The 136,329-nt window shown below is 39.8% G+C and overlaps 9 protein-coding genes across 10 annotated transcripts in view; 5 read left to right on the forward strand and 4 right to left on the reverse strand.

The window, feature by feature from the left end:
• Nucleotides 1–19,126: 19,126 nt before the first annotated feature.
• Nucleotides 19,127–64,692, reverse strand: LOC102232591 (cytohesin-3-like). The gene is made up of 13 exons (XM_023340381.1): nt 64,342–64,692; nt 49,718–49,800; nt 48,692–48,756; nt 47,082–47,148; nt 46,502–46,620; nt 43,391–43,471; nt 43,187–43,299; nt 33,058–33,206; nt 32,773–32,884; nt 26,947–27,023; nt 24,284–24,355; nt 24,011–24,165; nt 19,127–20,561 (listed from the first exon to the last, which is right to left on the reverse strand). Exons 1-13 carry the CDS (start codon nt 64,358–64,360, stop codon nt 20,489–20,491), a joined length of 1,185 nt encoding a protein of 394 aa, XP_023196149.1. The 5' UTR covers nt 64,361–64,692; the 3' UTR covers nt 19,127–20,488.
• Nucleotides 64,693–75,007: 10,315 nt separating this feature from the next.
• LOC102217008 (ras-related C3 botulinum toxin substrate 1-like) lies at nt 75,008–81,210 on the forward strand. The gene is made up of 6 exons (XM_005800021.3): nt 75,008–75,331; nt 76,459–76,530; nt 76,656–76,773; nt 77,210–77,272; nt 78,165–78,324; nt 79,038–81,210. Exons 1-6 carry the CDS (start codon nt 75,297–75,299, stop codon nt 79,169–79,171), a joined length of 582 nt encoding a protein of 193 aa, XP_005800078.1. The 5' UTR covers nt 75,008–75,296; the 3' UTR covers nt 79,172–81,210.
• Nucleotides 81,211–85,080: 3,870 nt separating this feature from the next.
• Nucleotides 85,081–90,274, forward strand: LOC102216748 (ras-related C3 botulinum toxin substrate 1-like). Its single transcript, XM_005800020.2, has 6 exons — nt 85,081–85,181; nt 86,294–86,365; nt 86,535–86,652; nt 87,122–87,184; nt 87,412–87,562; nt 88,931–90,274. Exons 1-6 carry the CDS (start codon nt 85,147–85,149, stop codon nt 89,056–89,058), a joined length of 567 nt encoding a protein of 188 aa, XP_005800077.1. The 5' UTR covers nt 85,081–85,146; the 3' UTR covers nt 89,059–90,274.
• Nucleotides 90,275–91,654: 1,380 nt separating this feature from the next.
• Nucleotides 91,655–101,031, forward strand: LOC102217124 (ras-related C3 botulinum toxin substrate 1-like). The gene is made up of 6 exons (XM_023340462.1): nt 91,655–91,834; nt 95,720–95,791; nt 95,982–96,099; nt 96,169–96,231; nt 97,348–97,507; nt 99,115–101,031. The coding sequence occupies exons 1-6, from the start codon at nt 91,797–91,799 to the stop codon at nt 99,249–99,251; spliced, it is 588 nt and encodes a 195-aa protein (XP_023196230.1). The 5' UTR covers nt 91,655–91,796; the 3' UTR covers nt 99,252–101,031.
• A 3,504-nt stretch (nt 101,032–104,535) lies between these two features.
• LOC102218748 (ras-related C3 botulinum toxin substrate 1-like) lies at nt 104,536–109,661 on the forward strand. The gene is made up of 6 exons (XM_005813542.2): nt 104,536–104,623; nt 105,771–105,839; nt 105,978–106,095; nt 106,788–106,850; nt 107,639–107,798; nt 109,201–109,661. The coding sequence occupies exons 1-6, from the start codon at nt 104,589–104,591 to the stop codon at nt 109,329–109,331; spliced, it is 576 nt and encodes a 191-aa protein (XP_005813599.1). The 5' UTR covers nt 104,536–104,588; the 3' UTR covers nt 109,332–109,661.
• Nucleotides 109,662–110,220: 559 nt separating this feature from the next.
• On the reverse strand, nt 110,221–114,056 carry crym (crystallin mu). The gene is made up of 8 exons (XM_023341559.1): nt 113,806–114,056; nt 113,586–113,736; nt 112,435–112,497; nt 112,220–112,321; nt 111,259–111,442; nt 111,051–111,172; nt 110,879–110,963; nt 110,221–110,796 (listed from the first exon to the last, which is right to left on the reverse strand). Exons 1-8 carry the CDS (start codon nt 113,970–113,972, stop codon nt 110,723–110,725), a joined length of 948 nt encoding a protein of 315 aa, XP_023197327.1. The 5' UTR covers nt 113,973–114,056; the 3' UTR covers nt 110,221–110,722.
• A 1,047-nt stretch (nt 114,057–115,103) lies between these two features.
• snu13 (small nuclear ribonucleoprotein 13) lies at nt 115,104–117,405 on the reverse strand. Its single transcript, XM_005813536.3, has 3 exons — nt 117,196–117,405; nt 116,908–117,028; nt 115,104–115,899 (listed from the first exon to the last, which is right to left on the reverse strand). The coding sequence occupies exons 1-3, from the start codon at nt 117,196–117,198 to the stop codon at nt 115,637–115,639; spliced, it is 387 nt and encodes a 128-aa protein (XP_005813593.1). The 5' UTR covers nt 117,199–117,405; the 3' UTR covers nt 115,104–115,636.
• A 962-nt stretch (nt 117,406–118,367) lies between these two features.
• On the forward strand, nt 118,368–126,578 carry LOC102217635 (cytochrome b-c1 complex subunit 2, mitochondrial-like). Of its 2 annotated transcripts, none has more exons than XM_005813538.3 (14): nt 118,368–118,453; nt 120,324–120,392; nt 120,723–120,872; nt 121,524–121,588; nt 121,677–121,733; nt 121,820–121,944; nt 122,077–122,174; nt 122,248–122,305; nt 123,391–123,486; nt 123,575–123,774; nt 124,323–124,403; nt 124,797–124,873; nt 125,596–125,749; nt 126,247–126,578. In XM_005813538.3, the coding sequence occupies exons 1-14, from the start codon at nt 118,421–118,423 to the stop codon at nt 126,328–126,330; spliced, it is 1,347 nt and encodes a 448-aa protein (XP_005813595.1). In that variant the 5' UTR covers nt 118,368–118,420; the 3' UTR covers nt 126,331–126,578. The 2 variants fall into 2 exon arrangements, with proteins under 2 accessions (XP_005813595.1, XP_005813594.1); XM_005813537.3 differs by lacking the exon at nt 120,324–120,392 and adding an exon at nt 120,428–120,529.
• Nucleotides 126,579–128,367: 1,789 nt separating this feature from the next.
• LOC102219273 (transmembrane protein 235-like) overlaps nt 128,368–136,329 on the reverse strand; it is a 9,817-nt gene continuing 1,855 nt past the window's right edge. The window contains exon 4 of the mRNA XM_023341416.1: nt 128,368–130,129. Within this exon, the coding sequence (XP_023197184.1) occupies nt 129,900–130,129 (230 nt within the window). The 3' untranslated portion in view covers nt 128,368–129,899. The remainder of the gene's footprint in view (nt 130,130–136,329) is intronic.

Here is a 136,329-nt window from a genome sequence, read left to right on the forward strand (position 1 = left end):
TTGATGCCTATTGCTGAATTTTGTGGCTTCCAATAGGCAGTTCATTAAACCCTTAATCCCCTTCCAGAGTTCCCTGAGCAAGCCAAGAGTTTTTCAGTTTTAGATCCCCTCACCCTGCCCCCATTCTGCTGTTGGGAACCTTTTATCAGGTTTGGATCTTCGCTTCACCTCTGCACTTCTTTCTACAAGGCAGCTTGTGATCTTTCATCTCGTCCGATTCACTTCGTGGGTCTTGGCTAAACTCCGGACCGCTGACCGGCCTTTAATTGATCAGATGGGCTGAAGCAATCAGGCCTTCATCTCAGGTGAACGATGCCTGGAGGGAATCGGAGTTCAGTGAACACATTCCACAGGCTTTTACTGTTTTCCACAGTTCCTTCAGTAGATTTGGAAATTTTGAATATTATTTAGGACAATGAAAACATACAATTTTGTAATAACTATTCTTTTAATATAACGCTAATGTCTAATGTCTTGACTGAGAACACAATGGAAACACTTCAAACATTGAGCAGTTTATGTCAACTCCTTTGTTTGACCGTTTAACTAAACGTCATGTTTGCGTCATTTATTTACAGAAAAGCTGCCAACTATTTACACCAGTAATGAAGTGGAATGGTGTGGAAAACGAGACGCTTTCTTGAATAACTCGGTGCGTTTATTTAATTAACGTAGCACAGCAAGTACGAGCTAACCGAACGAGCACAATGCCGTCATACTTTCAGCGTCATCATCTCTTACTCTTCCTACCGTTTCTCATTTTCTTCTTGACAGCGGCTCCACCTAAAGGCGTGGAGTGGTATAACACAACACAACAGGAAGTGTGTCACCACTGATCTTCCTCTGTGAAACGCGCCTTTAGAAGTGAACATGTAAATGTTTCTGAGTAAAAAAGAATCGATACAAAGGTCAGTATGAAAATTATTTTACAACATTTTTACATTTTGTTAAACTGACCCTTTTTTTCTTCCTTACACCAAGTAACAGCTTTGAGCAGAAGTACTTCACATGTTCTGTTGGCAGTCAGCACATGTGTCACACAGGAAGATCATTGGTGGTAACTTATTTGAACTTCCTGTTTAAATAAGTCAGGTTGATTTGTGTAGCACATTTCAACAACATGGCAATTCAAAGTCATGCAGAAAAAGACATTATGTTGCAATGGCAAAGTAAAGATGCATTGTGTTACTCTAACAGAATGAATGTGAAGTATTTTGTGGATGAATTTAAAAAAGAAGAAAGAAAGATATCCTAGCTGTTACTAAACAAAGGCAACTTTAAACAAATGGGGGTTTGGACCCTGATTTAAAGTTTTCTAGAAATCTGTGGTTTTTATGTGGAGACAAAAAACAAACTACTAATGCAAATGTGTCAATGATTAAAGGCTGGTAAGATGGTGTTAGTGTCTTTTTGATAAGGAAATTGCTTGAAGAAGGTTTGGATCCCTTTTCAAGACCAACTAATCTGGATTTATACAAAGTGAGAATGCCAAGGTTGTTATAGGAACGTTCACTCTGCTTAAAATTCATGTTGAAAACAATCCTCCATATCTTCTTACAACCAGGAGTTGAAATATCTGGGCTCCAGTTTGGGGAAATTTATTAAGTATTCCTCCTAAAGTTGGGAAGTCTGTTATTTCTTTCCTAGCCAAACCTCAAAACCCAACATGGCTGCCTCAATATATGAAAACAAAAAGTTTATTTGCTTTCCCGACAACTTCAGTGTGAGATGCAAAATCCAAATTCTGCAATGAAAAGTGCTGCCGAATGCACGAAATGACACGTGCTGATTACAGTTCCTATGGTTACGGGGGAGACAGATACAGGTTTCGGACCTGCATCTGGATCACAGTCACACTGGCTCAGATGTCACTTCCCAGATCCAATATCCAGATTCCTGGGTCACAATGTGGCATAAAATGTGCGATAAAACAAGACGGCAAAAGGTAACGTTTCTTTTTGTCCATTTTGTGTTTCCATTTGTGACCTTACCTTGCGTGAAAAACACATCTGATCCCGAATGTGGGTGGACGACATGCCAGTGTATACAGTGTCAACATCCTGTTGCAGCCTTCCATCTGACCCGGCAACTGACACTAAGCAGATCTGTGCTGCCATTCAACCAAAGGGCCTGATTCCCAGGAGGAATTTCAGATTAAACAACAAGTCTGAACACCTCACTACTCCCAACTTCACTTCATTTCACATTCTGATAAAGGTTTACATTCTGAAAGTACCAAATCCTAACCTCTCACTCACCTTTGATTTAAAAAAAGAGAGATCAATTTGTTTAGCAAAAACTGCTTTACTTTTGCATAAAAGTTTGGGGTTTTTTTCTTTTTGGAAGTGGCAGCACATGATTGGCCCCTCCCCAACCTGCTGCTGCTCTGCCAGTCAACTGACCGATGCAAGCCAGATGCAAGTGTTTTCATTTATCCAATAATGAGGGAAATAGATGCATAAATAAAAGGTACAGTAGAGGGGATAAAGGAAAAATATATATATATATATTTTTTTTTTAAATCCCGCCTTTAAGTTTTCCCCAGAGCCCACTGTAAACCAACACCCCACTCTGCAGCTCCAGAATCCCCCCTGCTCTAAAACTCTTCACCCACTCAGCACACATGGAATGTACTTTGCAATTTATCTCACAGTTTCCTGTTGTTTCCTCACCAACGTGACCACAAGCCCCTCCCCCACTGTCATAATTCTGCCCCCCCACGGCACCCCTTTTATCCCCCAAAAACTAAATACACCAGTTCCCTCACTTCTTGTAACAATTTAGCTTGTCTTTCTGTCTCATGAAGCAATTTAATTAAAACAGTTTGCTGCAGCGTATAGAAGGAATGCGTCGTTGCTGCAGCTGTGGTTTGTCGTATAAGCCGAACGGCTCCACGGAGTCCTCTGAGGGCATCCTTTGAATCAGTGGAGGGGGCTGGGGGGGGAGGGGCTGTCAGGGTGGTGACTGGAGGCTTTGTGGAGCTCTTGATCAGAATGGTGATAACAATGAAAAAAAGTTCTCCAGAATGGTGCTGAAAAACAAAAATTATAGGGGCATCATGTGAAATCGACATTTTTGTGCTTCAGATCACGTTCTAAAGTTATTCCCTCATCAAATACATACATGGAGTGTTGCCTCGATTCTTTCCTGTATGTTTGAGAAATCCTTTGATCGCCGGCGGCGACCATTTAGCTGTGCAAAACGCCAGGGTGGACTTAGCCCCGCCTCCCTCCAGGACTCCAACACTCGGCTCCTTCAGACTAGCCAGCAGTAATTAGCAAACACCTGGTGGAACTGCTGAGCTCAATAAAGGAGCTGCTTCTCAGTGAAACGCTGGTAAAAACGTAGTTAAGGGGTTAATAGAGGAGCCATGTTGTGAAGGCGGCGTTTCAGAAAGAGCAGGAGTTTTTAATAAGACAGAGGCCCAATTTCAAGGTGTTAAATTCCAAAGTCAAATTTCTTTTATGTCAAATTTGATATATATGGCATTTTTATAGCAATGGAAGTCAGCAAAGCTCTTTGATTGTGCAATAAAACGGCTCTATGTGCCTGGATAACACATAATACTGCCTCTTACGGGGATGTAAATGTGAACTAGTTGCTGGATATTTTGGAGTCAGCATGGAAACAGAATAATACGATGGGCCACAGTGTGGCCTTGTGAATGTGGAGCAGACTGGGGCAACCAAATAAAAAGGAAACAACTGCCTGAAAATAAGGGGGGCAGCCTCACATTGATGAATATTAATCCCCATAAACGACCGTGGTGGATGTGACATACAAGACGAGGACATTGGTAGGATATGAAGCACAGCACGCTCTCACAGCCAGGCCTGGCAGCCGGTTGCCATGGATCGTGGAGTTGCTATGAAGCCAGCATGTTCTGACGGCTTGTTGTGTCTGAGCGGAGAGGACGGACTGGCCTGTTTAGACTCCAGCCAGGTGTCATGCTGGGCTGAAGTAACTCCTCAGAAAGGAATAAAAGCTGATCTTCTGTGTTCTGTCAGCTAAACAGAGAGTTTTACACAGATTCCTTCTGAGGAGTTCAGTGTTTACAGAACGCCTAGCTGAGCTTTTCTGTCCACCATGGACACAAAAGGCAATAAACTGAGAACTCCCTGCTTGTAAATAAACTTTTTGTTGAAAAATGAACTCGTCCTTTTACAAGAGTGCGCCAGTATTATCGCTCCTATAAATGTCTGCAGCAGCCATCTATCAACCAGGCTCAGCAACCAAATTTAATTCAGCTAAGTTCTATTTGTTTTATTTATACAGGACATATTCACGTCAAATCTCTTCTGAGGACACTTTACCAGACAAACAGCAGCAATTAATGTCGAATGAAGCGTCTTGTTTAAATTTATGTTTATTAAATTGGGTCCAGTAGAATCCAGTCATGGAGTACAGCAGCGTTCAGATCCAGTTACAGTCAAATTCAAACCTAATTACAATACAGCCCAATCAAGAGTGAGCTGACAGTTTATTTCCAGTAGATAAAAGGTTAGCTGTCCTGAGAACCTCAGTGATTGCATCGAGGCGTCCATTTTTCAAAAGGTCTTCGTCCTCAGCCAGCTTCAACTAGAAAAGAAAAGAGACTTGGCTACACACACACACACACACACTTACACACATACACACACACACACACACACACACTGAGCCAGTGATGATTTCTAGAGTTAATGGTGGCAAGTCAGTGGACCCTGACCTACTTGCACATTCACCTACTCCCTGAATTTTTCCTGAAAAATCTAAATCACAGAAAATCTGAATAGTGGTGGATTTTTTTCGTAGAGCCTATCTAAAATATTCAAAAATGCATCTTGAGAAGTTGAAATACTGAGGCACAATGCTACTCAACATGCTATTGGCTGGCGTTTGCGAAGCAGTCAATCAAGGAGTGCCACTCTGCAAAAACAGGTGCTTTACTGTTTTTCTGAGCTTCAGCCTTACAAGGTAGCTCAGCTCCTCCAGACTAGCGGCAGCAGCATTTGGCAAACACCTGGAGGAACTGTGAGTCTGATAACTACTTCTCAGTCCAGCGCGCCTAACAGTTGTAAATGGTATGATGGAGTAGCTTTGTAATAAAGTGCTGAAGGTGGAAAGAGCAAGAGTTTCTTAAAGAGGCAAAGACCCAATTTCAAGATGTCAAACTGTGAACACAGATTTCTTTGAAGTTGTGTTTGATATGTCGTATTTTTATTACTGGAGGTAACGCACTTGATTATGCTATGAAATGGCACTATATGCCTGGAAAATACATAACACTCTGCATTTGCACAAAGTACAGCACATATTCTAAACCATGTAAGTTGAGTAATTGTTTTTAATGCTTATTCTGTCCTTTAGAAGTGGGAGTGTGAAGGCAAAGTGTGTACATCAACATCAGCATGCCTGTGTTTTCTACATGTCCAACATTCTCATGTCTTTGGTTACGTCCAGGTCTCCACTCAGTGCTCCAGCAGAGGAATGCATATCCTGGGGGAGCTAGGTGGGGCCGAGGACACACTCCCCATTGTCATGTTGCACCTGTTTTTCTTAGCTTAGCTTTCCAATAAAGTCAGGGTAGCCAACAGGAAATGTCGAGGAAACAGAAAAGCTGCTATGCAATGTCATACAGTCAAGACTACACCGAAGTATTTTCTGTTTTCTGGAATATGATGTATCATCAAAGACTCATCCTGGAATTAAAACTCGATGTCAGAGGAAAGGAGAATCTCTAAAGATGTGCAAACTCTGCATGTTTTTGATTAAAGCTGAGTAAAAAAGTACAGATAACAGTTTTAACAACGTGCACAGACAGGAGCTTGCCAACCTTACATTTACTGCTAAGGAGAACAAATGAAGAATATAAAGTTTCTCGGCTTTAGAATTGCTACAGGTTCATTTAGTTCCTTCCAGACATTTCGAGGCAGTGGTGGTTCTTATATTAATGGTACCCTGGCTCTCTGGGTTGTTCCGTGATGGACTGGCGGCCTCTCCAGGGTGTACTCCACCTCTCGCCCAATGTCTAATTGAGCCAGGTACAACCCCTCCCCCCGGCCACTCTGAGGTGTGCAGTGGCTGCCCTGATGGAGTAGAGGCCAGGTTAGGTATCCCTGTTCATCAAACTTGCTAGCATCCATTTAGATTGTTAGAAATGAGGGAATTTGTCACAGGACATGTAGGCAATTGCTCAATGATGCACTGCAGCCAACAACTCACAGAATACACCGGAGTATGTGGGAGCCTTAAGTCATATTGACACCTGTAAATGGTGCTGCTATCTTGCCAGGTCCCTCTTAAAAAGAAGTTGTAGATCTTAATTACTTTTTTGGTTGTTGTTAAATAAAGGTTATTAAAGTGCCATCTCCCTGAACTGGACTGAACCTCAGTGTAGAAGACCACACCAGGTTGCAATCCTGTCAGCAAGGACTGTTCAACCAAACATTAAATATTAGACCCTTCTTGCTTTGTACCAATTGGTCGGGCAGTATGGGGGATATTCTCTCAGCACACTTCAGGCTCTTTTTACCAACTGACCACTTAAACAATAGCTTACCTGAGATTCACTCTTGATCATGTCCAGATCAAGAGTGACACAGTGTACCCTTTGTCTGATGGCTACTTCTAGCATGTCATAAAGTTCAGATAAGCTAACTAGTTTGTTGACTTTCCTGTTTTCCATTTGCTGGTTGGAGCGGGAGTTGGAACCACCAACCCACTGGTGACCCATACCTCCTGAGCCACCATCGCCTCTATCACAGACATGTATCAAAAACTCAGAAGAATGTTTCCAATGTCTTATTGAATCAATGTCACAAAGAATTAAGGCAGTTCTTAAAGAGATATTACATTGTATTCAATTGTATTAAGTTGTATTTTTGATTTTTTAACAAATTAACAGTTTGTGTGTCTTTCAAGGTTCAGGTTTAAAAGTTGACTTGTGTCCTATCAGTCCTGAACGGGTTGAAACGCCTGCTGTACAGTTGCATCACCTCAGAAATGTTTAATCATTAAAAAGAGGGAGTCATTCCTTTTTCTGCATTCCTCCTTCTGGTGGAAAAAACAATGGTGTGTGGAGGAGTGGTGCTGGACTTGGTCTGCCAGCTGGGTTGGTGCACTGATAACTGTAGGATCTGATAGGGCTTTTCCTGGGAACTAACCAGCACAAAACTACCAAATTATTTACATGCATGAATAATGGATGGATCAGGTGAAGTTTAATTTTAGCGACCATATTAGGTTTTCCTGAGCAGGATTGCTTCCAAAAGGTCAGGAGGACATTAGACGTCGTTCCTTCCCTCCTTTGGGACACATTAACTTGATCTTTAGCAACCTTGTGAAGGCCACACCGTCACTCGCCTGCTATGTTTACTAAAGGAGCAACCATCTGTGTGTGGCCGACTCATTAAACGGTCTCCTCTTTCACCGTTTTCTGCTGCTTTCAAGGGCACACTACTGAAAAAATGACCATATTTAGTCTACATTAACGCCGTTATCACTGTAGATAAATCCCAAAATACTGTCTAGCAATTGTCCTTGAAAGTGGGATAAGTACGCTGACATTTCTATAATCTGATTGTTACCAGTCTCGCCACTCCTCACCCAGTGTAATAGGTAGATATATGGGGCAGCAAACCTGATGCATGGCGCTGGCTTTGAGCTTAATGTAATTCTGTGGACAGACGGTGGAGTGATGACCCAATCTGAAGGCTAAGCACTGTAAATCTGATCCGTAAAACCAAAGCTACCTTGTTGCCTCGTCGCTTGCTCTCTCTTTCTCTGGGAGCGAGGCGCTATGATTTACAGAGCCGCTCGTAAAGCCTCCTTCCTGTCTGCGCGGCATCAAGGCGGAATGGTTTCCTGAAGCTGGGACTTCTCTGGTTATTCCTGAGACCGAATGTAAACCCTCAAGATTTTTTTCTCCCCTTTGTCTTCTAATCGCCTGTTTGGTGTGGATGTTCTGTTTAACCACACGGTGCCGTTGGGTTTATGACTTCCATATCTTCTGTTTTGACCACAGCACAACTGACAGATGTTTCTCATGTGTGCTCAGGTGGCTGCATTTAGCAGATCATAAGTACTTGAACTGAAATTACACAGGAAGATCATTTTCACATCAGCATAAATGTCATATTCATTTTTGGGCTTTTAGTGATACAACTGATCTGTTCTTTTTATAAGGTGGAATAATAATACTTCCTCTTTTCCCAGGGTAACAATTGTACATACACCCTCAAACAGAATCATTAAGCTTTACTAATATTTAGATAAACCCAAATACTTCTTACAGGCATCATTGGCATAATTCCTGCGTTTAATATACTTGGTAAGTCTAATTTGTTGTTTTTTGGAGGGATGGATTGAACCTTTAAGCATTGTCAGTAGATTTTTAATATGGTTGAGTAATGCTAGCCTGCTTTATTCATCCTCAAACCAGCTTTAGTGTTTGTCCAATGTCATTTTCCAGTTCAAACACTCAGTACTATCAAAATTTCAAGTGTGGGTATTAACTGTTTATCTGGGCAGCCTGACAGAGCTGGTGATGAAATTGTGTAACGCCACCGTTCCAAATGTATGTCCAGGTGTTTTCACACCATTTTCAGAGGAGATAAAGCTACTTGGCCAAAGTGACAAGGAGAATGCTATAGTGGAGAATTATCCTTTCTCCAGCTAGGTCCTTAATGTACGAGGTTGAAGAAGAGTCAGTGAGTTGAATTTATGAATTCCCTTTATTAATACCAAAGTCCAGCTGGTCCATAATTCATTCCATCATTATGGGCTAGCAAAGCAAAATGCCACCTAACAGTTTGCAGTTTTTTTTTTTTGCTGGCCTCGATCTAAGCTACGTCCTATAGACGGCGTGCCCTAGTGTGTCATCTCCATTAACCTTAATTTTGTGTGTGTGTGCCTGTATATATGAGCATGCAAATAGCTAAAAGAGGTAGAAGAAAACACAGAATTACTTACATTAAGAAGAATCAAAGTAAGGCTTTTAAAGCAAAAAACACAGCAATGATTGAGAAGTGTTAGAATGCTGTTTCTTTTATCATTCAACACACATTTGAAGTGTTTTCCAGCCAAGTAATGAAGACCTTCATTACAAGAAGCATGGTGGTTCATTCCCAACTACACAAAGTGGATGAAATATTGAAGAAAAACAACTAATGCTAAGTTCTTCAATGGGTGGTGTCATGCAAAATTTGACTTTTTTGAGATTTACATCAGATTATAATATTCCCTCATCAAAAAAATATTTGGAGTGTTGCCTTGATTCTTTCATGCATGTTTGAGAAATCATTGGATCTCAGGTGGAAGCCACTCTGGGGTGCCTGAACACTTGCTCTCACAAAGCTCCGCCTGTTTCCACACAGCTCCTCCTCGCAGCTGCAGTCTCCGGCTCGGTGTAGCGCTCCCCCGCTACTCCAACACTGTTCTGTCTAAATTGCTCTTACTGGATGAACTGTGTGAATGGTTGTTTACCCTGTGTGTCTGCACACAGGAGACGTTTTGACCTGTCCGGTTTGCACCCCGCCTTTCAGCCCCCTATAAACTATCCAGAGTTAGGCCAGACTACTTTTAAGGACTGAAAAAAGCGAGGCGATGAGGTGCAACTTGCTGAGGGACATTTAGCGAATACTAACACAGCCACTTCTCTTCTTTGTTGAGTATTCAGTTGAAAGCGTGTGAACACCTCTCTGCTGTACTCAGCCCTTTGTTTCCTACGAGTTTTGTGGAGATGTACTCTGTAGATCTGCACATTTTCCACTCAGCTGAGTGCTCCCCTCAGATTGTTAAACGTCCATTCATTAGAGGGGGACACAGCGAGGGACTTAGCGTCAAGGCAAACACAGAGAGGCCTGAGTTGGGGGGTGATAGGGGTGGCTCATTACTGACAATGGGTGCATGCTTGTGTAGTGTGTGGAAACTGCAGCAAAGTGTGGAATCGGATGTAATCACAACTGAGACACGGTTTTATATGGAAATTTTACATTCTGCGTCCAAAACTGACTGCATCGGGTGAAAGCAGTAAGCTACAGCAGAGCAACACTGTCCAGAAAACAAATTAAACATGCAATGTTTGACTTAGAGAAGAATCTGAGTCTTCTGTGTCAGCTAGTGGAAAAGAAATGACTTGGCAAACGATGGGAACTCCCAACATCTTCCGTGCTCAGACATGCCTGGAAGAGATGAAGCTGTCTCTGCTGTGTTAACAAGCCCACCAAATAAGCAGGTAGGTGTCTTACACAAGACTCTTCTGTGATTTTCCTCAACACAAAAGATTTCCAATAAGGGACAAACATAAACTTCTGCCTTTCGATGTTTGAGGAGGTGGAAAGCAGTTGAGTTAAGCCTCGTATTGTTCTGGGTTCCACGTAGACTTGTGCAATGTTTGAACAAGCTCGCACACTGGAGTTTTAAAAGAGGGCCTAACTTGACTAATGAATAGAACCACTGGGAACTCTTTAGTTTTATCCCTGTATTCTTACAAATCATATGCAGACACACTGGAATGAGTGTAGGCCACAGTATTTTGTAAATATTTTTTTTTTAATTACACAGCAATGCAAACATGCACAAAGCTGGACAGATGAACCAAGCGCTTGCAGCTGTAATTGATGCAAAAGGTAGTTCTATGAAGAATAGACTCAGGGAGTAGGGGAGCAATTTTAAGATTTTTACTAGCAAAAACATGCATTATTTTCTTTCCATTTCATAAATATGTATTACTTTCAGTTATGTGATCTTCCACATAAAATCCTAATAAAATTCACTGCCGAAGGGTTTGAGTTGTTTTGGAAGACAATGTAAAAGCATCTCTCCTGACACTCACAATGGGTCGCTGTGGCCTTGAACATGAAGCAACAAGGACGTCGTAGGAAGAACGTTTTCTTTGCAGAGATGAAATCTGGTGTCCTCCTGCCTTCAGAAGGAGATAATCAGCAGATTGGAGGGAGTTTCATCTAGTCCTCGACGTCTCCGCCTGAGCCAAAACAAACATCAGGGTGGAGCTTCCTGCCTAAAATCCTGGGAGAGCCAACCCAATGAATCGAGGAGACCACAGTCGTAGCCAAGGCCACAAATGCGCTTCTAAGTGATAAGCACCAAAGACTCGGTGACAAAAAGGGTGAAGGTTGTACAGTTAGACATGGCGGACTTTGTTTCTCTGGAGACTGGTGCAAATGCTACAAATGTAATGGATTTCAGTGGGAAGGAGAACGTTGCTGCTGGAGAAGGTTTTAGGATACCAACGTATACAAGCAGTGTCTTGTGGATTACCTTGGCCTCAGCCCGGGTTAGAGAGTGGCAGCAGTGAATAGAAAAGTTGGAGTGGAAGGTGAACAAAGAGGCAGTAATCAAAGAAGTCTCTCCTGTTTCTTTTGATCACTGCTTGAACAGCTGTTTCTGCAGGCCGCTCTTACTCATCCACTCTTGGCAGAGCAGAGCCAGATAATAGATGCATTCTTGTGAGCGAGATGAGGGTTGCCAGGATGGGGACACTTATAGGGATTCCTCTGTGCAGCCTCTGGTTTTAGTGCCAGCTGAGAGGGAGAGATCTGACAGCCCAAATACAACATGAAGCCTGCCCAACACCAAACATCCCAGGTCAAATCACTGTGTTTATAGATGTGTGACAAGTGATACACATTGTAATCCTCAATTCACAATGTTTTCGGTTGTCCTTTATGATATTCTGACCAGAATCAGATCTCAAAAGACTTGACTTTTCGAACAGAACAATATTTGTAAATCATAAAGTTGCACTAGGATTTCTGTTTTACATTACTGCTACATAATGACACTTGATTAACCAATCACTAATCACTGGTGATGTCATGTTTGACAGATTCTAGACATTTCAAAATAAATAAACCAATAACTTAGACGCTTCATGGAAACTTGTTTTTAGAAATGTATAAGTTTTTTGCTATCTTGCAAAAATGACAGTGACAATTTCAATAAAATATTATTATCAACACTTCCTAAAATCCCACCAAATGTTGTCAAAAGCAGCCCAAACTTTAGTAACCTGCCCAGAGCTTTTTTTTTTTTTTTTTTTTCCAGTCAAACATGTTCAAAAGCATCCCAGTTGGGGGGAAACCTGCCTAATCTGGCAACACTGACAAAGAGGTGGTAGTGGACTGAGAAAGAAAGACTCGATATCGGGTGATGTTGCAGGTACATTAAGTTCTTGAAAAGATAAAAAAATTGTATTGTCATAGCAGATGTTGCCATGTCTGAAAACATGTTTTATGTGGATGAAAATGTAAAGAAATACAGCACAAGTCCTGTAAAGTATATACAGTAAATTAACTTAATTTATATAAAGTTTTCTAGTCATAACTGTCACTCAAAGCGCTTTGCACTAGAGCCACATTCAACCAAAAGGCTCACTCGCCGAGATGCGGATTGGTCGGCAGCTTGAGTTAAATGCTTTTCCCAGGGGCAAAATGGCTACTCTTCCCACTCAACCACAGTAATGCGTCGTCATGGAGACACCTATGCAACTCACATGCTATGTGCATTTTGTGCGCTTACACATCAGATCAACGTTTGTTACTTCTTGATGTTACGGTTGTAAAAGCCTTGAAGAAGGGAAATATTTCAGTAAAAGAGTGACGGACACGTTCCCTCTGCTCCTGCCTGTCCGAGCTGAGTTAGCTTACATACATACACAACAACAATCCCAAACTTGAAACTAAAGCATGGTAGCTAACAAAGAAGTGTGTATAGATATAGTTGGTAACATACTCACTAGCTTCCCAATAATTAATAAATCAACTTACAACTGTACATGTGTGCTTACATATAGCGTCATACCTGAAGAAGGGGAATATTTCAATAAATGAGTCACGGACACGTTACTTCTGCTCCAGTATATTAACCGAGGAGGAAGTTCCGGTGCTCTTTACTATCGCCAGCTCTAGTGGATTGTTGACTCTAGCTTGAAATACCTAATGATGCATGTCTTGTAAATATGTTGAAATGTTGCACATTGTCCTCAGGCGTATGGTCAGTGACAGTGTACAAATGGAGCCATTCGCGAAGAAAAACAGTGAGCAACGGGAAGCTCACTGTTAGCTAAACGTGACGGCAGAGAGACAAGTGTCATTAGTGCTTCGCTGAAGGGCAGCAGACAGCCAATAGCATGGAGCCTCTCTGACTTCAGCTCACCAGGGGAGCAGTGTGGGTGGAAGACATCCTGCGGAGGAGCCTTTAGCTTTGGAAGGTGTTTTGGTTATGTTTGCATGTGTGAGTGTGGAGTGGGGAAAGGGAATGAACCCTGACATCTTGACACACATGTTCTGCATTACCTTTCTGACTCCTTTGGCAGCTGTTTACCCCTAGGAGCATGTTATTCTAGCTATACCTGGGGTTCTTCCTCTGCTCTCACACACACGACACTTCAGCTGAGCTCAGCTCAGCGTCCCTGATGTGAAGCAGTCAGGGAACAAGCGGGGCCTCCGTTCCGTAGATGGGCTAACTTACAACGCCACTGGGAACCTGGAAGGATCATTTGTTCCTGCTAGACCTCAGGTCAAGCAATAGGAATGGCAGTTTTTTCACTCTATACTGAATGTGAAGTTATTATCTGACTCATGTTTTTTTTCCAGAACATCTATCTAGACAGCCAAAACTGCTCAGAGAAAATGAGTTTCTTCCCTAAATCAGAAGCATCAGGTGATTTCCTGTGCTTTGCACACAGGTTCTCATTACGCAGATATCCTCGACTTATTCCTATTTTCTCCCATTTGATCTCAGTCCAGGGCATAACGAGGGAGAAGCAGAAATAAAGAGATACTTAACAGTTAAAAGACCTGCTTGTCTCCCACTCACGAGTGTGCTGTGACTCCCTGAGTGGGGCGTTCACGAGGATCAGCGCAAACTGACCACTGGAACTCCTTCATCTGCAGGAGCGCCGTGCGACTCCCTTGAAATTCTTCAAAGGAAGATGGAATTGCGTTGATGGCTGTGCGTGGGCGTAGGAAGCAATGAGCGGCGTTTGTTACCGTCCCCCTCGTAATTACAGTCCCCTGGCCTCCACGGTGTAGGCGTGTGCTAGTGGGCTTATGTGGATGCTACTGACGAGGGCCCATTTGTGCTCGTGACGTGTGTAGGGGTCTTAAATACACAGACCACTGTTGCTACAATACGTCTTTAGAGCGTAAGTGGAACCATTTGTATGCACATAAATATGTGGTTGTTGACTGGTGTTTTTACACAAAACACGAGCAAAACCTGAGGTTTTCTAAACCCGTGAAGCTCTTTGCATTTTGTCACAATACAACTACGAACTTGTGTTTTAATCCTGCTTTTATGTGACAGGCCAGCACAAAACAGGGCATAGTCTAATTGGGAAGTGGGTGAAACTTGTTTTACAATCAAAATTCAGAAAAGTATGTAACTAAATATTAGATACTTAGTAATATGTGATGTCATTACTGCTGGTGGCTAAGTTGACTGAACATTAATTTCCCCCTAAAAGCAGAAAAGTGCAATAAACACATTGTAAAAGTACAGTAATAATATGTTGTTAGCTTTTGTACTATAAAACAGAGGAGCACAAATAAAACCAGCACAGCTGCAACTGACTATTAGCCTTTTGACCATGTTAACCTGGTGTTATTCTAGTGTTAGCATTACCTACTAGCTAGCTGGCTGCTGCCAAGGCAACAGAAAGCAACCTTGTGGAAGTACAAATAAAATGTTTGTCTGGTGCTGAGAAGGATGAAAAGACGTATACAGAGAAAGAAAACTTCACCGCTTCACTCCTGTTTTTAGACTAGTGTTTGCAGTGTAGCGCAGCAAGCTACTACAGGAAGGCAGAACGTTAGCCTAGAAATATAATTTCAGCTTTAAAAGTTGTGGGATTACTTGTGTTCCATTTAGGAATATTCTGTGTTGCTAATCAATTGTTGCAGTAGGGATACTCAGTAAAGTGTGTCAGATGGATAGAAAAACTGAAGAGACGTATCCCTCTGGAACATCTAATGTAACATTGGCTTTAGTACCAAGAAATAAGAGAACTAGAACTAAAAGCTGAAGCAGATTCTTAACCTACTGTTACTGTTTATGTACATTCTAGTGCTAGCATTTCAGCCTAGCTAGCTACAACAGGAAGTTTGAAAAGTTGCTTTTAAAACATGTTGAAGTTTTACTAATTGTTATTTATGACAGATTTCTATATTTTTTTTTATGTGGCAAAAATGTTTAATAAAGCCATCATTTGGGGGTTTCTCTATCTGCTAGCATTGCAACCTAGCTAGCTGCTATAAAATGAAGCTATAAAAGTACATTTTAAAAACACCCCTGAGTTTTAAAAGTTATTTCTGATCCATTTGGAGATTTGTTTTATGGCAAACATTTTGATAAAACCGACTGCTAAGCAGTTTCTGTACATGTACACCCAAGTGTTAGCACTGTAGTCCTGCTAGATGCAACAAGAGGTTAGAAAAGTAATAGTTTTAAACTCCTTCAATCTTTACTGCTTGTTTTTTAATCAAACCGCAAGGTGTGTTCAGATGTTTGTGACTTTATTGTTAAAATGTTTTATTGATGTTGGTGATGTTGTCAATATTTGACTGCAAAACGATGCAGCCCTATTATTGGAAAAATAACTAGTTTCGGTTTCGTCAATTGACATTTTAGGGTTTTTTTCTTTTACTAGGGTTCTAACAGGGTGAGTCACGTATCTTTAAAATCACAAGTTAATTGCCAAACATGAATGTTTTTTCATCCAAAAAAAAGAAAACAAGATTTGTAAAGAAAGCTCTCTTCGTCTTAATGAAGCTACTCTGAGCAAGCCGTTGTTACAGAGTGCCACAGATTTTTTGTTTATGTCATTGATTAGGGTCATTGTGGGTTTTTGGCCCAAATGGGCTCCCTTAATCACACTGATGACTCTGAGGAAGGTTTGATGAGTTTAAAACCTGGGGGGAAAATTGCTCTCATGGAGAGAAAAGAGCATAATTTATTATGTACAGAAGAAAGGGGGAAAAACTTGACGGTGAAACTCGGTCGGTAATTGCGGGTTGTTTTCAGGACAAAGCTCTGAGCTTTTTTTTGTCCGGTGTTGGAACAAAGCCAACTGTTCCACTTTTACACACTGCATTAGAAAAGCACAAAACGTGTCCCTGAATGATCTCATGTTTCTGCGTAGCAGAGAGGACTGAAGGGTGGACTTAAACTTATTAGCTTTTTGCGTATGTGGACCGATACATATCTGCAAATATATGTTGAGGATTAAGTCCGTAAATTTTCCAATTGGATACAGAAGGAAACATGTACCTTGACGCTCTCACTTAGTCCTGAAGTTACGTAGCAACATTTGATCAGTTTAACTTTTACAACTGATTAAACAAGTCCGGAGGATGTGTGGTCCATTCCTGGACCAACATAAAGACTTATGGACGTCCAGTGTCCGGAGAGGCGGATCTGATCTGACCATCTTCACGGCTCTTCTGACCGATTTCTCTGTAAAACAAACTCATATAATCATGTCAAGGTTGTAACATTCAGTTTTTAAAAAGAAGCAATAACAAAATTGTAAAAATAAATAAATAAACGAGGTCTTCTTCTGCTGTGTTGTTATTTTAAACGCCAAGAGAATCGGTCTTTCTCCAACTTTTGTCACTTAAACCTGACAGAAATAAAAGTCAGTCACCAAAACACAGTTTTTCAACACGTAGTGTGTATTTATAATTGTTCATGGCTGATATAAGAGGATGGCTGAAAGCATGGCACAAAAATGAAGACTTCCTGATAAGATGAGAGTGTAGACTTTCTGGTAAATCCCGTTCTAATGTAAAATATGGCAAATTACTGGATTAAGGACATTTCTAGTACTACAGGATATCACACAACAATTTTTGAGAATTTGGAAACAGATGATCTTCATTTCCCAAAGTTATGTGGGGAGGAGGGGAGAGAATGGATATTTCAGCTGCCTGAAATAATCTGTTCCCCCTCTATAACATGGGAACAAATTATTTTACCTGCAAGTCTTTAACTGTGTTTATTCCTCTCATCATCAACAATAAATCCTGTGCGAATTTCGCACAAGACCGGGATTAAAAGAGCAGACAGAACTTTAAATAAAAGGGGTTCTTTACTCTCAAAAAGAAACATTTTCTCTGAGTTGCAAGGATGAAAAATATAAAATTCAACATATGGAGCTAAAGTTCTTTTGTTACGTGAATGGTCCGCATGATACTAGTATCTATCAGGTTCCTATAGCAACGGCTTCAGGAAAGATGGCGCGTTAGCAGCACTGTTAACATCAACAGAGACGTAGCAACGCGGCGTCATTGAAAACTGATTCATGTATTTAATGGCTTTTAAATGCACATTTTGAGGCACATGAAATAAAAGTGACTCAGTCGTTCTTTGAAGATTCTCAAATACAATTAATTTTGTTTTCAACAGCATTAATTCAAAAGAAAAGTCAAATTTCCTGTTGGGAGAAAAATATCTGTTGAAAAATTATACTCAATAATCTGCCAACTGAGTTAATAATCTATTCTTCTGATTTATGGATTTAATGGCGGTGGATCTTTTACATCCACGGCAATGTTTAGATGTGACACCACCTGCTGGCCGCACTGTGTTACTACAAACAAAAACTCAACACAAACTCACTTTTCTGAATTGTTTTCTGACATTGCAGAGTACACGGTTTGCCCAAATTTTTAAAGCTAATTTGAATAACAAACCGAACTTAATGCACATTTTAACTGGCATTATTTGGAATGTATGCGACTGAACTGCATTGACCTGTTTATAAAATCCCTTGAGGTGAGATTTACTGTGGTTTGGCGCTATATAGATAAACTGAATTGAATTTGTTGACAAATTAAATGAAATTTAGTTTTAAATTTTCTAAATTAAAACTAATTTAATGAGGCCCCAGATTTAGGCCGCTGACTGAAGGCAGACTATTTTCAACACTGTGGTGTAATGTATAAGATCTCTGCTTGTTCTGGACCTTGGACTGTATCTACAAATCAGACTCAGAATTTTTAAGATGAAGCTTCAAAACGCCAGTGATGAACTATTTCTACTCTTGTGTACAATTCTTGGCTATTCAGAACAATCTCTGCTCAGCCACAACATCTTGTTACTCCACTAAATCATAAAACACATACGTTTATCATTTTTATTGGGAAATATTCAGCATCAGGATTCTCTCACTGAATGCACATGAAGGCAGAACCTGTCACCCGTAGGAAGAATGTCACTTTTTTTTTATTCAGATTGTACATCAAAGCATCTGAGGGCGATTTCCCGCAAAGCAACACACAACCGTGACAAACGCAACTGCTCCACCAGACCCAATCAATGTAATGAACCGCTGAAACGGTGAATTTCGTTTCTTTAATCCAGCACCATTTATTTATTTCCCATCATTAAGAGTGCGGAGTCTTCGTTCCTCCACTAGGAGGCAGCAAAGACTCCCTCTTCTTCTACTGTAGCCTGGTGGACTGAAGACTTGAATGACATGACCGATACTACATAAGCACAAAAAAGAAACAGCTGTACATTGTATTCTATACACACTAACTGAAAGGGCGAGAAAATAAATACAAAAGATTTGAAACTAGTGAGAAAGACGAATCGTTAGAACACAGAGTCCTTCCAGGAACCTGAATTAGAACTTTTAAAAGCTGCAGCCACTTTAATGAACTCCACACAGCCGTGTTTCCGTTTCTGTGCCGTCACATATGAACTTACCTGGGTGTACTATAATTTACAGGTGAGTAAATTTACAGAGTGAATCATAAGGATTGCATAATACAGTCATTTGAAGGCCACCAACCAGACCAGCTGACTGATGAGCTTGAGGCGTTCAGGAGTTCAGTATAAAACATTGTCACCTGTTGGCAGTGAGACGAGGTGGATGTGAGGACTGGCAACAGGAATCCTGCAGGTACAGGATGACAGGAAGGCTGCAGGAGATGGTGACGGATTTGGAATTTTCTGTTTTATTCAGTGTCTTGCAAATATATATATACTGTATGTATATATGTATATATATATATATATATATATATATATATATATATATATATATATATATATATATAAATATATATATCTATATATATATATATCTATATATATATATATATCTATATATATTCAAGCCTCTAGAACTTCCTTACAATTTTTCTTTTGTCTTCTTTACTGAGATAGACCAACACAAAGTAGTTCATGATTTGTACAATTTAAAACATGTGCAATTCATTTGTGTTTAGTCTCATCAATTGAATCTTGTAAAAAAAACATTCAAATTGTGTAACATGGTGGTGGCAGTATCATGCCACGGTAGTGATTTTCGACAGTCAGGACAGAAAGGATGAGTGAGGTTATAACACCTGCAAGAAAGTGTAAGGAAACCCACAAGACTAGAGTGAAGTCGTCCTTCCAGTTTTCTTTTTGCAATTTCACAATAGCAGATATTCACTCAAAATCAACAGATACACACTTTTTTTTTTTTTTTGCGTTAATGCATGATTGTTGTGAGTGTATTGCAAATTTTCTCCAAAAATTGACCAAAAAATTGGGCTTAAGTGAATTAAAAATTAAGTCTTAAAAACTTAACAATTTTTCTATAAAAATCTAGAAATTTCTGAATTTCAAAAAATCTGAAATTTTCAAGTTGCAAAAGTCAAGAAATTTGTAACTTTTCAAACTCAGAAATTTTCCAGTTTTTTCTAGAAAATCTTTGATTAAAACATTGCAAGTAAGAAACTTACTCCTTTCTTTTTCTTTAATGGCCCTAATATGCTGTCATTTTTTAAGGCCGATGTTCTGAAACGCTCTCTATTCAATCTGACTACGCTTCAACTGTTTTATAAAAAAGAATGGGCAACAATGTCAGACCAATGCAAAGCTGGTAGAGCACTGCGGGGCTAAATTCAATTGCATGCTTCGTTTTTCAGGTCATCAGTAAAAATAATGAAAACCTTGTATTATGACCATTTTGCACTACCTTGTGTTGGTCTGTCACATAAAATCCAGATAAAATCCAGTAACAAAAATGTGAAAAAGTTCTAGGGAAACTTTTGCAAGGCACCGCATAAGGTGAAGTATGTTCAATTCCATAGGAACCCCAGCAGAGGGCAGTCTCTCCCAAGCATTGCAGAGTAAAAGCTCCCTTATTACAGTCAAAGCCGTCTCTTCTTCTGCTGTTCTTCACTGTAACTCAGCTTGGTGAAGAGTTCATTCGCACTTCCTGTCCTCTTCCTCGCTTCAGCAGAAGACTTGAGATGCAAACTGTCCAGGGCCAGAAATGACCCAGAATCCTTTGCGTCTGGGCTTGTCCCTCAGCCCTGAAAACACTGAATGGGAGACCTTCACAACTTCAGTAGAAACACACACACACACACACACACACACACACACACACACACACACACACACACACACACACACGCACTCCCCCCCCCGACACACACACATGCCTACAGACACACAATGACTCTCAGTCCCAGATATACAGTCATCATTTCTTATTGGCTATCCTCCTCTTCCTGGTGGCCAGCATGTCGTAGAAAGGATCCCTGCTGATGCTCGCCCTGCGAAGGAGGACAGGAAGGCAGGGATTAATGGCAGAGTCCAAACGTTCGCTATGAGGGGTCAGTCTGTCAGCGCTGTGAATGTGTTGTTTGTGACTGTCAGCAAAAGTGCTTCCTGCATTGTGGTTGAGAGGGCAGCGAGGGGGAGGGGGGTCCCCCAGCTGCAGCTCTGACACGAACATGAACAAAATTATTTCTGATTTAAATGTTTTCTGTTTCGTTAGTCTAGAAAACGTCTCAGAATCTTTTCTCAGCAGCAAGAGCAATAGAAATTTGTTAATGTTGTCGTAAAACATTGGCAAAAAAAAATCTTAATCAACTCCATTTGCTGGAGGGCCTCATTTGAAGTACAGTCGGGGGCCACGCACTTATTCCAAGGTCCCTGCATCACACTTTGGACCCCCTTTCGGTTGCCCTTTATGGTGCCTCTTAAGGCACACAACAGTGTCTGCAGCCAAACAGAAGAAGAAGAAGAATCTGCCTCTATTTGATCGTTGGTAGCAGCAGAAGAAAGTAGAGGAAACACGTGATCCAGAAACATCTGCGTCTACTGTTAGGCCTTTGTAGGTGTTACTTTTAGGAAGCTTATGTATCACTTTCAAAAAGCATTACTTCTGTTATATTCAATGATGGATATGCCTGTGAAAACAAATTGGTACCAGAAAGTTGAGCAGGACAGAGAAAACACACACCTTACTGACAAGGTCAGCAAAATTCAACAGTTCTTGCTTTTGCAGAGGTGAACCAGACTGATCCCAACCAACTAATCCAGTCCAGTTAAGTTTTATTTTTGAAGGTGGTGAAGACTAATGTATGTCCGCTTACTGCTCTGCTGGCAGAACTAACTTTTTGTTCAGCAATTTATCACTATTGCTAACTTTGAAAACGTTTGGAAGAGAATGTATAACGATAGATAAAATATCCAAAGACATTATGTAAGATGTAAATTATTATGTCAAAATTAAACTGTTGGGCAAAGGTTGTAGTTTTTTACTAGCAGATATAATATGAATGGTTTTAGCAGAAAAACTTGATGTTAAAGACTCTAGAAAGAATACAATATATAACTGAAGAAAAAAATCTGGAAATTAGGCTTTTCTTGCTGATGTCTGGAGGTGTGAATATGATATTCATCGTAAATAATAACTGACACCTGATAGATATCAACATAATGAATGTTCAGCATTTTAGTATTAGCTTCTGCTAAATGCCATCTAGGTGTAGCGCCTAAAGGTCACTATCAAAACCTTGAAGTAGGAGAGGGTGTACTTTCTTTTTCAGCATGATGGTTCAGTGTAAGTCTGGTTTTTATTTGGTGGAAACAGTTTCTTGCTTCGCAGGAAAACACCAACACGAGGATGTGTAGAAACCAGAAACGGTGAGCAAAAACAGGCCAAGCCTCTTTATTTACAGGCGTCGTTTCAGGGATCATCTCTTCTCACCTTTCAAAATAAATCCGTCCGATTCCAGCAGCTTTGTGCGGCGTGTAAATCCATCTCCACATCAGCCTCTCTTTAGGAAAATGACAGCCTCGTGTCGCACTCAACAAAACGCTGAATAATTAGCAGCTGACGTGCCGCTCCCCGGTTTGTGTGTGTGAACAGACGAATCAGGTTGGAACGGTGTGTGTGTGTGTGTGTGTGTAAGAATGTGCTGACTGCTGGGGAGCCGTCTGCCGCCTCAGTCACCCATCCAGTCCACGCCAGACTGGGACAGGACAGCTCAGCCCTGCTGAGTCCAGTTTGTGACGGCCATTATTCCTACAGTGAAAAGGACGGCCTCGGGATCCGACTCTAAATGTTCTAAACACAGACAAACCAGCAACTCTCTCTGCTCTGAACATGAAGCGGCCTCACCCCCAGCAGGACTCCAGGAACTAAACGGCACCACTCTCATTTAACAGACATACATCTGTCAGAGCTAAGAGGCTCCATAACATCATTACTGAATGGAAGAATGGAGTAATAGAATTTTCTGCTCTGATATCGATTGTGTGTGAAAGTGAAGCTGACTGGAGGAAAAGCCAACGCAGCTAATCAATAACACACTGAGTCCAGTTTACAGAAGCATTTCCACTGACCCACCCCCACTGGATAACAAGGCAGCTGTTGGACCTTTGGTACCTTGAAAAGCATCCAAAACACTTGCATATTTCTTATTTAGTCAATAATGTGATAAAACATGTGCACATCTGTTGAAGCTTCTCAGACGCAGCGTGAATTGTGTCCACTTACATTAACTGACTTCTTTATTTGCACCGTCATGCGTCACCAAGGCGACGCTTGAAGCAACATGCGAAGGTCAGAGGACCGAGATCAAGATCAAGATCAAGACTGCTCTAATGCATCAACGTTTCATGTGATGGACCAACACAAGGTAGTGCAGAGTTATGAAGTGGAAGAAAAATGATACATCTTCCATCTGAAAAAACAACTTTAGTATCAGATTATCAGTAATCTGATACTCCTAAATGAAATCCATGGCAACCAGTTGTCTTTAGAAGTCATCTAATAAGTCAAAGAAAGAGTGTGAGCCAACTATTGTTCTTATTGGTCAGAACTAAATAAATGTACTCAACAATTTGCAAATTAGATGCAGGTATTTAAAACAACTTTTACATTTTAGATCAACTATGGATTACACATCTCTTTTCTGTAAAAACTACATTGTTATTAACTGTTTGATTCAAACATTTCATACTTATATTATTGTTTACCAGAAAACAATAACCATGGATGGATGGATGGATAGATATATTTACATTTTTATTTTTATTCAGGTCTACAAGCACATTTTATATCATGACAAAAAGTCTGAACACAATTTGTTTAGATTAAACTGAGAAGGCCCAGTCAAAGTCCAGACTTAAATCCTAATGGGAATCTGCGACAAGACTTGATGTTACCAGAAGCTCCTCATCCAATCTGACTGAGTTTGAGCTAATTTGTAAAAAAGACGGGCAAAAGTTTCAACCTATGGATCCTGTAGCTGTACTTGGATCCACCCACTGCTTTGTGTTGGTCTATCAAGGAAAATCATAATAACACAAACTGTAAGTTTGTGTTAGTAATATAACACAAAGAGGCTCCGGACACGTTGCGAGGTGCTGTGAAGTTTAAACAACTCCAAGGATGCATTCAGGCGCTTTATTTCTGAGGCTCTGTTTGGGTTTTTCTCTTTGCTTTTGAACTCAAAGAGAAGTGACCTTCTCTGGAAGAGCAAGATTACCTCTAAGTGTTATCTGCATGGACATGTGAGAGGTGGATTTACATTTAGCCACCAGCCTGTGTGTGTGTGTGTGTGTGTATGTGCATTTCTGATTACAGTCCCCATCAGTGCGAGTGTTTGTTTCTCCCAGTGTGAAGGTCAGACATGTGAACGTCTCATGTGGGCGCTGGCTAAGTGCCCTCTGAGTGGAAACGGATCCACGCCAACGTGCCGGGTCTTACTTGATGGACTTGATCCACTCCTCCTTCTCCTCTGGGGTCGGGGCCGATATCCTGTACACCACGTGGTTGCCCTCCACCACCCGCCCGTCGGCCTCCGTCTTGCAGGCCTTGATGACCTGACCTTTGTGGCTGGGGTTGTAGAGCTCAAAGCAGTTCTAGGAAGACATCATAAAGGCACGATCAGCATTTCACGGAAACAAACTGAGAAGAGATGTCTCAGTAACTCTTGTTTAGGCAACAGGAGGTGCTTGGACTGCTAGAGTTACTCCGTACTGGTTTCCTGGGCTCGTCCACCTCTCTAATGCTGAGGTTTTCAAGGGGGATAATCCCGCGAGGCTCTTTATCCTGAGGACACAAACAAAACACCGGCTCAGCGTCAACATATTGCTTGGTTTGTGAATGCACTTGCCTCCATTTAAAATCAAAACCAGGACAACATCTGATTACAAAGAAGCTAAAGATTCCACATGAAAGCATTTTTCAAACGTTGCAGCGCTGCTTCTGCTTTGGTTGTGAATGTAGCTTCTTTTTAATGTAGATTTTCAAGTAAAGGACACAAACTTTAAATACCTGAACATTAATAGAAAAAAGAAAATAGCTGGCCACAAAAAGGAGGTGGGTGGCAGCCACATTATTACCCAGGCACATAAAATACAAATCCATCCTTTATTTGAGTAGCATAACCTCACACTAAAATGTTTAGACAAGTCGGATCTTTAACATGGCAGTATTATGTGTTTTCCAAACACATAGCTCCATTTTATAGCACAGTGTTATGCTCAGTTGTTATAAAAATGTTGTTAATATCAGATATGACTTAAAAGGAAATTTGACTTTGTAATGCAACGCCTTGAAATTGGGCCTCTGTCTCTTTAAAAACTCCTGCTCTTTCTTCAGGGTATCTTCACAACATGGCTCCTCTATTAACCCTTTAACAAAGTTTTTAGCAGCATTTCACTGAGATGTAGCTCTAATAATGAGATGAGTAGTTCCACCAGGTGTGTGCTAATTGCTAGTCTGAAGGAGCCGAGTGGAGGAGGGCCGCTCTGTGAGTCGGAAGCTTGGAAACTGCAGCTCAGAGGAGGAGCTTTGTCCCCGAAGGCGGGGCTACATCCACCCAGGCGTTTTTCACAGCTGAATGGTTGCCATTGGAGATGAAAGGATTTCTCAAACGTGAATGGAAGAATCAAAGCAACACTCCAGGTCTGATTTTGACGAGAGAATACGTTATAACATGATGTAAAGCTCAAAAAGTGGGTTTAACATAATACTTACTGCCCCTTTAATTTCTTAGTTGAGTCTTTGTTCTGTCTAAATGTTCTCAAACTAAAAATATTGGGGGTTTCTTGAGAATGAGAAGGTTCTACTGCAAGAAAATATTGGTTAAAATAATCATAAAAAAATTCATACCCCATTCACTTTCATGGAGTATTATTGCTCCTTTACTTTGAGGAGAGTCTGACTGAACCGAAAACCTGCCGAAGGTTAGCCGTCATTCTGGTCACATAGGGGACAGCACCTGGGGGAGATGTAACGCTGATCTCCACATTCATTCTGGTTGCTGTAGTGACGACAGCCGCCTGTCTTTACTGTTGTAGAGTGATTGTGTTTCTCTGTTTTTCACCTGGCTGTGAGGCAGATTCCCCCTCAGGGACAGAGGCTGGCAGCTGGCTCGGTGTGAACCGTGGACCCCCACCACCTCCACAGGTGCTGGTGTACGCTGGGGGATTCCAGGCTGTGGGGATGGGGGCATTAGAGGAGGGGGCGTGGGCTATGTCTTTGCAGTGCCAGATGTGTTGCTGTGGATTTTGCAGATGTTTCCAATGAAGTCTCATGTTAATTGCAGGAGTGTGGCTCATTTAGGTCCAAAGGGACACATCTGCTAAATAGTAAACCTGGAGGGCAAAGACTTGTGCCACTCTCTTTTATGATTCTGACATGAAAAAGATTACTTTATTTTTTGTTGCACCAAATTCTTTCATTTTGAGGTTTGAGATTCAAACAGAATTCAATAAAACAATTTATGCACATATGATGAGCAAAAAAGTGGTAAATCATCTTATTATTACTGCTGTAAAGGCCGAGTATACATGTAGCCAGATAGCTGGGAAAACAAGTATATTTTTATGCGCTTCGGCCTTTCATCCTGTTCAGCTGTTTAATTCACTAAAAACAAAAACACTCGGGCCAAAGTGGAGATTTGAAAAAACTGTGTTTGTGTTGCCGTGTGAACGAGGGGAAAGTGGAGATTCCAGGCCGCATGCTTTACAGTCTGCGACAAATAATGAACCAATACTTATTTGGCATGATTCCCACCTGACATCATCTTGTATTTTATTCCTTTTAGATCAAATATAATGTTGAAGTATTGCTAGTATAAATATCCAATATAATATAACATCCAAAATAAAGTTAAAAGTAGTTCAACCTGTTGAGGCAAATTCACATCCAGGTACCATGTTTAATTCCAAGCAGAAAGTCGTGGTGGATTTGAAGCAATCTGATTGGCTTTAGCTTAGCGCCACACTGCCCCCTATGGGCTTGGAATGTTTAAAACAACACTCAGTGGTGTATTTTCTGAAACCAAAAAATATGTAGTTTATTTTTTTAAACGACATAGAGAAAATATTTGTTTTATAAAGGCTCCAACAAACTTCAATTGCATTACACTTGGCTTTTTTTTTTACTTTAATGCTTTTTTACATATTTTGTAATTTCAGACATAAATGAATGTTAGGTACAAGCCATTCAGGTTTATGGTTCTCATGTAGCCTTAACGTTGTGCTCACCACAGATTGTGTTTTTAATGGTTTATCGCTTAAAACTGTTTGGTTTTCCATATACTTCTCTTCCTGTTGTGCTATTAGCAAGAAAGAGAAAGAGAAGAGTTCTAAGGATGATTATTTCAGCCCTTTAATGTACTTGCTGGTACTTACTGTTGTGTATTCAAAGTAGTAGAGGCAGTTGTCGGTTAGGATGAACCATCTTCTCTTCCACGTTTTGACTCTGCCGCCTATCGGGAAGAAACAGACGGTGTTTGAGTTTACACCGAGTTGCCAGTGGAGTTTTTTGGTTCACTTTAGAAGGTAACCTACAACACACCCCCAGCTTCATGTACCACATCTGGTTCTGATCCTCAGACTGCATCAGGGCATCTAGAACACCGCCTTCCCCCTCAGCTCCCAGCAGGAAGCAGGGGAGGTTTGTGAAGTCATTTGAACTCCATGTTACCATCGAGAAAAAAAAAAGCTCCAACATGACGGCTGCAGAATAATGCCACACACAGTCTCTGACGAGGCAGTGCCAAAACATTTGTGAGTTTGACTGGAGCAGAAAACCGATGCTTCTGGGTTGTTTTAATGAAAGTCCAATTGGTCGTTATCTGACCAGAATCTTTCTGGAGTAAAATCTCTCTTAAACTAAAGTAATGGAATTATTGAATTTGATGTTAATTACCCCATCTCCATTTTATACATGCAATGATTGCACAATCTGCATTTTATGGTTCATAATGTATTTGCTGACATTGTAGAAAGTGCAAAAAAAGAAAACTGCCGTTAATGATGTAATCGGATGTAATCTGAGGTCTCGGTTTAATTCCGCTGCAGTCGACCCACAAGCCTGTACACAGCTGCTAATCTCCGTCAGCCATATGTTTGATGTCATCCTCACAAACGGACACAATGCGATGCACAGGCTCCTGGATTTACAGGCTTCGGGTGCAGATTTCACCAGACGCCTCCTGAAAATAACTGAAAATGCTTTTCAATCATTTTCAGTTATGCTAAAAAGTCTGTGTATTGAATAATAATTTGTAGTGTGTCTTTGTTTTTACTTTAGGTTGCATTTAGTGTTTACAGAGACTGGAAAGTCCCTTCTGCCTTTAATTTGACAGGGCACTGCCTTACTTTACATTACTTTTAAATTTGATCTTAATATCTGTTCTATATCCAGTCTTCCCTCATAATTAAATTGTTCATTGTTCACTGCACAACAGACAGCGAATTTAGTATTTATTAAATTACAATAACATAACAATTTATAAATCTATTTGCATAGACTTCCAGGAGGTGGCGCTATAGACAATGACATACTTTAATTCTACTTTTTGTTTTGCCCAAAATAAACTCTAATTACTAATATTTCACTCTATATGGAGTGAGATATTAGAGTCAGATCTAATATCTCACTCTGATCAAATCCTCTTCTTTGAGCTCCCTTTGCAACAAGGATGACGTTCAAAGATAATAAAGCTAACTGGGGATGAGCCACCCAATGACCTAATGTCACTGAGTGGCTAGCCTGGATTGTATATGAAGACAGGACATCTGTTTATGTATTGTATTCAAACATTTAGAGCGTTGACAGCTCTGTTGGACTGTTACTGTAATAACTAAAGAGTGAACATTGTGCAGCGAGGCTATAACTGCTCCAGTGGAAAAAGAGGTAGCCTCTGAAACAGGTTGCTAATTAGATTACAAAAAGTGAGTTATTTTTACTTTTTGTTGATGTAATTTAGAGCTTTCAACTTCTATGCACCCCGATTTGGACCTGAAGAGGTGAAAATATTTGCAATGTGGAAAACACACTTAGAATCTGGTGTTAATGGCTAATGGTGCTAATGGCTAAAAGCTGTTAAAAGCCGAGGAGGCTCATGTTACTTCTCTTAACTTTGACAGAAGTGTTTATTATATTACAACGATAGAAAGTTATTTTATTAAACTACAATGACATTTCCAAGTCTGCTTTGTGAGAGACACTAGTGACCGGTGTGAGAGACTCCGGTTGCCGTGAAAACGAACGGGTCTGTGTAGATGGAGCCTCAGATCCTCACTGTAATGTGTACACCTTCAACTGTAATGATGCTGCTGTTTTACCATATAGCTGTAGATACAAAAAAATGTACAACGTCAGCTTATTGCTGTATGTATATTGTTGATAGATTATATAGCATCAACAATGATAAAAAAATGTATGTTAGTTATTGGAGTTATTTATTTATTCATTCATTTCCTTTTAATAAAGTTAAAATATAGGACAAACTAAATATCCACAAATTTAGTGATTTCCAAGTGCTTTTTTAGAGCATTATAACTTCTTGCTGTAGTGCTAGGAAATTAAAACGCTAATGTTAGCTGGTTGGGCTAGCTGCTCAGACATGATGTAGCTTTCTAACAGTAGTTTTAGAACAGCATCCCTTAAATATTAGTGATAGTTGAGTTTCCTTTAGAGTCTAAGCCACGATTTCCCATGGTTTTTCGACTGACATTTTTTCCAAACATATTTGTTTTAATCTAAACAAGTGAAAAATATAGCAGCCACTTTTCAGTCAGCTGACAGGCGGCAAACTTTAAACTCTAGAAGAGGTACAACAGAACATTTCTGTGGTTCTGAAGTCATAAGTTTCGGTTACTGTAACTCTCATGCCTTGGTGCCAGTAAGGGGAACATGCCGAGTCCTGCAACAGGACAAGATGTGGCCAGCAAATGTTTGACGTGCTGCCCAGGTTTGATGATGACCGGATCAGGCACGGTGACGGCAGCCGTCTCAGCCTTTGGTCACAGCAGAGGGTTATGAGAGTACAGACACGAGGCTCCACAGCAGCACAGAGCTGACAGTCCAGGAGAGTGTCTTCATTAAGACATCAGCAATAATATTCCCTCATTACACTCAGTTGGAGTGGCTCTGGTGGAGAGCAGAGTTACAGAGGGGACGGCATTAATGAGGAAAAAATGGTTCTGGTGAAGAGCAGCTGGGTCGGAGGGCAGGCAAAACAGGAAGAGAGCGGATATCATGACAAAGCAGTGAGAGGCTTGCAGGGCGGCAACTCAGGAAGGAGGATGAGAAGGGGCAAGGCTGTTCTTTATGCTGAATGAGCAGCAGTACATTCCCACAGCACAAACTCAAGCAGGGCTCAGGGTTCCAGCTGCACAGGGGCAGCATGATGAGCAGGGCTGGGGTTACCTGCATGGCAAGGCTGTGGATAGGCTAACAGTACCTACAGGAAAACATGTTGTAGATACCCTGGGATGAGTGGAATCCAGAAGGTTTCAGCTTTTAATTCTTGGCTAGGCTAATTCAAAGATTAGCCCAGCTGCTAATTTTTGACTAGCCTAAATACTAGCCTAAAATGCAGTAACTCAGAAAATTTGATTATTCAAAGACCAATAAAAATGTATTTTTAATACAGAAATGTCTACTGAAAATAATGTCCATGTACTGTACTGTATATGCACTCAATTCTTGCTAGGGGCTCCTGTATGATATACTGCAGGAGATCAGCTGGTGCTTATGGGTGTTACTAGCCACTTTTATGACATTTCCCTCATAAACCCATAACGGCCCATGAAAGATAACAGTGTATAACTAATCAAACACAAAATCTATAATGAAATACATGACGTTTTTCATTATAATTTATTGAGATTCACACTTGCATTCGAACTTAGAAGCTTAATGTTAACATCTAAACAAAATATTTTCCATTTACTTAAAGACCCTGAGCGTTTAGTTTAATTAGAAGGGGGGAAAAACAGCAGGAAAGAGAAGATGTACTGAGCAGAATGCAGTTCTTGGAAAAAGGAATCAGTCCTTTGCGTGGGCACTACCTAAGATAAACCTTGTGCATCACCCAAACCCATCCACAGCCACCAGAAGAATCCAGGCAATCCCCATGCAGATCAGTTACCTCCAGCCTGCCTGTGATGGACATAACCCAGCCGTTCTGTCACCTCACAGCTCTGATAAACAGGCCAGTTTTACGAGGTGCCCCGCACATCTGGGGCCCCGGTGTGCTCGGAGAGATATAGCAGCTATTGCTAGTCTACTGCACTCTGCAATGTGCTTGGGAGGACGAAGGAAGACGGAGTGTTACCTACCTCCTAATGCAAAAGATTTAGGAGGGAACAGCCGACGCAGAACAGAATGAAAGAACACAGAGATTTGAGAGAAAGGCTCAGAGGCAAAGGAGTTCTGAAGGATTCCAGGAAGAAGAGTGGGCACATGGCGGAGGGGATGGGGAGAGGTTTAACAAAGAGGTGATTGTGATGTTGAATTACCACAGACACGTCAGGCCCAGCAAACCTATGAAGAATATCTTGGCAACCATGATGGAGGTGCAGAATTTTCAGAGAAAAAATTGGCAAAGGATCAAAAGTCTTGAATATTTCTTCTAAATTGATTAAATCAGAGATCATGAAGTAGAGAAACAGCATTATCTGTTTTCTGATGATAATAGCTATCAACAGGATGAAGCTGTGCTTCAACATAAATGTTGAGATTTGAATACAAAATGTGTCCATAGATACAACTTACCTTGTAGCAGGTAATAAATCAAAATGTGACAGATTAAGTTCCTGCTCAAAACTATTCCAATCAGTGGATGGTTTAGGTTTGGTGACTACACACAATGCCCTTTGGGGCTTTATTTTGTTAAAAAAATATATAAAATTGTGCCAAAGTTGATTCTATAAATATCCAGTTGAGACGGCTAAATCTGCACTGCTGAGTAAAGCAAAATGTTCATAACTTGTCAAGGTCCCCGACCCTCCTGTTAGCTTCCTGTTAGCAGTAACAGCTGACTGCAGATGGAAGTGGTGACCTTCCGCCTGGCGGAACGCTTCCTCCAAGCGGAAGCAGACGAATTTCTTCAGGAAACTAGTCTAAGTCCAAACAAACTGAAACATGCTGATCTTGACTGATGCTAAAGTTGTTTTACATGAGCAGAGATTGGCAGGATGTTGTAAAAATAGATTCCAAAGCCTAAAAAAAAGTAATAGTACGACTCTAGAATGCATGTTATTACAGGTTATTTATTGAAGAGTTCCACAAAGTGACTGAAATCCATAAATTGCATACGTTGAATAAGAAGCAAGGTCGTCCTAAACTGGCTTGAAGATTAGCTTAGAACAAAAATGGGCAAGGTAAATTTTTGTGCTAGGTTAATAAAAATGGCATATTGATTTGGGTAAAAGGATTACATTCAAGTGAGCCTAAAGAATAGTGGTGGTGACAAAATAAGCAAGCATATATTTTTTTGCAAACAATATAAAACATCTAAAATAAGTTGATTTGAAAACAAAGTATTTGTAAATACCATATATTCAGATTCAGACTCTTTGTGACATTTATGTCTCGGTTTTGCTGATGACCTTTTGCTTTTGCTGCCACCTGACTTTAGCTTCTGATTTTGACACAAAGGTCGCAGCCAGGATGAACCTTTAATAGCTTCATCTCATTGGCTAATACATTTCATGAGAAAATGCTGTGTATTAGCCCTGCCTCTAACCTGACCTATAACCCCAAACACGTCATAGATAGCAACGACAATAGCAGATTGAATGATCCCCGTCTTGTAGTTTATTAGTTCTATAATCCGACATGATACGTGATCCCTCCACATAAAAGACTCCATTTTGTTGTTCACCGTTTCTTTTTTCTTGTTGTGTTAACCACTTAATGCACATGTCCCAGAATCAATGTTTAGCGCCACTTACAGGTCTGGGGTAGTAAAAACACTGTTGAGTGTTTCCTTGAGTTTCCTTGTAGATGACAGATTAAACGCAAGCATATATGTATATATATTTTCCCTCAAAAACCAATCAGCCTCCAACATTGCCTTTGAAAATCAAAACACCAATTCAAGCAACACATATAAACACACTGACTAAGCAGAAAACGGAAAACCACCTTTTTCTTTTTTTGCAATTCTGATGCTCCGCTGACAGAAACCATCACACTCCAAGTTCTGTTAATCCACTTACCCAGCTTTAAGAGCCAGCCCTCTCTGTCCGGGTTGAAGAATGTGTGTGTCAGGTCGTTCCCGTCGTCCTCTGGGATTTTGAAGGGCTCATTTTTGATGCTGTCGTAAAGATTCTGCAGACGAGGCAGGAAAACTATTAATCAAACTGGGGGGGGGGTAAGGGAGAACATGGCTAGTTTGTGTTGAATACGAGTGGTGGAGGCATGATAGATTATCAATCATCACACACACACGCGCGCGCAAACACACACCCACTCATCCACACACACCAATTACAAACTCTCACCCTGAGAAGCTCCTCTGGTAGATCGCCTCCTTCATTGATTCCCCTGTTCATGGAGATAAAACGCTCGACAGGCGGCTTGTCTCTGACGTTTGGATTGTGTAGACTGGTGTTCAACATGATGATAGCGAATGACAACACATAGCAGGTATCTGCAACAGGAGAAGATTACTTTAAGTTGATCAGTATTTAGTTGATCATTTATCAGTTCCTCTTTCTCTGGGGTGTAAAACAACATTCGCTGCCTTTCCATTACAAATGTGCACAAATCCTTGTCAATAGTGTCGAAAAAACACGACTTTGCAATTACAGTCTCTCCATTACAAAAGAAACGCAATTAAAAATCACAGGTGAATAAGTCGTTCGTGCAATAAGTCATTAAAAATATTCCGCCCCGCCCCACCATCCTCCCACCACTTCCTGTCGTTTTCTTCTTCATGGTTTGCACAAGTGGCAATATCCGGTTGTGATGCGAAAAATGTGTTTGCGACTTCGCTAAACCAATTCTGATACGGCCGAAAAAAATCATATCATCCTAGTCAGGCTTGCCAAAAACAAAGACTATGTATTAATCGCACTTCTTAAATAAACAAAGGAGAATACAAAAAAAAAAAAAAATCGAAATCGAAATAATGAAAAGCGTGTTCCACTTCACAGCGTGGAAAGGCTTCATTCAGTCACAGCGTCGTTTTAGTGACATCTAGTGGCGACACAGGAGAAAGAAAAGTAACGTGTAGCTGGCCCAATGAAATCTGTTTTGAGTGGAAAAGTAAACGTCGCGAGGCCTTCCTGACAGGGGCGCTGCCAGAAATCTTGAGCTTCATGACAAAAATTTAATTGCCCCCCCCCCCGCCACGCAGCTGCTGTTACAATTTTTTGAGTCTGTCTGACCCACAAAAAGTGTCACAACTTTAAAGGCTTGCAGCTTTGCTTTCTTTGGTCCAATACTGAACACTAGCACAATATTTACTGCTCATAAATTTTACATGCAGCAGTTCACTTACGCAAGTAGGTTGCTTACTGTCACAATATAATGGCAGTTTTAACAGATATGTAAAAAAAAAATTATTTTAAAAAGTTACATACTGCAGGTTTAATTTCACTCAGGAGAGGACAGGTCAGGAGGGACGTGAGTTAGAGCTGCTGCTGACTGACTCACCTGTTGTTAAGTGGTAAAAGGTTCAGGGACAAATTCAATATATGAATATCTTGGTAATTTTTTTCCTTAATTCATTAAATGTTAGTGAAATAGAAGCAAACAGTCTGTAGCTAAGCTAACTATGCTGAATGGTTGATAATCTCACTGTCTAACCACCTCGGAGAAAAACTGGGTTACAAATAGAAACTCTTGTCTCTTTCTCTCTATCTCTCAATTTTTTTGAAAACCAAAATTCTTTTAGTAGCAAAATAACAGCCACAGTCGTTCTTGTCTTCTACTGACTGCTGTTGAACATCGTCACCGTCAAGCAGGAAGTAACCATTTCATGCAGATCCAGGGAGTTCAGTGCAAATATGGATGTGTGCTTTTTGGTCTGGGAGTGCTAACATTTAATTTTTACTGATAAAAACAATTTTAGAAAACACAATATGATTAATTTTGTAATTGACAGGGCCCCATTTTATTTACTTTCTATGAAAAAAATGAAATAAAAATTGTGGAGGGCCCCCTGTTGGTCAGGGGCCCTTGGAATTCTCCTAACTTTTCCCCCCTATATGGCGCCCCTGGGTAGCATAACTTATTTTATCACTCAGTTTTGAACAGTTATAGTAGCCAAGCTAGCTACGCTGACAACATGCTAACCAACGTCAAAACAAGTTAATGGTGGGTAACTATGGCAACCACTGACAGTTTAAACGCCCACTGAGGCTTTCTGCAGTCCACCTTCTGAATATGAAATGAAACTGTGACTTCACAATGTGACATGACAATAAAACTCCAAAAGCAGAATTCTGACATCACCAGCGATTATATAAGTTCCTCACATTGATCTACTTTCATCACAACCTTTTAGCAGCCGTTGTTGATACGTTCCTCTTGAGAGTTTATTGAGCAGTTCACAGTAAGATCTTCAACTTTGTTTGGTGAACATTTCTTTTGGAGATCGACATCAAACTTAACTTGAAATCTTTACTGAGTTTCTAAAGACGTGATTTATCTTAGAACTTGAAACAAGCAAAGTTTACAATGCAGTCCAACCAGCCTAGAGTTGAAGAGGTTGAATTCGACAACATTGTCGAAAGCGAATTACAGCCACCCAAGCCACCCAAGCACAAGAAGAAGAAGGTGTCATTTGCAGTCTGGTGGGAGCTGCACGCAGCTGAGGAGCTAAAGATGTCTGCTGAAAATATCCAACAGCAGGACCCTTCACTGGTGGTTGAAAATGGATCGATTGCCAAAGCAAAGGAGACAGTGGATCACAAAGGGGACAGACCGACACCTGAGAGTGAGACCAATGAGAAGAACCAGGTACCATTTAAAACCTGGTCGGAGGAACACGTCCCCATTGACCAAGAGATTTCTGCAGGAAATATTGAAAAGCAGAACGATTCACTGCTCAGTGAAGAAGAGTCCATCACTAGAGTGCAGGAGACAATCGATATAGCAGAGAAGGAACAGCCCTCTAAGTCTGAGGAACAGCCACCAACCACCAGGCGCCACAAGAAGAAAAAGATACCGTTTCATATCTGGCTGGAGAAACATGCCCCTGCTGATCTAAGGATTTCATCTGAAGGTACTGGAACGGAAGACGTTTCACCAGTTACTGAAAAAGCATCGATCTCCGTACTGCAGGAGACAATCGATGTAGCAGAGAAGGAAGAGTCCTTTAAGTCTTGCACTGAAAATGTTGATAAGCAAGACACTTCTCTGCCTGAACAAGAAGGTGATCAGGCTGTTTCCTTAAAAAAGGAGATTTGCGCCGAGGAAACACCACTGGTCACTGAACAAGATTTCATCTCCAAAACACAGGAGACACTGGATCAGCAGGAGGAGGAACAGCCACCAACCATCAGGCGCCACAAGAAGAAAAAGATACCGTTTCAAATCTGGCTGGAGAAACATGCCCCCACTGATCTAAAGATTTCATCTGAAAGTGCTGGAACAGAAGATGTTTCACCAGTTACTGAAAAAGCATCGATCTCCGTACTGCAGGAGACAATCAATGTAGCAGAGAAGGAAGAGTCCTTTAAGTCTTGCTCTGAAAATGTTAATAAGCAAGACACTTCTCTGACTGAAGAGGAAAGTGATCAGGCTGTTTCCTTAACAATGATTTGCGCCGAGGAAACACCACTGGTCACTGAACAAGATTTCATCTCCAAAACACAGGAGACACTGGATCAGCAAGAGGAGGAACAGCCACCAACCACCAGGCGCCACAAGAAGAAAAAGATACCGTTTCATATCTGGTTGGAGAAACATGCCCCCACTGATCTAAGGATTTCATCTGAAGGTACTGGAATGGAAGATGTTTCACCAGTTACTGAAAAAGCATCGATCTCCGTACTGCAGGAGACAATCGATGTAGCAGAGAAGGAAGAGTCCTTTAAGTCTTGCCCAGAAAATGTTAATAAGCAAGACACTTCTCTGACTGAAGGGGAAAGTGATCAGGCTGTTTCCTTGAAAAAGATTTGCGCCGAGGAAACACCACTGGACACTGAACAAGATTTCATCTCCAAAACACAAGAGACACTGGATCAGCAAGAGGAGGAACAGCCACCAACCACCAGGCGCCACAAGAAGAAAAAGATACCGTTTCATATCTGGCTGGAGAAACATGCCCCTACTGATCTAAAGATTTCATCTGAAGGTACTGGAATGGAAGATGTTTCACCAGTTACTGAAAAAGCATCGATCTCCGTACTGCAGGAGACAATCGATGTAGCAGAGAAGGAAGAGTCCTTTAAGTCTTGCCCAGAAAATGTTAATAAGCAAGACACTTCTCTGACTGAAGGGGAAAGTGATCAGGCTGTTTCCTTGAAAAAGATTTGCGCCGAGGAAACACCACTGGACACTGAACAAGATTTCATCTCCAAAACACAAGAGACACTGGATCAGCAAGAGGAGGAACAGCCACCAACCACCAGGCGCCACAAGAAGAAAAAGATACCGTTTCATATCTGGCTGGAGAAACATGCCCCCACTGATCTAAGGATTTCATCTGAAGGTACTGGAATGGAAGATGTTTCACCAGTTACTGAAAAAGCATCGATCTCCGTACTGCAGGAGACAATCGATGTAGCAGAGAAGGAAGAGTCCTTTAAGTCTTGCCCAGAAAATGTTAATAAGCAAGACACTTCTCTGACTGAAGGGGAAAGTGATCAGGCTGTTTCCTTAAAAAAGGAGATTTGCGCCGAGGAAACACCACTGGACACTGAACAAGATTTCATCTCCAAAACACAAGAGACACTGGATCAGCAAGAGGAGGAACAGCCACCAACCACCAGGCGCCACAAGAAGAAAAAGATACCGTTTCATATCTGGCTGGAGAAACATGCCCCTGCTGATCTAAGGATTTCATCTGAAGGTACTGGAATGGAAGCTGTTTCACCAGTTACTGAAAAAGCATCGATCTCCGTACTGCAGGAGACAATCAATGTAGCAGAGAAGGAAGAGTCCTTTAAGTCTTGTGCTAAAAATGTTAATAAGCAAGACACTTCTCTGCCTGAAGAAGGTGATCAGGAAGATTCCTTGAAAAAGGAGATTTGTACAGAAGAACCTGTGATTTTTACAACACAGCTGGTCACCAAAAAGAAATCCATCTTGAAATCACAGAAGAAAGTGGATCAAAATGGGGACAAACAGACATCAAAGACAAAGCGCATCAAGAAGACGCCACTATTATGGAAATCTTTCCCCGAGTCAGACGCTTGTGTAGATCTAACGTTTTTGACACAAAATAGTGACGTCAATAACGGTCCTCTGCCAGAAAAACCAAGTTATCAGTCAGCTTTGCCCAGCAGAGGAAAGAAAACATTTTGGAAAGTGTTCCCTGAATCAGAACCTCGCATTGACCTAAATTTCTTTGCTGAACATATCGAAGGGCAAGATGTTTCAGTTCCGGCAAAACATGGTGAACAGGTAGCTTCCTTGGAAAATCAGTGTTATTCCAAGGACACTGTGATTTCCACAACAAGTCAAGCAAAGTGTTTGTGTCAGGCCAAATCGAAGGAACCTGAATTGGGAAATATCGAACTACAGAAATACTTAATGAGACAGCTTGATGAAATGTTCGACATAAATCGTAAACTAAGTGCTAAACTCAAATACCAGAACGATCTGTTGAAGAAAGTATTCTCAGAGCAAAGACAAAACAGGAAGTCAACAGGGTGGGGCCACGTGTGGGTTGAGTGATTGGTGGGAATTTAAAAAGAGCTACTGATGTTGTTAATTGGACATTTTAGATAATATTAAAAAGCAAAGACATCAGTACTCATGTTCATCCATTGTAAGATTTTTATTTCTAATTGTAAACAGAAAATAAGACAACCACATTTATTAATTAAAGGGAGATTTAGAAAAAGAAAATGTAAACAACATGGAACAAAAAGAGACTTTTAGAAGTTTAAACCTATACAAATTGGGAAAAATTTAGAAAACTATTTATGTTTCTGGGAAAGATATATCTATATCTAAATTTATCTATCTATCTAGAATCTAGATAGATAGATAAATTTAGATCGATCTATCTATCTATCTATCTATCTATCTATCTATCTATCTATCTATCTATCTATCTATCTATCTATCTATGTATATAGATATATATATCTACAATCTACAATATATATCTACATATATATATACAGATATATATATATATATATATATATATATATCTGTATATATATGTCACTCTCTATAAATCTATATATATATATATATATATGTCTATACATATAAAGACATATATGTATATTTATTATACATATCTAATAAATATACGCTATTTATTATGTATATAATAAATTTTATATATATATATATATATCATTCTATAAATCTATATATATGTCTATACATATTAAGATATATATATATATATATATATATATATATATATATATATATATATATATATATATATATATATATATATATAGATATATATATATATATGTCTATACATATAAAGACATATATGTATATTTATTATACATATCTAATAAATATACACTATTTATTATGTATATAATAAATTTATATATATATATATATCATTCTATAAATCTATATATATGTCTATACATATTAATATATATATATATATATATATATGTCACTCTATAAATCTATATATATATACGTCACTCTCTATAAATCTATATATGTCTATACATATTAAGACATATATACCGTATGTATATATATATGTATATATATATATATATATATATATATCCATATTAGTATCTCTCATGGTATGAGGTAGGCAGTAGCTTGAAGGGTCTTGCCTAAGGACCCAGACTGGATTCGAACCCCGCCCTCTCGGGTGATATACTGATGCCTTATCTATTGAGCTGGCTGGATAGCTCAATAGATAATGGTAATGGCGAACCAACCAGACATTGTCGTAGTGGATAAACAACAGAGGAAAGCCGTTGTGGTAGATGTAGCAATACCAAGCGACTGCAACATCAGGAAAAAGGAGCACGAGAAACTAGAGAAATACCAGGGCCTCAGGGAGGAACTGGAGAGGGTCTGGAAGGTGAAGACCACAGTGGTGCCTGTGGTCATCGGGGCCCTCGGGGCAGTCACCCCCAAACTGGACCAATGACTACAGTATGGCCCTCTGTCGCTCAGGGGTCCTTGGAATGGTCATAACTTTCCCCCCTATACGGCCCCTGCTTCGTGATATCGTTATTATGTTGGGTTAACTATTTTGTGTTGCTTATTAAATATGTGCTGGGAAAGTCTCCTGTGTTGCGATAAAGCAGCACGTTTGTGCTGTGATTATGCAAATATGATGGGGATTAAAACATTTTACTGATAACAATTCATCCTTTGTTTGGACTGGTTCCTGTTCAAAGATCGGTGGTGACTCTGACCATAACTGTGCTCATCTACTGGATTACTTCAGGTGCCAATAAGTGATCCTACAAACCCAATAAACCTGCTGGACCCAGAGAGGCAGTTTAGTGTGTCAATTTCCAAAGTAACACTTCAAAGACTGGTGTGATTCGTACAAAGGAATGACGAATTTATTATATTAATAAATAATTATTTATATTAATTAATAATTAATAAAATTAAGAATATTTTGGCTCCTTTCTTATAGTTATTGGTTAATATGGGATTTGGTTTGTTTAATGGGGTTTTTTTCATGGGTGTTTTCATTGTTTGTTTTGTTTTGATTTTTGTCTGAGTGTCAAGGTGAAGCCAAACATAAATTTTCACAAGTGGAGCACAACCAGTATGAAAAATGTTTTCTTTTTTCATATTGGTTGTGTGGCCTGTATCAATTTTTCATATTGACATGAGATATACTGTAGCTATCTCATTATAATGGGATAAATTCAGTTAGTTCCCTCCATCATCAGTCATCACTAATTGATTAATTGATAATTAATTTCCTTTTGATATCTTAAGTTTTTCACTCCTTTATTATTTGATGTATGCATAATTCAATTCCCAAGGGTCTTTTTTTTACAGGTACAAATAATTTAAATTCATTTAAAATTCAAAAATACTTTATTGATCCCAAGAGGAAAATACATGTTATTGTAAGTAATTAATTAAAATTCTTCAAAGAGTTATTGTAGGTGGTGATGGCTGTTGGCAAGAAAGATCTCTTGTAGCAGTCTGTGTTACAGTGAATCTGAAGAAGCCTCTGACTGAAGATATTCTGTTTTCCCAAGTCAGTCTCATGAAGAGGAGGTCAGGATTGACCATAATTTCTTGATTTTATGAAGAATCCCTCTTTGCATCGAGATCTTCAGATGTTCCACCGTCTTCCCCAGAATAGAACCAGAACAGAGCCAGAACAGAACCATCCTTCTTTATCAGGTTAGTGAGTCTTTTTATGCCCCTGGTTCTGATGCTGCTGCCACAGCAGATGACGGCAGAAGAGATGACCCTCTCAACAACAGACTGATAGAAGATCTGCAGCATCTTGCTGCAAACATGGAAGGATTTTAGCTTCCAGAAGAAATCCAGTCTGCTCTGTTCCTTCTTATAGACTCTTCCCCATTGTGTCTCCAGTCCAGTCTGTTGTCCAGATGAACACTGAGATATTTATATTTCTCCACCACCTCCACTTCTTCTCCCATGATAGAAATAGGGTTTAATCTAATCATGCTCCTCCTGAAATCAACAATCATCTCCTTTGTTGTTGTTTTTTCCACATTTAAGATGAGATTATTATTCCCACAGTCCACCAGATCTCTGTACTCAGCCTCTTGTCCATCTCTGATTCAACTGCTGAGTCATCTTAGTATTTCTGTAGAGGACAGAAGTCGGACTTGTACTGGAAGTCTGAAGTGTAGACAGTGAAAAGGAATAGTGAGAGTACAGAGCCCTGTGGTGCTCCTGTGTTACTGACCACCTGGTTGGACACACAGTCCTTCAGTCTCACAAACTTTGGTCTGTTAGTGAGGTGGTCATAGATCCAGGCGTTTGTTGAGGCCTCCACTCGTGTCATCTGGAGTTTCTCACAGAGCAACTCCAGATGATGGACGGAGCCAATTCACAGGCTGAATTGTGTTAAATGCACAATTGTTGTCATGCAGAATGGAGTAAATCCCTGTTAGTCAACATAATAATGATACTCCACATGCTATTGACTAGATTTTAATTCACCTCAGTATTGTTGCTAATTTTCAGCATCAGACGGCTGGCTTCAAACCGACACGCACACTTTGGCAGACCCCTTTAAAATTTCTCCAGAAATGTTCTAGTTCATAATGCTCCGGTTGTTTGTTCCAGTCCCATTGTCTCTCTCTCTCAGCTCCCCGCCCTCCCTCCCCACACCTTTTGTAAAATAATTAAAAAAACCTCTCTCTACTGAACACAGCACAGCAGGGGGACGTTTGTGAAAGAGGAATTTTCATGTAGTCCCACAAAGCAGGAGAAGACAGGCCACTTTCATGTGCTGGTGGTAATTAAAGACCTGCGATCATGTTGTTTTTATGAGCTCAGTGCGTCGGCATTGTCAGAGTCGGGGTCCCATGGTAACGCTCTGTCCCACATCCACTCTGACTCATTAAAATGTCCCTGTCGTTTTTGGGGAGTTTTTTCCAGCTGAGGCCTGGGATTAAACATGTACATTTGGTTCAATAAACTGTTTAATCTGGAATTTACGAAAAAAAAAAAATAGGCTATCAATACTTTTCTAATATTCTTTTACCCAATGACTGTGCATCCACGTCTCAGCAGATAAAGCGTCTCCGCTGTTGTTCACCAGGTCTCTAAAAGCCCTTTAAATATTCACTGCTAGATGTAGCTGTAGGCCTTTGTTTATCACAACAGCATGTATCACTCAGCCAGGTTGACTCTTCCTGAATAATGAATGACCCTTGTTTGTTGCTGCTGTTTACTGTGCAGCTGTAGATAAAGCGGCTAGCAAAGATATTCAAAACGCTTGAAATTTCCCTGATTATTTTACACATCACAGGAAGTGAACAAGGATGTTCAGTCTGTGTTGGCCAATCTTCCAAATATTGAATTAACGTTAGCGGTCATCTTGTTTGGCTCTTCTCTCTTCGCAGTGGAGGACGGTTGTTTAGTACTTGAGTAGCGGCTGTTTTAGAAAAAGAACTGTCGAAAATGCGACAACAGCTGTAACTGCAGTGAAAGGTGATGGATACACTTCCTCTGACTTCACTGTCTGATGCTACTTTGTCTTGAATTAATAGTATCTTTTATAAAAAAAAAAATCCCATTCAAATATGTTACTAGTCGCTATTTCGTTGTACAGGTTGGACCAATATGAACACAGAAAAGGCTAAAAACACACGTCTGTTTTCATCTCCCACATTTCCTGGTGTTTTCTCAGTCCTGCCGCTCCCCTCCCCCCTCAATACTAACACTTGTCATGCTGGAGAAACACACGAAGAGCTACTGGAGCTCATCTGACAGCTTTGTGACGGAACACCTGAGAGAAGCATTCAGGAATCTGTAAGCGGCGGTTCGTCTGACCTGTGGACTGGAAGACTCCGAGGTTGCACTGGCAGTAGCGCGAGGCAAACGCCTCCATCATGCGGTCGATCTTCTGGGCTTCACCTGGCAGACGGAAACTCCACAGGAACTGCCTGAACAGTGGAGAATGTGACAGGATGTGTTTAATATTAGACCTTCTCTTCTCTCTGAATACGAGGCGAGGGGGCAGATCTGTCTTCTCACCGCAGCGCTTGGACGAGGTTCAGGTCGGCGAACTCATGCAGCTCCACGAAAGCCTGAAGCACCTTGATGTTGAAATCGTCCCTAGATTAGAAAAGAGAATTTAGAGTTTGATTTTTTGTAAAGATTCGTCGATCATTGATGAATCAAGAGCTGTGTTTCCATTATATTGTGTGTAAATCTTTGTCTATGTTCTGCGAATGTGGAAAAACACAACGCTCATCATCTATCAGCCAATCAGAGGAGAGATAGGCGTCTTATTCAGGTGTTGGAGCAACAAGCCCTGCCTTCATGGGAGCAGCTACATTTTGGGGAAATTACAGTAATTACACAACTTTTTATAATCTGTGTGATGCCGTCAGAGCTCTGGTGGAGCCAGCTGGACATTGTCCAAAAACACCCACAAAAAATAAACCATCATCCTAATAATACTTCCTATCGTCTTCTTTGTGGTTTCCACCAGTAGTAACATCCAGCTGTTGGTCACGTGACTCGTGATGCAAAAAAAAAAAGAAGTTTCCATTGCAGTTTTGTGAAATGTTGATACGGCTGAAAAAACTGTTATTGAGGTGATGGCGCAAAAACTTTTTGTCGAAAATGTGAAGCATTTCCAAATTGGCAAATTTATTTTTGTAATTTAAATTTTATGGTAAATGGAAACGCAGCTAATGTGAATGCAGGGTGAAAGTCATCCTCTGCATTCCTGCAGAGCATCTGATCCCACTGGATCAGATGCTCTGTGGGTCTGGAAGCAGTTGAAACAGCAGGCTGACTTGGAGGAGAAACGTTCAAAAAGCTCCGCTAAGCTAAAGCTAAAGCTCTCTGTCATTAGTTTGTCAAGGCGGCTCAGGGCTGGCAGAAGACAAGTTTACCTGCTTCTGTTTATCGTATAAAATCCTGGACATGTGCGTCTCCAAGCCAAACCAAAACCATTTTGACGTAGATGTTTGAATTCTTGTAGCCAACATGTGTCTCAACACAATAATAATCTCACATTTCAATAACACTCTGTGCTGTATTCGGAGGCAGAGAGTGGACTTTCTGCTTATTGCCGGTTTGGATCTGTAACTGCAGCCAGAGTGGAGCAGTTATTGCTTTCTGTCCGTCACACCTAAAGCCGCCTGTCCTCCGAGGGTTTACATGTTTCCAGACGCCATTATTACGAAGAAAGTTGAGAGAAGAAAGTTGTTTGTAAAGCTGACAGTGAAATACAATAAAAATCAGAGCTCGTTTGCACGATTCCCCATCTTCATCTTGGCCACTGCTCAGCGTGTAATGATAGGTTCCTGCTTCTTGTATTAGTTTAATTAGTGATAATTACTGAGTGCAGACTCTTTAGCTTGTGCTTCATGTGGCTTCAGTGGGTAGGTGGCCTCTTTGATGACTCTTGGCGAATAAAGCCTTCACTAAATCATCTAATGTCTGACTAGAAATGCACAAACAGATGCACAAGCAGTATGCGCTTTAGCTGTTTGGTAAACACACGAAAGAAGAAGCAGAGTCGTTCCTGCAGCTCCGTGCAGAACGATGCACACCTGAAATCATCACCGTCTTTGTTCTCTTGGTTTTGGGAGATAAAGATAAAAAAATAAATAAAACAGAAAAACAAGCCAGCTTCTATAGTCATTAGAGTCCACCTTTACACTTATCGGTTATCTGAATCCCTGGTAAATCAGCCGATACCCTGCATGTTTACGTAAAGCTTTAATCAGCCAATAACGGTTTTAGGGCGTTTCTCTTTAAAGCAGCATTATTATGTATTTTCAAGTCACAAAGTGACATTTTTATAGCGCTATCAAATAACTATGTTAACTTCGGTTGATTAAAAAAAATGCTATATATTAAATATGACTTAAAAGAAATTTGACTTTAAATAGCAGCACCTTGAAATTGGGTCTCTGTCTCTTTAAGAAACTCTGCCTCCAGGAAGTCATCACAACATGGCTCCTCTATTAACCCTTTAACAACGTTTTTACCAGCGTTGTTGCTCTGAGAAGCAGGTCCTATAATGAACTCAGCAGACCAACCAGCTGTTTGCTAATTATTGCTGGCTAGTGTTTTCAGAACAACATGTTTTTTTTTAAATGTTAGAAATCAAAAAATGTTTTTCTAAGCAACAGTACAAAAAAAGTCCCAATAGTGACACACATCTCAACCACACATCTTTTCAATATTAATGTTTCTGTTTCTTGCTGAGGTTGATTTGATTGATAGTTTGAAAATAATCCCTTCATGCGTTGAAACATCTGCGACGTGGCTCTGCATCTGGGACTCATTTAAAATGCACGACGCTTCTTTATGAATATGCAAATGAGCTCCTCCCCTTTCCAAACAGCTGGTCTGGTTGCAGCTGCTCACCGCCTCCTCTGTCAGAACACAATTTTTGTTTGCCAAACATGTTTGGATTTTGTTGGTGCTCTTTCTAAATCTATAGCAAATCAGACATTTGAGCCAAATGTTTGCGATTTTAATATTAAGACAAAAATTGGGAGCAATTTTTGTCTTAATATTTAAGACAAAATTTGATCTCTAAATTAGAGCAAATTTAGAGATTTTTCATGTGGAAACAAACTGTTGGTAAACAGACATTAAATTTAATTGCGTCCCATTTTATGGAAACACAAAAATAGCAAAATTATGTTTTATTTTGACAGTAGCTGAATATTGATAAAGTCTGTGTACGTTTATAACGGAGACACAGCTGCAGTCATACAAGTTATCTGAAAAAGGAGTAATTAATGGTTCTTGTTGTCATTTTTATTGTTATCACAGTAAAATATTGTGATTAAACTTTAAGCCCACATCGCCCACCCATACTAACACCGAATTAACTGTCTTAACTTTATCTCATAAGCCTTGTTCCTGTTAAACTTTTGACTTTTAGTATTTTTACAGTCAGGACTGCGGTGAGAGGAGCTAGATGGTTGTTTTTTCTACCAGCTTTAAGTCCATATGGGGAGCTTCACACAACAAAACACCCACACCGTCTCAGAGCTTCATTTCCACGGCAGCTTTAGTCATCTTCTCCTTAATTAGTCGACACAGGCAGTGATCTGCGTCTTTAAATCACAACGGTGGGTGTAAATCTCACGCAAAGAGGATTTTCTCCCTCACCGCTCGCCCAAGTAGTCCCCGATGACGGTCTTGTTGAGGCCCTCGCCTTTGTAGAGGAACTGGGCGATGTCTTCCGGAGTGTTCTGGAGCAGGTCGTTCTCCAGCAGGAACTGGATTCCCTGCAGGAGAGAGAGACACGACAAAAACACGAGCATGTTCATCTCAGCCCCACGTGAAAACGACAGAGTTCTTTCTTCTTCTTTATTTGATTCAAACAAATAAATACAAAAAAAAAACATAAGAATCAGTCATTTTAGCTTCCATACTTGTCTGAAAAGAAGAAGAGGTTTACACTTTTTTTTATTTCTCTCCTTTATGCTATTCGTCAACATACTCTAATATCAAAATACATGTGATAGTATGGATTATATGAATATCTTACATGAGAAACTATACTCTATTTCTCCTAATCCTCTAGGAATATCTTGTATCATTGTGCTGTTTCTGTATACCTTCCATAAAACTACAGGAGTATATATATTTTGTAGCTTTTATTGAATCTATTTATTCTTGTTTATATTTGTTCTCACGGCTGAGTCAGTCTGAGCCTGGTGGTTCTGATGGAAACAGAACACCGAACCTTTTTGGGATCCATGTTGAATTTCTTCCTGCCCATGGCGATCTGCTTGTTCCTCTGGGACGTTTTGCTGCAACACACACACACACACACACACACACACACACACACACACACACACACACACACACGAGCTTCATTTAGACCAAAGCAGACGTGAATATGACATTAAAATATGAACGATTTACTGGGATAACTCTATCTGGAGCAAAGAGGGGAAAATGTCAAAGATTGTAATTATGTTAACTGAAAAAAAACAAACAGAAATAAATGAAGGTCATTTAGAACGGTGCGGCCAACACTTCCTGTCAGCAGCAGCAGGTGTAGCTTATCTATGCAAAAGGCTGCAGGATATGAATCCCATACAAAGACATATTTTTGTGCCGACACATTTAGATTTTCATATATATTTTAAAGCTAAATGCAGCTTGATAATTGATTTTACAAAAATAAATAAATGCAAATAAGTGTATATAATTTTCAAATTGTTTTAGGATAAAAATCTGAATATTTCATCTTGTGTTGTGCTGGTTTTGCTGATGTTACATCTTTTAAATGTTTTTCGTTTCGTCTCTACCAGATTTATAGAGATGGAAAGTTTGGTTGTTTGTTTTCGGCAAAGCAGCTCAAATTCTGTCAGATCGGATGAAAAGGTTCTGGAAGCGTCCATCGTTAGGGTTCACCTCTCTTTGGGGGTTAGGCCTGGACTTTGACTGGGCCATTCTGACACATGAATATGCATTGGTCCAAAGCATTTCATCGCAGAACCTCTAGCTATGATCCATGGACTCTGACCTGGTTCTGGCTAAAGGGACAGCATGATGCTGCCACCACCATCTTTAAACATGGAGAAGGTTTATTCATTTTCTACCACACAAAAAACAAACATACTGTATATGCTTTTCATTCAACTTCACAATTATATAAAATAATTTTTTTTACATGTACATCACCTAATCTCAATACGACATATTAAAGCGTATATTTTCACATTGAATGAACTTATACATTCTGGTGAGTTTCGTTTTAAAAGTATGTTTAAAAAAAAGACTTTTAAGCAGATATTAAACTTTTCATTACGTTTTTATAAATATATTTTTATTGGTCTAATGTAATATTATGATTTTTAATCTTGTGTTTTTATTAACTTTTATAAAAATCACCATGATAAAGAGAATTAAAGGTGTCAAAACATCAGTTTCGGTCTAATTAATCTATAAAGTGTTTCACTTGGTGATGGAGTTACTGAAATAAATGGACTTTTTATATAACACTCTAATTTATTGAAGAGGTCTGCATATGTAAACAGAAGCATTTTCCAACAAAGAGTCACTTTAGAAAAACTTTACAGCCCAAAGAGAACAATTTTCAACCTTTTTCTTTGTGAACAAAATTTGTCGTAATCTCACATGATTCTTTTTTGTCCTTATGAACACCTACTGTAGAAATTGCTGCATACTTCATATATTTTACAGCTATCTGAACAATTAAAACCTATGGAAACACAGAGAGGGTCTACAAAGACGAGAAACCATACACAGAAACTACTATAAGCATAAAATACAAGTTAGCACAATATATCCAAGCAACTACAACCGTGAACTTTGACCTACCTTTCCCCCACACACGTCAGCTGTTCAATCTCTGTCATGACTTCTGCGATCTCAAATTTCAGCCTCTGGGAGAAAGAAAGCCAATCATCATCCAGAGGTTCTCTGTCTTTATGTCAAAACAGAGACCAGAGTGACGTTCAGCACCGAGACATACATCAGGTAGAATGAGGAAACTGGCTGCACAAAGATCAACAGTTGGGATATTTGCATCGTCCACAGCATGCAAATAGACCCAGAGAGGTGGAGGAGAGACCAAGAGCCGCCGGTTCCCATGAAATTTCAATCCAAATTCAATTCAAAAATACTTTATTTATCATAAAGGGAAATTAAATGTCTTTTGAATACCTGGATTATATCAACCCTGCAGTGAAGATGAGTAATAAAGATAATGATGTCAGTCTGTTGGAAAAGGTGATAAGTGATAACAAAGGACAGAGAAAAGGAAAACAGAAAGACTTTTTCCACAAACATTTTGTAACTTTTGGCACCATGAATAGAATGTGGATAGAAAAGAGAATAGAAGAACAGAAGAACTGCTTCAATGACAAACTGCTGCATCCTGAATGATCAAAGGAAAATCACAGATCCTTCCTCCCAGCAGCTTATAGAACCATCTTTCCAACAAACTCTATTAGTTTGTTGTTTTCTTATTCATAAATATATGAGCACAGTTTGTACATTCTTCTAATTTAATGCTCATTACTCAGGAACATTCAGTTATGTCATTTTTAATAACCGTGTGCAGATTTCGTTTTTATTCTATGCAGCAACCCAACTTGAAGGAGTGCACAAATATCTGTGCTCAATTAAATTTGTGATTTCTTCTTTCAAATCTAAAACAAGAACGGTGAAATAGAATCTCAATAGAGACACCAAACGAAGTGTCTCGTCGTTCACTTTGTGCCTTTTGCATTTTCAATGTTTCCTGCTGCAAACCCCAGTGAGAAATAATAAATGGAGGCCCGAGCAACTGGTGCTGCGACTGATTCCTGCAACAACAACAAAAACCAAACAAAAAAAACGCACCTCGATGTCATCGAGCAGCTCCCTCTTCCTCCGCCGGATGCTGGAGAGCTCATCCCTCTCCTCCAGGGACAGATCCTCCGGGACTGAAAGACAGACACGATGGAAAAAATACATCTAACTTTAACTTTCATTTAAGCAGCTGCCACATCTCTTTCCGTTCTGCTCTTCCTGCGTCTCACCACAGCAATAAAGTTACCAAAAACATCTGACTTTCCATGTCAAACGAAAAACAAAGAGTGATCAAGCACCAAAATGCACCAGACCAGCAGAAACTCTGAACTCAATGAAAAGCTGCAGCTGTTCTTCCTCCTTCAGTTGGAGAGGCGAATATGAAGAGCCTGGATGTTCGTCTTAATTAACTGCAGGAAGAGAGAAGGCGAAGACTCTTCATTTTTCCAGCTGAAAAGCGTTTTGACTCGTCCCTCCCCCCTTCTCCATTTGGCCCAGGGGAAATGGCGCTTAATAAAACTAATCCAGATTAGGCTTTCTTTCATTAAATGTGAATTTGGCAATTTACCACAGCCTACCACCCCGCCGACCTCCGACCCCCACGGCCTGAGTGTTTACCGCTCACAGCAAAAACAGGCGAGTGGAGAGGATGAATTTACTTTTCTTAACCCAACTTGTTTGATTCACCACAGTTTGCCCCAGTGTTCTCCAAACACAGACGGGAAAATTCATCAAGCTATCTGCAGGAGCTAAATGCTAAATATTGAAAATTCACAATATAAAAATATTTCAATTCTTATATTGTTACATTTTATAATTTTGCAATACAAAATTTTACATTTTAGTTTATGTTACAATACAGAATTGTAACATTGTATACTTTACTATAATTGAATTTGACAATTCACAAAATTATTATATGTAACAATTTTACAGTTGTATACATAAAATTGTGACATATAATCTATATTTATGTAGATTATGTCAACATTTTATTAAATGTTATGAAATCGTTACATATAATTTGCATTATATCTAAAGATATAACAATATATTAATATTAAAAATATTTAATCTATAGTTTCTCATGGATTAAATGTACCAATCTTCTAATTTAGTACATTTTTAAATTTGATTTGTAAGCATCACAAATGAATGAACAAAACAAATGTTTAGAAATGAATCAAAGACAAGAGAAATAAAAGATTTCTCCTATGTATTAGTAAGATCATTGAATATATATATATATATATATGTATATATATATATATATATATATATATAGATAGATAGATAGATAGATAGATAGATAGATAGATAGATAGATAGATAGATAGATAGATAGATAGATAGATAGATAGATAGATAGATAGATAGATAGATAGATAGATAGATAGATAGATAGATAGATAGATAGATAGATAGATAGATAGATAGATAGATAGATAGATAGATAGATAGATAGATAGACATATATATTTTTTCTTAGATCACGTCAACAGCTGTTGTGTTTGTGGCAAAAAAAAAAAAAAGAGCAACTACAACCTGCTGCAAAATACCAAATTACTAGGCTGGACTTGTTTAAGTCTGCATGTATTTAGAGCAATCTGCTCTGTGTGTGGCAATAAGCAGATTCAAAAAAATGAAGGAGATTTCACTTCTTCATGAATTTATATCTGCTGACTTTTGGAAAATCTGAATTTAGTGGGAGTTTCCACTAAACTCACACCAGGAAGCATACAGGTGAGCTAAGGGCTAGCCAAGTGTTGCTGCATATGGTTGAACAAACAACACTGAAGGGGTTTCCCCGCCCTGTTGTGTGGTGATGGTGAGCAGCAGGTACAGCGGAGAGAGCGCTGTGGGGTTTCCTCTATGGAACAGTTTTCAGTAGACAGCAAAGGGGGATATGAGTGAACAATGGTCGACAGTAGCAAAACAAAGACGTTAATTAGCGCTGCTGACCGCGGGCTGCCTCTCTGCTCTTATGCAACACTGCTGCGTGCGCTCAGAGTGGAGCTTTAAAGCCAATTAGAGCTTTCAGAAAGTTTCAAGGCTGTTTAACACAACTCTTTGATGTTGGACTTAAGGAATCGCTTCTAAACTTTTAGCCTACTGTTCTGTACTTACAGTTAAAGTAGAGAGAAACTTTCGTGGATTTGGCCTACGGGACTGAGACGCAGCTGCAGTTAATTAGGCTAACAACATCTAAGTGGACTGGATTGTATTGTACTAAAGTAAGCCAGGAGATACTCCAGCGGTGCACAGCCCTGTTCTTCTTCTACTGTATCTGAAGGCTTGCAGTATTGGATATCTACCAGAAACTTGTCGTTGTTTCCAATTTCACCCTAAAACCTATAATACGTATATGAATATAAAGCAACAGTGTTCCGAATATGCATTTTCTGACTTTCTGCTGTGAGTTATTTGTACCACTGTCTGAGGAATCACTGTGATGATCGCAGACGACTCTAGTAGCTGGACAGAGGGAATTCTGGGCCTTCCTATTTAAACTGGTACCCCTGTGACCTGACAATGAATAGATGGATGGACCAGTGCTTCTTCTGAATTAACCTCTAAACACCTTACTGATACTAAAAAATTTGATGCAGCCGAAGAAAGAAGAAGAAAAAAAACACACCTCATCCCAGCAGCATAACTTTAATGGAAAAACAAGATTTTGCTACTGACTATAAAGAAAACATAACCAATGAACCAATAAATAACCAATGAAAATCAAGTGGGATGTGAGCAACAGAAAAAAAAACTCGGATCTTTGAGGGGTTAGAAATTCACAGAGGCTCCTGAGGCTTAGAAACTTCAAACCGCGCTCCCCAAGAACTAGAGCCTCCAGTAAATTCCCCCCCAAAAAATCCCTCAAAATCTACTTTGAAGGCCTAATCCCCTGCTGCTCTTCACACCCAAAACTAACAACTGCTACTGACCACCCACTGGAGCCAGAGGCTTTACTGCACAAAATACCATCAGTCACTTTAAACAACTCAGACCTCCATCTGGTCACACAATAATCCAAATTTAGGTTGTTTGTTGGGTTCCAATTGCCAAGCGATGAAAAAGTGATTTAGGGATTTCACTAAAACCGGCACAGAGTGAAAATCCCACGCTCACTTAACCCTGGCAGTCGTCCAACGTGGACTAAGAGGAGAATCATCCAGATTCACTGGCTTTAAGCTAGCAACTTTACCCTCTGTAATAATATTACAAGTGGATGAGCTTTAAGTAGACCAACAGGTAACCCTGTTACCCAGCTTGGCATTGGAGCGCGCCGGGTCACGTGTGTGGAAGACGAGAAAACCTCCGCTGGATCCAGATTCTAATCTGAGGCCCGCTGTCCCAAATCCCTCTGAGACATGCTCTGTATTACGGCGCGGGTCGTTCGCACAGACAGTCCGACATGTGGCGGGACCACACAGGGGCTCAAAAGACACCACGGCCTGCTGGCACTAATCCCACACACACTCACCCTCCCCGACGCCGATTAAGCCCAATATGAGTGTGTTAAGGCGGAAGTTCGGCGCACAGACTCCATGCAACCAGATGTTCTCTCTGCATGGCTGCAGTTCCACTTTAACCTATTTAACTTCAGTGACGCAGAGTAAAATAGCACAAAAATATCACGATTAGCAGCACAGAGTAAAGTTAAACAAGTCACAATAAGCAATCAGTCAATGAATCACAGATCTTTAGCATATATTAACTTCAGTCTCTGTGAACTTTTACAGTTAGTGGAGGTACTTGCCTTAATTGTGAGGTTCCTAATCTAACACACAGAACTTGATGCCTACAAAGGAAACACAGGACATAGTTAGTGCTGTGCTTAGCTTCGTTTTAAAATGATAATAGCTAACTTTAAGTCTTCTTTCCACACTAACAATTTCCATATTAACCATGATTCCATCAGTGTTTTTTACTGCGCATTTTGAAGTCAAGGTTGATGGAAATGGCAAAATTTTAAATGACTCCATCAATTTCGCAAAATGTTTTTACGCTCACTTCAAGTGGTTTTTGGCTTTTCGGAAAAAGTGTCGATGTGCTAAAGGGGAAATGGAAACACATGAACCAAACAAGTTCTGAGGAAGCAAATGCCTCCATCCACTGGAGTGTCTGTGCCTTACCAGAGGAACGAAACCCAGACAATGTCCAAACTTCCAGCTCAGATGGGAGGACTCTCCATTTTTAATTTTTTATTAGGTCCATGCTAGTTAGCAACCTCTACTTCCTGCTTATCACAGCCCAGCATAGCGTCAACAATTACACTTTGTGTACCCTGATTGATTCGCTCCAAACCAGTAGATAGAAATACAATTAGCTTACATTTTCTTGTTTTGTTTTCTTTTAATCCACATTTTAAAAGTTCATTTAAAATTCGGATTACAGTTGGATGGAAACAGAGCAGGAGACGAGTCTTCTTGTTCATGCAAACCGTCAGAGTTTTGCATTGGGCAAAGTTGTTGCCTGATTAATAAACTTGGACTTATCAACGCACCCTCCCTGTTTACAGTACCAGAAAAATACTTTTAACAACTAGCAAAAAAATACGTCTTGATTTCTACATTTTAAAAGCAGCAAATACGTGACTGAATCAATGTATCACAAAACTCGGTAAGCTCTGCCGTCTTTACTTCCTGCATACATTCCAGATGAGATTCAGCTGTACCTCCACACCATAGGCAGTTTCAGCCTACATACGGTGATAACGTTCCGTCCTGCATTATCACATTATGTTTATGTTGCAGATTGTTCAGTAATACTTCAGTATAAAATCCCAAGCTTTGCGTGACTGAAGAGATTTGGGGAGCTATTATGACCTTTAGTTGTTAACCAACTCTGGGGTTACAGGCAGAATCTGGGGCTCAGATTCTACACTGATCTGCTGGTTAATCTGCAATTTCTGAAAGGACCTCCTACTGTGCCAGTGTATGCGTGGTGTGGTTGCATGGGAGGTGGTCTGTACGTTATCTGCTCTTTATATCACACATCTGCTCAGCATCTGCTCCTATGGCAACATTTGATTCAATGAATCTCGGGGCTTTGCGACCATAAGATGGCAGCCAAAGCAACCCTGAACCTAAACTAACCCAAAATCTGAAGATTTGATCGGCCTGAAAAGGAGTGAGATTGATGTTTTTCTTTTGGCCTCTCACTGGGTGTGTGTGTGATCCAAGTTAACTATGTGTTCACTCACAAACACAGGCAATTCTCTACTCTCAAGCACAAGTTGAAATTAATTTTTTTCTTACAGATCTGGAAAATCCAATAAGGATGAACCCAGAAAACAGCTGCTGATTTCTGCCAAAATCAGGCGTTTGTGTTAGGAATGCACCGATACACTGTTGTCCCTTCCGATACCAATACAGATATCTGAGGTTAAGTATCGGCCGATATATAAAGAAAGAAAGTGCTTGAATAGACTCAACACATTTTTTTTTAAAGGCAAACATAAATTTTCTGAATTGAAAATGCATTTGATAACTGTGCACCAGTACAACACACTTAAACACACCAATAGCTTCACAAATTTGGTTAAACATGCAAAACTAGGGCTGGACTATCTGGATGAAAAACGTATCAAGATAAAAGCATTTCATATCAGTCAATATCAATAAATGGTGATTAGATTTTTGTTTTAAATATCTGAAATACATCTAATCTGGTGGTGTGACTTTTCCTGTTTTATCCACAGTTTTCACTCTGCACCATATATTCTTTTTAATATACATTTGAGCAGGTTTGAGCCCCGTCGCCTCATAACTGGCCTCTTTTCTCTGCTTACATCCCCCAGAATTTCTGGACTGAAGGTCAGTGAATGTACTATATATTGAATATTGAAAATTCTATCAGACACATTATGTATTAATACTGATTATGTATCTATTTCAATATATATAGTTATTGATTTATTGTCCAGCCCTATGTAAAAACAACACAACTTTAATTTGTTTAGTCAGTGCTATTAGGAGTATAACAGTCAATGTTAAATAAATAATAAGGAAACTGAAACTGACTAAATTAATAGGTTGACTGCTTTGCATTAACAAACATTTCAAATGGTTCAGAAAGTGCAATTAGGAATTCTAACTAAAATATCAAATAAATAATAAAGCATGACGTCACTCAGAGCACAAAGCATAGAAGTAAACTTCATAGATCTGTCCTCATGGGTCGGGCACATTGTCACTGAAACCTGATCTAGAACTGTTTTCAATATCAGGACCATATTAGACCGGTGCATCTCTAGTTTATGTCTTGCGAAAATGTCATGTATCGTCTCGTCTAGTAAAGCTGGAGGCTTTGTTCCAACTATGAGTGAAAACTGACCCACTCATTAGACACTCAAGGTGCGATGAAGCTGGGTGTTTCCCCGTTGGTCTTCAGCCAGAAGGCAAGAAAAACACGTCGCCCCTGAAGTCTCCGTGCCCCTCCCCACCCAGACCTCGCCCTCTCCTAATTCTCCTTCCCGTGACGTTAGGTGCAGATTATCCAGTGCATCTCTGCTGCTGTCTCTCAGTGTTGCTCCCTGATTTCATTTGCCATGCCAATTTTTTTTTTTTATCTCTGCTCGCCATCCTGCTCTTTAAGAGCTTCTCCTCCTACTTACACCGCCGCGTAATAAGTCCAGGCAAAAGCTTTGCCTGCTCTGTTTACAACAGTAGAAACACTGCCCTACAACCAGATACAATGTCTCTCACACACGGGCACACACACACACACACTCAGAATGCCATGGAGATGGCAACACGTAGGAAAGTCTCCGCAGACTCTTTTCTAATCAGCTCCATATGTAGTCTCCTCTTTGAGCTGCGACGCAATCCGTGCACATCTCGCGTCGCCACTGTCTGCGTGTTTGTGCTTTGGCCTTGTTACATGTGGTGTGGTGTTCTGTGTTTTGACCACAAAACCTATAATCTTCGCAGTCTAAATAATTTTCACATCATCCCTTAAGCCTTTAAACAACAGCGCCCGCCCTCTGGGTCAACCGCTGGGGTTGTAAAGAGCATATTTCAGCACCTCATAGCGCCTCCGCTTCATAGCACACAGGAGTCTCATTTGTCTAAGCTAAAATAGGTTTTTTTATTTTTATTTTTGTTGTTTTATTAGGTAAAATGTTTCCATGACTGTCGACACAAGCGTGGGAAAAAGTAATTACACTGCTCTTATGGGACATCAGAGGGCGAGCTGCAAACACGTGTCGCTAATTAGCCAATCATTAGCGGGGTGGCTGCTAGCCGTGCAACAATAAATCCAGCTCAACGACAAGATAAAATTTTAAGAAAAAAACAAACTATAGTACCCCCTGTTTTAGAGTGGAGGTTTCACAGATTATAAACTTTGTTTTAAAGGATCATAATTAATGCAGATTATTCCGGTCCGTGTTTAGTGAGTCAGCGGACCTCCCGTCTGTTAGCGGCTCAGCATTCGCAGATTCACCTTTGTGCGGATTTCTCTGGGAAACTCAAGGGAACAATTTTGTTTTCACAGAGCAAAGAAAATCCAGCTTTGGAAACTGAAATACTTTGCACAATGCTACTGGTTTCCATTTGCAAAGCAGCCAGTCCAGGAGCGCCATTCATTTTCTTTGCCACTCATTGGCTGTACCACCAAGAACAAGAGATAGAAGAGATCTTGGGTAGTTCATTAACGCGTATTAAGGTATGTTTGGTGTTGAAGCAAATATACCTGCCTGTTAAAACAGGTAGCTTAGAATGTTTTAGAAGGAGTTTCAAGAAATCATGAATTGGACTGCCACAAAAGCTTCTCATGATTTATTTTACCATGTGGTCTAAGGTGGTCTGAATGCCAAGTAAGCATAAAAATGCTCCTTTGTGTGTTTTCACAACTGAAGTAAAGCTTCATAAATCTCAACTTATGTTTTAGAGAATTTCTGTTCAGTGCAAAATGATCTAGTTCAAGTAAAAACCAGAGGCAATGAGAAGCAAAAGCTGACAGGACGTTTAAAAGTCCTAAGTTAAATGTTAGTGGCTAACAGTTTTGCCAATGCTAACAAGTTGTTTATATCTTTCTCTCTTCCTCTCCAGAACGTTTCCACGTTCTACCAATGACCCAAAATGGTTTTAAAGGATTTTAATAGTGGATGCTTCTTCAGTGCTTTTAGGTCTGTTTCTGTGAATAGCTACTTCTACTTCCTTTCTTACTTCAAAATAATAGTTTCAAGATTGCAGATTTCTCAGACAAATTCCAATTTCTGGGAAATAAAAATCTTTTAAAGCTAGCTTTGTCATTCATAAAAAGACAGAACTCTTAGGATAACAAAGTCTATGTAAATTTGGACAAAAAACATAAATTGACTTAGCAAAATTGTGAAGATTTCTTCACCGTCCTCATTGCATCTTTTTCTAAATCAGGCACGTAATTAAGTTTATGATCTTCCTTTGACCCCATCAGGGTGCAGACTCAATGAAAACAATCAGGGGGCCAAATCGGCTTGCCACAAATAGAAACTTTAACTTCCTGTTCAGCGGGAAGAACCCTTGTCTAGGTTCTCCAAAGAACCAAGACAATGCAGATAAACTCATTACTGACTTCTTTACAGCCGTTTCTCTGAACGCTAATCTTTCAAACTGGCTCACAACGAGGCTAACGTCTGCCAAAATATCTGGATAAATAAATCATCACTCGACCTATGCCTTAGTAGAAGTGACATGAAGCACCTGAGAGGGGAAAAAAAAACTGATGTTCTAGTTGGGATTTGACTTTCGACGAGTCGTTCACTACCAGAGGAGAAAAGAGAAAAGAAAAATGACAAAAGCAGGCAAAATATTTCCTTTTCCAAATCTGTTTCTTTCAATATAAAACTTATGAAACTTTAACAAAAACTGTAGGTGTGTGTCTGTGTCTGGTGAAATCTTTGGTTAAAACATTTTATTCAGTTGGTAGAGAATCCAGACATTTTACTAAAGAAAGAGTAGCAATACTTCATAATAAAATTACTCAAGTACAAGTAAAAAGTACAGCATAGTAAAAATACTCTTAAAAGTGTTTTTTTTTTTCAAAAAGGTTACTAGTTAGTACCCAACTCTGTTCACTACCAACCAGTTCCTCCCTGCTGGCCGGCCTCCCACTCAGCTCCAGCCTGTTTGACAGCCTGACGTCCTCCCACGTACTCGCCCCGTAGCCACAACAAGCTCCACACCCTAATTACACCAACTTTTCCCTCTTAGCAACTAATCTCCCCCAGAACTGCAGCGCTGCGACCGCCAAGAAGTGACACGCACGCCGTCTGACTCTCCAAAACTGCTTTATCTCGGGTTTCAAGCCCGCCAGGGCGAATGTGATTGGAAATATTTTGGGAAATAATCGCGCACAATTAGATGGTTATTAAGTCCACGGGGGGGTGATTGTTGAAAAGTCTGAGGAGAGATGAGATTTATTTTCTTTTTTTTTAAGCTTTTAGTGATGCTGTTTCATGGGAAAATCACAAAGGAAGGGTTGTGCATTTGTGACTCTTCACCATTAAAGCTCCTGGTGATAATGCAGGCCTGCTGCAGCCTGATATGATTTGTTATTTCAGCAAACGCTCAATCTGTGGCTACGAAGGTTCGAGAACAGACGGAAAGGTTTCCCACGATCAGAGAACGACGAGGACAAACATTTCAGCAAGTGTCCTTCTACAGGGAACACTGCAAAAAAAAGAAAAAAAAGTCTTTATTAGTCTATTATTTTGGTCTAGTTTCTAGTGCAAATATCTTATAATACTTGAAATAAGACAAAACTAACTTACAAGAAATTATTCATGAAAGGTATTTTTTGTTAACTATAAGTTAGTTTTGTCTTATTTAACGTAAAGATGCATCAATCCAATATTTTTTTATTATTTACTTTAAATCATATTTTGAATTCCTAATTGTACTTCCTGAGTACAATTAGTACAATCAAAATCAACCTTTCTTCAAATTTTAAAGAAATTTGAAGGAAGGACAATTTTTTACATGTTTGCCCAAAGCAGTCAACCTCTTGTTTTGGTCAGTTTCTTTATTATTTATTTTACATTGGCTGTGCTACTCCTAAATGTGCTGACTGAATAATTTAAAGTTGTTTTTACATGTTTGACCAAGCTTGTGAAGCTGTAGCTGTATTTCAGTGTGCTGCACTGGTACCGAATCATCAAATAAATTTGTAATTCAGTACATTTATGTCCGTGTTTAAAAAAAAAAATAGAAATGTTTTCAGTTAATTCAGCTGTTGTTCGGTTTCTAATCGACACTGAACCTCAGATATCTGCATCGGAAGTGAAAAACGTGGATCGGTGCGTCTCTAGAAACTGGACTAAAAAGTAAGTGGTGAGATATGACATTTTTGCAGTGAGGCCGTTGACAGTGGAGCTGTGGAGGAGAACACAGCCACATACTGAACGAATGAAGCTCCGCGCTGACGCTGTGGAGCGGAGAAACTTCAGGAAGGCCAGCTGTGACAAACCCTGGCCTCCATCCAGACATTCACTACTCTGCTTCCCACACCAGTTTGGCTTTTGTGTTTTTTCTCCCCCACTTCTCCATCCAACTATAAAATGTTGCTAAAATTAGACTTGTGAGTTATATATATATATATAAAAAACTATTCAAGTCTGTTGATGATTTCCTCCATGCTGAGCCCAGGCCCCGTCTGCTCTGCGGCACACAAACAACAGAGACGCGCCAACTCTGATTAGTGAGAGCAACGCAGCCGAGTATCACATTGGTCCGGGTCATAGTTTACAACACGGGTGTCCAAACTTTGATAAACTATCTTTCAGTAGCCATTTTCTAAAAATCAGCACACCCTGGCCTCATTGAATCACATATTTTCTTGACTTTCCAGTTTGAAGAGCAGCTAACAAAAACAAGCCTCTGTGTTACCAATTATACATTCCCCATGGAGACGGCATTAAAAAAACAGTCTGTAATCTCTAATGTCAAACGAGTAGTGATGGTGATTTGGCAAAGACAATTACTGAAACATGAGCGTGCTAAGTATCTAAAGCGGTGCATGCAACCTTTTTGCATAAAGGTGATAAAATGATCCCGTTTACTTAAAGTACTCACAGGTCACACAAATTCATTTTCTTAAAACAATATTATTGCAATTATTTTTTCATTTTCCCTGTACAAATACAAACTTTTTTTTTTTATGTCTGAGAACATTTTTTGTTTTATTCCATTTTTTCCAAGACACTCGTGCCTTATTTAGCTGAATTTAATTAATTGTTGCGGCCAAGTCTGACCGTAAGCCACTGCGTATGTTTGACCCTGTTTACCACTTACAAAAAAATGAAAAACAAATAGTTTCATAACCTGCATTTCTCATTTTTAAAATCATTTGATTAGTCCGGCTCTTTTGGGAAAAAGGCGTTCAGCTGTGAAAATTGTCCATTTCCACTCACTGCTTGAGTTTGTTTTGTTTTATCAACAGCAGCAACACACTGTAAAAACACTAAATCCTACCAAGTATTTTTGGTCTAGTTTCTAGTTCAAATTTCCTAATACACTTGAAATAAAACAAAACTAATCCAACTTTTCAGCAAGATGTAAGAGTTTGTCTTAAGTAAGTAATTTATTAATCTTGATGAGAACGTACTGCTTCCACTGACAGATTATTTCACTGATAACATGGGAAAATGTCTTGCTATAAGTGAAATAATCTGTCAATGAAAATAGTACTTTTCCATCAAGATTAATGAGTTATTTACTTAAAACAAGACCTTATATCTTGCTGAAAAGTTACTTATAACTTAGTTTTGTCTTATTTCAAGTGTTCTAAGATATTTGCACTAGAAACTAGACCAAAATGACTTTGTAAGACTTTGCGTTTTTTTCAGTGCAGGTTCCCCTCAGACCTACAAAGCTCCACTCAGTTCCAGAAAAATGGCCGCTTTTGCTTGTGGTCTGATGCTCACCTTCATCCAGTAAAATGTTTGTCAGCCTGAACTTAACCCAATGCCATTTCATAGGTCTATAAACTGGAAGCAGACGCCCCCTCCCCCCGACCCACTAAAGGCTGCAGCTCCAGGTTCGTCTTTATTAAACTCAGGGTGTTTGGCAGAGCCAGATATAGCAGCGCTAAGTGCCAAAGTTGTGATAACCTGCGTATCAAAGCGCGGTCGTGAACGATGTTAAGTGAGGTGTGACAGTGTGTGTGTGTGTGTGTGTGTGTGTAGACTCAACAGAACTCACAGTTAGCTGTGTTAATGATTGCCTCTACATGGACAGCATGCCTCTGTTCTCTCTCACTTCCTGTCACATGACCCAGATCGATAAGAACAAACTTTATGCTCATTTGATTCTGACTGCTTATCACCCAGACTCACTGAGATGTAACTCTTGATGTAACTCTTGCTTTGTTAGTTTGTGAATATTATTACAAAACAGAGACGCATTGCTTGAATCAGATGAATTTCCGTCATGCAGGTGAGCTCATAGGAAGGTGGCGTGAGCGTCCCTCCTGGCTCTGCTGGTCTCTCAGTTTAACTGTCGCGTTATCAGACTACAGCCGTTTGTTTACACCATGCTTCCTCCGCAGCCTTCAGCCCCACAAGGCGGTTTGGATTATCAGCCCAGAAACATGCTGCGTGTGTCAGAGCGTGCTTCATAGCGATGCAATGATAACTGCCGCTGCCGCACAGGTTAAACTTTAACACAGCGACACGTCTGCATCACACCGTACATCAAAGTCACGATCGGTGACGCTGAGAGTCGGGTTTGAATCTTCGAACTTTAACGTGTTTAAAGATTTTACTCAAATATGCACTGATCTGATTTCCAAGTACCGATTTTGTAAAGCCCAAAATACAGACGATACGGCATAAAAACATGTCATGATATAGGCATTTGATATCAGTCAATATCGATAATTATTGATCAGTCTTTTTGTTTTAGATATCTGAAATACTGCCAAACCGGTGGTGTGACCTTTCCTCTTTCATCTACAGTTTCATATCCACACCGTTGTTTTTTATTTTTAGACACTAATGAGGCACACTGGTGAAACCTGAAAATGCAAATTACTCAACAGGTTGTTGCCAGGTAACCAAAGAGTGGGTGAGTTAGTTGATGCCACTCAGCTAGCTTAGCTCGCTGTGAGAGGTTGAGCAGCTAAAGCCTTACCTCTGCCTACATCCCCCAGAATGCAGAGCAGTTCTGCATCGGAGTGCAGTTAAATTATTGAACATTCTATCAGATGTATTATCTATTGATATTGATCACATGTCTATTGTATTATTGATATATTGTCATTGATTTATTGTTCAGGCCTAGCCCTGAATTGCCAATACGGATTCTAATTAATTCAGCTGTATCTTTAATAATTATAAGTAACAACACAAAATGCATTAGTTATTACATGAATTTAAATTGATCTGTCTCAATAAAATAACAACAGTGAACTAAGACGATTTCCCTAAAATGGCCAGCATGGATTGAGTACAATGAAATACAATTTTGAGCATATCTATGTATTGACACACAATGTTTTCCTTCTTTAATTTTCCAGATAAAAATACCCACATACTCCAGCATACTGTGTGTATTGCATTAGCTGCACGAACTCCACACACACACACACACTTCCCGGACAGTTGAAGTTTCAAAGTGGAGCGTACCAAATGAATACATTTCTTGTGACAAATTCCTGCATTTCCCACAATTCCACAGTGCATCATCCTTACCTAGGGTCTGAGCTATCTGTTGCCATGTAGTTTTTGTTCTCTGAATGTTCTTATATTCCCTCATTGACGTATCGTACGAGTTTCTTTGCTCTCTAATGTCTCCCATCAAACGTTCTTTACAATCTGGCTCCATTTCATCCACATAACAGTTTTTACTCAGATGTTCAAACCTCCAAGTTAGGTGTTTGAAAATCAATCCAAAACCTTTCAAAATTTGAATTCTGAGCCAGGAAGTTGGACGTGTCAGCAACCCCGACATCCAATATGGCCGCCTACAGGTAAAACTTTCACATAGAAAGCTGCTGCAAAAAATCTGTTCATTTGCATCTTTTAAAATTTGTATCGCATTAAATCCTTTACAAAAAAATAAATGGCGCATCTCTTAAGAAGTAATTCAAGTACCACAAGTGGTTTTGGTGCTGCAGCATGACGCTTCCAAAAATCACCTTGGGGATGGTGTGTTCAGGATGGCAGTTCTTCTGTTACTGTGTACTAATAGTATATGTGACTATCTACTACTGCTGTCAAGCATTTCTACACTGACGTTTGTGGTTGCACCACGACAAAATGTGAAAAAGTTGACGGAGGTTGTACTTGTTGTACATGACACTAGCTATTGCAGGGCTGCCAATCATTCAGTTTATCATCCCCACCAGTTTACAGGCTTCAAATGGCGCCAGATGATAGTGAGCGATACATCAAAGCCCAGCTGAAAAACGTCAGACTGATGGAGAGGGAACAAACACGTTCCCCCCTCCCTCCCTCTCTCTCTCTCTTCATTACTTTGACGTTTCTAAAACAGCAGCAGTGAAAATGAACACTAACGAAGCTGTTAGGCTCTTTGTTTTGCCTTCTAAATGGGATTAGGCGACAGTTCATCCCGTTTGTGTTTTTTCGGTGTAAAACCTAAATAAGCACCTGAACTGTGTTCCCCGACTGACTCACACATCCATCCATCATCCATCATCCATCCCATGGAAACCAGTGAGACCATTCTTACCATGATTGTCTTCATCCATTTCGATTGGAAGAGCGACTTCGCAGTCCAGCTGAATGTGTGAAGCCTCGCGTGAAATGTATCACACTGTGTTTTGTTTTGTTTTTTCAGTAGAATTTCACTGGGACATAAAAGCCAGAACCGGCGCTGTGTTCACAGTCAGACGGCAGAAGCGGACCGACGCGCGGCTGCTGTCAGCGGCGAAGAGAGGACGCGAATGAACGCGAGCGGAATCCAAACTCGGCGCGTGGAGTGAAGGCGAATCCTCTCGCGCGGAAGGTGATGGTTCGGGCATGAGATCTGAGGCGGCTGCTCCTCGGTCCCTCTGCTCCATCCTCTATCTGCTCCGCCTGTTTTCACCGCCACACACACACATCCAAATCAGGGCGGCGTCACCAAGCTCCGCCCACCGCGATTAACAACCTCATACTTACACCGCGTGCACACATGCGCGCGCACACAATCTCTCTTCTACTTGGGTTTTGATTTCCTGTCTGGACATTTATAGTCGTTTAATATATATATATATATATATATATATATATATATATATATATATATATATATATATATATATATATATATATATATATATATATATACATTCTACAACTAGACCATGACAGCACTATTTGGAGCATATTACTTTTTTTTCAGTTTTTTTTTTATTTCACATGCTACGTATTTCTATGACATTGTCATTCTGACTATTCAGTTTGTTAATTTAAGATATCTGAAATAGATAATAACATATCCTACATATATATAATAGAAGTAAAATATACTTTAATTTATTTGTTCGATATATTAAAGATAACTTCAAATAATTATACCAGAAGGGTTTGAAAGGTCATTCGATATTTTTGATAAACAGACCCGTTATTTTGAGGAAAATAAACACTGAGATGGAAAAACATCGAAGGCTCATTTGGTCTAAATAATAAAATCCAGATAAAGTGGGCAGAGATATCGGGAGAGGAAACCTGATAAATTCATTGGTTGCTTCGTGAAACACTTGGACTCTAGTTTGAAGTAGAAGTGGGTGACATTGAGCTGAAGATGATTAGGGTAGCGGAGGAGTTGTTTTTGTTCTTACTAGTGGCCATGATGACGAGTGTTTACCAAAAACACTGAAAGAAATGACCCACCCAGAGGCTTTACTGTAACTCTCTACTGCTGGTTTTATTCTCTCACTCTTTGTGTTTATAGGCAACAAGACAATATAAGTCATCAGTCAGTAGTTGAGTAATAATGTCATCTTTCAGAAGTAAATTCATGTCTTCCACGTCACACTTAGTTATCTTGCATTACTTCATTTTAGGTCTTCAAATAACAATTTTTTAGTAATCGATGAATCGATTATTCTGAGGGTTAATAGATTAATTGGATGGAAAAAAAAGAGACATTCTACAGATTTTTCATTTATCCTCTCTTTTATATAACTTTTTATATAACAATGCAAATACATTAAAAGATGCAAATAATCAAATAATTGAATTCCTTTTTTAAATGAGAAAATAAACAGTTTTATTCCTTTAGCAAACCTGAGCCAGGTGAAGCTAACTCTGCCACTTGAGGAGTTTTGGTTAAAACACATTTACAGACAAATGTGTTTATTTGTATTTTATCTTAAATGCAACACGTATGACGTTTTTGTACAGTTTTGTCTTAAGTACTGCTCTGAATATGTTGTGTTCTTTTCAGCAAATGCTGTTTTTATGTATCTGTATACTCCACCCAATGATTAATTGATTACTAAATTAGTTGACGATTATTTCAATAATCAGTTAATCATGATGAATCCGACTTATCGTTTCAGCTCTACTTAATTTACTGGGTTTTTTTAGGGCTGTTTGATATATATTTTTAGATACACGTTTCCATTAATTACTTGAAAGAAATTCCTTAGTACAAAGCTCCTGATCCTGTTCCTTTCGGCGCTCCCTCCAGATTCACATCCTGGATTTTGGTGATGCAGGTATTACAGCATCTTTTGAGGTCAGTTCTGGCAAGGAAATTCCACTTCCTGCCCTTCCCTGCCCATATGAGCTCACTCACTGAGGATTTTCCAGCAGAGATGCCAGCCACGCCGGCCAGCTGTCATATTAGAGGAGAGGAAGACGAAGGTTTGGGTCGGACTCAGCTCGATGTACTGTCCCGAGCTCAGGAAGGGAGTTGTGCCGGGGACAGATTGTGCAGGGGCACAATGGACGAAAGTTACAGGACAGGAAGTGCTGAAATGGACCTGTTTTTCTACGTCCTCTCAGTGTGAAGATGTTTAAGTACACAAAAGCTCCTCTGCAAGCTTCTAAAAAATTTTGTCAGTAATAATGGTTATTTTTATGGATCCCATGAACCTTCGTTTTTCACGTTTAGCTTCTGTTTTGTATAGAGAAGAAAAATAAACCCAGACGGTGCCACACTTAGTGGCACCCAGAGCCGGGCAAAGACATTTTGACACCTTCCAGAAATAACAGTATGGGTCGTTTTTTGCCAAAATCATTTTGGCAAAAAGAAAAAAAAAATCTAATGTTTCTGTCCTACTATTCCAAATCTAAACAACCAACATGTTTAGGTTTGGAATGGTAGGACAGAAAAGGCCTTTTACAGTTGGTGTTATTAGAAGTAGCTACATTTTTTTAGCTATGCGAATATTTATGGAAATCAACAGTCACCTCTTCAATGGTATGTCTTCTTTCCTTTCCCATTTTGAAGAGCAGCTGGAGGAAATAGACCTTTAAGTCACATGATGTGTATTCATGGATTACGAATAAATCGATGAGATCACTGATTAGTTTGTAAGGTAAAATATGAACATAAGATTCACTTAAATTGACGGTAGAGGAATTGCCAGGAGTGCCAATAAGTTTGGCACAAATGATATAAAAAAATACAATTAACTTACTAAGAAATGTAAATCCGTATTTATTTGCAGTGCGAGATAATGCTGTGGAATATGCTTTTACATGATGGGAGCAGAAGAGGCTGCTGTCTTGATAGTTTGTGTGACTTCACACAAAACATGAAGTTTCTGAGGTGATAATCACAACTGCTGTCCGATAAACTGAGCCAAGGTTCCACTTTGGTGTCATTTTGGTCTGGATGAGACTCTACAGTTGAAAACAATTTGGACATTACGCTAAAGCTGCAGCTTGTAACTTTTATTTAAAACAAAAAATCAGTTTTTTACATACTTGTTAAAACAGTGACCATGTCGAGGCAGTATAATATGAAACAGATCATCTTTGAAAAGACAGCGCGCGCACACGGGCATGATTGACGATGCTAAGACTCTCCCCTGGCTCTGATTGGTTGTTTCCAGTTAGCACTGCAAGACGGCAACTGAGCCAGATTGTTTCACAGATTATTTGGGTTATACTGTGACGACGTAGTGACAGCTTCAACACATATATATAAAAAAATATATTTTAATAAAAGTTACTGCAGCTTTAAGGTTTGAAAGGTCTACAGGTGAACGGATCCAGTTTTCCAGTGGGGAGAGGAGAGCTGAGTGTTATTGTTTGAAGAATGGAATGATGGATGATGATGAAATATGTTACAGATAGATTCTCATCGTTCTTAAGGTCCAGGAAGATTTGAACAAATCCTCAGAGTCTGGAACTGGAACTGGCAGCTGGAGGTGAACGGTGACTCGGTATAGCCGTCTCTTAATGTTGGGGAAAAAAAAAAGAATAAAACACTCTCAACATCCCACCAGCAGATTTAGGCTGAAAGTAATCTTTCCAAAATGATTCTCCTGACCGTGTTATTGTAATATCAGCGTCTTGAAGCGGCTCGGTCAGCCCTGGCTTGAATCTGATAGCGAATCCACAACGGAAATGAAAGATTAGGGTGATGGCAAGGAGGCCTTCCGTCTTCACAGGCTCAGAGCTCATCACCATTGATTACTGAGAAAAGCATTAATACCTCAATAATAAAAAAAATGTATAAAACATGCCATTTTTAATCAAATGTAAATAAAAACATGCTTTCCCCGAACCCCCGAAATTAATCTTACAATCATTTCAAGTTGCTCGTTTCCTATTAGAAACAAACTTAAGAAGACGTGCAGCGATCCAGAGCTCAGGTGGGAGCTCTGGAGCTGCTGAGAAAACTGTTTATTGTGGACTTCTGGCTAAAGTAAAGCCACTGTTAGTGATCCATCCAAGATGATGCAATGTGGATGATTTCCTTTAGCAGGGACAAAACATGCTCATGAATGACCCAGTCAAAGTCCAGGCGTAAATCCAGATGAGAATGCGAATGAAGTTAACATAGTTACTTGATTGTGCTACAAAATGCCTCCATGTGCCTGGAAAACACATAAATACTTCCCTTTTAATAAACTTTATCTAATCCTCCAACTTCCTCTAGTCATCTCAAAAATTCTCTTAGAATCAGATTAAATATTCATTTGTTTTCCTCTGAAGCATAAAATAAATGTAATGTTCCTTTCCTCACAGAAGCTGCAGGCATAAACAAACACTGCCTCCACAGTATCGCAACATGTTCCGGTGAACCCCCCGCCCCCCACGCATCCCAGCAACTGGCCCCCAGGGGCCCACTTCCAGGCAGAACCCACTGCTCACTCTGAGTGAATCCTGAAAGAGAAACAGAGGAAAGACAACAACCTCATCCTCGTTACCATCGCCCTCCGCTGCCGTTTTTAGCTGCGTCTCGGCCGAAAGGTGGGGTTTGTGGCCGAACGCTTTGGGAATCATCATGTGTTAACTATGCGAGTGGAGGCGTATTCCCAGCTCTCAGCTGACTGGAACAGCAGTGGTGGATTCCAGAGAAAAGAAAAGAAAAACCAAAAAGAACAACAAAAACAACAACCTTTATTTCTGGACTCGAATGAAAGTTGTAAGTGCCCATCTCAAGTCAAGTCAAGTCAAGGTTTATTTATGCAGCATGTTTACAACAACCTGAACTGACCCAAGTGCTTCACAGTAAACACATCACAGGTGGATAAAAGATTAAACAGAAAATAAAATTAAGTTTGGCAAAAAATAATAAGACAATTAAGAAATTGGCAAAAAAATACCAAACACTAATAATATGAATAAAAATCGAAGGCATACTTCACTTCAGCAGCAATCCCCCCTCTCACGCCCCCCACCCCAAAAAAAGAAAAACTCAGACCAGTGCTAATATTGGCAGTTTATTTTTTTCTCAATTCAAACATAATTTCAAGAGTTTGTGTCAATTTGAAAGTGAATTTTTACAAGAGTCGACCTTCCCACAAATAACCTTTGACCCGCTCTTTTGAGATGAGCTCTAGCGGGGAGGAACCTGGTTTCCATGGAGACGCTCCAGGTTTAGCTGGAAGCGGGACGTTTTCCAGCGTGTCTCTGCAGCAGTGCAGGACATGTCTGCTGCTTTCTGTCTCCAGTCATACAAACTGCTGCGACCTTCTTGCTTCTCTCAGCACAGAGACAAGCCTCTGTTGGCTGCAGTCATGCTCTGTCATTATGTAAGCTAGCGGTCTGCTTTGTGACCCATGCGGTTATAATGAGGCTGAGGAATACATTTCCACACAGTCAGAGGCTTTTATACGGCTCCAGATCACACTGGGGATTTATAAAAATGTTACTTTTTCATATTTATGCCACCTGCTTTAATATCTTTCACAGTGATTTTATGTAATGGAACAAGGCAACACAGTACATGCAGCAGGGGCGTCCAAAGTGTGGCCCGAGAATTTCACTATTAGCATTAGGCACCGAGGAGTTTTCTTTCAATAGCCGTGTTTACTGTTCATTTTAATTCTATAGCAGTAAACAAACAGCAAGTCCAGGACACATTTAAATTGAACTTAATAGAATAGTTTATGTTGCTAGGAACAGATTAAAATATTTTCTAGACCAAATCAGCTGGGGAAAAAAATACTCAAGAAGTTAGGAAACTGCCTTTTATTAAGAGAAAACAAAACGGTTGTCACTTTGTTTGAACATGACTGGATCTGCACTGTTCTATTGGAGATCTGGTTCTAAGTTTATGACTTTTTCTCTGTCTGTCATTTTGACAGTTGCTGGAATGTGCTATGCAAATAAACCTGACTGACTGACTGACTGACTGACTGACTGACTGACTGACTGACTGACTGACTGACTGACTGACTGACTGACTGACTGACTGACTGACTGACTGACTGACTGACTGACTGACTGACTGACTGACTGACTGTGTCAAAGAAAATCCTGTCACTTTCTATTTTCACTTGTCAATTTTGAAACTACTACTATAGTAGTACCATACTACCATACTATATAGTGGGCAGTATTATGTGGTTTTCAGCCACATTGTGCCATTTTATAGCATAATCAATAAACTATGTTGCCTTCAGTTGTTATAAAAATGTTGTACATATAAAATATGACTTAAAATAAATATTACTTCATGATTTAATGCCTTTAAATTGGGCCTCTGTCTCTTTAAAATACTTCTGTTCTTTCTGAATTTCCACCTTCAAGACATCATCACAGTATCGCTGTGATGATGTCTGTGACGCTGTGATGGCTCCTCCAGCCAGTGATTTGACAGCACAGCAGGTTTACCTTCTACATCAGTCAGATCTGGAATACAGATGGTTATTTGTGTGTGAAGATGACGAGCATTTGAAAGACCACACACACACACACACACACGCACACACACACACGTTTGTGTGGCTATCTTTGTGGGAACTCTTCATTGACTTCCATTCATTTCTACAACCTAAACCTTACTCTTATCCTAACCCTAACCCTATCTAAAACTCAATTCACACCTTAGTCCTAAATTTAACCCCTGACCCAGAAACAGCGTTTCCTCCTTGTGGGGCCCAGGCTTCGGTCCCCACAAGGAGCAGTGGGTCCCCACAACGTAGTATGTGTCAGAAAAATGGTCCCCGCAAGGTATTACAAACAAACGCACGGGGCAATGTGACACACTTCCTGCCTCACTGTGCTCCAGGGAGGGAAGCAGGCGGAGCTGGTAAGGAGGGAACGGAAGAAAAAAAAAAGACAAAAGAATGCACACACGCAGAGAAAGGAAGCTACATTTCTGACCCGGGAACTGCATCAACGTTTGACTCGTTCAATCTGATTCCATCCCACTGTGAAAATAACTCATCAGAGGAGATCGCCGTGTGAATAGATGGGTGTGCAGTGCAGGAGTCGCAGATTGGAAGTCTCCTTTTGATCTACTGACTGAAGCCCTCCAGGTGGCAGAGCACACAGAGGCAGAGCAGCAACAACCCGTCTGCTGCCACCGGCTAATAAACAAACTGCTGCACAGAAAGCTAACCTGAACTAAATCCTGCTGTCACAACAAGATGTTTGAGGAAGCCCACAAGAAGCAGCTGGAGGCAGTTCAGCACTTCCAGAGACTTTGAGGGAGTTCAATTCAGAGCTGAGCTGCTTTCAAGGAATTCAGTTTTACACAGATAAATATGAGGCTAAGAGTTGTAACAAGGTATGACAGAATATTAGGTAGAGAGAAAAGGGAGGAGCACATTTCCACCAAAAGAACTCAGAAATTTTTAGATTAGTCTCAGAAATTGTCCAGAAACAAACTTGGAAATTTCTGAGTTTGAAAAGTTGAACACTTTCCACTTCTGAAAAACTTTTTTTCTAGAACATTTCTGAGATTAATCTCAGACTTTCTGGAATTTTGGAATCCTTCTAGCAAATTTTGGACTTTCGAAGCTCAGAAATGTACGGAACAGGATTAGGGCCACTGGAAAAAAAGAAGTCTGACTTCTTTTTTTTCTGACAGAAAAGTCAGACTTCGATCTGACTTTTCTGAGATCAAAGTCAGATCAAAGTCAGACTTTTTTTTTTCCAGCGGCCCTAATTGTCTTTTGTAGAAATGTCCTTGTTTTTTCTAGAATTTCTTCAGATCAATCTCAACATTTCTGCGTTGCTCGGTGGAAATTTACTACTATTGTTTTCTGTCTATGGCACATGTAAGTAAAGAGCAGATTTTGAGAAAAGTCTAATTTGTCAGCCAATTACATCCATTGGGCATGTTTCCATTGACCTGACTTATCCATGTCGGGAGCTTCTGCATCATATAAAGCTCAAGCTAGAGCTGCTGAAACCAGATCCTGTTTTTAAATATCTTTCCCAGACTGTAAGCCTGTACTGATCACGTAGACGGAACAGCAAAACAAAGGTCCGCTGCAGCCATCTGCTGCCATCATGAGCTCATTTAGCTGCTAATGCATTAAAAATGTTGACTTTCTCCCTAAATGATAGGATTGCAGCTCTGCGCCACCTTCCCTGTTGTGTTACCATTACAAAGCACATTCAGGCACTTATCTGATGATTGCCTGCAGCCTGTCAGTCTGAGTCTTGTGCAAATGGGAGAACCGTGGCGAGGGTCATTAAACCCCAATGCTTATTATGGAACTAATGATCGAACGTAATGAGCCAACCAAGAAGCCTCTCTGAGCTGCTGTTTGAAGGAAGATGAGGACGAACTGCGAGTGACAGCAGAGACACCAAACACTAAATAAATTACCTGCAGCAGCAGCAGCAGCAGCAGCTCTGGGTTGTTAAGATGATCTGTACATGACATATGCATCTTGTTTAAATCAGCCTACGGAAGGCCGGGTTTGTAGAGTGGAAACACAAACTTAATGTATTTATTAGGTCTGTCCCCAAACTAGTCTTGCGTTGCAGACAGTGACCAATGAAAAGGGTTCCACAAAGAGAGGAGAATATCGATGCAAAAAATAGTTTTCCAATGAATTTAAACGTCAAACCAAGAGCAATGCAAAAATCTAGAAAAGACCTTAAAAAAACACTGAAATCAATATAATTGGTTAAATTGGCAGAATGATGTTTTCCAGTAAGTAATCTCTTTTTATGGCACATTAAAGCAGCTATGTTAAGCTCATTTGTCATAAAAATGCTGGGGGGTTTAATTTATGAAATATGACTTAAAAGAAATTTGACTTTGTAATATAACGCCTTGGAATTGGGCCTCTGCCTCTTTAAGAAACTCCTGCTCTTTCTGAAACTCCGCCTACAGGAGGTCGTAACCACATGGCTCCTTTACTAACCCTATAACAATGATTTTACAGACGTTGCAATGAGAAGCAGCTCCTACAATGAGCTCAGCAGATGTGCAGTTCCATCGGGTGTTTGCTAATAGCTGCTGGCTAGTCTGAAGGAGCAGAGTGGGGGAGTGACGGGGGGAGGGGCTGCTCTGTGAGGCGGAAGCTCGGAAACTTGAAGCATCTAGTGATGCTTCAAGAAGCATCACTAGATCCTCCAAGGAGTTTCGCACATGGTTGCCATGGGAGATTAAAGGATTTCTCACACTTATTAGATTTTATTTTAAATAATAATAATAATAAACATTGTTAACTTTGTATCATTATCCTTCTACGATTTACACTATTTTGTGTTAAGTCTATTTTATAAATCCCAATAAAATAAACTTATGTTTGTGGATGTAACGTAAAAAAAAAAAAAAAATCCTAACAGAGATGAAAATATTAATTTTTTTTTAATTCAGCATCTGAACCATATTTTTATACCACGCCAAATACAACACATTTGGATGCAACCTAATATCTGAGACCTTATTCTAGTGTTTATGTTTATGCTAAGACATTTTCTTCCTGTTTCACTGTTTCTCAGTGAGACGTCCTTAAAAACCTTCCAGCTGAGCTTCTACTGATCCTTCATTCATCTCTCTCTCTCTCTCTCCAGCTTCTAATGTTGGGGTTTGTCCTCCTAATGTGCTGTTTGTAGGAGGAGAAAACTCAATCCGCGCGTGACAGAGGACGCATGTGTAAAAAAAGGTCGTTACCACGGAAACAGAGAATAATTGATGACGCTGCAGAGCCAGCGTAAAACAGAACCACAGCTAGAAAAGTTACAGAAAGAAGCGCAGATAAATGTTTACGGCTTATGTTACTAATCCGAGAGCAAAAAAAAAGGATCATTTCTAGTCTTCGACAGAAAAGGACAATATTGCCCTCTAGTGTTTAAATGTTAAATGGCATTTTTGTATTCAAGTTCTGATGAACACAATGGTCGTTAAACAAAGTGCAAAATATGAATTCTACTTAGAGAACATGTATCCCCGATTATATGTTAGTATGAGGTTAATTATATGAATAAAAAAATTAATGGAATTAACAAATAAATCAATGAAATTTAATGAGAACCGTGAAATTTGGACAGTGAGGCTCGACTTCATTTTGTAATATGTAATATGTTTAAGAATTAAAGACCAACAGCAAACAATATTTTAATTCCAAACAGAAATTGGACAAACACATTCACTGCATATTAACGTTTTAAACATGTTTGTCCATTATAAGTTAATAAAACTTGAAGTTTTTTGTTGATAAACATTTACATGTAATGTAAGACTCCACTGGATTGTCACGTTAAACCATTAAGCAGATTAAAGGTGTGTATTTGGATGTGTTTATCTTTGTTTGTTTGTCTTTTTATTCGCTTGTTTGTTTGTTTATCATTTAAGGATTTCAACTGTATATTTTGTGGCTTGCCATACTTGGGTATCCTCTTTTGGTTTTGAGGATAAAGAAAAACAATGCCAGTGTTCTGAGGACTGTGACCATCGCTGTGTGTCACACATAGTAATAACCAGTAGAGGGCGGGCGTTGACCATTATTCTGCTCTGACCAGATGAGACTTCCAGGGATCCACAGTTTCCAAATCAAACCGTGGGCGTATTTTTCCCTCAATCTTACTTCGATTGTTTTTTCTCTCTTCGGGGTGTTGTCTGTGTGTTTTTTTTTTTTTTACATCGCTGAAGTTTCACTGGGGGTGTTGCTCCTGACCCAGACACGGACAGTCAGATAGTTCGTTCTATGTAGACTTTTTATAAATCACTTCCCAGTTTTATTCTCTCTCTTTTCGCTGCACTTTCAGGCAGCACAAGCAGACTGCTTTAGTTTAGCTGCTGTTAGCCTGACCAGCTAACTGGGATCGATGCAGGCCATTAAGTGTGTGGTGGTGGGAGACGGGTGAGTTAATTCACATCTTTATTCCCATTCTAACCTCAAATGTCAGAGTTTGAGTCGTAGAGTTGTAGAATTAAAGCTTAAAAAATGTGGACTTTGGTTTGACCCAGTTAGCAACAGTTGGCTAGCGGCTAACCGTCCCAGATAGAGCGACAGCTGCTATGGTGGCTGCTGTCCCTCCAGCTGGGTCACAGATTTACTTTATACCTTTGAAGATATATATATATATAAAGTATACTCCTAACGTTTGAGTTGCATCCACTTTAAGTAAAGGTGGGCGACTCGTAACATTTAAAAAAATAAAAGCTGAATTTCCAAACGATTCGTGGCACCTGAGGGAATATGAAAGGAACTTTTAAATCAATCCAATATCACGTTTGTAAGTTAAAAGCATGTAATCTTTTCTTAAGCTTAAATTCTGAGATAATTTATATTGCCAATTTATTTAGTTGTTAGATGTTTCCATGAAAACATTTGTGAGTTTTTGAACATTGTTCTGACTGTCTAGCGGTTAGAACAGGTGTCCGATAATGGGCAGGAAGTCATATTTATTACTTTAAATGCATTTCACTATTAAAGAAAATAAACTGCACTAATAACCACAGCAATAACAAAACGAAGAGATGTTAGAATCATGTCAAAATCAATTATTTTAAATAGTATTTATTATTATAGGTAGGTTTGCGTCCGTTTCCTAAAAGACCAACACACTGAGAGCATTAAGCCAAAACGACAAAAAAAAATTACATTTTGCATTTAAGAAAAACATTTTTTTTTCATATTTTAACACATTTCTAATATTGTGTAAAAGAAAAGGCTTAGGTGGTTAAATGAAAACTCAGCCGAATGTCCCATTTGTTTTAATCCGATTGATGGTCAGAATCGTCCATCACTAAAAATAATGGTCAGTTCAGAAGCCAATCCAAGTTTTGTTTCCCAATTCCTAATCTCTGACTTCTGATGTGACCTGCTGATTCCTCTGTAAATATATTTCCTCACTTTGTGATAATAGCGTGGTGAATGTTGGCGGCTGAATTAGAAATACTTTTCACTGCTTATGAAATCCACTGTTCTTACTGTAGCCCTCTCTCTCTCTCTCTCTCTCTCTGGCTCTGGCTCTGGCTCTTCAGGGCTGTGGGTAAAACATGTCTGCTCATCAGCTACACCACCAACGCCTTCCCAGGAGAATACATCCCCACGGTGTAAGTCCCACACTCTGCTGCTCTGGTCATTCTTAATGTGATGGACCTAAAATGTGTTAAAGAGTAAACTTCTGGTCAGCAGAAATGTCCTTGGAAAGCTCATTTTTTTTAGACATTCCTTGCAGATTTGACAACTACTCCGCTAATGTGATGGTGGACGGGAAACCAGTGAACCTGGGTCTGTGGGACACAGCAGGACAGGAGGACTACGACCGGCTGAGGCCGCTGTCCTACCCTCAGACAGTGAGCGTACACACAACTCATCTCTGTCCATTGTCCTGGACAGATCTGAATTAGCTGGTCGCTGCCAGCGCAAACACTGTCTTCACTCGGAGTTATTTAACAAAACAAAACAATCTCCCTCTCAGACAAGTACAGTGAAGAATATACAGAGTCTGGAGGACAGTAAGATGCAGTAACTAGCAGCTCTTGTTGACGCTGTTTGTCTTCACAACAATCTGGTCTTTGTGCAAGAGAGAAAGACAGTCACTCTGTATTTGACCAATATAATGAGTCCTGATTAGTGTTATGTCATTATCATTCTACTCTATGTACTCTAACTCAATTAACAACATGATTTCTCGCGTTAAGGTATGAATACTTCCAGTGATGTTTTTTAGATCAAGTTTTTTTTTTTTAACCCACTGATTTTTACCTTCTTTTTTTTTTCTCTTTCCAGGACGTTTTTCTTATTTGCTTCTCACTCGTCAGTCCAGCTTCCTTTGAAAACGTCCGGGCCAAGGTAAGAGGAGCCCGTGTTATAACCGTGTTGCGTTATGGATCTAGGGCAGCACTGATTGCAGTTTTCTTAAAGATCGATGATCTTTAACTAGCCAGACCTGCCGATTCCGATTTTGGGCGTCACCAATTTATTTTTGGATGTCAAAAGATGCTAAGTTAGCAACATTTGGGTGACTGTTATTAACTTCACACATGTGGGTGGCTCTGTCAGTGAGCCCTCTCTCACAGCAGCATAAAGGGGGACAGTGCGCTTCCATTGAACATAACATTGCGTAAATTGGAATTATGAAAATAAAGTCAGCTTGATGAAAACTCGCAAATTAAAAAAGAAAACAACACATTTTTCTATAAACGGTTTTTGTGGAAGGATGAGGTGGTTTTTCAGCCCTATTGAAATAGATGTGATTTGCAAAACTGCAATGGAAAAACTGTTTCCTGCTTCATGAGTCATGTGATCATCTACCAGATGTTACTACTGGTGAAAACAGCAAAGAAGACGACAGGAAGTGATGTCTGAATTATGAATATGTTTGTTTACGTCCGTCGCTGCTGTGATTTTTAATAACTTGTCGCGTGAAGAAACTTACTCACGTGTGATTTTAATTTAATTTCTTATTTAGTGGAAACACCACAATTGCAAAACTGTGTTTTTCCGACATTAGCAGAATATAGACGAATGTTGCAAATATCAGCCAATCGGGCAAAATTAAGGAAATCAACTTATCAGTGCAACCCTAATGAGAAGTAAAGCATAGAGTCTCCCATGAGACGGTAAATTGATATTTTAAGGGAATATTGGTAATAATGAACAGACGTGTGTTTGGCATTAATCGAACAGTGGAGCACCCTCATACTTCCTGTGTCTGCAAGTGATGGCCTGTGTTGTCCTGCAGTGGTATCCAGAGGTCAGACACCACTGCCCCAAGACGCCAATCATCCTGGTGGGCACCAAGTTGGACCTGAGGGATGACAAGGACACCATTGAAAAGCTGAAGGAGAAGAAACTCTCCCCCATCATCTATCCACAGGGCTTGGCCATGGCTAAGGAAATAAGTCAGTTTTAGTTTCACGCATGCCCAGATCTATTTTTACTATCATATTTGTCACTGCTGAGCCAGCATTTGCTCAACGTTTGAGTCAGATTTGCATCAATGACCCATAAGTAACATGATTACTTTTGGCATTGTCTGCACCGACACCGACTGCACACACACACACACACTTCAGAGACACAAAATTCATTTAATTTAATCCTGTAAACATTTTGCAACAAGCAGTTGATCAATTAATCACACGATAAATTAAAATGAGCTTGATCACTCCCATTCTGATGATGAATATTTTTTTGAAGTTTATTTATGTTTAGAGGCTTCATAATCCATTTTATTTGCGGTTTTGGTTGTATATAAGTTTTTATTTTTGTTGTTTTGGCTGCTGTGTTTTACTTTAGATACTTTAAATATCTTCCAGGTCCAGTGTTGCATGTTCTTTACCAAACTAAAGTTTATTAGTACTTGAGAGGGAAAACTTTGCTTTGTTCTTCCATTATCAACATATTACTTGAAAATGGCCACAAAATAACAATATTATCATTTATCGTAATAATTACCAGTACTATTTATCATCCAGCAACTTTAGTTTCTGCAACAGGCTTATAGATCTGTGCAGCTCGCTGCTTTTCCAGCAGTTTTTATGAGTGTCGTCCCTTTCCTCTACCAATATGAGAAATATGTTAATAGTTGGATTGTGATTCTGTTTGAAACCAGGTGCAGTGAAGTACCTGGAGTGCTCCGCGCTGACGCAGCGCGGCCTTAAGACGGTGTTCGATGAAGCCATCAGGGCGGTCCTGTGCCCCCAGCCCACCAAGAAGCCCAGGCGGAGGAAGTGCACCGTACTGTAAGGAAGACCCGTCCGGATCAGAACACACGGCCAGGATGAAGGAAAAACAGCACACGGGTTCCCACAGATAGCTTTTCTACCAGGCCTCATCAGAGCATTTTGTACATAGAAAAACAAACAAAAAAAAAGAGTAAATTTCCACCCTTAATTTTGAGATTAATCTCAGAAATTTTCTGGAAAAAAACACGGAAGTTTCTGAGTTTCAAAGGTCGAACATTATCGACCTTTGAAACTCAGAAATGTCCACATTTTTTCTAGAAGATTTTTGAGATGAATCTTGAAATTTCCAAGTTGTTGGTAGAAATGCACTTCTTTAAAAAAAAAAAAAATGTTTCTATCTCCAATGGCCCTGAGATGTCGTATTCTTGGAAGCGGCATTATGTCTGACTTCCATCTGAAAGATCTTCATAGATCTAAGTGAAGCTTTTTTTGTTTTTTAATGAGTGGAACCAGATGTTCGTGTGGTTGCTTACATCTGGCTCTTTCAGATCCATTAGTACATGGTAAATTTTGAAAAGCCCTCAGGATGAGGGTAAGCGATACGATTGGAAATTTTATGAAAAATATTCATGTATTTTTGTCATATGCAATGAAGAAACACTACTTGAATGTGGATTTGTCATATTACTAGATTTTTACAGAAGAAGGTCCAGTGCTTCACTTTGCCCTGAACACTAAGATTCCTGCTGCCTTTACAGAATTTTACTTTATGCAAAAATGTTTTTAGACACATTTTTATTTTAAATGTCACTTGATTTGCTAGTTGTGCTTGACAGACTGGTTTGTTTACATGACTTCATTTAGATGGAGGTTGCAGAAACCCAGATTGCTGATCATATTGTTGTTTTAATGTTTGTTTTTCTCACTTGGAGTCGCACCGATTTTCTCGCCGATCTTTAAAAAGCTTGAACTGCCGATTCCAGTTTTGACAGATGGCAATTTGTCAATCGTCTGAAAAGTCGTTAAAAATATATAGGTCTGAAAATCAGCTGATTTTTTTTCGCGGAGGCAAATAAGATCGGTTTCTCATCCGAGTATCGGCCAATTTCTCAAAGATTGAGGAAATATGTGAGGAAAAATGAGTTTATTGGTGCACCCCTAATTTCAACATGTGTAGGACATGGCAACCTCACGCCTAACCCGTAAAAACTGACAGAAGGAAAAGGAGTCCAACTCCTGGAGGACAGTATTTTAGTTGCATTCACTGCATTTATCTTTTTTTTTTATTTCAGAACATATTTATGTTGTTATGAAGGTTTGTGGTTTTTCACGCTTTATTCCAAGTTTCTGAAGTGAGTCAGTGTTGTAATATCTGAAGGGTGGAGCTCAATCAGTGTTAGGGATTTAATGTTGCATAAAAATTAGACATGGGTTGGTTGGAAATTCTCAGACTGATTCAAATGACTCGTCTTGTTGCAAACAAAAATTACATACTACAACAAAGCTGTTTTATTCTATCTAAGATGTTGCACTACAATACTAATCAGACTTTGAGCAGAAATTGAGTCGAAAGCAGAATTTTTCTAGCTTCATCCCAGCTGCTCTTCAGTAATGGTGGGAGCAAAAACAAGCTGGTCAGTGTGATTGACTGCTGACTAGCTTGTGGATCCAAACTGTGTTTTAAAGCAACGTTGGCTTCATAAAGGTGCTCAGTAGCGCCACCTGTGGTTCCAGCTCAACTGGGGTCCTTTTTCCTGCCAGCTAACCTAACAACACAGCAACACGTTGGGGAGGGGGCAACGCTATTCTGTTCCATTTCAAAGAAAACTCTGGTTACAATCACTTAACAAAAAGGATTTCACTGTAACTGGAAGAATGGCTTAATAGGAACATGTTTTACTCGATTTTTCTCATCTGTAACTGGCCCATGCCTAATGCTGAATGAATCGGAGGCTGACCAACTTGATACGAGAAAAACTAAACCAGCACAGGTACTCTGAAGAGCCATGAATTCTGGACACTTTGTAATTGTTTTCAATACAGCAGTATCTTTTTGTAGTGTTGTGTTTTTTTAAAGCAAATAAAGCATTTACAAAGCTCCCTTGGATCTGTGTTTTGTGAAAATATTACAGGATTCTTCCAAAGAATGTTGATATCACATCCATATCGAATCCTGCTAGTAAATGCAATACCAGCTTGTAGAGGCAGTATGGTGTAAACCGTTCTTTATAGGAAAACAAAAATCTTTTTGGTCGAAGTTTCAAAATATATTCATATAAACTTTGATTTGATCTATCAAGTGCTCCCTAAAATGAAACTTCTTTATTATCACAATCAAAATAAACAGCTTAGTTACTCACCTTTACCAGCAGCAACTCCTGGTCAGAATTCCAGAGATTTCTCAGGCTGTTGTTGGCGGTAAATCAAGAGGAAGTCCTGATTGTTCCTGTAACAAAATAGAAACCAGAAACTCCACAAAAGTTCACCTCCTGGTCATTTGTCCAGGCTAATTCACCATATGATAAATAACATTAAGTGTGTGGTGGTGGAAAATGGATAGTTAGATTTTTAGTCTCACTTTATTCAGTGTTTGATAGTGTGAGATAGATTTAAAGTGAACATGCTATACATTTCTACTCTTTGCAAACAAGAAGACTCAGAAAAATGTCTTTTTTTTTTCAGCTTAGGCAGTTGAAGTTCTAAGCTTCTCATAGTTTTACTTCGAGCCAATATTGTAACTGTTTTGCCTGAAAATTTTAATAATTTGATAATTTCTTGATATTAAAGCAATTCTGTGGAATAGAAATGTTATCTTTCTTTCTAAATTGAGTTATAGATTAATAATACAGTTTCAGGTTGCAGGTTCTGTCCTTCCATCCTTGTGTCCTGCCACATTTTCTTTCCATTCTTCCTTCGTGATGTCCCGTCTCTTTTCCTTTCTATCCTTAATGAGGTCCAAGCAGCAAAGCGATGTGAAGGCCTATTGTAATCACAGGATTTCTTATTTTTCCGACATATTCAAAGACTCGGCAAACTTCAACCAAAATGGTCCCCCAACTAAAATCTTGGGATTTCAGTGGAACCACAAGTGGGCCTGGCCAAACTGCTCTACAGCGCCCCCTAACGCGAGACGGGACAAACTGCAGATCGTAGAGATCTCAAATTCGGTATATAGGTAGATCCCTCCCCTCAAATCAGGACAAAAAGCCTCTTGGATGTAAAGGGAGGCAGCCACTTTGGATCAAAGGGCAAATTTTGGCCATTTTTCAGTTTTACACACTTTGAACTTTAACAAACTCCTCCTTGGGATTTTGACCAATCGGCTTCATTTTTGGTCAGGATGCAGTTAAGGGGTATTAAAAGTTTCATCTTTCTGTTCTGAGGTGCGATTGAGGGAGGTGACAGCATTGGTCCAGATATGTAAAAGGTGTTTTCACTGTGGTTCCCTGATATTCGTAATTGTAAAAGTTTGGTCATGTGAGTGGTCTGCAGCAGCGCCCAACCGTCCAGAGCAGTGACTCCGAGCGGTGTGGGTAGTTGGACTGTTTCGATGGAGGACTGTTGGACTAGAGCAGAATCAACCAAATTATGTTCACAACCAGAATCAACAAGAATTGACAGACTGAGTGAGTCATTTTTGAAACAGAGTGGCAAGAAGAAGTCAAGGAAGTGATTGTTCGTTTCTGTTAAGGTGGCCCGCCAGCCTCCCCAAGTCTACTGGTGGGCCCCGGCTTTTGGCCGGACCGGGCAGACCGCAATGTAATGACCCGGGGAGCCACAGTAAAGACAGAGGTTGGAATATATTCGTTTCTTTCTTTCTTCTGGTCTAAGGCTGCTTCTGCTGATCTGCATGGGTTCAGGTTTGTTCTGGTTCTGAGAAGAGGAAAAAGATTAAATGCTTCAGGTGAAGTTGACCACTTCATCATTGGACTCATTTCTCTCAAATGGTTGTCCAAGTGATGAATTTGTTCAGAGTTCTGGGCTCATTTAGAGTTGCCAGTTTGTCCTTAGTAGCATGAAAGAATGCAGGTTTTAATGCAGAGGAGGTCCAACCTGAAGCTCTAATTCTGAAGCCAATGGCAAAATCTGTTCTTGGCCCTGTTTTAAAGTCCAGAGATAACAAGATATAAAAGCATGATATGATTCCTGGCTAAAGGTTTGTTTGAATTCGGCTAGAAAATCTTCAGAAGAGCAGCTGAAATTTAATGGGTTCTTAAATCCCTTAACAAGCCACTCCAGGGCTCTTCCTGATAACAGGGAAGTTACATATGCTGTCTTGGAACCATCATGAAAGAAGCTCTGGGGAGAGAGATTAAAGGTCAGGGAGCACAGAAACAGAAAACCTCCACATCGATTTACGTCACCTTAGTATGTTTCCGGAGTATGAGGTCAGATGTCAGAAGAGGCAGAGAGAAGCAGGGGAGCGGAAACCTGGACTGGAGCAGGAGCCTGTTGGAAATTTCATGGTAAGAAATTAGTTAGATGAGCCAATCGTTGATTGGGTCGGTCTTGTTGATCAGAGAGTTCTCAGAAATGTATCGTGGCATTGAATGAGGGAGTTCTGTTCAGTGAGTCTTATCCTGAGTGTTCTGTCGATTAGGTGCTAATTGTTTAACCCACATGCAGAACACACTGAGACAGAGATAAAACAGTTAAATAAAGTTTATTGAAACAATGAGAGAGGTGAATGGGCGTTCTTTGTCTGGGAGTTGGAGAGGCTGGGAAATCAGGAACTCTGAAGACAAGGGAGATGAGAGGTGAGTAACAGATGAATAATGGTAAGATGGAGCTGAATCCGCCAGGGAGGGGTTGAAGACTGAGTGGTCACTGGAGGTGGGGTTCTTGTGGGGTTGCAGGTCCAGGAAGGTATAGTCCAGAAACCAGGAAGTTCAGGGACCAATGGTGGAGGCCGCAGGTTGGTGACTGCATTGGAGGGCAGACAGGTAAGCTGCACAGATTTGGAAGGAATGGAGCGGTAAGTCGCCAGTTGTGGAAGTCGAACCAGGAAATCTTTAAAGGAGATCTTGAAGTTGTGTGGAGAAACTCAGGCAGCACAAAGGGTAACATCCTGGGCACCACAGAGAGTAGCTACAAGGAAATCATAAGGGTAAGTAACTGAATCCAGGAACTCAGAGGGCTACAGAACACAAACTCAGAGGGGTACAGAGTACTATGAAAGGCAAACACTCAGGCACAGAAGCGACAGCTCCCTTTATCCTCAGGCTGATGAGACTGATGACTTGCAGGTATGTGTGATCATGACCAGGAACCCGCAACAGTCTCCTGGCTCCCTCTGGTTGATAGCTAAAAGAGCTAGAGCTAAACTCCACAGAAACCAAAACCCCAGCTTCCAACATTAAGTACTACATCAGAATGGTCAGTCATCATTAGAGAACACACTTGTTGAGTTATAACTCTAATTATTGTCTTATTTCTCCCCTCAGGACTGTGGGTAAAACATGTGTGTTCATCAGCTACACATCCAATGCCTTCCCTGGAGAATACATCCAGGTTGTTGTAACTAGAGTAATAAGTTACCCTCCTGCCCACAGTTACTGGGGGAGTAACTGATTACTGGTAACTTCCCAGTAACCAGTTACTAAAAACTAACCTATCATAAAATCTAGACTGGATTAAGAAAATTGTATTATGATGGAAAACAATGAAAAAATTAAATTAATTGCCACACAGAATCGACATGTTCACATCATGGTGTCTGATCAAACATTGGGCCACATTTGTTGATCTTTGTAATAAATCTCTCACGTTCATATATTGATATATTGTTGATCGGAACTGACAAGTAATGAAAATCCCAAACTCACCGTCACCTTTACCAGCAGCAACACCTGCTCAGAATTCCAGAGATTTCTCAGGCTGTTGTTGGCGGTAAATCAAGAGGAAGTCCTGATCGTTCCTGTAACAAAATAGAAACCAGAAACTCCACAACAGTTTATTTAGTCTGTTGTACACTTCAGACAACACAAGGACTCTGGTTTACTTTACCTCCTGGTCATTTGTCCAGGATAATTCACGATGAATAACATTAAGTGTGTGGTGGTGGGAGATGGGTAAGTTAGATTTTTATTCTCACTTTATTCAGTATTTCAAAGTGTGAGCTAGACTCAAAGTTAATGTGCTATTTGAAACATGATTAGTGATTAAATTCAGCATGTTTGCATGGATGCAAACCAAAAACATTTCTAGTCTTTGTAAACAAGAAGACTTGAAGGAAAATTCTTGCATGTTCTTCAGCTTAGGCAGTTGAAGTTCTGACCTTCTCATAGTTTTACTTTGAGTCAATATTGTAACTGTTTTGCCTGAACATTTTAATCATATGATAAGTTGATGTTAGAATTCATTTTAAAGTACTTGTGCTGACATACAGAGCATTACATGGCCAGGCTCCTGATTATCTTTGTCAGCTTTTTAACTAAATATTCTGCTTCGTTCTGAATGGCTGAATCTTTTGGTTGTTCCACAAACACAGTTAAAAACGTAAGGGGCCCGGGCCTTTCAGTCGGTGGCCCCACGGCTGTGGAACAGCTGGCCCTTGCAGCTTTGCTGACTCTGTTTTAAAAAGCAACTAAAACCTTTTTTTTTATTTTCCCAGGCTTTTATCTCGTGATTTTATTGTGTTTCCTCTGTTGGTTTTATGTTTCGTAGGACTTTTAGGTCGATTTCTGTTGTACAGCGCTTTGTGATTTTACGTCTGTGAAAAGTGCTTTATAAATAAACTTTACTTACTTACTATTTCTTGATATAAATGAGCCATTCTGTAGAACAGAAATCTGGACAACAGACTGGACTGGAGACGCAGCAGTGACTATGTAACCTATAAACCCTCTAACTGCAGACAGACGAGTCGAGCTGTACAGAGTAGTTACTACTGGTGGAAAAAGGCCAAATCAGAACCTTCCCTCCTTGAGAGTGCAGAGTGGTTATCCTTCTCACTCACCAAGGAGAACAGACTCCTAATGAAAGGCGGAAAAACCAGAGAATCACAGTCATTTTTTTCCTCACCTGAAGAATTAAATATGAGCTGATAAATCTATGTGATTGTATAACCCACTGGGTATTATTCAGACGAACATGTACAGTACTAGTTCAGAATGGTCGGTCATCATTAGAGGACACTCTTATTGAAATATATCTCTAATTATTGTCTTATTTCTCTCCTCAGGTCTGTGGGTAAAACATGTATGCTCATGAGCTATACATCCAATGCCTTCCCTGGAGAATACATCCCCACAGTGTAAGTCCTACACAGCACCAACCACGACAACTTCTGGTCAGATCTGGTCCTATTCAATAGAGAGCTGGGTGAAGTTTAAAAATACAGAGATATAGTATAAGAGAATAAGTGGAACACTATGTCAAAGACAGTTTGCTCTGAACACTAACGTTTTGCTGTTTTCCTCCAGGTTCGATAGTTATTCTGCCAATGTAATGGTGGACGAGAATCCAGTGGCCCTGTGTCTGTGGGACACGGCAGGACAGGAGGACTATGACAGACTCAGACCTCTGTCCTACCCTCAGACGGTGGGTGTATGTTCAGTACGTCTGCTCACACTAGTTGTTGCGACAAGGAACGCAAACAAATAATCGATTGTCAAATAGTGGTTTATCAGATTAAAGTTTATGACATTTGATTAACCGATAACGTCAGCAAGACAATCGGTGGTGGGATGGGTGGTGGGATGGGTGGTGGTCGAGGGCGGGGACCAATCTGAACCTTTGGCTACAGAAGCTAAACAACACGATTACGAAATAAACTCAAGCACCACTTTTCCTAACACTTTCTTTTCTAACACAGTATGTTCTGCTTTGTAGCACATATTGTCCAAAAAACATGTTAAAGTAAAAAACAAAAACTGTTAAAGAGCCTTAAAATAAATACTTGCGTTCAACACAAGTCCAGCAGAGTTGTCAATAGTTTACACTGAACTGTAAAACATTTGTGTTAATAGATTTTTATGAATATTTTTTATTTTGCTTCCTTCTCTCTTAGGACGTGTTTCTGCTTTGCTTTTCTCTCGTCGGTCCACCTTCCTTCGAGAATGTCCGTGCCAGGGTAAGAACAGCCTGCTCTCGGCAACAAGGCCAGCGGTTCACATCTGCTCACCACTACGTAGAAAACAGGGCCGTCGTTGACGCAACCCAACGTCTGCTTAAGAAATAAAGTTCATTTCTGTTTCTATATTTGGTTTTAGACGTAAGAAAAACATGTAAGATACCAAAGGTTGGGCGGACATTTTTTTATTCTTTCAGAGCTATTTACAACCTGCTTTCCATTTGTAGTGGATCAAAGAGCTGCATCACCACTGCCCTACGACCCCGATAGTCCTGGTGGGCACCAAGGTGGACCTGAGGAATGACAGTGAAGCTCTGGAGGAGGAGAAACTGACTCCAATCACCACTGTGCAGGGCTTTGCCATGGCTAAAGAAATCGGTCAGTTTTTGGTCCTCCTGTTTTCTGTTTAAATGTATCTGGGCGCTACAGGAGTACTAGCGGGCCAGAAAAAAAACAAATAGCAAAAATAGAAAAGTCCAATTGTTTTCTTTATTTTTTTGAAAAGGAATTAAAAGGAACGTTATTCATTGTTGATCCAAAACTTTCAAAGGATTTTGCACATTTGCTGTATTAAAAGAAAGGTACCTAGTTTTTTTTTTTTTTTTTACTGTTTTAGGCTCAGTTGAACAATTTTATTGTCAGTTATAAAAATAGGATTCGGGTCACTTTCTTTCAAAACCATTGACATATTTAGCAAAGTTTAATAAATGAAATAAAAGCTGATTTGGATGGAGCAAAGTTGGCATTTCATATAGATGTGTGTGTGTGTGTGTGTGTGTGTGTGTGTGCGTGCGTGCGTGCGTGTGTGTGTGCGTGTGTGTGCGTGTGTGCGTGCGTGTGTGTGTGTGTGTGTGTGTGTGTGTGTGTGTGTGAGAGAGAGTGTGGTCCTACTTATTAGAAATGTTTGGTTGTAAAAAAAGCTAATAAAGTTTGTGTTGTAATTAATATTTCCCATCATGAGGAAAATTACGTCGGTAATAATTTTACCCCAATTAAAAAACAGATTTATATCATTCTCGAACTGCAAGGGCCACAAGCGGCCCCCGGGCCACACTTTGGACTACATTTTCTGAGGAAAGTTAGATTAGTGGTAATTTTTTTATGCAAATAACAAATTTGTAATTATAGCTTTATTTTTACCAAGAGATCCCACTGAAGGAGAAACATTTAAAACAAACATTAATCCAAAACAATAAAATCAAATCATAGAGCGACTCAAACACAGCAGCCTCCCAAGAAAGGCCGTGACATTTGTCCTCATTCTATTTATTTATGATTCTCCTAAAATCAGTAATAGATTTGAGTGTTTGGGGTTTTAGAACTTTTCTTTTAATATTGGTAAATTTTGCCTATTTTTTCTCTCCTCTCTCATCTGTTCTTCCATCACTCTGTGACTTTTAACATTTTAGCCGATGTCAAATATGTCTGTTGTGATACTGTCAAAAGAAGTTTCAGAACACTTACATAATTGTTATTGCATAATTATTGCACTCCAATGTGGTATGAATATTTGAGAAATATTGTGTAGCCCTAATAATATCAGTGAATTGCTTAAAAATCTCATATTGTGATGCTTTTTTTATTGCTGCAGCACCGTATAAATGTTATACTTTTATTTGATTTGAACTTGTCATCAGAGAACTGGGAACTCAAAAAAACTGAAAGTCCATATCTATTTAGAAAATTTGCATTTATATACAAAAAATAGATACGATAACAAATTTTTCCTGCGTGTGCTGAAACCAGGTGCAGCGAAGTACCTGGAGTGCTCCGCCCTGACGCAGCGCGGCCTCAAGACCGTGTTTGATGAAGCCATCAGGACGGTCCTGCTGGCCCCCAAAGTCCAGAAAAAACGCAGGTGCCAGATACTCTGATGGAGATCCATGTGGACCAAGAGTCAGAATTCCCACCAAAAAAATCATCGTCTTTACAAACAGAGAAGATGTAAAATTTCATTTGAATGTAAAAACAATGCCGTCCTTTTCTCCTGCTTATTCCTGTCGAACTGACTAAGGATGTGATTTCTTTTCCAACAAACATGGTGACAAAACCTGCTTCCAGTTTTCTTTTAGGTCGAACCTGAAAGAAAACTGGGCAACAATTCATGAAGATGGGAGATATTGCATCTGATTGTCTGGAGATTGTGTGTGGAGTACCTCAAGGGTCAGTACTGGGACCAGTTTTATTTAATTTGTATATAAACGGCATAAGCAAAGTGTCTAATGTATTAAAGTTTGTGTTATTTGCTGACAACACAAATATTCTAGTCTCCGGTAAAAACGTACCTCAGAAATCAGTGAATTAATGAAATAGTTTGACAATAGTAAATTAACACTAAATTTGGAGAAGACTAAAATCATGTTTGTTTTTTTTAAACAGTTTCAAAATACTCAGATTCAAGTTCAGACAGAGGGTGTAACTCTGGAAAAGGTTTATGTTAATAAGTTTCTTGGCCTAATAATAGATGACAAAATCAGCTGGAAACTTCATATTAAACATTTACAGATTAAACTATGTAGAAACATATCAGTTCCTGGCTAAAACTAGACATATTCTGTATAATAAATCATCTCATATTCTATATAACTCTCTGATTTTGCCATATTTATCATGTTGTTCAGAGGTGTGGGGAATTAATTACAAATTTCATGGTACAAAATTATTAAATAATTAAATTATTAGTTAAATGAAGAGTTAAAGCAAGGTCAGAATTGAATACAATTTAAAAGGAAATATGAGGAGGTCATTTTTACAAGATATAGAAATATGGGTGAGAGATAGCACTAATGTGTTTATGTAAATTGAGGCTAATGCGTATGAGTGTGTGGAGGTATGTCTAAATTTATATAGACCTACGTCTATATAAATTTAGAAGTATGTAAACCCAGATAGAATAGAACATTAATTAACCTGTTTATTTTTTAATTTGATTTAATAATGAGGGTCCATCCGAAAATATTGTACGAGTTTATGGGATAGGAGTTCATAAGTTTCTAACTCCTTCCTGCTGCTTTATGAGCATGTTAAGATTGTTGTAGTACAAAAATGTCTTTTGCATTCCATGTTCATGTGTGTGATTTTATACTTCTATAGTGTTTGAAATAAATAAATAAATAAATAAACTTGCAGAGTCACTTTTTCAACAATGTTTTAGAGCCTTTAATGGAAGTTATAGTTTGGAATCCATCGGAAACAAACTGAGTTCAAAAATACTTAATTAAAATCCCAAAGGAAAAATGAAATGTTACTCATATTATCAAGTTTCTTCAAAGGGTTGTTGTAACTAGAGGAGTAATAAGTTACCCTCCTGCCCCCAGTTACTGGGGGAGTAAATGATTACTGGTAACTTCCCAGTAATCAGTTACTAAAAACTAGATAATAAGAAAAGATAATAAGGTTTTATTTGTGCCTGGATCAACAAACATGATTTGATGTTATTCTGAACTTGTACATAACAAATACAGAATAATATCAAAGTTTTGTTATTTTAGGTCTGTTTTATCTTTACAAAGATAAAACTGCCCTGCTGGAGATATTGTAGAAGCTATAGGTGTTTAAACTCAGAATATATAAATAAAGATCTACACAAGACTCGGAACTCCTTCTGCTCATAGTCGAACGAGAAGAGATTTTAATGCACATCTGCAGATACACAACATCACATAAAACGGCTTCTATAACATAATTATATTCCTCTACAGAGACCCGACTTCATCAAAGCACATTCTTAAAAGGGCTGTATTATGTGTTTTCCAGGCACATAATGCTATTTCATAACACAATTAAGTAAGCATGTAACCTTCAGATGTTATGTCAAACATGACTTAAAAGAATTTTGACTATAATTTACCACCTTGAAATTGGGCCTCTATCTCTTTAAAAGCTCCTGCTCTTTCTGAAACTCTGCCTTCAACAAGTGATCACAACGTGGCTCCTCTGTTAACCCTTTAACTACATTTTTTTGCACTAAGAAGCAGCTGGTACCATGAGCTCAGCACATGTAGCAGTTCCACCGGATGTTTGCTAATGGCTGCTGGCTAGTCTGAAGGAGCTGGATGGGGGCGTTGTAGGTCACAGCTGCTCTGTGAGGCGGAAGCTCTGAAGTTAGGAAACTACAGCTCAGAGGAGGAGCTTTGTCCTAAAAAGGCAGCACTAGGTCCACCCAGGCATTTTACACACCATGGAGATTAAAAGATTTCTCAAATACTGATGAAAGAATCAAGGCAACACTCCAGGTGTGTTTTTGATGAAGGAATAACTTTATGACATGCCGCAGAGCTAAAAAATGTTGAGTTTACACGACACGGCCCGTTTGATGAGCATCACAGTTCAATGCTTGTCAGACATTTTGCTTTGCTCTGCGAACTGTACAGACATCTGCATGAATGAAATTCTTGCCAAAAGACAAGCCCTGAGCAAGATTCCAGAGATTCACCGGGGTGTTTGTTCCTGGTACAGGAGAGGAAGTCCAATAATTGGCGCTGCCGTCTCTCCTCCTGAAGCAGAGCATGGATGAGTCTCTCCAGAAGCGTTTCCTCCGGTCGCTTCGCCTTTAGGACGACAGATTCCTGCTCATCCACCTTTTGTCCAGGCGGCCTGTTCGCTGTGTCTGATGCAAAACTCCATTAAGTGTGTGGTGGTGGGGGATGGGTAAGTGACTTTCAGTTTTCCCTTCTCACCTGTAAACCATAATGTATTTTAACAACAACAAAAAAAAAACATAGCCAACAGAAGCCGTTTTACTAATAATAGTAATCACAAAGAAGCTCATATTGGTGTAAAATGTAATATTTTCTTTCCTTATTAGATATTAAAGTGCCATTTCTGAATGTTTTCTGACATAAAAGAGTCAGAGACAGAAAAGGCTAATTAAACTGCAGCGTTCATGAAAACTGTTCCTCCAGTCCAAACCAGTCTATCCTCATGTCGTACAGTCATGGTGGAACAGGTTTTTCCACTCGCTGAACATTAATAGGCGCCATCACCTGCGGCTCTTTACAAACATACTTTAAATATTTTCTATCAGGTTGGGTTAGTGACATCAGCTGCAGCAACGTTTGCAGCACAGACAACATGTCGCCTGTTTTCTGTGACGACTGTACAGTTTTATTTATAAGAAAAAAAAATTCAACTTCAAAAGAAAGATTTTAAACACCTTCACTTTTTCTTACTCCTATTGTTTAGAACTAGCGCTCTTTAATGACTGGACTCAGACAGGAAGTAGGCAGACAAAAGGTCCAGTCGGCTCTGTGCTGCAGCAGCTACTGTCACTGTTCCCTACAGCAAACGATAGTGAAAGTGTACAACAATAATCAGGTTATTTTCATGCTTCTTGTGAGGAAGTATATATTACATTTCTGTAATATATAAACAAAATAGATTATATACATATGTATATTTATATATATATATACAGCGATTTAGATAATATCATTTATAAATCGCGATATAAATGGTGCCGCCATTTATAAATAAATTGCTGCACCATCAGAGATTTGGTACCGCTGATGGTACCAAATCTCAAAAAACGGAGGAGGATACGTAGAATCTCTGTGGGACACAGAGTCTTGACTTTGGATTGTTTCCCACTCTCACTGTGGGACTTCCAGGCCATTTCCTTTGGCTAAGCGTGTAAAACTTTGGACGTAGCAACAGTATGTTTCTTTATCACACAGCGCTGGCATAAGACGGAGGCCATGTTTTCCTATCTTGGTCATGACCTTACCTCCTAGGTCATCTGCTGTCTTTCACAGCCCCTCATTGGTGTTTGGTACCAGTTTGTGGATGGTAGAGATTATAACAAATCCTGGTTATAACAGAAAGAAAGTCTTGTAGACATTTGAACACTAGGCCAGAAATTATTTTCAGGGCGAATCTAGAAATGTTGGAGTTTTGAAGCCTTCTATTGATTATTCTTGCGCTGTGCTATGCTAGTCTGTCCATTGCATTCCTGTGCAATGCCACTCGAAAATCTGTCTTGCTGCCAGCACAGTCTGGGCTCTGTCCTCTTGACTCAGACCAATCAGCGAACAGAAGGAGAAGTTGTGAACAATAATATTGGTTTTCTGCACTGTTTTAAAATTGTCTGGAGTTTTAGCAATCGTTTCTCAACAATCCAAACTCTTTGGACAAAGAGAAGTGCAGTACAAGGTGTTAGTTTTTACTAGGGTAGTGCTACTCTTGTTTATACACTGCCTGGCCAAAAAAAAAGTCGCCACCAAAAAATGGTCACACTCTCTAATGTTTTGTTGGACTGCCTTTAGCTTTGATTACAGCCCGCATTCGCTGTGACGTTGTTTCAATAAGCTTCTGCAGTGTCACAAGATTTATTTCCATCCAGTGTTGCATTAATCTCTCACCAAGATCTTGTATTGATGATGGGAGAGTCTGACCACTGCGCAAAGCCTTCTCCAGCACATCCCAAAGATTCTCAATGGGGTTAAGGTCTGGACTCTGTGGTGGCCAATCCATGTGTGAAAAAGATGTCTCATGCTCCCTGAACCACTCTTTCACAATGTGAGCCCCATGAATCCTAGCATTGTCATCTTGGAATATGCCCGTTCCATTTGGGAAGACAAAATCCATTGATGGAATAACCTGGTCATTCAGTATATTCAGGTAGTCAGCTGACCTCATTCTTTGGGCACACAATGTTGCTGAACCTAGACCTGACCAACTGCAGCAACCCCAGATCATAGCACTGCCCCCACAGGCTTGTACAGTAGGCACTAGGCATGATGGGTGCATCACTTCACCTGCCTCTCTTCTTACCCTGATGCGCCCATCACTCTGGAACAGGGTAAATCTGGACTCATCAGACCCAGTGTTGTATAGTAACAAAGTACAAATACTTCACTACTTTACTTAAGTATATTTTGGAGTACTTCATACTTTCCTCGAGTATGAAAATTTTTGATGACTTTCACTTTTACTTCACTATATTTCCGAACTTAATTGCGTACTTTTACTCCGATACATTTTCAATGTGTGGTTTAGTTACTCGTTACAAAAAAGCGAGAGAGAGAAACAAATTGTTTTGATCCCACCTACTGATAGACTGCAACAAAGTCGGTAGCCTGCTTGCCTGGGCTTGTTTATCACCACCAATAGGATACACCTGTTTCGCTTCTCCCATTGTTGGGGAAATCAGAAATCAGAACACCTTACAGCGGGTGGGTGTGGGGGCCGAACAGAGAAGAGTGCTGCCCGCACTGACGCGGCTCAGGGATTACGTGACACGCAGCGCCGTGCCCTATAATGCACTGTAAGCTATGTAATGTGTTTGAGGCAGTTGACCAAAATCCCGGACAATTTTTAAATTCCCCCCGGACATCTTTTTAGGTCTGAAAAGTAGGACATGTCCGGGAAAAAGAGGACGTCTGGTCACCCTAGTTCAATGGGGGACAGAAGCCATAGCGATAGCAATTTAGACTCAATTTAACGAATATAGGAAAGGCATACAAGTTCAAAACCACAAACCATTAACATGTGCTACTCTTTAAAACTGGAACAATTTATTAGCAGGTTTCATTTTGCCTGCACTTGGTTGTGTACATTATTTTAAGTTTATTTGACAAGTTTACCAAAATATAAGAAATGTCATTCAAACTTGCCTTGTTTTACTTTTTACTTGTACTTTTCATTACATTACTTGAGTACATCCATTTTTACAGTAATTTCCATACTTAAGTACAAGAAGTTTCAGATACTTTAAGACTTTTACTCAAGTAACATTTCAGTCAGTGACTTGGACTTTTACCAAAGTCGTATTTTGGAGAGGTACTTGTACTTTTACTTGACTCTGAGATTTCAGTACTTTATACAACACTGATCAGACCACATGACCCTCTTCCATTCCTCCAGAGTCCAATCTTTATGCTCCCTAGCAAACTGAAGCCTTTTTTTCTGGTTAGCCTTACTGATTAGAGGTTTTCTTACGGCTACACAGCTGTTCAATCCCAACCCCTTGAGTTCCCTTCACATTGTGCGTGTGGAAATGCTTTTGCGTTCACAATTAAACATACTCCTGAGTTCTGCTGTTGTTTTTCTTCGATTTGATTTGACCAAACGTTTAAGTAATCGCCGATCACCATCATTCAGGATTTGTTTCCCACCACATTTCTTCCTGGAAGACGATGGTTCCCCACCATCCTTCCAGTTTTTAATGATGCGTTGGACAGTTCTTAACCCAATTCTAGTAGTTTCTGCAATCTCCTTAGATGTTTTCTCTGCTTGATGCATGCCAATGATTTGACCCTTCTTAAACAGACATGTCTTTTCCACGACCACAAGATGTGTCTTTTGCCATGGTTGTTTAAGAAATGAGGAGTTACTCATTGCATCAGCTGGGGTTAAATAACTTGTTGCCAGCTGAAAGATAATTGTCTATGCAGTACTTATCCAATAGGAGGCTTGTACCTATTTGCTTAGTTAAATCCAGGTGGAGACTTTTTTTTTTTGGTCAGGCAGTGTATTTTCTAAATGTATGCTTCATATTGAACAATTCGTCTTCTTGTCTTCTCTCTGCCTCCTCAGGGCTGTGGGTAAAACATGTCTGCTCATCAGCTACACCACCAATGCCTTCCCAGGGGAATACATCCCCACAGTGTAAGTACCACAAGGAACAAACAGCGCCAACTAGTGACCAGATGTGGTCATATTCAACAGTAACGTAGAGTCCGGATTATTAAAGACATTGTGCAGATTTTAATGTCTTTTTTATTGTTTTTGCATTGTATGTGGTGAAACGTCACATCCGAGATAAGTTGGTTTCATTTTGAAAACTCTTCCCCTTCAGATTTGATAATTATTCTGCCAGTATGCTACTGGACGGGAAACCAGTGTCCCTGGGTCTGTGGGACACAGCAGGACAGGAGGACTACGACAGACTCAGACCTCTGTCCTACCCTCAGACGGTGGGTTTACATATGTCTGCAAGAGAGGACAGACAAGCAAATAAGTTTATTCTTTATTTCTCTTCTTAGGATGTGTTCCTGGTCTGCTTTTCAGTGGTCAGTCCAGCTTCTTATGAAAACGTCCGTACCAAGGTAAGACCCTGCAACGCCAACTGGTTACGCATTTACTTTTATCTTTGCATTCTTATGTTATCAGAAATGACCTAAATGAATAAATGAAGTCCTAAATATATTAGAAATGCATATAACGTGACATTTTGACATATCAAAGTTTTTTTTGTGGAATTTGCAAATGTAGTAGATGCCTTTCATATATGTTTTGAACATAGACATCGTAAGCACACTGGTTTTACAAACAACAAAATCTCAACAGTTTAGTTTCTTTCCACTGTGTTTTTCGTTAATGGTATACATTTATCTAAAACAACTGAAGTACCAGAAGTATCATTTTTTCTGATTTGAGAAACAATTTCAGAGAATAAAGCTCAGGTGGGTTAGGACTGATCCACACGTCACTACATATCGACCTTCCAGAGCATTCAGGTCTTTTCCTTAATCGGTAATTGGCCGATACGTACATGTGAAGCCGATATTATCCATCGATTTTTTCTTCCTGAGCAAAGCTCTAAAAATCAGCCACTGCCTCTTCTGCTCATCTGTCAGAACGGTTTGACTGATCGGCCCACCAGGTCCTGCCTGCATGTTTAACAATAGTCACCGCACTGTCACCAACTCAGCGACTTCATTTCTTTCATTTCACACCAAAAACTGATCTACCAAAATCAGACTTGGCAGGTCAGTGTTCTTAAGGAGCAGTAATCGGCGATCAGTCAGAAAACAGCAGTCAGTACACCCCCACACCTGGTTCTAGTTTACTCTGCATTTCCAGAAGCAGAACCAAACATGGAGAAACAGCATTCAGCTTCTATGCACCACAAATCTGGAATAAACTACCAGAAAACTTCAAAAACAGCCAAAGTTTTCCTTTGAATCAAGGCTCAAAACCCACCAGCTCAGAGTTTATTCAATAAATAATTACCAGAACATTCATTCATTCATATATTTGATGTATATTAGGTGAAAGTACATTTGATTATGGTGTTATGTTTTCATCATGTGAAGCCCTTTGACCCGCCTTGTTGCTGAAATGTTCTATATTAATAAGACATTCCTAAAGAACAAAAGGCAACAGATCCTGCTGCTGTCGTGTCAGTTGGTCTGCTAACGTCCCGCCGGCTCTTCCTGCAGTGGAGTGTGGAGCTGAAGCACCACTGCCCCAACACCCCCATGATCCTGGTGGGCACCAAGTCCGACCTGAGGGACGACAAGGACATGCTTGAAAAGCTGAAGGAGAAGGACCTCTGTCCCGTCACCTACCCCCAGGGTTTGGCCTTAACCAAGGAAATAGGTCAGTCGTCCAGTCCACACATGCACCAACACATGTTCACTATAACATTTAAAACACAAGCTTAGAGGGACTTTTTTTTTTTTTAAACTGGTTACTTTAAGTTCATGAAAATGTTTGTATCCAGCATTAATATGTAACTGATTTGAAGGCGAACACTGTCAGGCATGTTATATTCATCCAGTGTGACGGTTTGTAGTATAAAACATGCGTACGCAGTTGCCAGGGTGACGGAAAATAAGGTGAATGTTGTCAGACATCCTGGACATCACACATGCTTTCATCCTGTATCTGCTTTCTGTCCCATTTTTTTGGAAGAGGTTAAAATCTTTAAAAGAGTCAGTGAATAAATGACTTTGATTTATGCGTATGCATAAATAACATTTTATTGAACATTTTTTATTTAGGACCATATAATTTCATTTTAAACAATAAGTGTGTATAGTTTCAGTGTTCACTGCAGTATAATTCATGTACTTATTTCAATTCATTTTGATGATTATTACTCAGAACTATTGAAATGTTTATTATTCCTACCTAATAAAAATCCAAAACCCAAAATTTAGTGTCTCAGAAAATGCAAATGCAATGTTATGCTAAGGCCTGTACATTCATGAGGAAGATGTCTGACCAGAACAGTTCTGTGTCCAACCGTATTAATAAAACGTTTCAAATGTAACAGGCAAAAATGGACGAGCAACAGGAATTCCTGCAGAATTAAGAAGGTCGTGAAGCAAATGTAAAAGTTTGAACTGGGCTGGACTCCACCACACACCAGCTGCATTTCCATAAAAAATCTGCACAAATCTTTGTCCATATCCTGTTAATGTTGAAGAAACGATAGTTTCACAGTTGTAGTGTTTCCGTTAAAGAAGAAATGACATTCAAATCACAATAAACTTGTTGGATTCAAATCGTTACATGAGACATGTTCATAATTCAGCCACCATCTGTCAGCCAATCAGAGGAGATGCCGGCATCTTATTCAGGCGTTGGAGTGACAAGCCTGCTTGGGAGAGGCTCCATATGCAGCGTTTTGGGAAAATGAAGAAGAGCTGTGGATTGAACACACTGGAATGACACAACTTGTCCTTGCAGTGTGATGCTGTGGGTTGAGAACGATGGGAAAACAGACAAAAAAAACACCATCTTGCTACCACTTCCTGTTGTCTTCTTTGTCATCTTTGCCAGTAGCAACATTCGGCTGTTGATCATGTGACTCGTGTGATGGGAAAAAAAGTGTTTCTATTGCAGTTTTGCAAAATACATCTGTTTGTATTCAGCTGAAAAACTATGTACCTCATCCTAGCACCAATTTTGTAGAAATCGGATTGTGTTTCCATTAAGCAAATTTATTTTTGTAATTTCAGTTTGTGCAATTTGATGGTTAATGGAAACTCAGCTGCAGGTTTGTGTTAGAGAGGGATGTACAAAGACTTTTATTTTTTTTAAGTAACTTCAGCTGAGTTACTGAAGTAGATCAACTCTTTGGTGTTGATATTCAAACTTACTGAGATGCACATGTCATTTGAAAACTTGATTTGACACAGAGGGATAAAGCATTGTGGACGTACCATGAACATGTTTTCCTTGTTGTTGCCTGAAACCAGGTGCGGTGAAGTACCTGGAGTGCTCGGCTCTGACGCAGCGCGGCCTCAAGACCGTGTTTGATGAAGCCGTCAGGGTGGTGATGTGTTCTGTGACCGCTCCCAACCAGAAGGTCAAGAAGAAGTGCGCCATGATATAGTGAGATCCGCAGAGCCACTGTCACAAGAATACACCGTCAATCAACTAGCACTTCTCAGACAGTCAGTCTCAATACAAAGTCGTCAAATGCAAATATACAAGCAACAACCAATAATCTTCTGAAAACCCAGTCGCTACTGTGGCTTTAGCTCTAGGTTCCACCCGCTGACCTTTCTCAGAAGACTTGGGAAGGGTCTGCAGGGTTCGTGGGCTATGAGCAAATCTCATAAACAGGTTGGTGTGGAGCATAGGAGACTCCAAATGTGCCCTTTCACCTTCACTAACTACCTCCACCCCCAAAGTCCCTTGAATATCCAAGGATACTATTAGCGGTCTCATGAATCTTTAATGTTTTTATGAACCTGAAGTGATCTCTTCTCTTAGTAGTGTCTGAATATCTGTCATAATGTCTGAATATGAAGGATTATCTCGTTTTGTTTTCTTATAAATAGTCATTATCCATGTTTGGTTGTAAATTAAAACAGTGATTAATGCTTTAAACTCTGAGGTGAGCCTGTGTTTTCATTGGTTTCATGTTTGAAGCCTTTCATGTGACGAAGAGTTTCTCTGCATTCCCCGTCTCTCAATGAGTCAAACGCCTGTAAATAAAATGTTCCTTTTTTTCTTATTGGCCACATGTTTCCTCCGGCTGGTTCTGATTGGCTGATCAACCCCCTGTGACGACTCCTTCACCCAGAAGCTCTTGGCTCAGAGCCAACCTAGCAAAAAAAAAATCGTTTGCTCCGTGTGCTCAGAAAATCTGTTTGTGATGAATGTTTTTGTTGGCATTTTCACTTTGCTACATTTGTTTTGTTCGTCGCACCTGAAAAGCTTGTTTCCTGTTGTTGATCGTGTGACTGGTGTGACGCGAAAAAAGTGTTCCCATTGAGAAAACGTCATCCTAGTGCCAAAAATCTTTACCAAATGAGAGTTTTTTCGACCACATTTATTTTTGATATGTGGTTTGATAGCTGTTGCTACGGGCACTGTGACGCAAACATGGGAGCGCTGTTCTGTTCAGTTTGCCTATGTCGATGTGCGTCAGATAAACTTAAATTCATTAATATGTCAAATTGTGCAGTTACTCGGCCCATGGAAATGCTAAGGAGCATTTCTTCCCTGTTTGTGTCAGTCAGATACAAAACCAAGGCAGGATTCTGTCCAAACATCCAAAGCATGAACCAGAGGAACCAGTCCCTCTCTGCTGCACACAACTTATCCTTAATCCCTGTTTGTCCAGCTGCTGTGCTGGGAATTTCCCAGTAAGCAGCCTAAGAGATGAGCATCAGGACTACAGGTTTTCAAGGCCGTCTGGTTCATTGGCAGGAGATCCAGACCACAACAAGGTGTTCTTCTTTTTCTAATGTGTTTTCCTGGTGCCAGTGAAATTTGACTAAGGTGGCTCTGAAACTTTAAATGTTTCCTTTTCTCTTCTTTCTTACGTTGAAGAAGGGAGACTTCCAGTCCGCTTTCAAATTTAGGCTGCAAAATGCCTGACTTTACTTTAAACTTTACATAAATGTTAACTTAATGTTCTTTTTTTTGCTCATAAAGGTTCCTGTCTTAGCTCTAGTGGTTTTTTGTGGATTTTTTTTTTTTTTTTTTTTTGCAGCATTCTTTTTCCCCATGTTTTTTATTGGAATCTTCTGAAAATAAGCCATTACATAATGTTCACTAGATCCTTTTTGATCACATAATCTGTTAGCTTTCTGTAGTATTTTTCATGTAGTTTTGATGGAAGTGTAATCATATCACTGATGCTGAATAAATCTTAAATCTGAGACTTCCTCTTGTCGAAATTTGTTATAAAGATCATTCAACAGGTCAGTAGTTTTTTTATGTGTCCGTTTTATCTTATATTTATTTTCTATCTTTTTAAAAACATTTACTTTTCTTGAGTTGGAGAAACACACAGAGGATTCCAGTGTGTTTATGCTAAATATGTGCAAATGGTAATAAATTGTATTCTGAGAAACAAATTCATCCTGTTTCGTAGGCTTCTGATAGATTATTCGGATAATTAACCACTAAAAACACAATATAGTAAATTCAAAGGCTGGATGCTCTTCACCTCCACATTCCCTGCAGACATCTGACCTGTGACGGTAAATTCTTCTCTCATTCAGCGTCCCTTACAGAAGCATGGCCATGGTCAGTTCTGACCGTTAAAACGTGTTTTTGGATAGATGTGTTCAGTTTCATCTTTCCCCAGCTTGAATGTGGAATAAATAAATACTTTTCTCAGAACCTGTCAGACAACAGAAGGAGGCGGCGAGGTCTGAAAAAGCAAACGCATCATACTCCCACGTGAAGAGATTTGAGGGCAGACAGAAAATGTCACAAATCTACTCCTACGGTTTATCACTCGAACAAACCGCAGTTATCCGTTTTTCCACCAAAAATCACGGAGCAGTTTACCGTCCCAGGTTTGTCGGACAGACCCAAAGTTACTCCGAGAGCACATTGAGAGACTAAACAGAACAAAGAACAACTTCTCACTTGACTTAGTTCACGGTAACATTGAGAAAACAGACGGAGCCAAAAACGACACGCTGCTTTAGGTAAACACAGCAAAACACACCAGAAGGTACGAAAACAAACACAGTGGCCTTGTCAAAGTCTGGGCTAAAATCTGATTGTCTTGTTTCACAGACGTGAGGGCTCGGTTCTTTTGTCCTGGTGGTGTGCTATCTGCTCAATCTTCATGAATCAAAACAGAATTCCAGACATTCATCAAAGTGTTTCTGCTTCAGGGAGAGGAAGTCTAAAAGCTGTAGTTTCTTTCAAAAGAGTATCTTCTGTTTCTGCTCTTGTAAGAATTTTTTGTGTTCTTGCATCTGTACTGCCTCCTGCGTTAGGACCTACTGACATTTTTACTTCTTTTTTTATAGGCAGGAAATGGTTGATTGATTATAAATGTGATGCTTGACTATTAGTTTTCAGCTCTCACTAATTTTGTCGTGTTATGTTAAACATTTCTGCTGCTACTTGTGTTTGGGAGTGGAACCAAAGGTTTACATTGTGTTTGTTAGCAGCAAACTTGAACTATTCCAGTGAAAAAGAACTGCAGCATTTCCACTCACTCAGTCGGTGGTCTAAAAGTACTTTTCTATTGATTATTATTATTATTATTATTATTATTATTAGCAACTAAGCAACTGTTTTGGGAATTGAATTCAGATTTTAAAATATTTGAAAATCTGGACTGTATCTTTATAATCGAGGTTCTCAGATGCTCTCCATCCAATCTAACTGAGCTTCAGCTTTGCTTTGTTTTTTTGTTTGTTTTGCAAAGAAGCACAAGAAAAAAAAATAAGTTTGACATTTAAAACTGGTCAAACCTCAACGGATCTGCAGCTCTAGCTACAGAGAGGCGGAATTATACCAAAGGCTGACTTTAGGGCTGAAAACCGATTTACAAATAAACCCAATTATTTAGATTTTGTCAAATTTAGTTAGCAATAAGTGTGCAGATTGATCCAAAATATTGATAAGGTATCAGATCCATACTAGCACGGTAGGATCATTACTTTAGTTTCAGATTCCCTCTCAAATATATTTATTTTTTTTCCATTTACAGAATTGTAGTTTGTTGTTTTCTATTATTCCTATATATTGTGTTAATATTGTATTAAAGTATTTTGTATAAACTTTCTCCAATTTCTATCCTAGATTTTAACAAAATAATCCGAAGAGGAAAAGAAAGACATAAAAACAGCTAAAGGTCAGAAGTTTGATGATTTATCGAATTGAAAAAAATAAAAGTGTCGATATGTGTATCGGCAATACTGGTCCTACTTTGTATCGGATTAATCGTATGCGCTGTCACACACTTCTGGTGACCCAGGCATCATTCTCTGTCACCTCAGTAATTTGTGTTGCTCTGTCTCATTAAAATCCAACAGAGTTTGTGTGTGAAATATGACGAGATTGTTTTGGTATTAATTTCACAAAATCCTTTATCGATGTTTTTTTTTTTTTTCATCCGAACTCATTCAGGTAGACTCTAATATTAAAATGAAATCTTTCACCGTTTTCACCACTAGAGCTCGTTCCTCTGTGAATCAGGCAGACAGGTGAGGCCGAACCAGCCTGTTAGATCAGAGCCAACTCATTTTAACCGTGGTAATTTGCGTGGTGACTCCAAGCCGCATCTTTATTAGTAATGCCAGACGAATGCGCCACCGCCCGCCGGAGACCAGTATGGCAGGCCGTTTTAATATAAAACCTGCTTGGCCTGTCTGACTTAGACTTTTAAATAAACAAAAATGCTTTTTGATTAAACACAACTACATTTTAATTATCCTGGGAGATCATTTTAGGTAGCTGCATCTACATTCTGATATCTAAAATTATTTTAAAAAATTTTTAGATATCAAGCATTTTGACTGTTCAACATTTCTTTTGAGATGTTTTCAGTAATTGCTAATATTTTGAATTGGAGCCTCCATACAACTTAATGGCACATCCTCATTTATGCTAGTCAGAATGCAATGAGTGACGTCTTAATTAAATAATATGTCTTGTCATAAACCAAATTCAACTTTCTGAATTGTAAGTGTGGCGACGCTAATTTTATTTTAAAAGACCTGCCATAAGCATGGATCCAAGAGTTGGAGTTTATATTTTTAATCTTCCCAAACGTCACGTTGGGTTTCATGAACACTGTTTATTTTAGTCATGGCCGCCGCCGTCCAACCGGGGCTTGTAAGGCTGATGAAGAGCCGGTTACCTTAGAAGACTCTGTGAAATTCCCAGTAGCTACTACTGTGGTCTTGTTACTGACATTCCTGCTGAGATTTACAGCAGGCGCGTCCTCTAAAAAAGATTAATACAATCTCACGTTTATGGCGTCACATTCCTGCCAAAAAAGCAAACAACAAAAAAAATACAACCTGCGAGGAGCTTATAAGAAGTCATAATAGCGCATTAATTAATCGAAAAAATGCGTTGCTCTGACGGCGGCCGCATTTCCATTTATTCACCGGCCCATAAACGCAGCACGGCGAGTAAAGAAATGAAAAGTTTTGGGTTTTTTTTTTTCTTTCATTTTCCGGAACATCTTATTCTTTATCCTCCTCTTCCTCTTCTTCTTCCGCTATTAGATCAAAGTCTCGTGGTTGCTGTCATCGGATTTGAGATGAAAATCTGACCAATCAGAACCTATGACCTTGTCAAAGTTCTCGCCGTGCTGCGTTCATGGACCCGCCAACAAATGGAAATGCGGTCGGAATCAGTGTCATGCTCCCTTGATTAATACGCCCTGTTGTGATTGCTTAATAAACTCCTCGGTTTTTTGGGGGGGGGTTACAGGAAATTGACGCCATACTGTTACACAATGCAGACGGTAAAGTGTGTGCTGCTGGGGGACGGGTAAGTCAATGTAAAGTTTTCTTCCAAATTAAACTATATTACCTTATATTTTGTCTACATCGGTGGACAGTAAGTAAGTGTAAGTGTTTGGGTTCATCCAGAACCACCAGGTGGCTGCAGGTCTAACATGCCAGCAGTTTGTTGTCAGGCTGCCGGTGATGAAACTCAGTACTTTTGAGCAACTGGAGCTGTTTGGTTCCCTTTTTTTTAAGCTCTAAAAACTGTAAATGGCTTTAAAACTTTGTAATCACAAACATATTTGAAATCAAATCCATCTAATTTAAATGTGGTAGAAAGCTCCCAGAAGTTCGCAGCATCACTGCGGTGGAGGTGCTGCTAAAGATTAGGAAGCCTGTTTCCTCTGTCTTGGCTCAGAATGAACACAGTTATGATTACTAAAGAAATATCTTAGGCTGCTAACGTCGTGTACGGCAAGCCTCTGGTCAAAAGTGACACAATTATTAGTAAGAAAAAACTTTTATAAAAGTTAGATTTCAGGTGACATTATGTCCCTGTATACAGGGGAATTTGACTTACAGGGACGTTTCAACAATAGCAGTAGGTGTGTTTTAATGTATCATTTAGGTGCAACAATATCTGAATGTTACAATAATGTATTTGGACCAAAACTTAATAAAAACTCCACACTGGCATGTTGTACATCATAGCACATATGGAATAACCAAACAGTTTTACAGTACTGGCATTACTTTGGTTCTCTCAAAATGACGCCATTTTGGTGTCAGTTTCTTAAAAGGTCAATGGAAAGCTCATAAAGCTCATAACTGTGACTCAAACTAAACCAGATGTTTGGCTCAGATAGAAAGTGCTGCAGCTGGAGAACATAAAAACAATCTGATTTTAACTGAAGTGGACAAAAGTAACCCAAGAACAAGTGTGAGTGGCAACATATTTAGAAGATGGAAAAGTGTTAAAGCTATCTTAGCTAACTTATCTTAGCTAGCTCATATTAACGAGGCTTAAACAAATGGTGGTGTGTGTGTGTGTGTGTGTGTGTGTGTGTGTGTGTGTGTGTGTGTGTGTGTGTGTGTGTGTGTTATTTCGCCCTGCATCAGTAAACATATTGATTAAAATCAATGATTCTGAGTGATTAACCTGAAAAGGTTTCCCTCATTGATCCTCTCAGGGCTGTGGGTAAATCAGCCATGATCATCACCTACACCGCAGGCTTCCCTAAAGAGTGGACCCCGTCAGTGTAAGTCACACACAGCAGCACTTTAGGAGACCTTTTGGTCGTAGTAACTGTGAAGACAACAGGTGTGATTCTTTTGATAATATGACTGAAGGTTGAACGAAAATCATCCGTTTTGAAAGTGAATGTTTCTACCTGCAGGATGGAGAATTATAAGGTCAGCGTGACGGTGGACGGGAACCAGGTGACCCTGGACGTGTGGGACCACAGCGGATTATCGGACTATGACCGGTTGAGACGCCTGTCCTTCCCACAGACGGTGTGTTTCCACGGAGACCCACAGCAGCTAGCCACTGTTAGCACAAACCCCATTTCATTCAGTCAACTGCTGTGGAACCAGTAGCAGACATTGTGTTTTCTCAAGCGCCATCGTTAATATGATCAATACGCAGCAAATATGTTGGTTCATGTCCCGTTAGTTATGGTTCAAAAGCAGCAGGTGGGTTTTCAGGACTCATTTAAAGGAACTCTGCGCTCTGGCGTTTTTAGTTTTCTAGAAGTTTGAGGTGCCTGGAAGCTGAGTTGCATTGTTTGTTTGTTTGTTTGTTGTTGTTTTTTGTGAAGGGTGTTAGAGTAAAAGCAGCCAAACGTTAATGTACGGCATGTTTTTCCGATTTTAAGGTGAGAATCGACTGAAATTATTCATCATTCACCTGCAACGTCACAGTTTTACTCTACTTTGTGTTGATCTATCACATTGATCCCCATTCATTTTCATTTTATTTCTATTCGCATGTGAAGACAAACTAATTCAGTTTGTGAATAAATATAGCCAGTTCAGTCAAACCACACGAGAAGATTCGAAACGTTTTTCCAATTTTGCACCCGTAACTGATTCCTTCGTACCGGTGGATCACTCGTATTGTTGCCGATATCTGACGTGAATTAACCGTGTAAATATTTGTATGTTGTACATTTAATTTTGACTTTGGTTGTTTTTCTACCTGGTAGGATGTGCTCCTGCTTTGCTTTTCCCTCACCAGTCCATCGTCTTTTGAAAACGTGCGGAGCAAGGTGACTCTACTCATAAAGCCGTCCTTCATACATAACATGTTAAAGACTTTAAACCAGGGCTCTGCACCCTTAACAATCCAGAGAGCCACTTTGACCCGTCTGTCCAGCCAAATAGATCACATTTAGAGCTGCAAATCATAAAATACGTTTTGAAAAAATTACATTTTCCTTCTTTTTTTTCTTTTACAAATATTTACTATAGGGAATTTGTTGTCATTTCCAAAAAAAAAACCAAAAACACAATTTTATTTCTATTTTTAGAGTTTACAAGTAAAAACTTGAAAACCTCTCGCAAAGAGAGGGTGGGTAGATTTTCTTCTACTGTCTTCTGATATAAGTATGTAAAAAACAAAAACGAGCTTGTAGTGTCCAATCTAATGACAGACAAAGTAAAAGAGATCAAAACAACATAACTGTTGCTTTTAGTGTTGTTCTATTGTAGCTTTAAAATCACGGCTTAGTTCTTTTATGATTTTTAGCTGAAGTTTTAAACAGCCGTCGTGGCTCCGGAGCTGCTGGCTGCACATCCTGGGGTCAAACCGAAGAACACAAATAAAAATGTAGAGTTTGAAAAAAAAAATTTAAAATCAAAAGTTTTACTGTCAGGTTTAGGATTTTACTTTGATATTATAAAGGACTAAACGATGTAGATAAAACTCTAGATGTTTTGGATGCAAATCGTCACACACAAGCCTTCACTTTTCTGCTTGTTGTGATAATTCGCCAATAAAAACGCTGCTGCCATGCCGTGAACACTGATCCAGTCTCCATGCTCCCTCCTGCTGCAGTGGACCGAAGAGGTCAGACATCACTGCCCCGCGGTGCCGGTCGTCCTGGTGGGCACCATGTCGGACCTCAGAGACGACAAAGACAGGATAGAAAAGCTGAAAAAGGAGCATCTCTCTCCCATCACCTATGATCAGGGCCTGGCCATGGCTGAAGAAATAGGTAGATGTCTGTTCTCTGATCTACTGGATGGTTTTAGTTTGATTTCAGTGAAACTCTGGAACTGGAAACGAGTCATCTCTTAAAGATTCGGTCTCACTGGTCATGTTTGCATCAACATAATAGGGTTGTCCAGTCGTCTTAATAAGACATATTGCATGTTATTGTTTATGTCCAGAAATGTTGCGCTGGAGGACAAAAAGGCCAGAATCCGTGGCCGTGCGGTTGTGCCCCAACAGTTTCGTTAACAAAATGAAACCTGGAGCTGTAGGCATGTTTCATTTAGTGCGGTGTGACACAGCAGAGGGGAAAATAACGCAGAAAATCCATTGAACAACAACTCAAGACCACTTGTATTTTTTTTTTCTCTCTCTCTCTGTGTCAGCTACACTAAGCACAGACTTGTTGCCATAGCAGCTAACAACAACAACGCCACCAGGTTCAACACTGAAAAACCATTTACCACACAAAGAATAGAACATTCAGTCTGTTACAATTTTATGTTTTCAGGCCTGATGTTTAGTTTGCGATTATTAATAATTGATCGCTGTGGTAGATTAGCTGCCGCTGCTATTAGCTAAATTAACACAGCGGTGGCTGATTAGCTAATTTACGCATTAATGATCTGACATGGCTGCTGTGTAGGGTTTTTTTAAACTGAACACACAGAACATGTACTGTACATGTTTAGGTTGCTAAAGTCAAGCTATCATAACTGACCTGCTTCCCTCTCCCTCGTTATTTTTTTATTTATTCAAACTTTTTCCTGACCTTGTTATCTAGTTGCTGTAGTGTTGACAGTTAATAGTGAAGCATTGTGTCCTTTTTTCTTTTATATATCACACGTACATTTAAGACTTAGCGTGTTATACTGACAACATGACAGCTAAAATCAACTGTCGTCCAGTGAGCAGATTTTTACCCTCCAGCTGGAGGGAGACGCTGATGTGACGTCATACTGCAACGTAGAGATTAAAGTCAGAATTCTGAGATTAAAGTCAGAATTCTTTTTTTTTTTTTTCGGTGGCCCTAATCCTCTTCCGTAGTTTCTTATCTTATTAAAAAGAGAAAAATGTTTTCTTGCTCATGTTTTAAATGTACCCTTAAGTATAAAAAGAACAAAATTCCAGACTGCAGTTATTTTTGAAACAAAAGAAAAGAATAAAAATGCACAATAGAAAAACAAAGTATGGACCACAACAGCATTTACTAAAATGTGATTTCTACTGCAACTTCATTGTACTGGATTTACTTTAGGGGCGTCCAGAGTAAAAACGTGGCTAAGCTGTTCAGATCTTCTTTTTTTTTTTCTCCAGACCCTTGCATCAGTTTCCTTAAACCTGTTGAATAATACTGCATCGTTGTGCTTGTGTTTACCGTCTTCCTGTTTTCTTCTGAAACCCAGGTGCAGCAACATACCTGGAGTGTTCGGCTCTGACTGAGCTCGGCCTTCAGGCGGTGATGGAGGAAGCCGCCAGGGTGGGCCTGAACGCCAAGCCCGTTAACAAACCGAAGCAAAGCTGCAGCCTGTCATAATGCAGACGACGCCTTTTACGTATTCATGATTTTAAAAACAGGGACGCTGTCGCTGAGGCCAGCAGGGTGGATTAATGAGAGACGGCGTTCTGGAATTCCTGAAGTGAAGGAGAGAGAAATTTAAACCACCCGTGATTTATGTTTCCCACAGATTCTTTCACTCTTTGGTATTCTAGTCACTTTTTATGAAATGAAAGTATCACAGTGTGAATGTGTGGCAAAGCAGGCAGACAGCATTAGGGCCACGTTGATCAAAAAAATCTATATCAAATAAAAATAAAATCAAGTCGCAGCATTACGAGAAAAAGTTTGAATTTTATGACTTTTTCTTGTAATTGCATCACAAGAATAAAATCAAAGTATTACCATAAATTTGTAATATTATGAGATTACAGTCATAATTTTATTTTTTAAAAAGTCATAGTATTATAATTGTAAAATCATAAAATGAGAATAAATCTAGAATATTACAGGAATCAAGTGGCAATATTACGACTTTTTTCTCAGAATTTATTCTGATAATACTATAACTTTCTCGTAATATTATGACTTCATTCTTATATGATTTATTCTCATAATATTATGACTTTTGTTCTTTGTAATTTTTTTTTTGTTTTACTTTGTCGAAAGTTACAACCAGGTTTCTGGGAAATTTCCCAAACAAACGGTTTCTGTTGATGTGGCCGTGTAGACATGTTATTCATTCCAGTTCCACTCAGTTCAGTGGGAGAATTAAGGCTCCCTGCCCAGGGCAACCCAACCTGTGGGGCGAAACCAGAACTCAGTGGGGGAAACGAGTCGTCTGCCAGTTGAGCCCCAAACTAGTTTTCTATTGCTTGTCTATATGAAGCCTGAGAAAAGGAAGCAGAAAAAAGGCTCATCTACAGCGTTCAACACAGAAAAAGAAAATGGATTTATTTTAATGCTTTTTTACACATCTTGATCTGGAGTGATGTCTATACACATGTCTGGCATTGTTTATTATTTTTGTTTTATTTTTATTTTTTTACAAGATTATTTGTTTCCTTTTTGGATTTTAGTTTGTGAAATGACAAAAATGAATGTTTTTTTTTTTTTATGAAATTTAATTAAAAGCAAAAAGTGTGGTTAAAATTCAAAAATTTTGTGCTGCACTGCATTTTTATTTTGTCAGGGAAAATATCGCTTCGAAATATTTTAAAAGTGCCGACATTTTTGCCAACTGCCAGCTGTGCAGGGTCAAACTCGGACTGTTCCAGAGCCGATGTCAGAGGCTGAAAGTGACCCGCAGGCAGCAGTTTGGTCGGTCTTGGTTCGTACTCCACTAAAACCTCTGACACACTGCCTGCCGTCTGCCTCCGCCTCTCTGACTGTAAGGTTCCAGCTGAAACGTCAGAAATCAAGAACAAATCTCATGGTTTTGTTTCTTTAGATGTCCACTGGTCAAACACCAGCTGAGCAGACACTGCATCCTCCACTCCCATTCCTGTTAGAAGGAAAACAAGAAAACACATTAAGGTCCATCAAAAACGACAACAAAGTGATATAATTATATCACACAAACACACCCAGAGACTTGAAGACGGTTGTCTTCTCCCTTTCAGCAGGCTTGGTTCCGTTGATAACGTCTCCCAGCTCTGCAAACACCTCAGCCTGAGAGACACAATCACACCGACTCTCGTTCTGCTCACCTTCAGTTTTTCCAACTGGCTTAAAAATCAAATCTAAAGATAGACCGACCCCTGAAAGGATGACATCACCAGACTCTGACAGCGCCCCCTCCCTGCTGTCCGCGTACACCACCGCGCTCTTCATCAGCACGTCGTCCAGCTCCCTCCAGTCTGGCCTGCAGGCTCCCACAGCTGCTCCGCAGAGTCAACGCGACCGTTAAAAGGGCAAAGCTACGTGGCTGTGGTTATACTGGTTTTCGTGTCTGACTGGACCTCACCTGCCACGTGTGCTCCTGCTTTGACCCACTGACCGTACAGCACCGGCTCCGTGGATCCGGTCACCGTCACTATGACGTCGGCTCCCCTCGCCGCCTCCTCCGCCGAGCCGCATCCTCTCACACCGCCTCCCGCCGAGCGGACGAACCTCTCCACTTTCTCTTTGGTCCGGCTCCAAACGCGGACCTGAGGAAGAAGGAAGACGAGCGTGTAGAAAGACGCCGGACCGGGGGATTCAGACCGTTACCAACCAAAGAGGCATTTTTAGGTTTCGGTTCGGCTAAATAAAATTCGCTGAGAGCTGCAAATGTTACATAACCTCTTATGGAAAGAAGACATTAAAAAAACGTAATGAATATCAGCTGTAGGAAATTTGTTGTCACATTTAAAGAACCGCCATTTTGTTTCTGCTTTTAGGTTTTAAAACTAAGAAGGATGTAAAATATTTACAAGAAGTGGATTGACACATTTTCCTCTACGGACGCCTGTAGACACTGATGCAAAACTGCTCAAATCTGAATTTCCTACATCTGTCTATTTTTATAAACAGGAAGCAGCGTGACAATCAAATCAGCCGCATTAAGAGAGTCAAGACATTTATTCCTGAACCTTTAAGATCCTAAAGCTAACAGGGATAAATGTGGGCGACAATTATCAGATGTATGCTAGCTTGTGTCAAGTCTCTGTAGCAGCCTTTAGACGCTAGCTCCATGCGAACAAAATGGAGACGACAATAAAAATCCCTTTTCTGTCCTACCATCACAAACATAAACAGTTTGCTGAACTTCACTAGTGGAGCGCCTCAAACACTCCAGGTGAGTTTAGCATGAAAAGCAGGATAATGACTCAACACATACGACCCAAACAATTTAAAGAAATGCTTTAAAACACACACACACACACACACACAAGCAAAATGTTGTCCTTTCTTCACCCATCTTATTGTCACCGCTGAACAAGTACCTCTTTAAAAGAAAACATCTCAGTGAAGACGTTAAAGTGACTCAGAGCCTGCGTGCCGGTCCCCAGGATGGCCAGAACTTCTGCTCCCGGCGCCATCAGCAGCTGCACACACACACACACACACACACACCCACACACCAAACAGATCAGAGTTACTGCAGAGTCTCACTGCACAGACAGGCTAATGTGTGTTATGAGGTCAACAGCAGAGATGCCTTAGCGGAGATGGCTGAGACGGCAGCGGTCCTCATGGCCGTGATGACCTCCCCATCCATCACCTGCAGACGGGACGTTCCAGCAGTGTTTACATGGTTCAGAGTCACACACACACACACACACACACACACACACACACACACACACACACCCTTTAAAAAGTACTCACACTTTCAGTTTGGTCACATAGATTTTAATGTACATTCAGAAGAATGTGTTTTGCTCAGATGAGACCAAAGTAGAACTTTTAGTTGTTTAAACTAAACAGGAAACTAGCACCGTGCATCATCCTGACACACCGTCCTCACAGTGAGGCACGGTGGTGGCAGCATCATGCCACCATGACGACGCTTTTCTTCAGCAGAGGCAAGAACGCCAGTCAGAGCAGATGGGAAGGTGGATTGAGTTATATAAAGGGAGGAAAACCAATTAGAAGTTCAGAATGACTCGTTGTGAGACAGTCAGTGCCAAATGACTGGACCTCTGTTGAATCAGGTCACTCACTTTGGATGGGCGTGGATATTTATGCAAGCATTTATTTTATGTTGCACATTTTTATTTAATTGTCATAATTTCACTTTAACATCAAAAGGGGGTTTTGTCTGTTTTTTGTCTAAAAAGTTAAATTTAGTTGATTTTGATCAATTTGTAAAATCAGTAAAAAGGACAAAACATCCGAGGGGTTGAGTACTTTTTTTCAGCTACTGAATACTGGTGACTGCAACAATATATTTGATCCTACAAAGTATTACAGCATGCAGGGTGAACACAAATGCACGCCACACTTTTCAGATTTTTCGGGCCATCTTGAAAGCCAGGGATCATTTCCCTACAGTCATTGTAGATTTAAACAGGGGTACATTTCTACCAAAAAACTTGGACATTTTGAAATTAATCTCTGAAATTTTCTACAGAAAACTCAAAAATGTCAGTTTGAAAAGGTGAACAATTTCTGCAATAAAATTTTGAGCACAATAGACATTTTCTAGAAAAAAAAACGTCTGAGTTTGAACCCCCCCCAGCCATGCACAACTTTGTTCTGGTTCACCTCATAACATCCTATTAAAGCTCAGTCAGGTTTGTGACTGTGACGTGACACAATGTGAAACATCTACCAGGTGCTTTAATCATTGCAGGGTGTTCGACTCACAGCCTTGATGTTCCCACATTCTGGGTCCAGCAGAACCACGGTGGCCCGAACAGCCGGTAAAGTGGATCCTTTCTCTCTCTTGTAGAAACAGACGAACTTTGTGCTCAGCACTCCGTCGTTCTCCATGTATGTGGGCATGAGCCCCATGAAGCTGGAAGGAGACGCAGATTGAGCCGCTGTTCTGGCAGCAGTCTGTTAATGTGTGCGGAACCAGGCCTACCCGCTGTGCTTCTGCAGCGGCACCGCGGTGCGCACAGGCTGGAGCACCTCGGCGCTGTCCCGTCGGGAGAACTTCCCCAAAGCGTCCTCCAGACGGGGGACCAGGTCCCTGTAACGGAGCACACTTTCAACTTCCTGCTCCCAAATGATGACAGGAGGCTCGGCCATGTCTCTGCTCAGCAAAGAGGGCGAAAGTTCAATCCTCCTCACTGTCCTGGAAAACTGAGCTGCGTTCACGCCTCCTGTCCTGTCCCTCGGGAAACGGTGCTGCGTTCAATGTACTTGCACTGTCGTAAACGGCAGTTTGCTGTTACTTTGCAAAGCTTTCCTTGGTGAACCTCGGGCGAGAAGAGAGAAAATCTCTAAATACAGAGGGAGTAAAATCCATCTGAGTTAACTCAGTTTAAAAAGAGAAACGGAGTGAATGATATTAAGATGATCAGATCCCGACACAGAATGTTTGGGAGAGATGTTCCACCTAAACCCACTGCAACTTTTAGACTGACAGGAGGCAAGGTTGATTGTTTGTTGACGGGCATCCAGAGGAAAGGACTTCACTCATTCATCTGCCCATGAACAGAAAACCTGCCTAAATACGAACAGAAACGATTAGATTTAAAATACAAATTAAAACGCCACCATGTATGAGTTTCTGTGTGGAATTTGAGAATATTTTTTACTAAATTATAATGGATACATTCAAATAGCCTCATCAACTGATTATAAAACTGATCACTAATTTCAAAAACATACACCCAATATCTCAAAAGTTTATTGAACTTTCCCAAAATGATTTGAAGCTTTTTTGAGTTATCTACATTACTGCTTTAAGGCAAACTTTCACCTTGTTTTTACTTGAATTAATTTTGTTGCATTCATTGTCATAATTGTTTGCTTAGGAATCAATAATGCATATTACATATTATTCGGTTTACAAAAACAAAGATTCAAACCGACCTGAACACTGATGGTCACATAGTGTCTGTAAAACAAGGTGGTGCCTCTGTCAGGATTAGACATGCTTTCAAAAAAAAACAATCAAATTAAGAAGTCGAGAAGGTGGTAAAAACGTTAAAGGGCAAAGGCTCAGTGTCGGATCACATTATCAATCTATGTGAAATTTTTATAAAATTCAAAATGAAAGGCTAGTTTTTTGTGTTTGTGCTCTGGTGGCCAAGCGATGACATTTCACTGTTATGTCTCTGTGAAATGACAACAAAATAATCCTAGGTCTAGTTAACCCCCAAGAAAAAAAATCTAAGCAGGGAAGTTCTTTCAATACATTTCCAAATATACTCCAACTTCAATATTTAATGTGAAAGATGATTTGATTTTCACATTACATATTAATTTCAACTTATATCATTAAGAAATGTAAAAAAAAAAAAAACATTCTGAAAAGCCTCGTTTCGATTACCCGTGTACGACATAATGAGGGCCGTTGTAACTAAAATTTTGAGATTCGTCTCAAAAAACAAAGAGTTTTACATATTCCAACTTTGAAATTTCCAAGTTTTTTGTAGAAAATTTCTGAGATTAATATAAACATTTTGGGAGTTTTTCAGCAAAAATATTTCCATCTACAATGGCCTTAATACTCTGCCGTACCCACCTGCATGGAAAAGTAATTTTGATTTATAAATGCAACATTTTAATTAAAAAAAAATTGAAACAAGTTGTAAAAAATAAAATAAAATTTATTAAGATACAGTTGATGGTCCTACAAAATTAAAAACGTGCAATACTCTTTAAAAAAAAAAGCCAAATGTTTTAAATAATCCAACATAAGGACAGAGTGGATGGACCCATCAACCAGCAGTGCTGCTGTCAGATCACACCAGCAGTCTCTCGATGGCCATCTGAACGGACTGAATCTGAGGCTTGAGCTGGGAGCCCTCCTTTATGGTGACCGAGGTAGCAATGACGGGCCGGGACACGCCGCAGGCCCGGCCCAGCGCCTGCTTGGAGCGCACAAACACGTACGGCACATTCTTGTCCTCGCACAGCAGCGGCAGGTGGAGGATGATCTCCAGCGGCTCGGCGTCGGCTGCCATGACGATGAACTCGGCGATGCCTCTGTTCAAGGTTTTAGTGGCTGTGGAAGAAGAAATAAAATAATTTTTTTTAAAAGTTCATAATCACATGAATGTACAGAATCCTACAGGAATAAACAGCGAGACACCCAAAAACAACATGCATGTTAGAGGAATGGTCTCCCTCTCAGCTCCTTCAGACTAGATGGCTGCAATTAGCAAACTCCTGGTGGAACGGTCATCTCATTATGTGACCTACTTCTTAGTTTAACACTGGTAAAAAAAAAGTTAAAGGGTTAATAGGAGCCATGTTGTGATGACTTCCTGAAGGCGGAGTTTCAGAAAGAGCAGGAGTTTTTAAAGAGACAGAGGCCCAATTTCAAGGTGTTAAATCAGGAAGTAAAATCTATTTTGTGGTATGTATTGCATTTCTTTAACAACTGAAGGTAAAGTTACTTTATTATGCTATAAAACTGCATGGAATGTGTGCCTGAAAAACACAATACTGCCCCTTTTAGCAAACTACCTATATTCTGAAAATCAATGGCTTTGATAAGCGAATAAAATCTTTCCTGACCTGAAAACAAAACAAAAAAACATTGTACAGGTAAAAAGTCTTAATGAGTGGGGATTAATGTTACATTTTGACTCCACACAACATGCTTTGTGGAACACTTCAACATTTTTGAAGCAGACTTGTGCTACAATGTTCTCATGTACCGTTTTTAAATGGGGACCATTTCCATTTCTACAGAGTCTAAGGACTATTGAGAGTCAAATTAATCACGTGTGTTTCAACTAAATGAGCAAAACATCCACTTAAGAACATTTACTAACATTTTAGAAAATACATTTTGAAATAAATACCTGATTTGGGGTAATTGTTCATATATAGTAATGTTAGATCTTGTTTCACTCAGTGCATGTTGGCATCATTTCGATGTTTAATGGAAAGATGTTTTGACAACTTTGTTTTACTAACATATCTATTGGCACCGTCGTCGTTTGAAGCTTTATTGATCTGACAGTAGGTTCCACAGGAGACGGATCTGGTTGTGCATTTCTCTCACCCTCATTGGCTCCCTTCCTCAGCTGTTTGTAGTTGGACGCTTGCTGCACCAGGTCCAGGATGGTTTTGGTCAGAGTAGCGTCGGCCAGCGGGTAGGCCTTCGGGTTCACTTGTGGTTCAGTCTTAATAAAACACAAACAATAAGTCCAGATAAGACACAAGAGACACGTGTCGAGATGAAATTAAAAAAAAAAACCTCAGCTTCAACTTAAAATGCGCTCGTTGCCATCACACATGCTTGCTAACAGTTAGCCGGTGAGCTAGCTTGTTAGCCGAACACAGAACTCACCATTGCAATATATTTCCTAGTTCTCCGGCCCTCTCGGCGAAATGCTTCACGGAGGACTCCTTGTTTCTCTCCTAGCTTTGAGAAAGCAGCAAAACCGCAGGATATGTTTCTTTTACCTAATATTTAACAGCGAACCTAACTCTGTAAGCTCTGCTGCATGCAGTCAGTCAGAACGTTCACCACACGTGCGAAAAGTACTACGCATGCGCTCTGACTCGTTAGCTAAACGCTAGCGTTCGTTCTGTCGTCATTAAAGGGCGGAGCTTCTCCTTCTTCTTTTCTATTTCAGGTGCATACCGCGAGTGTGTAGCAATTCTACTTCACATCAATTAAATTCTATTTTTTTAAATTTTGTATTAAATAATACGTTCCTTAATCTACTTTATCCACTATGTTTCCTTCAGTTCCTAATATTAATTTAATGACTTCATTCCTGTCCTGTATTTTATACTTTTTCTCAATATCTCCCTTTCAGTCTCATATGTTTTACAACTCCTAAATATATGTTTTACATTTTCTCTCTCTCCACATCCTTCACATGTATCATTATTTTTCATCCCAACTAGATGTAAAATGTCAGACATGAAATGTCATTTAAATAGGTATATAACCTTATCTTAAACGTACCTGTGAGACTAAGAACTGTGGAAAATAACATAGACAATATAAATATTACACATTATTAAGTAGTATAAGTTAATTTCACTGAAGGGTAACAGACGTAGGGTGTAAAATATCATAAATAATATGTTTTTACCTATCATTTTGGGGTGAAAACATTATTTACAGTAATTTCTGTAGAAGTTTTTTTTGCGTTTTGTAGATTTTAAATCAGATGTTTATTTTTTTAACATTTCATAGATAGCTTAGCATAAAAACAAACAAATAATATTAGCGCAAATAAACTCACGGCGTCTAAAAACACATTGAAATATCTTGTTTTGGGATTAAATTATAATTAATATTGTTCATTCAGTACTTAATACAGGCAAATCTAACGGGAAATCAGCATCTTAAGCGACATGTGATTCAAACAGAGAAAAGTCAAAACGACCACAGAAAAACATTTAGTTTGGACACAACGCACAACTCTAATGTCAACACTAGAGGGCGCGCGCGCCCTCACGCTGCGTCTCTGCTTCGGAACTCGGCAACGAAGAACGCGCGGTTCATTCTGGGTAGGGCACTTTGAAGGCGGCCATATTGGTTATTCGTCCTGAGAGAGATGAAGGGGATCCGAGGAATCAGTCAGCTGTCGGTGAGGGCTCACTTCATGGAGCTTATATGTCTGAATACTCGGGGAACACGTTCACCCACTAGAGCTCTCTTGGTTTATTGTTGAATGAGGTAAAAATAAAAACTGCTGGGGTTCTGTCGAGGGAGGCTGTGAGGAAGAGCAACCGAGGAAGCTGCTAGCTTTAACCTGGGAATATTACATAATAAACACATACATACCGTGTACATTTTAGCTTTCATTAATACGTTTAAGTTCACTTCTCTCTTGTAGAACAGAAAATCATTTATTTGGGAGCATAAAGACAGCTAGCTCGTAGCTGCTAGCGTCTGTATGTTGACTCGTTTCATATGTTGTGTTCGGATTGAGCTGTGAGGAATTTTACTTTTTGCTCAACTTACTACCAGGATGGTTTATATAAATGCCATTTAAAAGGACTTTGGTAACATTTAGTGCAATTCTACCTTCATTGTACTTCAGTTTCCCTTTACTTCAGTCTAAATTTAGTTTACATTTTTAGAACTTTGTGGCTGATTTTCAAACCTTTGGTTTTAGTAAATCTTCTACTGAGTTATTAGCTGACTGCAATATCTTTCTGTAGTCTATATGCATTTATGAGAACAACATTCAATATACACTCCAGACGTTTTGCTGTAAACGGGGATTAGTTATTTGAAATCAAAATAACTAATCCCCGGCTTGTTCCTGTCACAAGCCAAGTTCAAGTGCATTGGTATTTTTAAACTGCTGAGTGTTTTGTTCCTCTATACTAAACTATAGATAAAAACCTGATTTAGGGCCTGCGAAGCATTCTTTTTAAAATTCAGTACATAACTATAACCATTTGCTCAACAGTCCTAGCTGCAGGATCAAGTGAATGTTTTTCATTGTGGGAATGTGCTTCTCTTGCAGGGCTAGCTGTCTAGCTACACCATCATGCACTTTAGTCTGTCATATACTGTATACAGTTAGAGATGCATTAATCACAGATTTATTTGGGGGGGGGGGGGGGTTGACTCATTTTTTTCTCGTCTTGTTGCTGTGATATGTCGATTAATTGGTTTAACAGCGACCTGTTCAGAAAACGTTAACACATCACACAGCAGAAAGCAGAATGTCATGCTTTACATAAATTAGAAGGAAATACAAACAAAACAACAAACCAAAAGAAAGACAAAAAGGTAAAAGTGTAAAACTACATATTGATTCCCAATGTTTAACAATAAGTAGTTTGTAATTTCTAATCTAGAAGGGGTTTCTCTGGATTCTTGATCTGATAAAACTAGATGTTGGTTCTCCATGTTTGATTCTATAAAGGTAGATGGAACTTTCTAAGTTTGTTCTAGATTTGTAATCTAACAGGAGTTTCTCTAGGTTGATATTAAAAAGTTTAATGCTGAATGTTGATCTAAGGCTGCCTTCAGCCTTAGATCAACCTGCGTCGCATTCGAAAAGAATCCGACCTGTGTTGTTCAGACTGTCATGAAAAGATCAGATCCAGGTCGCATAACGTGAAAAATTAAATAAAAATCAGAATTGGGTCACTTCAGGCTGCAGTGTGAACGCAGCCCAAGGTTCTGAGTAGTAGGGAACAGCTTCCTTGTAGAAAGCTTCTTCAACGTTTGTGTGATCACCCCTCAGTGAAAATATGGCAATTTGTGACTTCCACACTGAAGAGTGTTTTTCTTAGACATGGCGTGTTTGGTAATCAGATAAAGATCAGCTTTTTTTTAAAGTCTCCAACTGTCTGGCCAACAAAAAAAAACTTGTATGGTCACCAGCTGGGTTAGGGTCTTCTCTACAGTAGGAGTTCTCTGTGGTTCAATCTTCCGCCACAGAGACAGAAACACATTAGCAGTAATGTCCCGCCTTCCTATGTTCTCTGTTTTTCCAGACAAGGCTTTACGCAGCCCAGGCTGCCTGTAAGGTGGAGGCGACTGGGTTTCAGCCTCAGGATGTGCAGGTCAGTAGGTGTTGACGTGTTTCTCTCCTCCACAGAGACGCTTCTATGCCGCGGCCAGAAAGGGCCAGTCCCTTACCGAGCCTCTGGTTGGTCTGAAGCTCTCTCCGGGGGCTGCCCACTCCTTCCAGGAGGTTCATGTATGTTGGGGCGTCTCGATACATTCTGTGCTCGGGCAGAACACAGCAGGACACTTCCTGCTGTGTTCTGCTTGCGTTTGAATCTGCGGATTTGTCCACCTAAGCACGCAGACCATTCTAGGAGCTGGAGCTTACAGGCAGACATGTTGTGTGTCACAGTGCAAACAGCAACCCTGTCTCTCGCCCTGCTCAGGTAAGCAAGCTGCCCAGCGGACTGGTGATCACGTCTCTGGAGAACTACTCCCCAGCCTCCAAAATTGGGGTCTTCATCAAGGCCGGCTGTCGCTATGAAACCCCTGACAACCAAGGTGTCACCCACCTGCTCAGGCTGGCCTCCAACCTGGTATGAAGCTACATTTATTACTAATGTTTTATTAAATTTTTTTTATTTATGCTTTTTCAATTTGTCATAAATCTTAAGACCTAGACTTTTAATTTTAAACCTTATTGGGATAATTATCGAAACTCTTCAATACTGAACATGGCTAAACTGTTTTTTTGTCCGTATTGTGTAGCTCTAATAGTGTAAATATTAAAGTAGAGCTAAAAAAAATAGAATTTCATGAAGTTGTTCAATGATTTATTACACATAGAGTGAAATAATATGTCAATGCCTTTTTCTTTTGTATTTTTGAAGACTATATAAAGAAAACACACATATCTGTGTCTCAGAAAATGTCAGTATTGTCAAAGAAGGTTGTGTGGAAGGAAAAAGGTGCCAACATGGCTGTATAAATATATCACTTTGGCAGCTGCACATGCATGTATATGTGTGCATACGCCACTTTTATTTGTGTATTTAGTTGTATTTTATCACTTCTTTGTGGTCCTTCAAAATACTGTAATTATTTATAACGGTGAATTTTCATTTTTCTGAAGTGCTTCTTTGTTTTTAAAGACTTTTAAAGAACTTTGTTGGCCAACAAAAAAAGTGGTGCTGCATTAACAGAACTTTTACTGGCATTAACATAATATTATGCTTATTTTCTTCTAGACAACCAAAGGAGCATCAGCGTTCAAAATCTGCCGCGGCATTGAGGCGGTGGGAGGCAGCCTGAGGTCAGTGCCTCCCTCCCCTGACAGGAAGACAACATGACCAGAGTCACTCAGCACTCAGCGCTCTTATCTTTGGATGTTTCTCTTGCAGCGTGAGTTCGTCCAGAGAGAATATGATGTACGTAGTGGACTGCTTGAGAGACGACATGTAAGTGTTTCCATCTGGCACGTCCTTCAGAGGCCGGCCATGAAAGCTGCTCACGTTTCCCTGCCTCCACCTTGATTGTTCCGCAGCGACACAGTGATGGAGTTTTTGATCAACGTGACGACGGCTCCCGAGTTCCGTCCCTGGGAGGTGTCTGAGCTCACGCCCCGGGTCAAGGTGGACATAGCACAGGCTGCACAGAACCCCCAGATAGGTGGGCACTGTGGTGTCATTACACTAGAGAGATAATGTCACTGTGTAGAGGAGATGTGGAAATCTGTAAGAGTTCTCAAGTTTCTCCAGACATTAAATCCAGTTTGTGTGTTTCTGCTGTTTCCTTGTCCAGGTGTGGTCGAAGCTCTCCATGCAGCAGCTTATAAGAACGCTCTGTGTAACTCCCTGTACTGTCCAGACCATATGGTTGACCACATCCATTCTGAACATGTGAGTCAGTTCACCCTCTCTCACTGTCCGTTCTGAAACCTTTTCCTCATTCACTTGTTTTCTGTTTCCTCAGCTTCACCAGTTTGTCCAAAACAATTTCACAAGTGCAAGAATGGCTCTTGTAGGACTTGGTAAGATCGTCGTCATTTAACCCAGCGGTGTTGTAAAAGCCTGTTGGCTGCGTTTGTGGACACCTCTGGCAAAAATCATAAAACATAAAACAGGAACATAATCTCACACTGAGAAATGTAGAAAAATTCAAATTCTTTAGGGGGATGAATCCCTCATTAAGAAATATCATCTATCACTTTTGTTTTTTTCTATTCTGTTTATACTGAACTTGATGAGGAGCCATCTTTAGCTTGCCAACACATGGTGAGCAAGACAATAATTTTGAGGAAAAGATTGAGTTTGAGCCACACACATAAAACAGAAAAAACATCTCATTCCCTCTAAGTATGATTACTGTGTTTGATTTAACCCTCAAACACGGTGGAAGGAGTAAAAGAAACAAATTAGCGCACTATTTACTGTTCAGCAACAGTCAATGCTCTGTCTGAAATTGAGTGCCAAGGAAGTATTTATGGGGTTCATTTCCTGCCAGAATGTTGCAAACAGATAAAATATGTTTCACAAAGTGTCTCCTCTCACACACAACACACCTTTTGCTCACGAACACACTGCAACAAGTTTCTGCAAAAAGTCATGACACTTATGACAGCAGGGGGCGCCATCAAGACAACTGAAAGCTGTGGTTAGATGGAATAGAGGCTACAAAGTATGTAGTCATATAGCAGGTTTCAGTTGTCTTGACGGCGCCCTCTGCTGTTGAAAGTTGCTGCACATTGTTATGTAAAATATTTTGTATTTGTAACATTTTGGCAGGAAATGAACTCCTTTAGTGTCACCTGGTTGAAGGTGCTGTGAAGCTGTGATCCCTTTCAAACACCAGGATGTTAGACATCAATATTCGGCAGAATCTACTAGGAAAGTGAAGCTGGGTGGAAAGTGAACCAAGCTCACCAGACATGAAATCAATATTAATGATTTCGAGTTCCTGATGGGGCTACAGATTTATTTCTTTTCAGGATTTTTTTTCATGCGTCTTTACAGAGGTGCCAGCCTGTAAATGGCGTCTTCACAGCAGCTGTAGGTTTATGGTTTTTCTCCCGTCCAGAGCTGTGACTGTGCTGTCGTCTGGTCTCTGGTCCTCCAGGTGTGGAGCACTCTGTGCTGAAGCAGGTCGGGGAGCAGTTCCTCAACATCCGCGGCGGAGCCGGAGCCACCGGGGCCAAGGCGCAGTACCGCAGTGGTGAGCTCAGCACCACAACAGCATGATAATCCATTTGGACCCCATGGGGGCTGTAGTTTCTGTACAGACCTGTACCTGTGGTCCACAGGAGAGGTCCGTCTGTCCAGCCTGAGCGATCTGGTCCACTCTGCTGTGGTGAGCCAGTCGGCTGCAGCCGGCACTGGGGAAGCCCTGGCGTTCAGCGTGCTGCAGCACGTCCTGGGAGCCGGTCCGCACATCAAGAGGGGCTCCGGCGGCTCCGGCAAGCTGTTCCAGGGGGTCGCCAAGGCAACCGCTGACCCCTTTGATGTGGGTGGCAGTCACTTTGTCATGCAGTCTTTAAAGAGCTGGGGGATAAGACTTAAAAATAAAACCAAAATGTTGTTTTTCTTCTTCATTTTTTTTAAAATAAAGTACTTGCAAATGACCGAAAACCTTTTCAAAAACCTGCTTTTATTTCAGTCATCTCCTTCGAGAGTTGACCTGAATTCAGCCATCTGTAAAACAAGATGGCAGCGCTGGCCGGGTCGGAGCTCAAGGCTGTTTTCCAAATATGAATTCCTCATAAACAGCAAATCTGATCAATCGATTTATCACCCTGACCTTACATCTACGATAGTTTCAATGTGTGTGTTTATCTGCTTTTTTTTTCTGTCATTTTTAACTTTTCCACACACAAATCCAAAAGACAAAACTAGTCCAGAAATAGATGTATAATATTTAAATTTCATGTCAATGGTCAGAACACAAAATGTAGACTGAAAAGATTCTGATATCCTCCCTTTGTTAAACAACATGGATCAACTTGACTGAAGCTCTTTATGTTATTAAAGCAGATTTTTCTCTTTTTTTCCCAGGTGAGCGCTTTCAATGCCAGCTACTCTGACTCCGGTCTGTTTGGAGTCTACACCATCTCCCAGGCTGCAGCGGCTGGTGATGTATGTTTATCCAACAGAACAACATCTCTGAGTGTTAGCGCCAGACTAACGAGACAGAATTTAACTACAAGAATAAGGACACAAAAGTTGTAAAATTATTAGGAAAAAAGACATTTTCAAAGAAAAGAAACACTTTGATAAAGTTAAGATTGGTAAAGCTGCAGTTCTTTCATCAAGATTCCTTTATTTGTCAAACCAATACCAAAGTCAAGCTTCATTAAATGCTTAACATTTCTCATTTAACGCAGTGGTAAGTCTGCGTTTTCGTGTTGGAATTCATCTAAAATGTGTTCGCCTAATGTTCTAACTTTATTCTTTGAATTAATATAGTTTTTTTCCCCCCCATTTTGCTGGCACTGATGCTCCGCGCGCTGTCCTCTGTTGTCCTGCCAGGTGATCAGGGCCGCCCTGGCCCAGGTTAGGGCTGTTGCTGAGGGTGGAGTCACAGCTGCTGACCTGACTCGGGCCAAGTAAGAAACACACATGGACCGCCGATTGAGAAAGGAGCTCAGGTCGTGTTTCGCCAGCGGTTGAGAGAGTACAAAAATAACATACTCAAGGACAAGTACAGTTACTTTGATCCACTTAAATACAAGGAAATTATAAGTGTAATATGTTGAAAAGTACCACATTAAAATTTTACTTTAAGTGAAAGTCTTTTTTTTTATGAGCAGAAGAAAGTTTCAGCCACATTTTACATTAATCCAAACTCGGCACCTGATCCTGTTTTCAACTTTAACTAATACAAATTCTAATCAGGAGGAAAAGATAAAACTGATATTATTTACATTTGTTGTTAAAATGGTCACAGTCTTAAACATAAACCAAACTCAGTTTACACTTTATGACAAAGCTGTTGCCATTCTCATATTGTGGTACATGTACTTTAGGGACCAGTTCAAGTTCTCCGAGGTGAATTTGAACTAAACTTGATGTCGTCCAACTGATGGAACACCTTGTGATTTTATTAGTAACCCAGCAGAAGGATCTATGCTGGTTTTTTTAATTCTGTTTATTTTATTTTTACTCTGTCCCGTCAGACGGTCAGTTCCCAAAACCACCAAAAAAAAAAAGAGAGAAAACATTGTAGAAAACTTGACCCGATCTCTTAAGACAATGGGAGGGTTAAAGTAAAACATGACTATCGTTTTTTTGTCTCTAAACCAGTCAACATTTCGTTTTTCCTCTTCAGGGCTGCGCTGAAAGGTCAGTTCCTGATGTCTCTGGAAGCGTCTGAGGGTCTGCTGGAGGCCATGGGCTCCCAGGCTCTGGCTGATGGATCCTACCACACTCAAGAAGAAATCTCCAAGAACATTGACAACGTCTCCCTGACTGATGTTTCAAATGTAAGATTTTGTGTTTTATTTATTTATTTATTTTTTACCTGTGATGGGTTAAAATGGTTAAACCTTTTGTTTCAGCTGCTGCTTCATCTTCCGGTTTTGGCTTTGAATAATAATAATTGCTTAGAGCAATTTTGAATAATGCTAGTAATTTAGATCAAAATGATCAAAAGTGGTCAGGGCACCACTTTATTATCAAGAAAACAATAGCCAAATAGTTCAGTCTCAGTTAACATTTATAAATATCTATTGATGAGGCTCAGGTTTTAAAATAATAGATGAAGACATAAGTCCAGCGCAGGTCTTATGTGAACAGCAAGAAACTACAGATTTCTGGAATTAGCACACGCTACTTTAAAATATACAAACTAAACTAGAATTAGTAACGGTAAAAACACTAAAAACATACAAATAGAACCAATAAAATGATTGAATGATGTCATATTTCAGGAAAACATTTGGTCACCATAGTTCCTGTTTTTCTCTCCTTCTCCCCTCAGGCTGCCAAGAAGTTTGTGACGGGCAAGAAGACGATGGCGTCCTCCGGCAACCTCAAAAAAACTCCCTTTGTGGACGAAGTTTAAAATGACCTACTGTACCTTTCAATTGACAGCAATGTTCAAGTTATTTCTCCACATTTGAATAAAACCTTTTTTTTTTTATGCTACAAATCTCAGAGCATTGTTATGGTAACACCACTGACTCTTATCTGTGCTGTGACAGGATGTCGTTTGCGCTCTGCTGCATTTCTGTACCGTCTTTCATCTGTTCACACGGCAACTGTACAACTGATGTAAAATAAGGAATAAAATCTATCTGCCTTCTAAATGTATCAGGCGCTCTCTGTCCTGGATGAAAACAACCAAAAAAATGTGGCTGAAATCTTTTGTGCTGATGTTTCGTTACTCGACAGTCCAATAGAAGTGATCCAACATGTTACTCATTTTTAATTTGGGCCATATAAAGTCAATGAATGTCTTCAAAGGGCCAGTTGTAGTTAAATGTATTAATGAAACTCGTTAATAAACCCCTTAAATATGAATAAAAAGCTGTCTTTGCACTCAATGAGTACTTAGAGTTAAACAACACTGAACTGATATCATTTCACATGGATGTAATTTGGCAGAATATATAAAAACTACAGAAAGGTTATAGCCACTTGAAAAATAGAAGAATTCTGGCTTTAGTTTCATGAGGTTAAAAGTAAGAAAAATGAGAGAATTTTTTTTTTTTTGAATTCTGACTTTTTTTCCAGAATTCAGAATTTTTTTCTTAGAAATTTGACCTTTTTTTTTTTTTTTCAAGAAAATCTTTGGCCAAGTATCTAAAGTAAGGCGATCCGCCCCGGTCATTTACAGTAGCAAACTACTGCGGATGTCAACAGTTTAAAAAGCTAGCTTGGCTTTACATGATGCTTCTGAGAACACATCTTGAAATGGAAAACAGAATTGGGCCTGGATTTAAATTGAAGATAAAAATATAAACGAAATCAAATTTAATGCTTCACACATTTTTGCATTATTTTTTGAAGGTACGTGTTGCATGGAAGGTCATATGCTTAAGGAACTTTTAGTCAAACTTAAGTAATGGGTCTTTAGGGAAAAAATAAACAAAAATTTCTTTCCTGGCTTCCGTAGTTCTGCTGATGCCCCAAACTCTATCCGAGCCTCCAACCCTGACCTCATGCCGACGGAGAGCGCAGGCCTTCATTTGCATGTTTTGCTGGCAGGGAGATTATATTATTCATGTTCCCACGTCTCTGAAAAACATATGGTGGTGGTGGTGGGGCGGGGGCTTCGTTTCTGACAAAGATGTTAACAAAGCCGTGAAAATCACGATGGATGCCAGCAGCAGAAATCTAGTTGGGTCAAAGGTCATTTGGTGCCACTCAGCCCACAACAACAGAGTTCAAGCATCCAAAGTCACCTTTGATCTAAATGCTGTTACTAAAACTCTCTTGTTTTCTGGTATATGCACAGCTGCAAGGGGTTTTTATCCCAACGTTAAATGAAATAAGCTTTGATCGCTGTGCGGTCCAAAACTAACGACGGCGTATCAGGGCCGCTGCAGATAGAAACAAAAATAGGAGTAAGTCTCCGCCAAAAAATCTCAGACATTTTGAGAATGTCAGAAATTTTCTAGAAAAACAAGGAAACTTCTGAGTGAAAATTCAAAAATTTGCGAGAAAAGTCTCGGAAATTTTCTAGACAAAAAAAAGGGAAACATTTCTTAATTTCAAAAGACTAATATGTTTTGACTTTTGAAAATCAAGAAAATTTGTCAGTTGCTTTTTATTAAAAAACATTTCTGAGATTCGTCTCAAAATTTATTTAGTGTTTTGGCAGAAATTTACTCCTGCCTCCACATTTTTTTGTACCTACAATGTCATTAATACACCGTCGTTGGAAACAGAACCTTATAGAACTTTGCAAACATAAATGTCAAAGAAACCCAGGGTGACTCTGGAGGATGTACAGAGATCCACAACTCAAGTTGTGAAAACGTCCTGTTAGTCATTTAGACATTTGTCTCTCAAATGATCCATTTTTGAAAATGTAAATTTTCAAACAAGCCATTTTATTCGTAACATAGTTTTATTTTCATAGTTTCTATGGGTGAAGTTCACAAAAAAGTTGAATCATCTTTATTAAGTAAATAACCGCAGTATGTTTACAGCAAAAAAAGTATATGTTTTGATAAAATATAACATTTCGAATTCTGACTTTTTCCCAGAATTCTGAATTTTTACATAAATGTCAGATACCCATGTAGTTTTGTTTTTTGCTACATACAAATGTTGTAAGCATTGATAACATTTTGGTGTTACTTGTAATAACAAAATTAAAGGAAAATATAACAAACAGGAGAGGAAAAAAGTTGATTTGAGTTGCTTTGGTAGAAACAAAATCCTAATTTGTCCTTATATATATAACAATTAAGGTAGCAAATGAACTGTAAGCAGCACTTAACTATCAACATTAACTAAAGAGAAACAAGCAAGTATAAACCAAGATGAAGGGAGCGCACCGTTACCCTCCTCTTCCTCTCTGCTGCTCAGTGTAGCACAGAGCCGCCGTGACATGTGACGAAAACAGAGAGCAACGAGAATTCACTCTGTGCTCATATCCAGCCCTTTCTTAAATATATTTTTAAATTAAAAAGAATAACAAGACCTACTGCATTGTAAACAAGCAAAGTTAAAAACGTCTCTCACTGAGACTCCAGTTAATCGTTCATTCCTGAATTCACTGGCTGGTTCATAGCAGTGGCATTATTAGGCCGTCAGTTTTGATTTCAAACTTAGAGGTACATTTTATGTAATACTAATTCTAGTTTACTTTAGAATTTATGTATATACATATATATGTATGTGTGTGTGTGTGTGTGTGTGTATGTGTGCGCGCGCATTTGTTCGTATTACCTTGTGGGGACCATTTTCCTGACACATACTACGCTGTGAGGACTCACTGCTCCTGGTGGAACTGAAGCCTGGGCCCCACAAAGAGACCAGGCTTTAGGGTCTCGGGCCACAAATTCAGTCTCAGGATTTCCGACTCAAGGGAGCTGAGTACAAGTGGAGGGCACAGTTTTTAGTTTGATCATTTTTTTAAAAACTACTTTGCAATCATGCACTACCAAAAAAATCCATTGATGTTTGTTTTAGCGACCCAGCAGTTCATAGAAAGGTTAAAGCATGAACACTGGTACAAATCACTGTACAGTAAAGTGAAGACCGTGTTGATATGTCTGAAAGCAGCAAAAATGTTGACGCATATGGAAATTTTTAAACCGTTACATGTGACAAAACTATATAGTAATTCTTTTGCACTTTTTACAGAGTGCAAACACTCTGCATGGTTATCCAACTGAAAACTCATAAAATGATGAAAACAGAGGAAAGGCTTGCAGAGGGGACAACTTTACAGATTTAACTTTTTACATATATACCCGAATAAAACACCATGATCAACAACTCCAAAATCAGAAGGGACCTCAGTACACACAATTGTGCCCACAAGGGGGCACAGCTCAATCACTGTCCCTGTGAAATTCTTGCACCACCTGGAAAAAAAAAACAAAACTGAAAGTTGTCCACACCGTTGTCGCTTCAGTTTGTGTTTGGGACGTTCAGGGATCGGCGCGGCAGGCAGCGTCAGGCCTTACTGGGCCCTCTCTGCCGTATCCTGGCCATTTGTGCGGCTATGAGCAACAGAGTTCCGGTGAGCAGCTCCAGGCCGCAGGAGAGCCAGGCCAGGCCCAGAGACCAGCCGAAGGAGGTCTGGATGGAGGCCAGGCCCTCAGGCCCCACCAGGCGCTTCGTCTCTGCCAGCGCTTGGTAGGAGTAGACGATGTAGAGACTCGCACCGCAGAGAGTCAGCAGGCCTGGATGTGGAAGCAAACAGGAAAAAAAGAGGAATATCTTTTTTTTTTTTTTAGGTTTCCAGACACAAATGTTTATTTTGAGAGAGAGCAGATCATCTACGCAACATATAAACATCTAGTACTTCTCATGAGAAAGCCTGCACCAGGCTGATGCTGCAGGGCCTTTTATCACGGCGACCCATTATGATCCATTAATACTGTCAGATAAAGTGCAGCCATACAATTATTAATTCAGTTGTGAAATATTTATGGAAGTTTTAGCAAATAAAAGAAAAATCCTTTTTAGAAATATTATTGATAGAGATAAAATGTGATGTGTGGATTTATTGACTTTTAATTGATCTGAGTCTACATGGAAATACATTTATTTATATATTTAATAGATTATGTAATCATTAAGAGTCTCTAATGCCTCATTCTAAAGCATTACCTTATCCCAATCTATGCTATCAGTTAACTGACTAATATTCCTCTCTTTCTTCTCCAGTTTACATCGTCTGCTGCTATTTACTGTTAACTTTACGTTTTCTCTCACTTTCTTCATTTTTCCCTCCACAGAAGCTACATCTGCTCTGACTGTCTGGTTAGCTTTAGCCTATGAGTAGACCGAACTGATTTGACCTGAATTGAATTCAGTGGGCGTGGCAAGCACTGCTGTAAGCTGATTGGTCAGATACAGACTGCTGATCAGGTCAAATCAATTTAAAGAGACAGAGTCAAATTATTCCATAATGTGCCGCATCACGGGTCCTGGGAAATATTTATGTACTGAAATGAATTTGAACACGCCATCAAGACTGATTTTTACTTTTTACGTAAAAATTATTTTAAATTAGTCTTCAAAAAAGACTAATTTAGAGGTTTTTGCTTATTATTCCATCAACACAATATCCCACATATGTGATTTAACATTTAAAACCGTGGAAGCTCCACATCCTCTAGTCAAGACCTTTTTCAATCAGTTTGTGGACTCTGACATCACCTGGACCTGGCAGTAAGAGCGCTAATCTGAGAGACAAGAATCAAGCTGGCAGAAATCTCATATTGACAGACAGGAAATGCACTGATGTGTGTGATATTAGCCTCCCTTATCTACATAGAAAGAAGGCAAGACCCACCGGTTTTCACTGTGTTGCTATTGGAAACCGTTTTAATTTTGACAGCGTGCTCCCGGTTTCAGTGGATGAGAGTGGAGCTACCCAGGGTGGTGACTAATCAAGATTTTATTACAATTACACCCTGAGGCGCAACAAAGAGGGGGTTGTGATGAGGAACCGAGTCTGATGTCTCATTGTTATGCTCTTGGCGGCAATGAGTTGGAGGGAGAGAGAAAAGGATGAAGACGCTGCTGGGAAGCAAACAGGAAGGACAGAAGTTGACTGTCTTCCTCCGCTTCAGAAACAAAAGTTGCTATCGATGTGGGTTCAGGTCGGTCTGTCAGCAAGACGTCGCTTTGTGTTGTTGGGATGTAAACAGTATTTCCCATCAACTGGTGTCAAACTCATCACATCTCTGCTTATCAGGAGGATTGTTGTCATATAGTTTATGATGTAAGGAAAACTTGCCATTGCTGTTAAAGTTAAATGGTTCACCTTTACCTGCCAAACACCAGAGTTATGGCCTGGATTCCAACCTGATAGGATCTTATAAAAAAACCTGACAAAGTGGAAGGAAAAACGGTTACATTGTTTTCAATTTTCTTCATTAATACAAATCTAAAAAGTGCCGCATTTATTTGTATTCAGTGATATACGTAAATACTTTCTTGTTTCCAGCAGATACTTTCTCATGTGAATCAGACAGAACTGCTTGAAGACCAAATGTTTTCCTGTGCGCACCAGACAGTAACTCTGGCACAGCAGATACTTTCTCCTCCCCACCAAGTTATTCTCTATATTTATAGAGAATGGTTACAAAATAAAGAAGAAAAAAATCCAACTTCCTGTTTGAGTTTGTTGAAATTGCTCGGTTAGCTACCAAGAGCATCCGGTGCGCAAGAAAAGGTAAAAAAATTTGAGGGTAGTTTGTGTTTATTCAGTTTAAAACAATATACTTCACATAGCTCTGTTCAATCAATCATCTGAAAATGGAAGAAGTGTCACTTTTACAAACCTACCAGGACGTGGCCGTCCACCTGAAAGGACAACACGAACCAGGAGGGTCGCTATCGGAAAAGCAGCTTTGGATGAGCTGCAGAGATCCTCGGCTCAGGATGGAGGATGGACTCATGGACTCCACAAATCAGGCCTTCATGAAAGAGCAGGAAATAAATCCGATCCAGTTAGGACGAGCTGTGTTGGTAACCCAGCAACCATGAGGATGAACAAACCAGACCTGAGCTGTCTAGTTTACATCCAACACACTCTTTATCACCAAACACTAACACTCCACACCTTCTAACACACCGTCCTCCATTGTTCTACTTGTAGTCTCAATGAATTTGTAGTCCAAGAACAACAACTTCATGCTCCGTCTTTGTGAAGAACCATGAGATTTGTATCTGTGAAATGTGTCTCATGAACAGAATGTTTGAGCTTATTTACTCTCACTCACAGCCACAATGGAACGGTTCAGATCCAAGCAGATTCCTGTTGGAATAAAGATGTTGAAGCTGTGACAACAGTCCCATTGGTAATAACAGCACAAAACAAAGCTGGTAACTTCACAGCTACACGTATGCTGCAGTCCACACAAACACAAATCTGCTTCCTGGATCGTAAAATGCTCTTCTTGCTTGGTGACTGATGATTGGCACAAAAAAAGAAAAAATGGGGGGAGCATGAAACCACACCAGCTCCACAAAACCAGGAGTTCAGGGCAAATCATTTGAATCCTGTGATGTTTCGATGCCTGCTGAACATTTCCTCCTCTCCTTTCTGACGGAAACCGTCTCAGACTTTATTTGTAATAATAGCAAACCGTTATGATGGCAGCCAACAAGCTGTAATCATGTCTCTCTGGAGAGGTTAGATGAGTCTGCCGGTCTGATGGTTTGATCGTGCATTGGTTGCTGCAAAATGTGCATTTTTTTAATTCATATTGTTGCACATTAAAAAGAACTTCATTACTTTTTATGACTGTCTAATTGCATGACATAGTGCTTCTTGAAGACCAAAAGCCAAGTATATTGCCTTTATCCTGATCAATTCTGGATGAAGCAGTTAGTTAGTTAGTTAGTTAGTTAGTTAGTTAGTTAGTTAGTTAGTTAGTTAGTTAGTTAGTTAGTTAGTTAGTTAGTTAGTTAGTTAGTTAGTTAGTTAGTTAGTTAGTTAGTTAGTTTTAGTAGTAGTTTTAGTCTTTTCATACTTTGGTCAATTTTAGGTTAAGAATTCAAAAAGATCAAAGTATCGTATTATGATTATGCATCGATTGGGTAATGAATACTCGACAGAAAATACAATTTTCAAAAAATATATTCAGTTGTTGTTGAACAACGACTGACTCCGGTGTTTTCTCCTAACTTTTTCTGATGGAGTGCCGTCATTTGCCGACAGATGATCATGGAAACTTCTTGTGTGGGTGAAAAAAGAATCTATTTCACATCAATTTGAAAGGCTAACAAACAGATCCATCAAAACTAAAGGGAAGGATATTACATCTATAATTTCACTGTTCCTTAGTTAGTTTTATAAGCACATGATATAGTTTCCCCCCAGCAACAATACTAATGTAAAACAGTTAAAAACTCAGGAAGAGTTCAGAAATCAATATTTACTGGAATAATAAAATGGTTCAGTGCAGTGGTCTCTTCATTTTTGCCAGAGCTGTATGTATCTATTTTGCAGGTTTATGTTTGGTGTGAGGCGGTTAAAGGAGGGGCTTAACCAGGGCGCCATTCAGGAAGGAGCTTCCACCAACCAGGGTGCCAATAATTGTGGACGGAGCCGTACGTATGTAAAGCCATGCAGCTGTTGTTGAATTCTGACCTTGTTTTCTCTGATGTTTAAACACAGAGAATGAGTTTTTTTTAAAGGTTATTAGTAAATGCTTGCTTAAAAATAAGGAGCAACCAATTGAAAAGAAAATCGTCTTTCTAAATGTTGGAAGGTCAAGAAGTTCACAAAAAGGTTCTAATCGGATTCAAACCGTCACCCCATCCTGCTCCTCACCATGTGCTGATTATTAAGGGAAGACAACAAAGGGTCTTTGTAGGTAAGTGTCTGTCTGTCTGTCACAAGGTCGTCTTTATGGAGGTCATGAGGTCTTGGCAGGAGAGATCAAGCTAGACGAGGTGTGCCACAAGCTGAGAAGATTGCTTTATGAGTCCAATAGTAATCCGATTACCAGAAATGCCCACATTAACATAACAGCGTTAAGATGATTATGGGTAAGCTAACTTTACCAACAACCAAAACGTAGGAATGGGTTAGCTATTCCAAAGCAGTGGCTGGTAGAGGCAGGTTGTCTTGTTTCTACAGCAACACCGCCCTGCTGGAAGATTCACATCAGTTCATAAGAACAGACTGAAGTTAGTTTTGCTCGTCATCCTGATTGTGTTTGTTCTGACTGAGGTCGTCATGGTGATCACATAACCCAGGAACTGCAGTGTGTGGAGTATTCTCTTCATCTTGTGAGATGCTGCCTGTGCAAATCAACTCTTTCATAATGCAACAACTTCTGTGGTGCCAAACATTTGACACACATCCATTCCTTCAGCTAGCAGTGAAGAGGTTTCTGTTCCACTGGCTGGGAAAAAAGCTCAAAAGATGATCAATCCGCTTTGCCCGCATCACACGATGTTTCACTATAATCAATCCACAGATTTAGTTTTAAAAACTTGTCTAACTTGCTCAAAAATGTTTTCTAACCTTTTCTTCTGCTGAGTACACCTAATTTAATTTCTTTGAATTAAATAAATCTACACAGCCCAACACGTTTGGAAGTTTGCTCTGAAGCCCTGAGCTGCACGGTCTAACATCAGAATGCAAATAAAAGCCACACGTCACTGTTAAAATGTTTACTGAATTCATTCGTTGTTAAATACGTTGTGTGAATGCGTTGCAGTGCCTCTCCCCACATTACAGGCACAACTCCACAGATACACCGTGACAAGATCCAGGAGAAGAGTTTGCATCATTTGCTCACAGCGGGAAACTGTCAGGAAACGTAGCCGCCGGTTCAGATAAGAGAACGAAACCTGGGTCAAAAGGCAAGCCAAAGAAGTGGAAGCCTTTACTGAGCAAAGACAAAATCAAGTTTACGAGGGAGGATGGCAATGACAACAAGCTATCCGTTTGCGTCGTCCGGCATACATTCAGACAGAAAACCCCCAATTTTCTATCAACTCTCTGAATCTCACCACCCACAGGAACAAAAAACATTCAGTCACTAAAACCTTGCGGCACCGAGTCGAACAGATCCTCACAAGGATGGAAGTGAAGGACAAGAAACACACTTCAAACATCGAGAAAACACACAACTGACTCTAACGAAGAAGAAAAGGAGAAAGAAAGATCATCATATGATGGAGATTCTAAGAAACTAAGAAAGATATTTTCCAAGCATGACATAAAACCCAACAGCTCTCTCAGAATGATTCATTTCAAGGATAAGACACACAAACACATATTCATTGGTGTGACATGCCACTGCAGTGAGGAATGTTCAGACCTCTAGATTGGAGAAACAACAGCAGCCACACAAACGGACGAAGGACATTCATTTGAAGATATCAACGTGCAAATTTAGGGCAGGGAAGACAGATGGATCGATGGAGGAAAACCAACCAGAACTAAGCCGAGGTGTTGGGGTCAGGTCTCACCTTTCGATCACGTACTCTCGTCTCCACAGGAGGCTTTATATACAGCACTTCACACACCGGGGTGTGTGATGAGAACAGCTCATATCATTAGAGACACGTTTGGATCATCAAACACTGAGCAGAACAGAGGCGTAGAGCCACGTGTTCTACCGGCCCCACTGCAGTGACCTTAACGACCTCTCAGCCTGTTACATCCATCCATGCTCCCAACTGAAGAAACCTCTGGGAGCAGCTGGACTTTGTTCCGTTGACTCGACCGCACAGTGATGTGAAGCAGAGCTGCTCTCATGCTTATTGTGATGTTTTATTGCTGCTTTCATGTAACTTGGTTCCTCCCATAAAGGCAACAAGGAGAAATGTGAGGCGATAATCTCTCATCATACAAGGTGGAAACTTTACAACCCTACAGCCTTAGTTTGGAGTTATTTAGACTGTAGTG

The sequence above is a fragment of the Xiphophorus maculatus genome, chromosome 10 (assembly GCF_002775205.1).
Source record: "Xiphophorus maculatus strain JP 163 A chromosome 10, X_maculatus-5.0-male, whole genome shotgun sequence".
Lineage (NCBI taxonomy): Eukaryota > Metazoa > Chordata > Actinopteri > Cyprinodontiformes > Poeciliidae > Xiphophorus > Xiphophorus maculatus.

Excerpts from the sequence above, each read along its gene's own strand:
- LOC102232591 (XM_023340381.1), bottom strand. Across the intron at positions 33,207-43,186 it reads CGGAGTCTTCCAGTCCACAG|ATACCTGCTATGTGTTGTCA; the intron begins GTCAGACGAACC and ends CTCCTGTTGCAG. Across the intron at positions 20,562-24,010 it reads GAGTGGATCAAGTCCATCAA|GGCGAGCATCAGCAGGGATC; the intron begins GTAAGACCCGGC and ends CCTCCTTCGCAG.
- LOC102217635 (XM_005813537.3), top strand. The coding sequence starts at position 118,421 with ATGAAGGGGATCCGAGGAATCAGTCAGCTGTCG. Across the intron at positions 118,454-120,427 it reads GAGGAATCAGTCAGCTGTCG|AGACGCTTCTATGCCGCGGC; the intron begins GTGAGGGCTCAC and ends TCTCCTCCACAG. Across the intron at positions 121,734-121,819 it reads GACTGCTTGAGAGACGACAT|CGACACAGTGATGGAGTTTT; the intron begins GTAAGTGTTTCC and ends ATTGTTCCGCAG.
- snu13 (XM_005813536.3), bottom strand. Across the intron at positions 115,900-116,907 it reads GAGGAAGGGAGCCAATGAGG|CCACTAAAACCTTGAACAGA; the intron begins GTGAGAGAAATG and ends CTTCTTCCACAG.
- crym (XM_023341559.1), bottom strand. The coding sequence starts at position 113,972 with ATGGCCGAGCCTCCTGTCATCATTTGGGAGCAGGAAGTTGAAAGTGTG. Across the intron at positions 111,443-112,219 it reads AGATGTTTTCTTTTAAAGAG|GTCCGCGTTTGGAGCCGGAC; the intron begins GTACTTGTTCAG and ends CTTCTTCCTCAG. Across the intron at positions 111,173-111,258 it reads AGCAGGAGCACACGTGGCAG|CTGTGGGAGCCTGCAGGCCA; the intron begins GTGAGGTCCAGT and ends TCTGCGGAGCAG.
- LOC102217008 (XM_005800021.3), top strand. The coding sequence starts at position 75,297 with ATGCAGGCCATTAAGTGTGTGGTGGTGGGAGACGG. Across the intron at positions 75,332-76,458 it reads TGTGTGGTGGTGGGAGACGG|GGCTGTGGGTAAAACATGTC; the intron begins GTGAGTTAATTC and ends CTGGCTCTTCAG. Across the intron at positions 77,273-78,164 it reads TTGAAAACGTCCGGGCCAAG|TGGTATCCAGAGGTCAGACA; the intron begins GTAAGAGGAGCC and ends GTTGTCCTGCAG.
- LOC102217124 (XM_023340462.1), top strand. The coding sequence starts at position 91,797 with ATGCAAAACTCCATTAAGTGTGTGGTGGTGGGGGATGG. Across the intron at positions 96,100-96,168 it reads CTCTGTCCTACCCTCAGACG|GATGTGTTCCTGGTCTGCTT; the intron begins GTGGGTTTACAT and ends TTCTCTTCTTAG. Across the intron at positions 97,508-99,114 it reads GGCCTTAACCAAGGAAATAG|GTGCGGTGAAGTACCTGGAG; the intron begins GTCAGTCGTCCA and ends GCCTGAAACCAG.
- LOC102216748 (XM_005800020.2), top strand. The coding sequence starts at position 85,147 with ATGAATAACATTAAGTGTGTGGTGGTGGGAGATGG. Across the intron at positions 85,182-86,293 it reads TGTGTGGTGGTGGGAGATGG|GTCTGTGGGTAAAACATGTA; the intron begins GTAAGTTAGATT and ends TTCTCTCCTCAG. Across the intron at positions 86,366-86,534 it reads GGAGAATACATCCCCACAGT|GTTCGATAGTTATTCTGCCA; the intron begins GTAAGTCCTACA and ends GTTTTCCTCCAG.
- LOC102218748 (XM_005813542.2), top strand. The coding sequence starts at position 104,589 with ATGCAGACGGTAAAGTGTGTGCTGCTGGGGGACGG. Across the intron at positions 104,624-105,770 it reads TGTGTGCTGCTGGGGGACGG|GGCTGTGGGTAAATCAGCCA; the intron begins GTAAGTCAATGT and ends TGATCCTCTCAG. Across the intron at positions 106,851-107,638 it reads TTGAAAACGTGCGGAGCAAG|TGGACCGAAGAGGTCAGACA; the intron begins GTGACTCTACTC and ends CTCCTGCTGCAG.